The following is a 144,179-nucleotide window of genomic DNA, read 5'->3' on the forward strand; positions in this document are numbered from 1 at the left end:
TATCTGAGATGATTTGTACTAGCTTCATGGTCTTTGCTCAAGCGTAATGGTTGTTTTTCCGGCTTTCCTCTTCAACACTTCTAATTGGGAAATGATCCAAACAAATGGGACATGATATAGAATCAAAACCTTGTAAAAATATAAAACTTTGTCATTTCTCCTAGAATATATATTTCCCTGCAAATTTGCAATATATTCTTACAATGCAGGACATGAACGAATCGGCCGGTCTCAAAGTTCAGCTGGATAGAGGCTAGCTAGTAACCATTGTCTGCTAATTTGTACAATCCTGAAATGCGTCAAAATTAATAGTTACCGTTACTAGCTAAGAAAACTTAACAGATCCTGTTTAGTTTGACTGGTCAAAACAAGAGAAGGTTTTGGCCATGCTTCTTCTGGCTTTGACTTTGGTTGACCAGTCGGATCCGATTCTTCAACACATCATCCGGTCCAATTTTTGGATATTTTATTTTCTAATTTTTATGGATGTAAACATGCTAGTCTTAATTAATTAATTCATTCATTCTATATATAAAAAAAGTATATTTATTTTTCAGAGGGACAACCTCAGCCTTTTCTAAATTTAGAGATTAGTTCCCATCTTCTCCCTTTTAGTACGACGGTCATTATGCTTTTAAAGAAACATCCATATAAACCCCTGTTGCGAGCTTCCATCAGCTGTCTTAACCTAATCATGGTTAAATATAAATAAAAAAATTTCAAATTCCTAAAATACGTTTTAAACCCATAGAATCTTTTTAGGTCACGTAGCCAACATAGGTGGCGCTTTAGGGCTTGACAAGAGCCCTCTTAGTCTTTGTTTAAGCACCAACACCTTCGCTAAGTCCCAAGTTTGGCGATTATTCACCATCCTTTTCCCCTCTAATATTGGATTCAATTAATCTCATATTTTTAGTTTTAGTTTCAGGACAAAAAATGTAAAGCCAGAAATTAATAGAACAATCAAAGTTTATTGATTATTCCTTTTCTTCCTCCTTTCTATATATGCTATATTTAATTATTTTTTTGCTCATAAATTTTATTCAATTTATATATATAGCCAGTTGTACTGCTCAAATGCTTGTATACGAAGTACATATAATAGAGCTCTTGTCACTTTAGATGCCTCTAGTGGTGTAAAGAAAAATCATCGTGATAGAAGGGTAGCATGGCATCTACTATCTCTATAATTTTGCAATGTTAGTTGTATTTTAGTTCTGAACTTCTAAAAAGGTCATTCAACATTCATTATTCAAGGACCTGCCAGAGTCTTTGTGGTCGGGCTATTGGGCCTTTACCATAGTTTCATAATGTATGACGTTTTGTCGAGGCATTTTAGTTACGTATGATAAGGCCACATTTTTTTGACTATATTTGACGATTCCTGAAGTTACAAAAAAGTTCATGAAGGCAATGACGTGTTTCTTCAGAATGCAGCGTACATCGTTTACCTCCGATCGTAAAATATATCAGGTATATTGCAGGTCCAAACTAGATCGTCAATAAAACATGCATGAATGAAAATTTAGATTTACTGGAGCTTTATATCATCGAATCATAACTACAATTTTGGGGAGCATTAATTGTATGTTATGGACAGTGAGAGAGAACTTTCCTGACCTCTCCTATTTGTGCAGCCCTCCACCCTATTCAGTGTGTTCGAGAGCTTGTGGCCAACCATATAGCTGATGACAATGCAATGCAAGAATCCTTGTACTAGTGAGAGGGTGAAGCACTCAATTTTCTCATTAATTTCTGGGTTGTTAAAAGCTTTGTGGAATTTGGATAGTCATCAGAGAATGAAACCATGTGACGAATGACCAACCTTTCTATATATGATGAACAAATTGATAAGGTCTCCAACATGTTCATGATTGAATTCTAGCTGCCTGAGCTTCCAAGAACCAACCCTTGCACGCATTCAAAGGCAAGGAGTTCATAAATTCACAAATGGGTGGAACGTTGAACACTTAAGTGGAGGCATCCTATGACCCATCGGAATTCGTTATTTTGTTCTCTTTTGACCTTTGGAGGCTAAGTGGCTCGAGCATGTGGTAACCGATGAAATGATATGATTTGGACATGCATCTTCTTCCACAAATGACAACCAATGTTGAAGAATTACAATGAAATCTAAGCGACTAGAAATATGGCATTGCATGCATGAAGCAATGTAGTTGTCAATGATAGACTTTTTATAATAGAATTCTATTCCAAGGATAGTGCCTCGAAGCCAGCTCGTGCCAAACCGTATATTTATGCCATCACTGGTCCTTTAGAAGTCGGGTGGTGAAAGCTCGTGGTATCATTTTCTAATTCGGTCACCTCAGTCTTCGATGCCCATCAAAGATGCTTTGCATTGTGCCTTAGTTGACCAAGTTTAGATGGTAAAAGGAGATTGTTGGCTTTCTTTTATTAATATATGGCCAAACAATGATTCCTTCCACACACATCTTTAACGTCAAGTTTTTCCTTTGGGATGAGCTAAGGTGATCTTAAATAGTAGTCAATATACTTGAGGGAAGCCACAACAACTTTGCTAATGGTGTCATTAGTTAGTATAAGGATATTTGAAATTGTACTACAGAAGCCTAATAGTGCTAGCGTTCAGGTTTAGCATGTAAATAATTTCAAGCCTAAAAGCCAGGATCGAATTTGGCTTATATGCATTGGGTTCAACTTGTTTTAACCTAGAATTTAGTTGAAGGCAATCCACTTGTGAGTTGCATGAATCATTTGCACCATATGTATATATAGACCACCCAAATTAGTTAGAGAACTCTGACATATATAGACCCCACAAATGAAGAAGATACAATTTCTATTTCTTTTCTGTACCTTTTCTTTTCCTTTTTTTTTTTGATATGTCATTTGACAGTTCCTTATTGTTAGTTGCTGGTATTTCTTGGACCATGTTGCCTCTATATATCCATGATCCTCTAGGAAACTACCAAAGCACCCATCCCCTTAGTGATTACTTTACTAAGAGGAAGGAATACTCTTTTAAGTTATTAGTGCAGTGCCCAAAAAATCCCGAATGAACAATTGAGGCATGGATAACCATCCTTCCTATGAATCAATAGCCAGTCTGATTTATAGTTGAACTTTGAATGTTAAGGTAATTGCAAGAAAGATGATTCTAGTGAGACTAAGTTATCATGCTTAAGGCTGCAAATAGGTCGGTTTGACCGGTGACCCGACCCGACTTATTTTGAAGCATCTGTGGAGCCGGGTCGGATTCTAAAATTGGGCATATTCTATTTTTCAAGTCGGATCTGGGTTTACTGAATTCAGACCCGACCTGACCCGACCCAACCCATTTGAATTTTGGTTGTTAATAACTTGTTACTGCTTGTTAACAATCTTAATGTGATATCACTCTATCGCAACTTACACCAAAGAGTCTTGAGGTATGAGCAATGAATGGATGTGCACAACTATATCATTCTACTTTTGTCCCTGTCCAAATTTTATCAAGAACCGAACCCATTAAAATGTTGCAGATTAATGGTTTAAGGCCTTTAAAAGATCAACAAAAGAAAAAGGTACAACAAATAGATTCGAAGGTAGCCAGTTTTGGAATAGTTGCGTACAATAATTTGATACGGCAGGAATGGGTCTATCCTTGAGGAAAATCTTAGCTTTCTTAGATGTCATTGGCTTTCCAAAGAGAAACAAGGAGAAGTGATCTAACTCTGTCGTCATTAAGGAATTTGTATATGTCGTTGGTGAGAAGCTTCAAAATGGATTTGGATCCCTTCGAGACTACATCTGTTGTGGTCCGCAACCTGACATTTGAGAGGAGGGCAACTAGTTGAGTTTCTTCTAATTCAGCTTGGAACGTCACTGGTCCCCAGAGTTTGAACTGCCAACTTTGTATAGTCGATGCCTGGACAACAGGACATACAGAACATCTTAGCTATGAGTTCTAAAAAGAAAAACACGGTTTCCACTATGATGATATTTTTATTCTATTGTATATAGTTTATTTTTCTACTTTGTAATTTCTACAATAGCTTCCAATGTTCTGGCACGAACCAGACCCAAACCAGACCCGACTCGTACTCGAATTTTTTGGGTTGGGACTGGATTATATATAGACCCAACCCAATCCGATTGATCCGTTGGGTTAGAAATTTTAGCAATGGATCCGACCCAATCTGACTCGATCTTTTATTAGATTAGGTCTGGGTCCAACATTAGGTTCCGAACAAAAAACCGGGTTGAGTCGGGGTCACTCTTGACTCAATTCGACCCGACCCATTTGCATCCCTAATCATGTTGTAATAAGCTCCGGTGATATGTTGCTCACATCGAAGATGCATGCTTAACCACATGATGGGGTAAGAACATGACAAGTGAAATAGGGTTTCAGGTGAAATATTCTGCTAGTGCTAAGGCCAAAGTAATGAGCATCATATGGAAACTGACTGAAGGGTATCATAATAGAAACCAATATATAGAAACGACTGAGTGTAAACTAATATAAGATATGTCGAATTGAGATGCAGCAACGAGATTAGGACCGATTAAGCATGATTGTCGGTCCAATGGGAGGTGTAAGATCATGCTATTCTAATGAATGTTAGGTAGAGGGAGGATAGCTAGCATCAATTGCCAAAATCATCACAAGTGGATTAGGATTAGTGTGCTGGATATCTTGGAGATTAGGATGATAAGGAATGCTACTCATAAAGTTGACATCAGATCTTCATCAAGGGATAACTGTTGCAGAGACCCCTCCTATCCAAATCTCAAAGCAATTAAATAGCCCACAATATGTACAAGGTCCTCTCATGGCTCTCTAAACTCACTACAAGAAAATGGACATTTACCAATAGACAAATTTTATTGGTACAAGCTAAAACAAGCTAAAAAACTATTGGCATAAGTTAAAAAGCGTTATACGTACTGACGGTCGATATTTCTATAGACAACAACAACATCGCTAAAGGGTTCTAGCTATGGATTTTTGTCTGTCAGTATAAGATCAAGTGATTTATCTATGGTTTGTTCTTCCATATGTAAAAGAATTGCCTATATTTAGTTTTTCATAGCTAAAAACTTTTACCTAGAAGTATTTGGGAAGGATGCATAGCTTCAATTGGTGAAGGGGCGCGGGAGAAAAAGGAAATTGGGGAAGTTCAACTAGAGTGTTGAAGGGGTGGAAACATTTAGGGATGTGAGACTTTGGAGTTTTGCCCATAGTAAACCCAACTCTATTAATATAAAAATAAGCTTTTACCACCATTCCAAAATAACTATTGGTACATTTCAATATCGGCAAATACCTAGGGTTTTGCTAATGAGTTATAATTATCCGAAGTCTATTTATGCTTTTAACTGATGGATAGTGGACTCCATAGCTAATAATTTAGAATTGTTAGTATATTGATGGATCTGCCATTGTAAGCATGAGTTTGTCGATGAATATCCATTTTCTTATAGTGGCTCAACCTATATCGATCAAGCTAAGCCTCTCTGAGCCCAACCACCATACATGATGCAAGGAAGAAATATGCAGCACATAGCACATGACAGATGAAATCTCGATACTAACAAAAGCAACAGCAACTTGATACTATCGTAGTCCACCATGAAAATTATTCTTAAAGGAATCTTGCTGCTGCAGGCACCAAGAAACAAAGAAGGATCCAATTTTTACAAAAATGCTATGCCTAACCAAGAATCCCATTAAGAAGGTAGTGAAGGACTAAATGATGAGAGGCAAATCTATTCTTCAAGTGCCATCGAATCCCACAAATAAGCACCATATTAGCTAGCATGCATAAAATATCTCATTGAGAAGCTTGCATAGACTATTTCAGACTTAACATTAAAAGTATATATGCATAATTTTGTTTTCTCGAGCAATATCAAAGATTTGGATCTTGGACCTTCAACACGGAGAGGTGCTAACCAATTGAATTAACTGTTATTGGAAAGAACAGCTGAGTGTTATGTATAATGTTCTCTGTAAAACATCTATTGTAGATTTTGAATCATGGTAGGAGGATTCACAGAGCACAAATTGTTCACTAGTCTCAAATCAATTTGCCTATCCCACTCAATCAATTCCTAAGTGCAGCACATACCTTGTTTCAATTTTCAACATGCATGCAATCCTTTAAAATCAATTATGTATGAGCCCATAACCCGTTCACAACATCCATGGAAGGTTGATGTCGTACTCCTTCATTACTAAAACCCCTAAGAAAATAAAGTGTACGCCAATACACTCTTCTCTCCTTCTTTTATTTTTTTTTTGATAGGCGAATGAACTTATTTTCTTGATACAATCATAAACCTAACAACAAATTAAATGGCCATTAGTGAAGCATGGTTATATCACATCTATTGCCTCATACGCCTAAATACCGTAACTCTGTCATCGTACCGTATTTGTACATGTCGTTGGCTTTCCACGCCTCTCAAGTCAGCCTGCTGCTTTTATATTAATACGTCCCTGGGGTATTGTAATGGGGATAGAGCTCTCACGCTCCAACTACCCACTTTTAGCGTGTAAACCACGGGGGGAAGGGCCATCCACCGAACCTTTGGCAGCCAAGCACGACGTGCTGACCCATCTACTTTTCTCTCCCAAGTCCCAACCTCCCCGCTCCTATAAAGCCTCACCATCTCGCCCCATGCTTTCACCCACTGCTCTCCTCCCCCACACCATTAATTCCAAGCTCTTCCTCTTATATCATTACTCTCCTCTTTGAGCTAATTTTTGATTCAGGAAGCCATGTCGACGACCGTGGAGGAGATCCGTAAGGCTCAGAGGGCCGAGGGACCGGCGACGGTGCTCGCCATCGGCACCGCCACCCCTGCTAATGTCGTGTACCAGGCTGACTACCCTGATTATTATTTTCGAATCACCAACAGCGAGCATCTCGCCGACCTCAAGGAGAAATTTAAGAGAATGTGTAAGTTTATGGCTATATGTCTAGCTATTTGTGTTCAATACGCACGCTTGCATGGGGTGGAGGAGAAGCGATCGATAAAGAGTGCAAAGTTCGATTGGAGTATTGAGTAGAGTCATAGATAAAGACTAAACTAAGAAGCAGCATGTAGGGCCAAAGAAAAAAAAAACTTTCTGCGTGTCTTAATTAACTAAGAATAAAATCCATGAAGTGCCATAGATTATTACGTACTGAAATTGCAACATTTGATCTGAGGCAGGTGACAAGTCAATGATCCGCAAGCGCTACATGCACGTAACCGAGGAGATCCTCAAAGAGAACCCCAACATGTGTGCATACATGGCTCCATCACTGGATGCCCGGCAGGACCTGGTGGTCGCCGAGGTCCCGAAGCTCGGCAAGGAGGCGGCCGCCAAGGCCATCAAGGAGTGGGGCCAGCCCAAGTCCCGGATCACCCACCTCATCTTCTGCACCACCAGCGGCGTCGACATGCCCGGGGCCGACTACCAGCTCACCAAGCTGCTCGGCCTTCGCCCCTCCGTCAACCGCTTCATGATGTACCAGCAGGGCTGCTTTGCCGGTGGCACCGTGCTCCGCCTCGCAAAGGACCTTGCCGAGAACAACCGCGGCGCTCGTGTTCTTGTTGTCTGCTCCGAGATCACTGCCGTCACCTTCCGAGGCCCCTCCGAGTCCCACCTTGACAGCCTTGTCGGTCAGGCGCTCTTCGGTGATGGTGCCGCAGCCCTGATCGTCGGTGCCGACCCCGACCTAGCCATCGAGCGACCGCTCTTCCAACTCATCTCGGCTAGCCAGACCATCCTCCCCGATTCTGAAGGCGCCATCGATGGCCACTTGAGAGAAGTGGGGCTTACCTTCCACCTACTGAAGGATGTGCCCGGGCTGATATCGAAGAACATCGAGAAGAGTTTGGTTCAGGCTCTGGGGCCCATTGGGATCGATGACTGGAACTCTGTGTTCTGGGTGGCGCACCCAGGAGGGCCGGCAATACTGGACCAGGTGGAGGAGAAGGTGGGACTAAAGAAAGAGAAGATGAGGGCAACAAGGGAGGTGCTGAAGGAATATGGGAACATGTCGAGCGCTTGTGTGCTCTTTATACTCGACGAGATGAGGAGGAGGTCGGCGGAGGAAGGGTTGGCGACCACCGGTGAGGGGTTGGACTGGGGAGTGCTCTTTGGGTTCGGGCCGGGGCTGACGGTCGAGACTGTGGTGCTCCATAGTATGCCCATTGCTTCCCGCTGAGCTCTCTAAGCTCTACCTCCTTCTCAATGAATGGCCCTAACTGTGACCCTCTGCTAGGGTCTGTGGTGCACTTCTGCATGGTGCACTGGATGATTTCTGTGTTCCATTTTAAACTTGGTATTTTGCTGTTATGTGTTTTAGTATGTGACACAGAGAGTGTTAAGCTCCATTTGTCTAATTTATGAAGTATGAAATTTGATAAGATTTGTTCAAGCCCGAGTTGTATTCCATTTGTGTTCCTCGTGTTTGGTTTTGTCTGTATTTTATTATTTTGAAGGATGCGCCCTCCCTATAGTTTCAAGCGAAGCTAAAAATAATGAAGTATCTGAGATGATTTGTACTAGCTTCATGGTCTTTGCTCATGCGTAATGGTTGTTTTTTCGGCTTTCCTCTTCAACACTTCTAATTGGGAAATGATCCAAACAAATGGGACATGATATAGAATCAAAACCTTGTAAAAATATAAAACTTTGTCATTTCTCCTAGAATATATATTTCCCTGCAAATTTGCAATATATTCTTACAATGCAGGACATGAACGAACCGGCCGTCTCAAAATTCAGCTGGATAAAGGCTAGCTAGTAACCATTGTCTGCTAATTTGTACAATCCTGGCTAAGAAAACTTAACAGATCCTGTTTAGTTTGACTGGTCAAAACAAGAGAAGGTTTTGGCCATGCTTCTTCTGCCTTTGACTTTGGTTGACCAGTCACGTCGGATTCTTCAACACATCATCCGGTCCAATTTTTGGATATTTTATTTTCTAATTTTTATGGACAAAAACATGCTAGTCTTAATTAATTAATTCATCTATTCTATATATATAAAAAAAGTATATTTATTTTTCAGAGGGACAATCTCATCCTTTTCTGAGATTAGTTCCCATCTTCTCCCTTTTAGTATGACGATCATTATGCTTTTAAAGAAACATCCATATAAACCCTTGTTGCGAGCTTCCATCAGCTGTCCTAACCTAATCATGGTTAAATATAAATAAAAAATTTTCAAATTCCTAAAATACGTTTTAAACCCATAGAATGTTTCTAGGTTCCTCCCAAGCTCCTCTCAAGCAGAAACCGTGGGTCTCCTTCTCCCCTATCCCACATATGATTTCATTTTGTGTCTAATTAGTCTCTACCCGAAGAATTAGCCTCTTCTTTGCTAATAAACGAAGAAAATTATAAGAAATATAACCGATCTCAATTTTCCTTTCCATCTACGCTATAGTGAAAATGTCATGCCATATCCCCACTAGTACAAGCGGATATATGACAGACAGCTGCACACCTATAAGGTGTGATTCTTAGAACAATAATTATTCATAATTCAAGGTACAACATTTTTTTTCAAACACGTTCTATGTGGATTTTATAGACATTTATTACAAAAAAAAGAGGTTGCTTCTAGTCATAGTTCTCTCACTCACGACCCATAATCCCATTTGCACTAAATATTAGCATCTAGAAAAAGGCAAAAGAAATAAAAGTGAGCTAAAAAGCCCAATAAGCCATCTTTATCTCCAGTTCAATCAAATCAATTTCATAAGATAAGAGTTTCAATTATAATTAAAAACACGTTAAAGAATTAATGCAAACTATATATTTCAAAAATATATAATACATCAAGTCAATATATATATATATATATATATATATATATATATATATATATATATATATATATATATATATATATATATATATGATTGTATATTTGTGTTACTAACAATGCAACTCGCTGCTTTATGGGAATTTCAAAACGTTTGCATGTGTTGCATTTTTCATTACCATTTTCCATGCTTTCCTGTCGAGTCTATCGCATAAATTTTTTATGAAGATTCTAATCTTGAAAGGTAAATAATCTTATTATTCTTCATGTTTTACATACTCTAACATGGCCGAATGAGGAAGATGGATTTGTGACCATGGCATCCGAGCGCAGTGGCTATGTATATATCCTTCTAGAAATCCGACTAAGAAGCTTGTAGCAAGGTATACGTCCAATTAACTAAAGTTTATTGGGCTGGTTAGAGTAGTTGTGATGTTGACCGAGAACTATAAGTCTATAACGCATGACTAAAAGGGTTTTGACAGTAGCGGAGGGCTTTGGACATTTCATGCATGTATTCTTGGACTCTTTTCCTAAGATAAGAATTACATGCTTTTCGCATACTTCGATTTAATCTAGTAGGCTTAACCACTTCCGGGTGCTCATTTCTAAACTGGTTCTCGGATCTGATGCTTTCTAATCGATCGTCTTTGTTGAAGATAACTGGAAAAAAAAATTCATCAACTTCGGTCAAGCCCAAGCTCATCGGAACGTGAGAAAGGTTTACTGTCTTTATTTTAACCTATTCCTAAACGCTGTTTACACAGACGTTTTCTTTAAGCCATCAAGGAGGACGTACATTTAGAATTACATGTCGTCTTTTCATTTATTAAAGGAGCGTTCAGCCCTTGGCTGTTAAAAAAACACATTGACTGGTAGAGAGAACAGGATGCCAGCAATATTAATCACAATGCCCTGTTGCTTGTTTTTTAGCATCAAAGTTTGATGCTAGCTTCATTAAGACACTTGAAATAGATTGAACCCTGTTCTTGAAATAGCTTCATTAAATGGAGCATAATATCCTATTATAACTTTATAGTTATGAGTCACAAATTGTATCAAGGAGCCGCTCTCAAGCATCCATGCGGTCCATCGTAGACCGGCTTCGTATGGACCTAAAAGAATGTGCGTGTCAATTAGATTCCTGCAAGCACAGGCTTACCGTGTGAAGGTCAACTGTATAGAACATGAGGTAGGTATTCATTGCGACGCCTTAAATTATGACTGAAACATGCCTTAGAGATAGACCTTGCCGGTGGATGAGGATGATGGTCTCGGACACCACCTTAGAGCTACTAGCTAAAGTTGCCATTAGATACTTCTATTGCGTAGCAACGTCGATCTCATTCCAAAAAGGTCACAACCTAGGACTTCATTCCAAAAGGGCTGGCATGAAGATGTTATTTGTGTTCTTTGAACTCAAAATCTATCCAGTCCATAGCTGCTGTGGGACTAAATGCACATCTGTACGAATCCTCGCATACTCTCTCCATTTAAGTTTTGACATTCTCACTAGGTTAAGAATCCAAAGCCATTCAAATCTAGTTTCAAGTACCATAATCCAAATCCAAACCCATGCTCATTCTTCATGAACCTGTGTCGCAGTATCCTGTAGTCTACATAGGTCATGGCCGGATTCGCTCTGATACGATTTTGTCACAACTCAGGATCTTATTCCAAAAATAGCTAGTTCGAAGGTATTATTTAGATTTTTTAGCTCTGTATAATTATCTAAGATCTATCCGGTGCATAGTTAATATGAAATTAAATACTCGTCCGCATGAATCCTCAAACATAATGTTATAATAGTTATAAGTTACCTAAGAACCCATCGCAATTAATGTTGCACCTGCACCTGCTTCCTTGTCACTTCTTTGCTATAAGTTTCATGCTTCAAGACAGGTGTTTGGCGTGAACCATGTACTGGTTAATTCAAGAAAGCATTTAATGGATTGTTATAATACGACCTATCAAGATTATCTGGAGCCATGGATGGAAACAGGTCGAGCCGAGTCAAGCTTTTCCCCTCTGCTCGAGCCTCGCACAAAAAAATTTCAGGCTTCAAGCCAAAACCTAAGACAAACCGATTCAGCCTCATCTTTTGCCACCATCCCCCATGGCTTCCCTTTTAACCGAGACTCCCCTGGTTTCACTGTTCGTGGTTGCACCAGTAGCAATGACCATGGGGTCCCAAGAGGGAAGCCATGGAGGAGGATCTAGGACAGTGATGGGTGATGGATGGTGGATGGGGTGGAGTGGTGAGGTGGTTGTCATCATGGATGAGACGGGGATGGAGACCAAGTAGGTGACATGGTCAAAGAAGATGTAGGTAGAGAGAGACCAGCGAAGAGAAGGAAAAACGAGCCTCATCCATCTCCATGTAATTTGGTGAAGGTGGGAATGGGAGAACCCCAACCCCAAAACTTCGTATATGTCTTGAGCTTGGAAAAGATTGGGCTTCGGGTTGAGCTTCCGAACGGGTCACAATTTATTAAGGCCCAAACCTAAGCCGAACTCACCCAAGCAAGCCCAAATACCAATCTAAATTCGGCTCGGTCTCACGAGTCTCAAGTTAGCTCAGGTCCATTTCCAGTTATGATTGGAAACGGCGGGCTGGGCTGGGCCATGCCTCTATCTGAGCCTATCTTTTTTTGGGCTTTGAGCTGGGCTTCGGCCCGAAAATATTGGAAAACTTCGGCCCGAGCCCGACCCAAACCCTATTGGGCTAGCCAAATTACCTATTTGAGCCAAAAATTGGACTGGCCCGAATCGGAAAAAAATTCTTTGAATGACACCCAAAATAAATTAATTATAATTCAACATCCAGCTATCAAATCAAGGTCAATATAAAACAAATGAAACCATCCAATCAATTAAACGTACTTTGAAGCCCATTAGCCCACTAGCCCAACGAACCCATTGGAGACTTCGAGTATCGAACAAGCCCATTTTGGAATGACCTAAATGACTGAACTGAGCTAGGTTTGGGCCTGAATTAGAACTCGGGTCCGAGCTGAGCCAATGATCTACCCGAACCCGGCCCGAAAAATAAATGGGCTCTATAATTATACCTAAACCGAGCCCGAAATTTTTTAGGCCTAGCCCCTTGGCCAACCTAAAGTCAGCCCAGCCCGTTGAGCTTTGGGCCGGCTCAAGCCCGTTTCCAACCATATTTCTAGTCCTATTTAGAATGGATAAGAAAAATACTCTTTTGTGTTTAATTTTATACTTCTCTACTACCACATTATCAGCCATTTTTGAGTAAATGTAAAGATATATTTATTCTGAAAAAGCATGTAAAAGGAAAATCAAGTGCGTGACTAAGAAGTCTATTTGAGAGATAGCATTCTGGGAGTTGGCATCATAGCGAGACTGTAATAGAGATATTGAGTTTATAATACCATAAAATACAAATTGAGTTGAAATATTTTATGCTTTTTTTAAGTGAAAAATCCTTGAACATCTATTAAAAGGTGACAAATCTTACAATATGTTTTTCCTCTATTAGGAAATTCCTTTTATGAAGAATTTGTGTTATAAATTAATTGACCTAACTTTATACAAGGGCTAACTTGTCAAGTTGGTATTGTATCTAATGACATGGGTTAGAATCCAACTTACACGGGGTTGTGGGTGGCAATAATCCTAGCCCTTAATTTTATATAGTTTTCTCTTACATAAGAATCCTTAGAAAACTTCCATAATTATTGAGGTAATCATGATCATACATACTCTCTTCTCATCCTTTGTGGCTATCTACCACTATGATTCACCATCCTCTCATCCTTTATTGCTATTTTCCACTATGATTCACTAATGAAGCATAAAATGTGGCGATATCATATAATATATATGAAGGATTGCAGTGTAGTCCAACATCATGATGCAACCAAAGATTAAGATGGATAGCTCTTTTTTTGATAAATTACCACAAAAACATAGATTATATGTAAATCGAGATAAATTAATACTTGTAGAGAAGATGTGAGAGCACAAAAAGATGCAAGAAGATGGATAAAAACTTTTCCAAATATCATATAGTGTCTCGCACTTAATAAGCTCTCTAAAACTTACTTGGAAGTCTCCTCCTTATCTCTTTTTTTTTCTTCTCAAACTCTCTCTTTTATATAGAGCCCTCTTGCTTGAGTTCTAAATATGAGATATGAGAAACACACACTTACTCAAACCCTGCATACCCTATTTATAACATAAGGGACAGGCCTTAGGAAGAAACCCTAGGTCATGTGGAGCCATCTTAGGATAGTAAGTGGCCCACCGCTACGGGCTTTCACATGTGGTTGGTCACCTAAGAAAGCCTAATTCGGGGTTTACGTCCAATCCGCCATACCACCCTAAATAGGTCTTGTTAGCCCACATGAACCAATTCCTCTACTGCTTAATCCAATTGAGCTTGAGTTTAGTAAGAAAAGGCTCAGGAAGGATGACAGAAAAGTATGAGACCTTGAGATCAATTTAGGTTTTTGTCATATTTACATGAAGCTAGACTAGCCACCTATGTATAAAATTGTATGATTGCGCTATTCTCTAATAGATAGAACAGACAAAAAAAGTCTTCCTTCATATACAATAGCTGGTTCTTGCAATTCTACTTATCCACCTCTCTTTATCCTTGATCAACTATTGTAAACATATTAGCATTGTCAAACCCATAGCTAATCAATTTTATGACTGATTTGAACCCTAGATCATGCGTCAAACATCATCGAAAATAGATGCATAGATAAAATAATTTTGAAGAAAATATTTTATTCATATCCAAAATAAATAATTTTGTGTCTAGAATTTTGTGTCTAATGTATCTCTGTTTTGATAAGCATAAATTATCATTGGTAGATTCCTTGTTGGACAGGCTTTGTCCCCACTAATGAAAAGGAATAATAAACCAATACTCACTTATCAAGGATAAATCCAAAATATCCTGGTTGATATATGGGTTTGGACATAAATTTATTGAACTAAGATCACAGTAGATAGTAGTGCTCTCAAGTCAAGCGGCCACTTGCATATTGTACATACAAGATTGTCATTTCCGGAAAAAAGGGGTTTCCAAGAGATGGTTTCATGTTGTTGACCATTCAATATGAGACATATCAATGGGCTAATACAAAGTTAACTATTTTGATGATTATCAGAAAATAGCCACTCCTATCTATTATTGTATATTATACATAATAGCAGCCATATGAGTGATGTCTAATGTCATCCACAGTTGGGATCCATTTTTAAGTATCTAGAATGATTAAATTCTCCTCATATGATACACAATGACTTCTTGGTCATTCTATTAATTTCTCCTTGTAGGTTACACAGCTACCTAGCTTCTTGGTCATTCTACCTCTAAATGATACTTGTTGATTATTTTCTGACTCTAAATCTGATAGATGATACAAACCTCTAACTATTTATGACCATGTGCAGGATATATATATATATATATATATATATATATATATATATATATGAAATATCTTAGAATTCTGTGTTTGTTATATTAAATAGTTTTAATTGCATACCTTACTTCCAAAAATATCACCTTCTCCACTTTTTCAAAAGCTCACAATGATCTACCACAATGTCATCAAAGGAGAGGGAAGAAACTGGAATCATGTGTATTTCAATTTTGATAAATTTGATGAGAGAACTTTTTATTTTTTTTTGGAAAAAAAGGTCTGTGTCATTTAAGAAAGATGGCGTTGTTAACATAAAAAGAACAAATTTACTATTCAATGATTATTCATCTAAGAATCATGATAGGAATTTACATTCTTATGATACTCCATTATAAAGTATATATGATTTTCTCAAGGGCAGCATTTAATTTAGAAGTAAGGCAAGCTAAAAGGGTTGGAACAAATCCTATTGTTGGGGGAAGAACCCCAAGCCATACATTCACGGAGGCGCTCGGCCGAAGAGCACCAGCCCGGAAAGTTGCTCGGCCAAAGGGTGCCGAACGGAGAGCTGCTCGGCCAAAGATCGCCGACCAGAGAGCTGCTCGGCCAAAGGATGCCGACCAGGAAGGCGCTCGACTAGAAGGCGCCAACCAGAGTGCGCGCCAAGAGGTGCCCAACCAAAATAAGCTGCTCGGTTAGAAAGTGCCGACCAAAGACAGCGCCGAGGCGCTCTGCTAGAAGGTGCTCGCCTAAAGGGCGCCGACCAGGAGTACTCGAAGCAGCCCCGCCACAGGGCGCCCCATTGGGCGACCAGCTCGGCTCGGCACCCTTGCCGAGCCGATGCCTTAACCAAATGTTCAACCCCCGCCTAAAGTCCAAGGGACTTGACAACTCCTACGGCTTGCGACCTGCCACTATCTCCAAGCCATCAAGGCATAAGATCTCCGCAGACGTTCGGCACGACCCGCCATTAATGCATGAGACTCCCTCAAGTCTCCGATGCACTCAGGCATTTAATGAACACGGCCCAAGACGATCTCCGGATCACTGAACCATCAGAGCGTATGGCTCTACCTGGCCACCGGTTCATTCGGTAATAAATGCACTTACCATCTACAGACCCCAGGCCCGCTACGGCCGGCGGTTCAACCACTCCAACATGTCCGATCGACCGTGACAACTCCCTGATTCCGGTCTGATCCGGTCCCGTTCTCCATTACGCCATTAATGGGCTAAATCGTGCCCAATTATTACAAAACAGGACAAACCTCCTGTCACCTCCCAGGTAACCAAAATCCTCCTATAAAAGGAAACCTGGGGGAAAAGGGAGGAGGAGAACAAAAAAACGGAAACAGATCCCCGGGACTGAACCCGCCGAGGAAGCACAGACACAATTGAGGACATCATCCTCTTCGTCTTCTTTATCTTATCCGAATGTTCTTGCTGTCTTCTCCATATACTCTCTTCCCTGCTCTCTCCACATACTGGCCCCCTCTGACTTAGGCATCGGAGGGCCGGCGCCGGGGAGCCCGGCCACCGGCTTTCCTTGCAGGACTTGCACACCCCCCCGCAGCGGAGGACGCAGCCAGCCGGCGCACCGCCGTCCGCCTCCTGCAGCAGCGGAGCTCCTCCTTCCACGGCTTCACGGCGGCCCCGGGTCCAATTTCCAGCAACAGTTGGCGCTAGAGGAAGGGTCCGAGTTCGCTACCATGAAGCTAAGAAGCAAAGGGGCTTCCAACGCCTCTCGACGTCCTCCACCAAGCCCAGAATGTTCCGTTCGGAACTCACCGCCCCCGGTTGAGCCAGCACCTCAAGTTCAACCGGAACAATTTGATGCTCTGGTGCAGCAAGTGCAGGCGTTGGCTACCGCCGTCCAAAGCTTACAACCCAGGGGCATTCCAGCAGCACCGCCTCCCCCGGCTCCAGTTCAAATGGAAGCCCCCTACAAGCGGGCTTCCTCTTCGAGGTCAGGACTCTCAAGTCCAGGCCTCCCTCTGGAGAGAGCACCCAGTCAGAGATCACGGAGGCTGGCCACAGCCTTCAGAAGCTGAGTCGGTTCCAGGGCAACCTGCACCCGGAGGAACCGCTGGTAGCGATCCTCCAGAATGATGAACTCGACAAGAAGGTCGAAAAGCTGGAGCGCCAAATTCAGGCACTCCACGGGAGAAAATCGGGACATAACGGCGACTTCGAGTTCAATACGAAGTCGCCCTTCTCCCCGAGAGATCGAAGATTGAACCGGGTCCCACCACGGTTCAAGATGCCCCAGGTGGAGCCCTACAATGGCAAGGTTGATCCCCTGGACTACCTGGAGAGTTACCGGGTCTTAATGGCCCTACAAGGAGCCTCGGAGGCCATGATGTGCAAAGCTTTCCCGGCGACACTCCAAGGGCCAGCCCGGCTTTTGGTTTACCGGGCTGAAGCCGAGTTACTGTCTCTTCCTTTTGAACAGCTCGGCAGACAATTTGCTGGCAACTTTGCCGCCAGCCAGCCCCAGCGGCGGACATCTGACTCCCTCCTTGACATCAAACAAAAAGGAGGGAGAATCCTTCAAGGATACTTGGACCGGTTCACCGCCGCAACATGGGAGGTCCGGGAGCTTGACCAGTCAATCGCCATGTCAGCATTGAAGACTGGAGCCCGGTCCTATAGATTCCTCTTCTCGATCGAGAAGAATTTCCCCACGGACCTCACCGAAATGTTCGCTCGGGCGCGGAAGTATGCCAAGGCAGAAGAGGCCGTGGGCAGTTAGGCGGGGTGGAACCGAGCAGAACCCCAAGAAAAGACGTCGCGAGGGAGCCGGCCGACCCAAAAGCCCGTCTCCACGACGAGCTAAGAATCCGCCCTGCCCGAAGAGTCCACCCCGGTTGAGAGGACCGCCGCAGCAGAGGCACTCCGCCCGAGGTTCCCACTGCAGGCCCGTGCACCTGAAGGGAGGTTATGAAAAGTATTACTCCCCTCAATGCTCCTCGGCTGAAATCCTCATGGAGATTAAGAATCGGATTGCATCCGGCTCCCCCCTCCAAAGCCAGACACCAGAATCCGGCGTGATCTCCGGAGGTTATTGCCGTTTTTCACCGGGATCACGGCCATGATACCGGAGGATTGTTATCAGCTCCGAAATGAGATCGAAGCACTCATTCGCCGAGGGGTGCTCGATCGGTTTGTGCAAGGCCGGCGTGAAGGAAAGAAGCCAGCCGAAGGAGCAGCACAGCCTGAAGGTTCACAATGCCAACAGGCCCATCGCCGGCGTCATCAACACTATCCGAGGAGGGACCTCGGCTGGGGAAGCCTCAGGGGAAGGAGCCTCCTCGAAGCGCCCGCGCACCTCTGAAGCCATCTCCTTCTCAGATGACGATCTAGGAAGGAGTCGAAAACTCCCCATGATGATGCCATGGTCATTCTCCATGATCATAAATAAATTTGATGTAAAAACGCATCCTGGTTGATAATGGAAGCTCGGCGAATGTTTTGTATTTTGATGCTTATTGTAAAATGGGGATGACAAAAGAACAGCTACGGAGGCATGAATGCTCCGCTAGTTGGATTCACTGGGGATTCAGTCACAGTAGAGGCGAGATCGACCTTCTGGTCACAGCCGGGCTCGCCCCTCGTGAAAGTACCGTGGGTATGAGCTTCCTTGTGATACGCCTGCCCTCGGTTTACAACGCCATCCTTGGAAGGCCAGGACTCAACGCCCTCCGAGCAGCGGTCTCAACTCACCACCTGCTGATGCGATTCCCCACCAGCCAGGGAGTCGGTGAAGTCCGAGGGGACCAAATGGTGGCAAGGCGATGCTACCTAGCGACCCACGAGGCAAGACGACCAGCCGAGGTGCCCGCCCCAACGACTGACCAGCCCTCAACTGAAGTTATGGAGGCACGGGTCAACCCCCAGAAAGAGCGGGTAGAGCCTGGTGAGTTGTTAATTCAAGTTCCCTTACGAGAGAACTTTCCCGAGCTAACCGTGCAGATCGGCTCTGGCCTTGGCGAAAACGAGAGGAGTCGCCTCGTTGACTTCCTACGGGACAATATGGATGTCTTCGCCTGGTCGCCTGTAGACATGCCGGGGATAGACCCGGAGTCATGGTCCACCGGCTTCAGGTGAAGCCGACCTGCAAGCCCGTGCGACCAAAAGAAGCGAGGCGCCGCCCCTGAACGACAACGAGCAGCAGCCGGGAGGTCGGCAAGCTCCTTGAAGCCGGCTTCATCGGGAGATATCCTACCCGGAATGGCTCGCCAATGTGGTCCTCGTCAAAAAAGCTAGCGGAAAGTGGCGTATGTGCGTGGACTACACCGACCTGAATAAAGCCTGCCCGAAGGACAGCTTTCCACTTCCCAGCATCGACCAGCTCGTGGACTCCACCTCGGGTCACGAGCTGCTGGCATTCATGGACGCCTTTTCCGGATATAACCAGATCCGCATGGCGCCAGAAGACGAGGCAAAGACAGCCTTCATCACCGACGGGGGAACCTACTGCTACAAAGTGATTGCCATTCGGTCTAAAAAATGCCGGGGCGACTTATCAAAGGCTGGTCAGCCGGATCTTCAAAGACCAAATAGGCCGAAACATGGAGGTCTACGTGGATGACATGCTGGTGAAAAGCAAGGCGGCGCAAGACCACATAGCCGACCTCAACGAAACATTCTCCACACTCCGAAAGTACCAGATGAAGCTCAACCCAGCTAAATGTGCATTCGGGGTCACCTCCGGCAAATTCCTCGGCTTCATCATTACACAACGAGGAATCGAGGCCAATCCAGAGAAGATCTGAGCCCTCCAAAGGATGACGCCTCCCAGGACGGTCAAGGAGGTACAGCGGCTCACGGGCCGAGTGGCAGCCCTCGGGGAGGTTTATCTCCCGCTCAGCCGAGCGCTGCCTTCCATTCTTTGCAGCCCTCAAGAAGCCGAAGAACTTTTTGTGGTCGGACGAGTGCAGCAATCTTTGAAGAGCTTAAGCACCTGCTGGCTTCCCCTCCCCTACTCACGAAGCCTCAACAGGGTGAGCTCCTCTATTTGTATTTAGCTGTCTCCCCTGTAGCAGTAAGCTCGGTCCTGGTCCGAGAGGAGGGGAAACTTCAGAAACCGGTGTATTACACTAGCCGGGTCTTAAGGGGATGCTGAGACCCGATACTCCAAGCTTGAGAAGACCGCCTATGCTTTGGTCATCTCAGCTCGGAGGCTCCGACCCTACTTCCAAGCTCACACAGTGGCTGTGCTGACTGACCAGCCGATCAAGCAGATCCTGCAGAGATCAGATCGTGCGGGTCGGATCACTAAATGGGCCATTGAGCTCGGAGAATTCGACCTTGAATACCGGCCCAGACAGGCGATCAAAGCACAAGCACTCGCAGACTTATAGCCGAGTGCACCATACCAGATGAGGTCGAGCCTGAACCCGAGCCACCGCTGGAGCGGACCCCGAGTTTTACATGGGCTCTACATGTCGATGGCTCTTTCAAACTCGGGGGGTAGTGGAGCAGATTTATTCTCACCAGCCCGGAGGGGGTGGTCGCCGAGCAGCCCTGCGCCTCGAGTTTCCTGCTTCCAATAACATGGCGGAGTATGAAGCGCTCGTCGCGGGCTTAAGCTAGCCAAAGAGCTAGGAGTGAAGGACTTGAAGGCCTTCAGTGATTCTCAGCTCGTCGTCAACCAAATTGTGGGCGACTTCGAAGCCAGATACCCGACCATGCAGAAGTATCTCCAGAAGGTACGGGATCTCGCCTCGACCTTGGACTCTTTCCACATTCAACATATTGCCAGGTCGGAGAATCTCAGGGCCGACCAGCTATCAAAGCTGGCGTCCTCTCGCATGAGCGAGCTTCCCAAAGAGGCAGTCCTGGAATATCTCCAAAAGCCCAGCACAGACGAGCCCGAGCAGACCCTCTGCACCGAGCTCGAGCCAAGCTGGATGGATGGACTCATCAGCTATCTGCAAGACGAAACCCTCCCTGCTGATGTACGAGAGGCTCGCCGAATCAAGCGCCTCGCCACCCGATACATACTATACGAGGGAAAGCTCTATCGGAAATCCTTCACCTCTCCCCTTCTCAGATGCCTTCGCCCAACGGAAGCTAATTATGCCCTGCGCGAAGTCCACGAAGGGAATTTGTGGAAACATCTGGGAGGACGAGCCTTGGCCCATAAAATTCTGCGCCAAGGATATTATTGGCCGACACTCCAGAAGGATGCTATGGATTTCGTCCAAAGATGCGACCGGTGCCAAAGGAACGCCAATGTTCAGCGCCGGCCCTCGGCTCCTTTGACTTCTATCAGCTCCCCTTGGCCTTTTGCCCAGTGGGGAATTGACATCCTCGGGCCATTTCCTCTGGCCACCGGGGCAAAGGAAGTTCCTGGTCGTCTCCATCGACTACTTCACTAAGTGGGTGGAAGCTGAGCCCCTCGCCCAGATCACCGAGCAGAAGATGCGGGATTTTCGTTTGGAAGTCCATCATTTGCAGATTTGGGCTCCCCCGCATCCTTATCTCTGACAACGGTCGCCAGTTCGACAACATCCATTTCAGAGAGTTCTGCTCCGAGCTTGGCATTGACCACCGCTTCACCTCGGTCGCGCATCCTCAGACAAACGGAGAAACCCGAGGTAACAAATCGTACTATTTTGCAGGGCCTCAAAAACCAGGCTCGACAATCCAAAGGACAATGGGTCGAAAACCTATACAATGTCCTGTGGGTTACCGGACTACGTTCCGCGTCCCCACCGGCGAGACTCCCTTCAACCTGACATATGGGACGGAGGCCGTCATTCCACTAGAGATTGGGCTCCCCTCTCCAAGAGTCGAGCACCACGATGCTAGCTCCAACTCTTCGCAGCTCAGAGGCAACCTCGACCTGATCGAGGAAACAAGGGAGGTCGCCCGAGTGCGTATGGCGAGGTTTATTCTTCTTCCCTAACCACGGTTGGGATGCCCTGATACCTCGGGATGATGGAGTACCTGCATGGACTCCCTAAAGATGTCCATGAGTTTATGGTGCGCTCTCCATCAACGAGCTCGGCTCATTCTCCTACCCTGGCCACGGTCAGGATGCCCCGAGACGTCGGGATGCCCCGGTTACCGGGAAGCTCGAGGCGTCGAGACATTAGTAGCGGTCCTCTCTGACCGGACGAGCTCGGCTCGTGCTCCATCGACTATTGAGTAGCGGTCCTCTCTGACCGGACGAGCTCGGCTCGTGCTCCATCGACTATTGAGTAGCGGTCCTCTGACCGGACGAGCTCGGCTCGTGCTCCATCGACTATTGAGTAGCGGTCCTCTCTGACCGGACGAGCTCGGCTCGTGCTCCATCGACTATTGAGTAGCGGTCCTCTGACCGGACGAGCTCGGCTCGTGCTCCATCGACTATTGAGTAGCGGTCCTCTCTGACCGGACGAGCTCGGCTCGTGCTCCATCGACTATTGAGTAGCGGTCCTCTCTGACCGGACGAGCTCGGCTCGTGCTCCATCGACTATTGAGTAGCGGTCCTCTGACCGGACGAGCTCGGCTCGTGCTCCATCGACTATTGAGTAGCGGTCCTCTCTGACCGGACGAGCTCGGCTCGTGCTCCATCGACTATTGAGTAGCGGTCCTCTGACCGGACGAGCTCGGCTCGTGCTCCATCGACTATTGAGTAGCGGTCCTCTCTGACCGGACGAGCTCGGCTCGTGCTCCATCGACTATTGAGTAGCGGTCCTCTGACCGGACGAGCTCGGCTCGTGCTCCATCGACTATTGAGTAGCGGTCCTCTCTGACCGGACGAGCTCGGCTCGTGCTCCATCGACTATTGAGTAGCGGTCCTCTGACCGGACGAGCTCGGCTCGTGCTCCATCGACTATTGAGTAGCGGTCCTCTCTGACCGGACGAGCTCGGCTCGTGCTCCTACCCCGACCTCGGCCGGGATGCCTCGAGACATCGAGATGCCCCGGTTCATCGGGATGCCCCGATACGTTGGGATGTTGTCTTTATTGGCCAAACAAGCTCGGCTCATTCTTTACCAGCTTCAACCAACGAGCTCGGCTCGTTCCTTCCTCTTCTGGATTTCTCTGCCGACGTCCTCGAAGAACGGAGTCCGAGCAGGGAGCGTCTTCAGTCGCCTCGGCGCAAGTACGCACGGTACAAGGTACCCGTTTATTTAATGTTTTTTACATTATCTATTCTGCTTCTGGATTTCTCTGTCGACGTCCTCGAAGAACGGAGTCCGAGCAGAGAAGCGTCTTCAGTCGCCTCGGCGCAAGGACGCATACGGTACAAGGTACCCATTTATTTAATGTTTTTTACATTATCTATTCCGCCTCTGGATTTCTCTGCCGACGTCCTCGAAGAACGGAGTCTGAGCAGGGAAGCGTCTTCAGTCGCCTCGGCGCAAGGACGCATACGGTACAAGGTACCCATTTATTTAATATTTTTTACATTATCTATTCTGCTTCTGGATTTCTCTGCCGACGTCCTCGAAGAACGGAGTCGAGCAGAGAAGCGTCTTCAGTCGCCTCGGCGCAAGGACGCATACGGTACAAGGTACCCATTTACTTAATATTTTTTACATTATCTATTCCGCCTCTGGATTTCTCTGCCGACGTCCTCGAAGAACGGAATCCGAGCAGAGAAGCGTCTTCAGTCGCCTCGGCGCAAGGACGCATACGGTACAAGGTACCCATTTACTTAATGTTTTTTACATTATCTATTCTGCTTTTGAATTTCTCTGCCGATGTCCTCAAGAACGGAGTCCGAGCAGAGAAGCGTCTTCAGCCGCCTCGGCGCAAGGACGCATATGGTACAAGGTACCCATTCATTTAATGCTTCTACATTGTCTTGGATTTTTCTCGGCCGATGTCCTCAAAGAACGGACGTCGAGCAGAGGAGCGTCTTCAATCGCCTCGGCGAAGGAGTGCTCATGACACCAGCATATCATACACTAATCCGGTGAATTTCCGTCACGAGTTGACGAGCATTCGACCCATTCGTTGGAAACGAATCTAGTCCGCCCCGGCAATGCGAGGGTCGAAGTTCACTAATTACGCAAAAATTTTAAGTCCTAGAGACCGCCTTAGGGCTCGGTCGAATTCTGGACTGAGCTCGGAAAGACTTTCCGAGCCCAAATCCTTGGTATAAGCACAAGCGTTGCTATACCACTGGTTGAAGGACCGAGCAATGGAGCTCGGCAAGCCAAACTTAAACTCAAACCCTGTGGCGGGTAAAGCTCAGGCCCTATCCTCGGAACCTAAAACAGATCGAGCAGAAGACGAGTTTTCGGAAGAGAATGTATATTCATTTCAGAAAGGCTCATAGGCTAAGTACAAAATTTGGGTTCGGCCCTTACAAGTACGGGAGGCCATCCCGACTTCACAAAACAAAACAGAATTACACTAAGACCCGAGCTCGACCACCTCGGCTTCGGCAGTGTCGGAGCGGCGGGCTCAGCAGTCGGGACCTCGACCTCAGCAGCGATGAGAGTAGCCTCGGGGGCGGCTTCGGTCGCCTCGGCCTCCGAAATATCTGCCTCCGCATCCGGCCTTTCGACCCCTGCTCCCGGTTGGAGCAAGTTCACGTCAAAATCCGGGAGGAGCCGCCGCAATTGATTGCGGAAATCCCGAAAGCCCTGGATCAGCCATTCACACCCTCCTCCTCCAGGAGGTCGCGGAACTCCTCCGACTCGCGAAAGAGCGCCACTGCGCTCTGGGCTTGCTCCCGAGCCTCGAGCTTCCGAGCCTCGTGGTAGGCGGCCTTCTTCTCAAGTGTTTTTATTTCCCGCTCAAGCTCCGAATGTCGGAGAACGGGCATTCCCCACCTCCTGCTCACGGGAGGCCATCGCCTGCTGATTTCGGCCAATCGAGCCTCAGCGGCGCGCAGCTCGGACCTCGCCAACGCATGCGCGCCCTTCTCCTCATCGAGCTCGACGGTAAGAGCTCGAATTCTTCCCTCAGATGCTCCGACTTTTCTTGGAGCACCTGTCGTTCGGCCTCAGAGGCCTGGTACTTCGCTTCGGAGGCCTGGTACTTTACCTCGGCGGCCGTGTACTCTCTGGGCCTCGTCATAGCCGCGCTGGCACCTCCGGGCTTTCTCCCGGTATTCTTGGACTAGGTGCATCAGTATCTCCGTCTCGTGCAAATGCTGTAAAAGAGACGAAAAGTATTAAGGCGCCACTGGTAGAAAATCTATACGGATTACACAAGTGGAAGATTTTACTTACCGGACAGCGTTGCAGGCGAGTGTAGTCCATGAAAGCATTATAGCTATGGACTGCATCATTGCCCGGTCAGCTGGGAGCAGCGCGACCCGGAATACCTCCAGCGCTACTCGAGGGTTCTCGAGGGCTGAATCTCCCTCGAACACCGACCAGGTGGGTGCAAGGGGCACCCGTCCCCCGAGCCCGATGGCCCGAAGGCCAGCATCGCTGGCCTAGGTAAAGCCGACCCCGAAGCTCCCTGATTGCCCCCCATCGGAGCTAGGGGGCTGAGGTCGGACGAGCGGCCGATCTGACCGCCTCAGAAACTATAGCGGGGCGTGCAAGCACGGGACCCGCTGAACTCCTCCCCTGGTCGGCACTGGAGCGTCCTGCCGACCAGGGACCTGTGCCAAGGGCGTCGGGCATGGGGGCGCCATCGGGCTCCTCTGGAGCCCGAACCCCCGGAGCCCGCGCCTCTCTCCGATCAGCCTCAGGGCACGCGGGCTGAGAAGGCCCCGCCTCGGAGTTGGCGGGGCGAGAAGGCCCGCCTCGGGATGCGCAGGGCGGGAAGGACCCGCCTCGGCCACCACTGCGCCGAGGGAGTCGAGGTTGCGAGACCTTCTGCTTCTTCCTCGGCTCCGCAGGCTTCCCCCGAGAGCTCAGCTGCCTCTTCTGGAAGCGGGCGTAAAGGACTTCGCTCTTGGTCACCATTTTTGCGATTCTGCAAAGATAAGCAAAATTAGAACATTAGAGACAATAAAGAAATAGAAGTTGCTGTAACTATCCTTACCCTGAGGACGTGCCAAGCTCAAGCCCGCGTTCACCAGGGCGTCCTGCTAATGAGGCCGTTCAGCAAAAATCCCGTCCCAAGGCTGCGGATGGTATCGAAGATCTCCTTGCTCACTGCGGAGAAAGCTGGGGGAAGCCTGTTGATTGATTGGTTGCCGGCCACCACCTGGGCAAACCCCCAGGACCGTCAGAGCCCGAAGAAGAATTTTCCTTCCAACCATGAATGGATGAGGGGCACCATGAAAAAGTGGCCGACCCACCCGGAGGGCGATGTAGACCACTCCCCGTCTCCCGGGTTCGACTTGAAAAAAAAGTCGCCGAAGACGTTGACAGAGTAGGAATCCCCTGTAGTAAAACAAGTAACAGGAAACCCATCACTGTCCTCCAAGCGTTCGAGTAAGTTGCGCCGGAACCAACTGGCATACCGCCAGCAACTCATTCAAAAGCTGTGGAGAGGAAATCGGAGGCCGGCCCAGAGTGACTCCGAGTGCACTCCGATCCGGCCTACCGGGGATCGTTACCCGATCCCTCGCCGGCGGTTCCAAACGGAACCGTGAAGGGGAAAACCACTCTTCGGTCATCCGACCTCCAGGACACTCATGTGGATATACTCGCTAGGCAAAGAACCCATTACAAGAGAGGAAAATCAAAAAGAAGGGGGACCTGGGAAAGATGCCGGGAGAAAAGGGACTTCGGTCTGAGGAAGGCTGGGAGAAAGGAAGCTGGAAGCAGAAAGCAATAGAGAGAGAACAGGGACCGGGGGAGAGTTTATATAGACCTCCCCAACGGCCTGGATCAGCAAAGAAAGCGCTGCATCTTGGTTAGATGATAACACGTGTCGGCCTAAGAGACAGAACGACGCATTTAATTAGGGCTAGCGCTTCGAACGTCGAAGCGCCCCATCGGATCGTGCGGAAAGGCGTCCGCAATCGAAGATCGTGCGGCCCCATCATGAGCCCACGACGCGAGGACGCTTCGCAAAAGGTGTTCCAATAATGAGGCTCTTCGGGAAAGAAGAGACGCCGCCTATTAAAGGCACCTCGAAGCGTTCGATAACTCAAAACGCGCAGTAAATCAAAATTTTCGGAATTCGTAATGACCCAATTAAAGCTACTTCCCGCGCTCCAGCTGATGGCCAACTGGAGCTCGGAAGTCGGGGGGTAGTGTTGGGGGAAGAACCCCAAGCCATACATTCACGGAGGCGCTCGGCCGAAGAGCACCAGCCGAAAGTTGCTCGGCCAAAGGTGCCGAACGGAGAGCTGCTCGACCAAAGATCGCCGACCAGAAAGCTGCTCGGCCAAAGGACCGACTAGGAAGGCGCTCGACTAGAAGGCGCCGACCAGAGTGCGCGCCAAGAGGTGCCCAACCAAAATAAGCTGCTCGGTTAGAAAGTGCCGACCAAGACAGCGCCGAGGCGCTCTGCTAGAAGGTGCTCGCCTAAAGGGCGCCGACCAGGAGTACTCGAAGCAGCCCCGCCACAGGGCGCCCCATTGGGCGACCAGCTCGGCTCGGCACCCTTGCCGAGCCGATGCCTTAACCAAATGTTCAACCCCCGCCTAAAGTCCAAGGGACTTGACAACTCCTACGGCTTGCGACCTGCCACTATCTCCAAGCCATCAAGGCATAAGATCTCCGCAGGCGTCGGCACGACCCGCCATTAATGCATGAGACTCCCTCAAGTCTCCGATGCACTCAGGCATTTAATGAACACGGCCCAAGACGATCTCCGGATCACTGAACCATCAGAGCGTATGGCTCTACCTGGCCACCGGTTCATTCGGTAATAAATGCACTTACCATCTACAGACCCAGGCCCGCTACGGCGGCGGTTCAACCACTCCAACATGTCCGATCGACGTGACAACTCCCTGATTCGGTCTGATCCGGTCCCGTTCTCCATTACGCCATTAATGGGCTAAATCGTGCCCAATTATTACAAACAGGACAAACCTCCTGTCACCTCCCAGGTAACCAAAATCCTCCTATAAAAGGAAACCTGGGGGGAAAAGGGAGGAGGAGAACAAAAAAACGGAAACAGATCCCGGGACTGAACCCGCCGGGGAAGCACAGACACAATTGAGGACATCATCCTCTTCGTCTTCTTTATCTTATCCGAATGTTCTTGCTGTCTTCTCCATATACTCTCTTCCTGCTCTCTCCACATACTGGCCCCTCTGACTTAGGCATCGGAGGGCCGGCGCCGGGGAGCCCGGCCACCGGCTTTCCTTGCAGGACTTGCACACCCCCGCAGCGGAGGACGCAGCCAGCCGGCACCGCCGTCCGCCTCCTGCAGCAGCGGAGCTCCTCCTTCCACGGCTTCACGGGGCCCCGGGTCAATTTCCAGCAACACTATGACATCAATTAGGTTTCTTTTTGAAATAAAAAAGCATAAGAATGGAATATTTTCACATACTTCCTTCCTTCCTTCATTAGAAGCGGACTAAGTTGAAATATGGTTACATCATCTATGTAAAGTAATTTTCACATAAAGCCTTAATACTGCCATTCTTTTATTGGCAAAAGCACCTATGGTGTAGAGTTGTTGGAAAAATTTATCCAGGGATATTTGTAGAATAACTATTCCAAATGGATAACTTGTGACCTTTAAGAGATTAATTGCAATATTACCGGTGTATTAGAAATTTTTGCTCCACCCATGTCCCCCTCCTCTCTCTCTCTCTCTACCTATGTCCCCCACCTCTCTCTCTCTCTCTCTATCTTCTGCGTGTGAACTGGAGCATTTGACTACTTTTTTTTTGGTACATCGGTAGCTCACATTAGTCTTGCGTGAGCTGCATCTGAGTCAAGGACAAATACTCCATAGAGGTGGGAAATATACAGAAATGAGTTTGAAATTCTCTAAGAATGGTGAGCAGTAATGAAGGCGACCCATCAGTAGCTCGGTTCGCCTTCCAGAACATATGCACACCTGATAGGCATCACACTCCTCAGCAGCCTCTGAATGCATCTAGAAGCAGTGATAGATACCCCGGCATCTCTTGAAGAATCCGTTCAATTACCTCCACTGAGTCACCCTCTAGGATGGTGCCCCCAGCCTCTAAAGCTGCCTCATATAGGAGACTCCTCCTATACGACTCTGAGTTTCGCCCAAGAATTGAAGTTTCTAGGTGCGCGCCTCCTGCTACAATAACCGAGCCTCATGGTCTCTAATCACAAGGCAACACCAATGCAACCTCCGCCAGCTGGTAGACTACATCAAAGTTCATCTTTAGGTGGCCAGAAGGTGGTGGGTCTAGGATGTGAGGACATACTAAGACTATAGCAACAGAGGGGGAGACCATATGTCCTAGCCAGCCCAGATGAAACAGTCAGAATAGCCTGAATGACTTCAATAGCTGACGAATAGCTCTATCCACACAACCTCAGAGGAACTTCTATCCTCGAAGACTCTGTCATTCCTATCCAGCAAATATGATAAGCTAGATACGCACTATAATACCCACCAGCAAAATTCGGAGCTGTATGGCGGACCTAATATGCAGAGTAAATCCTCCACGGACTTCAAGGACCTCGGCAAGTGAAAGGATGCCTCCCTCCAAATCTGAGCAGCCCGTGGACATGCAACAGGAGGGTTGACCGTCTCTCTACTCCGGAAATCCACATGATGGGGAGATCCTATCCCCTCCTCACCAACACTCTTAATCAGTAGGCATCTCTAGGCACTTCCAGATAAATAGAGAACCGAGGATAGACCTATATCTCAAATTCAGCCGGTGTCCAAACACTGAGCTCACACCACCATCGCCGCTGCACATCAGCTGAGCGAACCTGCCCTCCGATGGCTGCCCAAACAACTATTCGTCGAGGTCTCATGAGGGAGCATGATAGCAAGAATCCTCTCAGCAGCTAAGTCCCAAAGACCTCTCTGATCAGCCCTCATCCCATCTGCCCGTAGGAGAAATGAGATCACATAACTAAAGCCTGTTTGCTTCGCGAGTCATCCATCGTCGTAGCCGGCTCAATGAGTGCTCCTGCCCACTACCTGTCCTCAGCATGCCAACAAACTGACTATCACCACGTCCACTGATTGAGCCGTACGCCAATGTGTGTGAGAGATCTCCTCCATATGAATGAGCAATGCGCCAAGTGGAAGTTAACGAATGCCATATGCATCTATGCTTGGCCTCATAAGCGCTCCACAGGCTGTCCGGCTCTAAGATAAACCTAGCCTGCATCTTGCCGCGGTACTCTCCGCTCGCCACCAGAAGGTGATACTCAGACCCCCCTAAATGGACGACTGGCAGGCCACCTCGCATGCCATCAGGTAAATACCACCCTACATCCATCTGCTCCAGATGAAATCCCTAAATAATTACTCAGAGACCTCAGCGAAGATGATGGTACGGAGGTGTTCGCCAACATGTACATCGAAATCGAGCTCAGCCTGACCGAACCAAGGTGACTTTGCCATCATAGATAGAGGCTCCACCTGCTATCTCTCCAAACTACACCTAATGCCTAAACAACATCAGAACAATTACAATGTTGGGGCTGGCGCCTGTGACCGGAACCTCCAAATACTTTAATGTACCTCGAGGCTCGCCCAACTCAAGAATGCACTTTGGCCACTTAAAAGAACACTTTTGTTTGGTACTCCGAATGGGGATGGGGGTAAGCAGTATCATGTGGGCCTGGAATGGCAGCTTTGGCCCCATTCAGGTACAAAGGATCTAAACGCAAAGTGTGTTGGATTTATTTATGCCAGCTTTCTGACAAAGGACTGCGTACCAGCTGTACGGCTTGTTTTTTTGGACTGAATTGTTTGTATAGCATGGCATCTATCAGCATTTTCAGCAGTAGAAGTGGTGGTGCCAGCTGATATGGGTACTGCCTTCCGAAATCACAACAAAGGAGGGGTGGGGATGGCACGGAAGAATGGATCAGTGTATTCTTCAGTACTCAATTATTCCAAGTCAAATTTACTTGATTCAAACAAAGGCAAACCAGTCTTTAAAATAGCTCATCCATATGACCTTGTTGCATCAAGCTTATCAGGTAATATAAATGTATTCCTCGGATTGGTAGCATGATTGGCTTGCATATGATCGGTGCAAATCTTGGTTCACCTGCAAAATTTTTTTGTCAGTGACTGCCAACCTCATGTGAGCCTTAAAGTTGCAAAATATCCTGCAATTATAGTCGAGGTAACTGTAGTATTTTTGTTCTTCTTCCTTTTAGGGTTCGGTGGACTCTTTGACTCGTTTGTTCCATGTGCATGCAACGTTCTGGCCATTTTGAGAACTGAAATTAGGTTGCCAACAAGTTAAGCTACTTTTAAATAAATCTTTTTTTCTAAGGAGGAGTGAAGCTCCCTGTACTATAATGGCTAGTTGAATATGTAGTAGCACCATGCAGAATTTGAAACTAGAATCTCTTATCGCTAGTGTGAGGATCTACATGGGCTTAGTCTCACGTCGATTCTATAGTAGATAAAACTTGGGTACTTAAACAGAGGTGATGTATCCAAATAATACCTTTTGGCTAGCATTTTTAGATAAGGTCCTGGATTGTTATAATGATATCAGAGTAGATCCAACCCATGGTCCATATAAATCAAAAAAATGCAACATAGAGTCATTGGGATTTACCATAAGCCGATCGTGGTGTTTGTGATTGGATTTGTGGTCACTTATAATAATTTATATGAATTTAGACTCTTAACCTAGCGAGGCATGTCAAGGCTTAACTAGAGAGAGTATAATAGGACCTATATAAGAGGGTGTTTAATCCCATATTGGTTATGCACTCGGTAACTTTTGAATACTTATATACGACCAATGACCCAAATAATATCTCCGACTAGTTTTTTTGAATGAGGACCTAGATTGTGACAACTTAGTAGACACGTATAACTACCAAAACGAGTCTCATTCATTTCAATAAGTAAAATTTGACACGCAACATTATTATGATGCAGACACTATGAAAAGAAGTTGGCCACTGCTAATGCATCCATCAGATTACTCCAGCATAAGTTTTCCTTCAAGTGACTTGTTAGACATAACCCATTTACCCAAGGGGTTTAGGTTAGGTGGTCACTATGTGGCTTAAGTTCAAGTGTTTTGATTAAATTTTATAACTATAACTAAAAAAAAATTCATATTCAATAAGATGGGGCCTCGTCAGATGGTTTTAAATATGCCTTAACTGTTTTCTTTGTTGTTTTAGAGAAAAAGATGGGAGAACCTATCAGCATTTCACTAGCAGATAATTAAATAAGATAAGTAGGTTAAATCAATTAAAACAAAGAGATATGAAAGCGAACCACATTACAAGATGCATTAGAGCGAATTACAGAAGTACAATATAACAAGATACCCTTATTACTGCTTCATCAATAAAGCCTCCATCTTAGCTTTAAAAGCAAAACATTCAAATCTTTTTTTTTAATTTCCAAACTTTCCACCAAATGGCAGCAACAAACATGACTCAACCAGATATTAGATATCTTCTTTATTCTCTTGGTTCTCCAAGAACTCCACAAGAAAAGCAATGATCCAGGCCACCCATCTAATTTGATTTTGGATTATTCCAAATTTTTCTTGTAAAGGAGCATTCAAGAAATAGATAAATAGCAAACTACAATAGTTGTGGCACAAACGCAAACAAGGAGTAGCCTAGGACCTCTTCATCAAGTTGTCTGCTGTGATCAGAAGTCTACCTTTCGAAGGTAACCAAACAGACAATAGGTAGTGCATGCACCAATTCATCACTCAAGTTGTTAATAGTTTGCGAGTTGGGACTTGCCCTATTGATTACTCCTCTCTGCCTAGCGAAATAAGGTTATGCGTTCGATTCTAGGATAATGCATTCTAAAAAATTTGGACCCAGATAATTATAGTGTCGGTGGGTCTCCCTCCCTTCTCTCTCTATCTCAAAAAAAAAAAAAAAAACATTGTAATTAATTGGAATAAGAATTACCTCTAATGTGTACATTCTCTAAGCTTATCTTCATGTAACTTCCTTTGAAATGAGGGGTTCCAACTAATAGCCTATCCAACAAAGCAGACTCCATGGTGCCTTCTTCATCCACCATCAAACCAAAAAGAAAAAAAGGGGAACAATACACCTAGAGGCACATTTCTTAGCCATCTATCAAACCAAAACTTGATGATTAACTTACAATTGCCATGCAAGAATAAAGTTCTGCAGCAGAAACTTTCTCTGACTTCAAGGACATCCTCCAAGAAGCAAGACGCCTTGTGGCTGGTTGCCAGTACAATGGCATCCTTCACCTTTAATGCAGTTTCTGACTTTGAATGTTTTCAATTAAAATGTGAGGATCCGTTCGGGCATGTGTTTAGTCCCACATCGGTTATTCGCTGGGTAGATCTTGGGTACTTATACAGGATCAAAAAAATCCAAATACATACCTTCCGGCTAGCCATTTTGGGTGAGGTCTTGGGTTGTTACAAATGGTATCAGAGCGAACCCGGCCTATAACCTATGTAGACTAGGGGACACTGCAGTACAGATCCATTGGGGCTGACCACGGGCCAATCGTGGTGTTTGTGATTAGATTTGAATAGATTTGAACCCTTAGCCTGACGAGGACGTCAGGGCTTGAACGGGGGAGTATGTGAGGATCCATGCGGGCGTGTATTTAGTCCCACATCGGTTATTCGCTGGATAGATTTTGGGTACTTATACAGGATCAAAGAATCCAAATAATACCTTCCGGCTAGCCATTTTGGATGAGGTCTTAGGTTGTTACATAAGATCAGAATCTTTAATGAATTTCCATTACCATTTTCCCATAAGCACAATATTCAAATCTCGGATATTTTTAATATCTAAGCCACCTTAATGCTTTGGTTTGCAAACTTGTTTCCAATAAATTTTCTTAAGTTGGAGCCTTTCCAAAATAATAATCTTTGGATTTTATCAATTTTATCAATAACATGACGAATCAAGAAGAAAACAGACATAAGACAAATCAGTAAATTGGAGAAAACATAATTAACCATAATCAATCTTCCATCAATCCTCAGAATTTTAGAAGACTATCCAGAAAGCCTTTTTCCAACCTTATCTATCGAAGCCACTGAATCTAGCATTAAAGGACAACCAGGTCTTGGCAGTAAAACCCAAATATTTATCAAGAAAAACTAGCTGCTCACAATTCAAGTGATTTGCTAGAATTAAGCTAAAATCTCGATCCCTTTCAAAGTAGTTTAATCCAAATTTTGAAAAGTTAATCTTGAGGCTATATATTAATTCAAAGAGGTATGATATACATCTGAAATTACAAATGATTCCAACTTGGTTTTCAGAAAAATAATTATCAGTAAATTGCAAGCAAGTAACCTAAAGATCAGAAGAAGGACCAATACTAGCTAGGAAGTTATTGTTGTTGTTTTAAATTAAGTAGAATTCTAAGTAAAGCATGTGAGGACCCGTGTGGGCGTGTGTTTAGTCCTATATCAGTTATTCGCTAGGTAGATCTTAGCCTCTTAGGTACTTATACAGGATCAAGAAACCCAAATAATACCTTATGGCTAGCCATTTTGGGTGAGGTCCTGGATTGTTACAAATGGTATCAGAGCGGACCCGACCCATAACCTATGTGGATTAGGGAACACTGCAGCACTGATCCATTGGGGCTGACCACGGTCGATCGTAGTGTTTGTGATTAGATTTGAATAGATTTGAACCCTTAGCCTGACGAGGACGTCAGGGCTTGAACGAGGAAAATATGTGAGGACCCGTGTGGGCGTGTGTTTAGTCCAATATCAGATATCGCTGGGTAAATCTTGAGTACTTATATAGGATCAAGGAACCCAAATAATACCTTCTGGCTAGTCATTTTGGTGAGGTCCTGGGTTGTTACAAAGCATTAGTCACCAAAACATATAAAAGTGGAGAGAGGGGATAGCCTTGTGCAATTCTTGTTTTAACTTTATCGAACTGCTCCATTTTTTTAATTTTGAATTGCATCTTTTGTATGACAAACATACTCTTTTTTGGACCAATAGATCGATTTAGTTCCAAACCCCTAATGACGAAGTTAAAAAAGAAAATATCGATCCAACGTATCAAATGCCTTTTCAAAAAATCAAGTTTGACTAGAATACTCTCTTGATTGATCCTAGAATACCTAGAGATAACTTCCTGAAAAATTACAAAACCATCCAAGATAAATCTTCCTTAAATTGGGGACGCAGAGCTAATCACTAGATCATTCAAAGCCAATTAGTTAATACCTTTGAGAAATTTTGTGGACATATCTAATGAGACAGATGGGTCTAAATTCATTGACTTTGGAGGCACCATCATATTTGGGAATCAGGGTGATAAAAGAGAAATTCAAAGCCTTCAGAGAAAAAAATACCACTACGAAGATTATTATGATACATCATCCTTAAATTCTTCCAAGAAATGCTGAAAAGAAATTAATTGGAAATCTCTTGGGACCTGGAGTTCTGTCAGCACCACTTCAAGCACAGCTTCCCTGAGTTAAAGTTGGAAGAACATATATTACTTCCAACTAGATATGTCAGACCTTGGTTCTGGCTATAAACTTGACCAATAAATGCGATAACAAAAACTTCACTTCCTACCAAAAAAATCTTGTAAAACTTCTGAAGTTCATGATGAATAGCATTGGGATCAGAGGACAAAATATCATCCATATCAAGACAATCAGTTAACTTCTACTCCTTGCATTGGCAAATCTGGGAAATGGTCAGGTATGTTTTTATCACCTTCTTTTAACTAGTCAGTTCTGTTTTGGATCAATTTTTGGCCTAAAAGAACATAATCAACGGTGCTACGAGCACTTGATCTCATTGACAAATCTTAAATATAACTTGCAATGCTCCATGACAACCTACACACAAAGCAGAGAAAAACCATAGAGAACTAAAAATTAAGAAGTATAATCTTCAGCAAGCCTTTATGCTATTTGAATCTTGGCATTTCCAAGATGTAAAAACCAACTCCAAAAGTTATATAAGGCAATCTAGGCAAAAATTCATTGTGAAAGTTTCATGTGCTTATGCCTAAAACCATACAATACCTCTTGCTATGCAGGGTCCATGAGCAGGACTTGATGATGGGGCCCATGCATTAAGAAGAGGCTTCATTATTCTAATATACTTTTACATTAAAATAAAATAGCATTTATTGTTTATTATATATTATTAATGTTAAAAATATTATTAACCATTATAGTATTATTAATCAAAAATTGTTGTTATAATTAATTATATTATTTTAATTTTTAATAATAGTTACTTTTAGAAGTATTGATACTATTACTTAAATATTTAAAAATAATTAATGATAAAATAATATCATTTTATTCGATTGATACATGGTTATATTCATATTTTATAAAATAAATAATAATAATTGTTAATGAAATATGTAATAATAAAATAAGAATTTATTATTCATTTAAGACATGCTAGGAGTGACTTTTTTCTACCTTACAACCAAATACGCAAAGTGATGAAAGTGCACTTCAGCAATATTTTAAACAAATCAAACAACAAAGTATCTACTTTTTAAAGTGCATTTTTTTGAGTGCAACTTTTAGAAAATGTCTAAAAGTTAATTTCTACGACAACAAAAAAAGTTACCAGCAGTATTTTTGATTACCACTATAAGCAAAAAGAAATGTTACAAATATCTTTTTCAGTATTTTTGTGGTATTTTCTTATGTACTATTTTAAAATCAGGGCAAGCCCTTAACCACCGAGTTATAATGTATATTGTTATTATATAAAAAGAGTTTATTTAACTCATTCACATATATTTAGGTCATTAAATAATTATTTGATGTACATTATTACATTTCATATTTTAATCATCATTTTTATACAAGTCCTTTTCTATTTCATAAAAATAAAAAATGAACTTATTTTATTTTATTCTTTATGATATTTTCAAAATATTATTATTAAAAATATTTAAAAGTTAATTTCTATCTATTTCCATATCCATATACATTTTTTTCTTACAATCTCTCAAAGAATAAATAATTAATAATTATTTTTATTTATGCAATATAAAAAGTAATAATAATATTTGATGCAAGAGTATTAATATTATTATATTATATTTTTATCTCAAATTATTTTTATTTTTAATATTTTAATATAAGTCCGATCGAACTATGGTCTGTATACACTAAGAAGATATGCTGATGTGTTGTAAGTATGTCTATCTCAAGGGTTTTAATCACGAGAGATTCGATGACCAATACAATATATACAATAGCATACTTATTTACCCTAGGGTGGTTAGACTCAAGCACTATATAAAAATTAATAATTTAAGATTTAGCGGCAATCTTCTAAAATCTCATAAATTATAATATTACTTACTAACATATTAGTTAAATGCCATAAATACAATTGTAGTTTCCAGCATTTCAAGTTATATGTTATAGAATATAAGTTTACAGTGGCATTTACAATAAAATACCACTAATAAAAATACTTATTGGAAGTTAGAAGTATGTACTATAATACAACAAAAAATGATTTTCAATGGCGTAAAATAAGAAATGTCATAAGCAATTTGCCACTGAAATCCATTTTTGCCCTAGTGTTCTTTTTTTATGTGAATTTTTGTTATAGTGTTCACTCCACTTATATATAACCAAATATGCAACAAGAATAAGATATTTCCTTTATGTCTATTTGTCACCTCCGACCAAACTAGATTTGTAATCATTTCCTTTAGTTATCACTATTAGTGATTATATTATTTTAATTATTTTGTTTAATAATTATTACTATTAGAAGTATTACTATTACTTAAATATTGAAAATGACCATAAATAATATTATTTTATTCAAACAATATATATTTATATTTTATATAATAAATAATATTACTTTATTAATAAAGAAATAATAATAAAAATATGAATATATTATTCATTCAATATATGCTAGAAGTGACTTCATACACCTTACAACCAAACATCTGAAAAAATATATATTCCAGTAACCTTCACTTTCTTAATGAACAAAACAGTAAAAATGTCCACTATCTAAAGTGCTACTTTAGATGCCCAAAAGTTGCTTTTACTCTAATTATATAACAAAACATGCAATAAGAGTAAGATATTTCCTTTAGGCCAATTTGTTACATGTGACCAAACCGATTTATGCTATTTCGTTATCTGATGTGTATTGCTTGCCATATTCTAAACAAATATGCTAGAAAAAAAAAAAACTTGATTTGCAATGGCTACCCTTTGAGAGGAAAAAATAGATTTGAAGGATATATGCTTGGGTGCGTAAACTTACCTCAAGTGTATAAAGAATTAGAGTCGTATATATTTCCGACACGGAAGTTGAGATGGCCGAGTTGGTCTAAGGCGCCAGATTAAGGTTCTGGTCCGAAAGGGCGTGGGTTCAAATCCCACTCTCAACAATAAGTTTTGCAAACAAAAATCACATATTTAAATGTCTGTAATTTTTTCTTTAGAGTTTTCTATTTTTAGCTCCCACATGCTTATAAATTTTTCCCTCTTTTGTTTAGACTTTTCCATTTTTAGCTCTTACATGCATATAAATTTTTCCCTCAAATTTATGTTTTTTTTTTTTTGTTTTTAAACATCTAGGAAATCTTTTTACTCTTAAATATTTCTTTTATTTCTGGCTATATATAGGTCCGTGCACATGCTCGCAAAAGAGAGAATCTCTTTTATGGGCTCAAGTTCTACGCTTAACAATTATTTGTGTGAACTTTTTATAATATATTTTAAATGCTTGTAATTTTTCTTATTATATATTTTTCTCTTAAACTTTTTTCTACTTATACATATGCACATACATGCATACAAATATGCATCCATATATACATATATGCACACATAAACATAATACATATGTACATACAAACTCATAGATATAGATACATACATACATACATGCAATTTTATTAATCTTTTTGTTCTTATTATATATTTTGAATGCTAGTAAACATTTCTTTGGAGCTTTTTCTCCCTTAAGAATCCAACAAACATTTTTGCTCTTGAATTTTTCCAAATTATATTTATATTCAGTCTTATAAAGTTTTTTTTTCTAATTACATATTTTGAGTAATTGTAATTTTTATTTGTAATTTTCTATCATTTCTATGTGTCCAACAATTTTTTTTAGCTTTTAAATTTTTCTTATTTTATATATATAATCTTATAAAGCTTTTTTCTTCTTCCCATAGTCAGTTCTTATGAAATAATTTTGTTGGCTTAATAAATATTTTTATCTTTGATTTCTCTCTATTATGTTCTTATAATGTATCTTCAATGCTTATAATATTCTTTTTTGGTTTTTTCTTTCTTGTACATTAAACAATCTTTTGATATTTTCTTATCATGTGTATTCAATCTTGTGAAGTTTTTGTCTTCTATATCCTTTTGATAGATCATCAACACATATCAAATAACTTTAACATCTAATAAACATTTTTGCTTTATTTTTCTTTATTACTTTTATATTTAGCCTCATTTCAAGATGATTATGATATATTATTATACGATTGTTAATTTACTGAACAGATAAATCTGATCAGTACTTGTTGGATTTCAGTTCCTATTGTATTTTTCAAATTAGCATAAAGTTCAAAATTATAAATAAATATCCTACATTCTTAAGAATCCAACAAATATTTTTGCTCTTGCATTTTTTCTGATTATATGTATATTCAATCTTATAAAATTTTGTACTAATTATATATTTTGAGTAATTGTAATTTTTTATTTGGAATTTTCTATCATTTTTATGTGTCCAACAAATATTTTAGCTTTTAAATTTTTCTTAATATATATATAATCTTATAAAGCTTTTTTGTTGGCTTAATAAATATTTTTTTCCTTGATTTCTCTTTATTATGTTCTTATTATGTATCTTCAATGCTTATAATATGCTTTTTTGGATTTTTCTTTCTTGTACATTAAAGAATTTTTTGATATTTTTCTTATCATGTGTATTCAATCTTATGAAATTTTTGTCTTCTATATCCTTCTTATAGATCATCACCACATGTCAAATAACTTTATCAACTAATAAATCTTTTTGCTTTCTTTTTCTTTATTATTTTTATATTTAGCCTCATTTCAAGATGATAATGATATATTATTATAAGATTGTTAATTTACTAAAGAGATAAATCTGAATGGTGCTTGTTGGATTTTAGTTCCTATTGTATTTTTCAAATCAGCATAAAGTTCAAAATTACAAATAAATATCCTACATCCTTGAATAACATAAAGTTTGCATATACCTATTGTTAACTTATCATGCTCCTTTGCCAAAAGAATTATTGTATTCAGAATTTCTTATGATGCAAATTCTTTCAATGCTTTTAGACCTTTCTTTATTTGATTTGTGCATAAAAAAATATATTTGACTATAATTCTATGTTTTGTTAAGGAAAGAGCAATATTTTTTTTTTTTTGCATTTATTTCATTCATCGCTTTCCAAAGACAATTAGTTATATTTATAAGTTAGACTATTCTAAAATAAAATCTTTATTTTCTCTTGATTACATGATCATAGAATATTAGTGTTTAACAACTATTGTTCCAGAAAAGAATAACTCTTTAATAAAAGAGAAATGCTTTGAGGCACCCTTAGTATGCTTGAAAGTTTTTTTGGGCCATGTGATATTGGCTTGGTAACTCAGTTGGGAATTCAGTATTCAACCACTTTTCATATATTGCAAATTCTAGCAAGTTATATTAATTCGTTCATGCATGGCAAAAGAACTTGTCATATGCACATTTCCAGTATCATTATTCTTATAATACGGTTAGCTTGAAGAAAACAAAAATATGTATCAACTGCATTTGTTAAAAGAAAGTGAAGGTTGAAACCAAAATAAGTAAACAATTCAAATAGAAAAATCATGTAGTTGAAGTTATTTTCATAAAACTCATAAAGCTTGTGGCTAGCTAGGCATTCAAGAACAATTTGGCTAATGGAAAAGATTTGAATTCAACAAAAAGAAAGTCCAGAAAATTTGTTAAAAGTTTGGAAAGAGTTTAAACCTAAAAAAGATCATCTTAAAAAAGTTACATGATTTGAAAAAAAGATCATCTTAATCGAACATTATACGACCAAGTTATAGCCTTTGAAATTTCGACATGTAATTTGGCTTTCTGATGTAACAGATCTCGCTCCTAAACCTTGTCTATCTTTACTTATAGTAGCTAAAGTGGTCTATATCAAGTCTTATGATTCTTCTAGATCAGATAGAAAGATATATACTCAGATCAATCAAATCCAACTGTGTTTCTAAAAGATCATTTCCAAACCATCGAACCATGAGTTGACTCAACCTATTTATAGCTTAAACTTGACCTTCAATTGAGAGAAGTTTTAACAAATCTCTTATGATAGTAATTTATAATAAACCTGAATGCTTGACTCATAAAATGGGCATACTTTCAAAATAATTTTACAAGATTTAGGGCTATAAATGTTATATGATAATTCGACGATTGAACCATGAAGAATATTTTAATGATCTAAGTATCTAATTAATCTATAGTTTATTAGATCAGCTCTGAATGCCACCGACATCCAAACTCATAATCCACTGCATAATCTAGTAGTAATTTACATGGACAAATATATAGGCTATTGCTATCGATCCAAAATTCCATAAATGTCCATAGTTTAACTTATGCATTTCATATTTGCATGTTGCACGCACGCTAATCAATTAACATATCATCTTTTGAATTCATATATAAAACTATTATGTTAAAGATAATTACAATCTATAACCATAATATTTGATTCTCACTAAGTGAAACAACTTAATTTAAAAAACAAAAAAAAGAAACAACATTGTTATTGAATTAGAAGTTTCAACATTACAAGATTGTGTAGGTTCCAAAAAGGAAAAGAAAGGAGTATTAGAGAGAAATATAAAATATAAATCTTAGATACATTAGAGAGTTAACATATATTGAATTATGTGTCCAAATCCAAATTGAATCTAATAAGGAAAGTATGACATGAAATTTAAATTTAATTATTTTATTCAGTTTTGATTCTGATCATGCTTGGACCTGACCTTGTTTACACCCTTGCTAAGAAAAGGTGGTCCATTCTACCAAGTGGTCTAGGAAGGAGGGAATCCTTCTTGCGACAGCAGCAATGATTGGTGATGCTTCATTGATTAATTATGAAGTAATAAAAAAATAGATAAAAAGAATGTGCACTACCAATTGTTTCCATCACAATGCCAGAGTGTTTGAAATAATAAGACACTTCGCATGGTACTTTTATTTTCTTCGGAGATAGAGAATAATTATGGATTCCAACTTTATCAATACTGTAGCTCACTAGGAGTTATTACTCTATTAAAAAAAGCCAACAAACCGCGTAGATCCATGCTTAACAATTATATTTAACATTGGAATACCTGAAACTTAGTTTATACATAATTTCAGATGGATCCTCCTGACCTAACTCTTTCTGACGCCTTAAACACCTTGACCTAGCCACCAAGGTGGTAGCTCAGTAGAACTGAGCATTGTCTTCTAACTGCATGGTTCGAAGTTCGAATCGCCCTGCGCGTCGATTAAAATATGGTGACACTGCTCGGACATGGGGCCTAGGAATGCTTATTGATCTACTGGTAGTTTTAGTGGTGCCAGATGTGACATACTCATCCTTGGGTGGGGAGAATATGAGTAAAACTTGTCTGCCCGCATCAAACATTGTCCTGACGGGCAGGGGCCCAGTGAGGACTGCTACACGGGGATGGGCTTGTCCCTTCTTCCCCACTAACCCCTTTTGTTTAGCGAAAAAAGAAAAAAACACCAAGACCTAACAAATAAAAAAAAATGTTACTCCAATCTTAGGATTCAAGGGCTATGTTTTTTTTTCTAATACTAATAATTTATTCACATGGACTTTGGTAATATTCTTAGTCTCTTCTTCTTTATTTAATAAGTGAATGGCCCTAGAAATGCCAGGTGCCTCATTGATGTCAGCAACCTAGTTCTGAGAAGCTGTCATGGACGAAGACTAACCTAATCATACTCGTTACTTTGAGGTGGGTCCATTCCAGGGATGGGCTTCGTCAAAGGAACTGGGTTCCAGCCTGTCTGCGCTCTTAAAGATATTCAGAGATAAGGTTATCGATAATGACTCTAGAAAACTTTAGTCTTTGTCATGATTGGAGTGATGAGGAAGGACCTTTGTGTGACTGCTCCTAGGTTCTCTTCATATTAGGTGGAGGATGAGATGACTAATTTATAGTTAGAAGAACCTTTTTTTTTTCTTTTTATTGCAATTGCCTAAAGATTATAGGTAGTGCCACTTTGAGCCCACCAATAGTGAATTATTTGTACCTCTACTCCTTTTATGCATGATTTGTCTGGATGGAAGGTATATTTTCACATTAGGATATAAAAAAGAAAAATCAATACTGGATTCCACTAGCAACCTAAGATGCATTTTGTTGGACCATGGAGAAGGGGCTCATCAGGGGTATCAAAATTTAGAGCCTCTGGCCATTTTTGCAGTTCATATGGTTGTGTCCTGCTAAGGGGAATAAATTGTCCCCACTTAACCAGCTAAGCTAACGATGCGGCATAATTAGGTCGATGAGCCTTGTTCAACAACCTAGTTGGCTAACTCAAATGAAATTTTGTTCAGATATTCCATTTTTATTTTTATTTTATTTTATTTTAAGTGTTTGGGATGGATGTTCATGAGCATGGGGTTCATGATCTGCAAGGTGGCCAGTTGGGTCTTAATACTTGAGCTTGGTAAAATGAACTGATATTTTGAGGAAAAGCTAATTAGACAACATAAAAGAGGGCAACTCTCTTGGGAGACAGGCCCCTCTTAGGTATACTATGGAATCTAACTCTCATATTGTTCTGGATTGTAGATTGGTAATCCAGATCTGAAGACCGATCCCTCTTATAAATGCAGGTACTCTTCAAACTCTATCTATTGATGATTTGCTCCAGAATATTTAGAGAGAGACCTTCTAGAAGTAACTGAAGTAATGAGACTTGTTTTGATGTCTTATAGTGCTTGCCAGATTTGGTTGGCCATGAATGATAGCATCTTTCAAGGTATTTATCAAAGTCCAAGATCGATCCTTATGAAAACATCCATCTTAGCCCAAGAGCATATTCATGCGGTTGCCCCGAAGGTATCTCTAATAGTAGGGGAAAACTATGGCTCTTACCGTGCAGACTCTATGCTTTTTCAAATGATTTATGTTTTTTGGGTGCCACAATTTTTCTATTTTTTTGAGGTCAATTTTGATGATAGTGCTCAAAATAGAGGTGAATTAGGTGGCGGTAACTTTGTTATTATAAATGCTAGTGGTGCGTTGATGGCAGCAGGTGGTTTCAGACTTTTTGAGATACAATATCATAGTTGAGTTGCATGCTGCACAGGAAGGACTGACATATGGTAGGAAATATTTAAAGGCTTCTTACCTTATTATCGATGGGGATTCCTCGATGGTAGTTAAGTGGCTATCTAATAAACTGTCAATAAAAATTATTTTTCATCCTTTAATGCAGGATTGTTAGAGAATGGGATCAACTCTATTTTCATATGAGGTGACACATGTTTATAAAGAGGCTAATGGTGCTATAGACTAAATGACATCTTATGTAGCTAATTATGTGAGAACTATGTTGTGGACTGTTTTGACAGACCTTTTTCTGAATTTTTGCCAGTTTTATTTTCTAGTTTTCACTGTTGTATTCCTGCTATGTTGATTTAATAGATCTGGATTACTAAAACAAAGAGAGAGCACAATCATGATGGCAAATATTCTGAGGAGCCACTTTAACTACTTTTGTCGCACAGAACAAATGACCAACTCATTGACAAGGCTAGTTTGATGTGCTTCTTTCCTAAGCGAGGAAACAAGTTGGAAATATTACTTAAAAAATTTGTGCAGTTAAAATGTTCTATTATCATTTTTTTAAAGTGATATAAAATAACATGGTAGAAAAAAAATATAGCTTATGATGCAAAAAGGAATCTAATCTAACTGAATAAACAAGTTGCACTATAAAGTCATCTAAAGAAGGTTCTTTGCTTTTTCAATATTCTTCATACTTTTTCTATTATCTTGGCTTCCCTGTGCCCAGTCCTCTTCTCCTTATTAATTATCTAAATATAATAATATAGTTTAGTTAGATCAAAATTCCTCATATTTAACCAAAAACAAAGGAAAAAATAAGAATAAAAAAAAAAACAAGCTTTGCATGCAATGAATTGCCAACTTGAGATAGCCCTTGCACTAATTATAGTTAACTATGAATCTAACAAAATAAAGGCAAAAACAAGGTATCTAATGGAGTGTTATGATTCTTATGAAACATGGAAGCCAAAAACCTTAGATTACTACTCATGGGCCGGGCTTGGTTTTCTTTTTAGGCCCAATCAAAACAAATGAATAGATTCAATTTTTGATACAGCTGTATTGCACTGTTACCTGATGCCTCCCCGTATAAAAAAGGAGACAAGGGACAACGGAGAAGAATCCAAGGACACACCAACCTCCTACTATTTTTAATCCCGTAAGATGTAAACAATACTTTGTGTGAGAGCCCAAACAAGAAAAAAAGAGTGGAGGGTTTGGGAGCAACCACTCCAGCAATCAGAAAGGTAGCCGTTATTTCTTTTCTCTTTTGCTTCGATTTTTCCGGTAGGAACTCTCTGTCGAAATAGCTGTCTTTCTGTGACAACAACCACCTTCCAGCTCTGAATACAAAACATCCTCTCCATATCTCCAACCCCCCTTACTTTTTCTTTTTTCCTTTTGATTTTTCTGTCCTTGCTTCTTCTGCTATAATTCTCTCAATTCAGATAAAAAAGACTAGATTTTTCCTCACCGGAATACGAAAAGATTAAATTTTTACTTCTACTGCCCGTAGTTCGAGAGGCCAGAGGACAGTTGGAGGGATGGGAAAGAGGAAGAGAGAGAAAGGAAAGATGTCCGCAGAAACCTCCAACTTGCAGCACCGGACAACCCCTTCTGAATGCTTTAACCTATAAAACAAACACCCTTTTCTCTCATTCCTTCCCCTTTTCCCTTTGTTTTTCTATCTCTATTCACCTCCTCCTCCCTTTTGTTAATTGTTCTTTTTTCTTTCTTTTTTTGGTTGATGGGCATCACATTCTTGAGTTCCTCCCTGTCAATGGGTTTTTCTGGTCTTTTCTTTTGATGGGTTGGTGTGATTAGGCCTTGTGGAGAAGAAAGGAGTCTCTTTTTCTTTATTTGATTGGCATTGGTATGGGCTTGGTAGGGAAGTGAAGGAAGAAAGAAGAGGAAGAAGAAGGGGAGGAATTAACAACAAATAAAAACAAAGGAAAAGAGTCTTATGCGGAGTCGGCGCTGTGTCGCTGTCTGTCAGCATTGTCGGCATTTGAATTATGATTGGGAACAGGGGATTCAAATAAGTTATTCCGGCATTTAAGTACGGAGTGTGATGCCTAAACCTCAACTGGTCAGTCGGCCATAGCAAGCACCACCCACCGAAGGAAACGATCGAAGAGCTGGGATTCGGCGACAACTACTTGGGGCCAATCCTCAGCTGGACTTGGTGAAGTGGGCATATAGAGTGCTGTTCTGGGAGCAGGCATATCTTCATGCCAATATGGGCAAAAGATTTGGTTTTGGTGCATTAGCAATATGTGATTTAATCAGGATGATGAGCGAATGAAGCAATGCAATCACGAGCTGCAGACTTTTAGTTTTAGAAGGTTTCAGGTATTGAATTTTGTGTTTGTATTCTGTCAAGAAATTTTATTTTTCATTGTGTTTTTATGATCTTAGGAATGTAATATCCAAGTTTTTGATGAGACAAACTAAGTTGGATTAATGTGATTGAAGCTATATCTTGATGCCCATCCATTTCTTTTTGGTAAGAAAAAAGTTGGATGCCCGTATGAGGCTGAATATGGGAAATGTACCTCTTCTGGTTCTCATTCTGCTAGTACTGGCAAGGATATTTGGGCCTTAAAATGTAATGAAAATGCAGTCTAAGAACTGTTACGAATCTATTGTAATTTGATTGTAGACATGCAGAAGCTTTTTTGTGCATCCAACAAGTGCTTTCAAACATTTATTTTATATTGCTCATGATTGTTCGTTGAATCTCTAGTTGCTCCATTACTATAATGCATTATCCTTCTGTATTTTGGATTTGAATGATTTATAGAGGCTGATATTCTGATATCATTTGCTTTGTTTCTTCCTACTTTATGTCCAAATGTGCATGATTACATTGAATTTTCTTCAAGTGATACAGTTATGTCATATTCACCACAAACTTTTTCATTTAAATTTTCATCAAGACATACCTTCACTAGTGTTGCCTAATGTCATAAAATAAAGTGATGGCTTGCTTAATCTTGGTCATCTGAAAGAATAAAAAAAAAAGTGATTCATGATTACATCTTTTTCATGAAATATGTTGGATTTGTCAAAAGAACCTTCATGAGAATTGTTGCTGACAAGTGACAACAATTTTGCCGTTATATAAATTTGCAAATATTCTTCTTCATCTTTTATCAAAAGAATATCGTTAAACTGATTTTTATATGAGCTTACTGCTTTGAGTTCAATGTACTAATCTAATATAATTGATAAAGATAACAATTCAGTATCTGATATATGTTAAAGCTTCTAGAAGTGTTAGTTATATTATGAGATTGACTGATTTCACAAATAAAATTTCTGTCTTCTCTAAATAACAAAATACTCATTTTTCTATAAGTGGCCATTGAGTTCACCGACAGAAATTTATCCTAGGTGATTTACCAAAGGAAAGAAATTTATGCAAGTCAAAATGCTGATTTTAATTGCTTCCAGTACATTGTTTTTCTTGGTTTCAGTTATAACTTGGTTTAGTCCATTATATTCTAGGTTCAATGTCTAGAGAGGCAGACTTCCCTGCCACTGTTCCACTGTACTGAGGTGGATCCCATACTAAATGTCAGGGCATCTTGCAGCAGCTCTTGGAGGTGCTGCAGGAGCCGTGGCATTGGTTGGGATAGTGGTTATTTTTGTATGGTACTGCCTATTGCGTAACAGGGGTGTCTCGAGAACTTCAGAGACGAATTCATCAGAACCATCTCTACAAGGTACTAGTTGTTGTTCCAAGAGCTGTTTTATTTATTTATTTAAGGGAAGGCTTCTGTTCTGAAGAAAATGATGGCAGACCAGTATTCTGCTCTCTTGAACTTTTCGGCAGGACAAAGTATTGAATTGCCTTTCCGTGGAGGTGTCTCTTACCCACCAGACTTTCAAGGAGCAAGATGTTTTAAACTGGAGGAATTAAGTGTGGCTACAAAGAATTTCAGCAATATCAATCTTATCGGTTATGGAATGTTTGGAGAAGTCTACAAGGGTTTGCTTCATGATGGGATGGTTGCTATTAAGAGAAGGCCATCTGCTCCAAGTCAGGAATTTATTGAAGAGGTAACAATGGCCTCTGTCATTAGTGGTGAATATTAGAGCATTGAACACTTGGATGCAGACACTGTGCATGGGCACTTTAGTTGCCAAACTGAATAGACTATATAGAACTAATGAAATTATGAAAATACTAAATATCTGATACATTTTATTTTTGGAATTTGGGATCTCTTCAAATTTATTATTTTTTCATTACTTTTCTAACATCCAAGTAAACTTGATAAAATTTTACATTTTTAACGTAAATTATTTTTGACCTGGCTGGCATATCCAGTAAGTAACTTAGTGGCTAATTTTCATGGTAAATAACTTAATAGCAACATTTGGCAAGATACTGCATGAGTGAGCAGGCACCGAGGAGCATGACAAAAAAGGAAGCCTCAGACTTGTTCTCTTTCTCAATTTCCTTTTATCTGTGCTTGTTTTGTATTCAACGAAACATTTTATAGTTTTCTGACCAAGTTGTCTTTTAGGTACATTTCCTATCATCTATTCGGCATAGGAATCTTGTGAGTCTTTTGGGTTACTGCCAGGAAAATAACATGCAAATGCTCATCTATGAGTATATACCAAATGGCAGTGTTTCCACTCACTTATATGGTGACCTATTCTTCACTTGCACTTATTGTACATTTCCTATGTGAATTAAGGACATATCAGTTAGAAATACTGCAACTTTTGTTATGCAGGTTCTGGTCAGGTGGCAAGCGCCAGGCTAGAATTCAAGCACAGGCTCTCGATAGCCCATGGGGCAGCTAAAGGTGATTATTTGCAAAATCACCGAGTATTGGTGGTTTTCCTGGTATTGGTTTATTCCTAGTGAAGTAGAAAAGTGTTCAACTCCACCTTGTGGATAATTTTTCTCTCATCATATGTACTATTTTCTGACAGCCCTTACTCTTGAGATTGTTAGCTGTTCCTTATGGAGTACAAGTGTCTTTAAGAAATGTTGTCCCAGAACCTGAATTTTGATGCTGCTTTCCGTTCGTCAGGTCTGGGTGTTCTGCATTCTCTGAATCCTCCTCTGGTACATACGAACTTCAAAACAGCAAATGTGCTTGTAGATGAGGATTTCATACCAAAAGTTGCAGATGCTGGGCTTCGAAGCTTGCTTGATCGAATTGATGAAGCTGGTCCATCTTCCCGAATGACAACAGATGATCCTTTCCTTGATCCTGAGTACTCACCTTCCTGGAACTATTAAAAACTGAAATTTACTGCTGAGATAAATAAGCAAAATAGAAACTTTTTGTGAAAATGAAGAGTAATGATTATTATTTTTATGTTGACCATATACTGTTAGTAGCTAAATTCTTAATCCTATCGAAGTAAAAAATAAAATGTATTCTTAACAAACATATCCTATCATGACATTAATTTGACTGTATTATCTTTTGTTATCTGCATAGGGTCAAGGAATCTGGAAGATTTTCTGTAAGGAGTGATGTATATAGTTTCGGAGTGTTTCTTCTGGAGTTAGTAAGCGGGCGGGAAGCTAGATCTGACCAAAGTATCATCGAATTGGTACTCAGCAGACTTCACTATATTAGTAGTGCTGCTAAAATTAAGTTATTTCACTAGATATGAATGGAACTGCAATTCAATCATGTGCTTCAATCTAGAAAATAAAGATGATGAAGAATGTGCTTACCGTTTAAATATCTATTGCTCTTTGGAATCATTCAGTGCCCGTCGTACATATATGTTGTTGTGGTTGCTGTTGGATATCTAGTAGCATTTTATAGTATACTTTTCTAGTAACATTTAACAACTCTGTAATCTAGGAAAGAAATATACAGTTCCACTTGGTTCTCCAACCGGTTACTTACTTAAATTTTCATTCTAAAGATTTGAAATTATTTCAGTATGTTTTTTCTGTGTATGGTTTGTAATTGGATACTATCAAAGATGATATTATCAGATCAAGAGTCATTGACTGCTATTCTCACTCCATAATTAGCTCTTTATTCTTCAGCCTTCATTATGTTCAACTTTGCTTCCTTCTTTATCTATGAAAAGATTGATATCGTCACCTTACAAAGCCAAAGATTGGGTCTGCTCACCATATATGAAGGTTGCAAAGATATGTTGATTAAAGGTCAAATATACAGGCATAGGAAGATGTAATTTCTTGGGGACAATGTCAAAATAAGGAAAGATAATTTTACTCCATTAAACTATATTCTCTTTTGAGTAAAATTAATTTCTCTACCATGGAAAAACTCATGCTTTCTAAAAGTTACACTCTAACCTAAAAAGCTAAAATAAATTTAAACATAAGTAAATCATAAACATGTATCATATCTATTCTTCTTACTTTATTATCCAACCTAATATTAATGGTTGAATAGGTATTTCACAAATTCTATTCTCTGATTCTATATTCAAAATAATTCTTTCTCAAGGTTATCAGATTGTATTAAGATTTGGAGAGATATAAAAAGGCAGTGGGAACTATTAGTCTAGTTGGGATATAAGTTGGGACACCCATAAATACAGGAAGAATCAAATGAAGGCAATCCCACTTTGATGAAAATGTCATCTAGATTTTAAGAAAGGCACCCTTTCCTCTAGACTTGTTGCATTACACTTAAGCTGATGTTAAGGGGAACCTCTTTTCTCAAAACATAATTGGGGAAACTAGTCTCTGCTTATCATACCAAAACAAGAAAAATGATACTCTAAAATAACAATTTATTTTAATGATGAAAACAATGAATACTATTTTCTCATTCAACCAATAATAGGACTTCCACAATCTCTATTGCTTTAGCTTTCACTTCTTATGAAACAACAGGCATATTGTTTAATCTATTTGTTTCCTTCTTTAGTTTGTGGTAACAACAAATTTATTTTACATTTTTTGGCCCAAAACTAGCTCTAACCCTAATAATATTTGTAAAACAACACAGAAGAAGAAATGGATCCTGATTGTTGTTTCTGCGCCAACTCCCAATAATGTGTTAGCATGGTACATACCTGTATTGTACTGGACTGGCACTAACCAATACCAGTCCCAATGCCAATATCGAGATCCTAAATCTTGACAGTATGGGATACAAATAACAAGGTTTAAAATAGAAGCTATTTTAGCATTATTATGATTGTTACAATGGGTCCTTTTTTTACAGTATATATGTTAGCTCTCATGCACATGCAAAGCACATGTTTATTTAAGGAGCTTTTGATTGGTGTTCGTAACTGCATCAATTAAAATTGCTCAATAGATATACTCGGTTTAGAAGTAGATGCTGGCACTTGGATAGGCTTTATAATTTCCAATTCAATTAGAAACCTAACATAAGTATCAGAGAGAGAGAGAGATGGATAGGTTTCTAAATCCCAATCTATTAGGGAACCAAAGCGATAGATTAGAAAGAGGGAAACTTTATTATTTTTTATTGTAATATTATGTACATGTTGCTCGAATAGAGGGAGGGAAAGGGAGAGAGGTGGTGAGGCCTCATGGCTTCACTGATAGGTGACTTGCTCGAAAAGTTTATGCTGCGATAGTTAATGATTGATACCAAAGTTTAAATAACAACCATTTCCAGTAGCTATTCCATTATAACAGCCATTATATCATGCAGATAGCTAATAATACTGGACATTTTTAATGTTCATCTGAACAAAACATGTTTTAGATTCTAATATCTAGGTCAGCTAGAACAAAATAATCTTTTGTTTGGAATCTAGTGGCTTGTAAGTAATTCTGTAACTTTACTGTTTTAATGGCTTAATAATGGGCAAATAGCCAATATGTTATTTCTAAATACGTTCAGTTCAGGTAAAACTAGGTAAATAACTGTCAGTGCTTTGTTATAAGGTACATAATGATTTTTTAGGGACTGTTGTCTGGGAATATCAACATTTTTTGAAACCTAGGGATAAAGACTTTTTGGAAAGGATCCATATCTGAGATCAATGTCAGATTGGTGGATCCAATCTCTCAAGTCATAGCCCTTATATAGAGAGAACACAAAAGACAAGACGATAACAAGAATAAACCATGCTAATTTATAATTGGAGGGAATAGGACAAATGATAAGGACTAACTACTACATTGAAAGTGAATCTTGAAGCCTTGGTCGAATCAGTATAAAGTTCAAGAGTTGACAAATTTTCCTTACGAAAAATAAGACAATTTGAGGGAAAAAGTTAGTGCTAAGAGCAAGAAAGCCAAACTTGTCCTAAGATCCAATTGTATTATAGGTTAACGTCTCAACTAGAAGTGGGGAGAGAATAAACTGGCACTCTGCTTGTAATATGGATTTGTAATGAGAGGGAGGGGAATTGAGAAACTCTATACAAATTAGATATTAGTATTTACATATATAGGAAAGATGATCATGCTAAACTTTAATTCTTAAAACTAATGGTATTTTGGGTAGAAAAGTAGAAAATAACATCTTCTCAAAAAAATTTCAAAACTCCTATCCTTTATATACAAGTATAGAAGAAGTTAAATATAGAGGTTGAAGCGAGCATCTTTGCCAAGATCTTCAACACTTTCACGACTCATGATGGCCATTATCGTGAAGTTCTATTGCTTTTTTGCAGCCAATATGGTAATTGCCATGCCTAGAATTTATGTGGTTTGTTGTCTCGAGACATGACATAGGAAGTGAGTCGTTATTGAGTTGGAGAAAAAGAGGAAACCAACAACTGGTAAAAGTTATTCTTTTTCTTTGAGGAATATGCCAAAAATAAAGAGAGGAATGCCACCTACCATTTAGGAATCCAACAAGGGCATCCGAGGCTCCAATCATTGTGGGGTCTGAAGAGGGTCAGTTATATGCAGCCTTCCCCTACGTACAGAGAGGCTATTTCCATGTTTCGAAGCTATGACATCAATGTCATAATGGAACAACATTACCATTGTGCCAAGGCTCTTCTTCATTAGGAATCCAATAACAAGGCTAGGAAATGATACTTAGAAGAAATCCATCTTCCAAGAAGAGAAAACAAGCTTTTCTTCATAAATTCATCCACTCAATTGACCCACCCCCTTCATTATATGGTTACAAATTATATAAGCATATGCATGCAAATGTTGCGACTACAACACTTTTTGAAGGAACAACATATGAATCGAGAAACCATAACAAAAGAGACTCCCCAAAAGCCAGATGTGGAATTTAACCTAACCAGCCATACTTAATACAAATGCATTATCACTAGTAGATGGAAAAATCTCTTCTAAATATTTTACTATATATAAACTAAGCTCTCTCATGATGGCTGTTGACATTCAACTCTCTTACTTGTGGACATATGATAAAGGAAATCTGTAAATGAACAAAGAAAAAAGAAAAACAAAAAACAAAATCGACTTTCTTACTTCTCTAATGCAATCACATGAGAAAAAGAAGTTCCACAAAGAAGAGAACCAAAATGGACCACCTCACCTCTAATGCAATCAATTGGGAAGGAAATATGGGAAAACAATCTTGAGAAATTGCAACTTCCAAATTCCAAATCCCAAGATATTAGCATCTTTGCTGACTCTTGCTCTTCACTAATCATTATCTAGATCTACATTACCTAATTCAGTGGTTTGCTTAGTATGAATTTAGTTTCACAAACAAAATTCTCGACCTTCAAAAACCCAATGTGATGGGGGTAGGATTAGAAAATGTATTTCTAAGCGTTAAAATAAATATTTTAACTTTGGTTCTACAAATGCCTGATTACTGGAATCCAATTCCTCCTAAGAAATAATCGATGATAACAATGACAAATAATGGATGTTATAAGAATTTAAGTCTGTCCATTTAAGTTTAAATCTGTTTAAATTTTCTTTTCTTTTCTAAGTAAGTTTTTAGTTGAGTGATCTTTGGAAGTCTCTCCTTACTTTCCCTAAGAGTTGCTTTTCAGGTGCATGTTAAGTACAAAATGAAAATTCACTAGGTTTAGTATTGGCAACTTAGTCACCAACCTCTCTCATGTATGGTATTGAGTGTTGTAGGGACACCAACCCCCCTATGCGATGTTGTAGGAGCATGCACATAACCAAGCCTCCTCATAGTGTTAGTCTGCTTTCTCTATGACCTTTTGTAGTCCTTGCCTAGGCCCTTAAACCCACCGTATATTTGGAACCTTGCTTTAACCTACTTCTTGAAATCTTTGGCTATTCAATGTCTTGATTTTTACAACAATTTGCCAACCCTTTTGAGTTTCCATCCGATGCCTAAAATTCATAATTTGAGCTGGACCTCTAATTCTCATCCACTTGGTGATATTCCTCAAATAAAATCTCCTCTTTTACAAAATGTAGTGAATTCTATTGTGCATTCATACATTTGGTACCAATTCACATGACACCTATACCCCCAGTGATTTAGGTAATGCAAATCAAAATGGAGGGATAACAATCATCCAACCTATGACTTCAAGACTTGAGCAATATGGCTCATATCATCTATTACATACCTCTTGTACTAGCCTGTACTGTCCATATTGATACAGGGTACTGGCATCGCCAACTAATACCCTATGTCAGTACAAGAGTGTACATTGTATGTATGTACCAGCTAGTGACCAATGGGGGCCCATATCGTAATATTTTAAACCATGATATACCCCTCATCTCATGCTTATCAGACTTGCTAAGCAAGATTTTGTTTTATTTGGTAACTTGCTAAGCAAGATTTTGTTTTTTTGGTAACTTGCTAAGCAAGATTGTAATGCTTAGATTTGGTTTTGTCCCTTGGGAAGTGTTTTGATTACGGCATGTTTGGCGGCTTCTATAGTTTTGTTCTGAGCTTTTCAGTTTCAATCAAAACATTTAAGAAAAATCTAAAAAATGCAAAAAAATCAATGCAAGCTATTTTCCATCATTTGACTGTGTTTAAGTTTTCTAGGATCATATTATATAGAGTTTAGGTAGTTTTGGGCTGAAATTAATCTATGTTGAATTATAATTTATAATTGTATCACATGAATGGATTAAGCTTTTAAGTAAAATATTAAATATCAATCAACAAAACAAGCACAAAATAACAAGACAGGTACATAGGAGTATGAAATAAATTAGGTTTGTCTATTCAATACCATATACTATTGCAAGGTGGTTCACGCAAATGATAGTGGCCAGCATCATTATCGTCAGCAGGATGTGTGTGGGAGTACTGATAGAGATGAGGATAATGATGGCCCACCACCCATCCAAGTAGTTATGAAATATTTCATTTGTTGTATACAAAAAATAGTATTTTTTGGAAATATATCAAATTTAGTTGTTCACAATAACCTTTCTAAAGTACTACAAGGAGGGCCATTAGAAGCCTTGGCCGTTAAGAATTACATTTGTTATGTATCCTTCTTTTACCTCAAGGAGGAAAAAAAAATCCTTTCAAAATCGGTATATATAGTTGATGTACTAACAAAGAAATGACAAAAATACGATAACCAAAGTCAAACCAATGCTTTTAAAAGAATATCTAAATCAATGAAACTAGATACTTAGGGTTAATTTTGGTTTGGTCTCATCCAAAATTGATGAGTTTCATTTCCATCAAAACTTAAAACCTTGATGCTAAGATGTGGTCTAATAATCAATCATAAATGCGACTTCTTGGAGAACTTGTAAACATTTTTTTGCCTAGCTAAATTTATCTTCAAATTGAAGCAATTTTAGAACTGATGTGTGGTGCATATTTAGTGTTAGGCTTTTTCCATCGATAAGAGTTCATCCTTTAGTCCGTTTATTTTTATCATGAGGTAAGGTTGTCACACTGCCTAGGTGAGGACAAGCAGTGGATCCCTTGTATGTCCGAGGCGGGTGCGTAGGCGCTTAGGTGGCCGCTTAGGAAGGAAAGACCACCAAGCTTTATATGTGGATATATATATACACATAGATACATACTTTTTTCACGATATATGGCATTATTGAAACCTATTTTTCATGCTTAAAAGTCAAGGATGAGAATAGCAAAAGCATTGCTACCATTGCAGTAGCCAATAGGCTGCAAAACATAGCCAGGTAGCTAGCACCTAGCAAGCATTAAAAGGAGGAGGGCAGGAAGCAGTAGCCAACTAGCTGCAGGGCCACAACCAACAACCATTAAGAAGGAGGCAAGCAAAATAAAAAGGAAAAAAAAATGGAAGAATAGCTAGATGGAGTAGGAGTAGAAGTAAAAGAGGAAGAAAAATTAGAGGAAGGAGAAGAAGATGAAGATTGATCCCCAAAAAAAGAAAGAAACAAAGATATAGAAACTTGGCACTAGTGCTGGCCACCGCAGTGGCTGCTTCCACTCATCATTGCTGATGAACCTGTAGTCACTGTTGATCAGACCACTGGCTACTACTAGGTTGGCCGTAGAGGCTGCTACTAGGTTAAAGGGAGCCTTCCTTGCCCTTCCTCATATCCCATATGGGGATCAAATAGGGAAAGGAAACTGGAAGATAAACTCTTGAAGATGCAAGGTTTAAGCATGCTAGGCCTATGCAGCTAGCCAAATTAAGCACCTGGAACCTAGGCACCTAGGCAGCCACTTTAAACAATACCATGAGGATTGAAGAACTTATGTGATGGGGGACCATCCATCAATATGGAATCTAGGCGCACTTCTGTTAAGCACAAATATAAAAATTAGATATTTTATTTTATTTAGAATTTAGGGAATTTTATTTATATTGAGAATTAGAATTTTGTGGATGCTAGAATTAGAATTTTATATGGATTCTAATATTTTATCTTTATGCAAACTCTTATTAGGGTTTTGGGTTGTCTATATAAACCTATTGCTATGTCAATTGAGGATAGGGATTGAATTATTAAGATCACAGAATATCGAGATATCCCCTTTCTCTCTCTTTGCCTTATTCTCTCTGCTTCTTCTCCTTGTTCTTCTTTTCTCTTCCCTCTACTTCTTCTCCCTCTGTCATGCATCATTATGATGTAACCTTACAGACAATTTTTTACTGTGCTACTTTGATTCTTTTTCCTTTGTTAGACACTCAACCATCAAATACTTCTATATGTAAGGTTCATAGTATTCTTACACCTTTTGATTCATACTTTTATAAGTTGCTTATCATTGGGGATATTGGATTCCACTCATCTAGTTTGCATGGGATCATGAGGATTTTTAAAACCTCGAATGGGAATAAAATTATGGCAAATAATGGGATGCTTGTCATCATAATATTGTCCCAACTTGGAAATAAGCACACGATGCTTATGAACAAACCTACATAAAAGAATCCATGTAGTATTCTACTTGATTTTCCTTGTGTTAAAATATGAATTTTGTATTTTCATTTGGTTCCTTATCATCGATAGGAGGTCAGTCCAATGTAAGTTATTTTTTCTTCACAACCTTTTGATGAGAAAGACCACATCTCATGGTAACTTGGGATGTCTTAGATATGTGAGAAGTATCATCATGTACCAAAGCATCATGGCATGCAAGATCCCTTGTAGAAGTTGATCTTTTCTTCTTAGGATGTCCAATTTGATGTCATGAAAGTCATGTTCCATGATGGCCTATGCTTTGATACCAATTGACGTTAGAAGCAAGTTGATTGAATTGGACAAAAGGTGGTAAAACAAGAGCTGGTAAAAATTAATTTTCTCTACGGAGTTCAGCAAAAATTTTGAAAAAAAAGATAGAAATGCAACCTACCCTGAAGAACCCACAAAGAAATCTAGGCGAAAGGTCACTAGAAGAAATCCTCTGCTAAGAAAATAAATTTTCTTTCATTCATTCATTAACTTAAAACCCACCCAATACATTGCCATACAATTATAAGAAAATGCATTTGAACATAAGTGACAATGACACTATCCAAGGAGACAACACATGAAGCGAGAAGACATAACAAGTTTTCAAAATAAAGACCCCTAGATATCAAAATATGGGAGTAAAAACCACCCATATTTAATGCTCGCACATGGTCTAGGAATATGGAAGGGTCTGTCCAAAATACTAGTATAATCAATCATAGTGCCACTTTGCAGAAAATTGAGATCATCTTTTTCCTAGCTAAATGTTCTTTGGCTTGGACTGATTTAGGGCTAGGTGCATAGATGCTGGAGTGTCAAGATAAGTCTTTGCAACTATCTTAAGAAGAGGCAATGAAAGCTTGATGGTATTGTAATGTTCTATGCTGATGTTAACAAGTGACTATATTTATCTATTTAGAATGGCCAACTAGATTTGGGGTGATGATGAGGAGATCTTGCCATTTTACGGGTGAAGTTGTTCAATTCATACTCACTTACTTTTCTGAAGTAGAATCTTGGAATGGCAACAAAGGTGGCTGACCTCTTTGCTTCAATCGATCAGCGATCTAAAGAGAGAGAAATGGTTACCATTTTTTGAAGAAAAATAAACTAGACTTTATTCTGGGATATGCCAGGATGGTGGACTTGGTCAAGGTGGTGTGATGTCTGGCGTGTTAGTTGGTCATGTTTCTGCAGTGAATTTTCTTATTTTGTTGTTTGGGATTGGTTGATATTCATATAGAGTGTGCCTTCTCATTTTTGGGGAAAGATATATATCTAATTACATTTTTTTAAAGGAAATCGAAGAACATAAACCTTTTTCCTGCTGAATAAGAATCTTCATCCTTAGCATAAGGACTATATTTTAAACGTCGACTATGTTCAGAAAAAACGATGCTTTCCCACATACTTACCGTATTTCACTACTGGTCACATGACATTTCCACCATCATACTTGCATTGGATAGTTTTTGACTTTAGACCTTGTATTTATGTAATTTGTTAGCTACGATCCATGCATGGAGCAGCTTGGGAGCTCTAGTCCGTAACCACCACCTAGGAGTTCTTGGTATATTTAGCATGAGAAGTAGACCTCTTGCCAAGTCTGCTGCCTGTGAGACCAGGCCTTGGTTTTATGTGCATTATCTGTGTGGAAATTTTAATTCAGTTAACAGACTAATACAGCTTCAAACTGAGAACTCAACTCGGCAGTTTAATTTTGTCCGATTCTTGTCTATATCTGTAGTGCAAATTTTGCAATTTTGGATTCAGAAATTGCAGGTTTCTTGATAAAACTATCATTTGGTTCTGAAGGCACAAAAATATCAGGAGCCAAGTAATATTTCTACCCTTGTCGATCAGAGAATGGGCAGCAGTTTTACCTCTGAAGGAATGAGGGAGTTCCTGCGGCTAATAGCTTGGTGTGTGAACCCATCTAGCCAGAGACGTCCACCCATGAATTATGTGGAGTTGGAACTCGACCGGATACATGAGAAAGAAATGAGCCTGACCACCATAATGCCTGAAGGCAGTACAACTGTGACTCTTGGAAGCCAGCTGTTTACTACAACATAATTGAGAATATTACCTATTCTGTCTAAACTGTATATCAGCTCTATGAGCATGGTTTTGAAATTGTAGAGTGGATTATCAGCCTGCAAGTTAAGTGTATAGAAAGAACAGCTGTATAATTCCTTTATTTTTTTTCACCATAAATATTTGGAGAGTCATGTTGTACAAAAATTCTTTTTGTTGTTATATCTCATTTGTATGATTGTTGCTGTTGTTGGTTTGAAGTTCATGTATGTTTGTTACCTGGAAATGGTCTAAGTCTAATGAAAATTTTGGACACTTTTAATAGTTTTTTAGTCTCTCTTTTCTTTATCACTGCCTCCAGTGGTATTTAGTCTGCTCTCCATCCTATCATATGAATGGCTGAATTTTTTTGTATCTTTAGAAGCAAATTTCAGTCTTCACTGACATCTTGAGTTGATCTTTTGATGGCTGCTTTAAGATGCACTAATCTCAGGTAGGGATTAACCCGAAAACAGATCTCATTCTTTTTGGTTTGCACTGTCAGGCTGTGAGTGCATTACTTTATATGAAAGATTGAAGTTTTCTTGTGTTTCCTAAGTACAATTGTTTGTAATTTTCTTCCTTTCAGGTACTTAGGAATTTCATGAAGGCACTTCAAGCACTCTAGCAGTATGTCCTCTCTCTCTCTTCTAACATATCCATTTCTCTATTTCCATTGTTGTTGATAATTACATTTCTTTTGATCACCAATATGCATATGCATTTTTATCCCATTATTTAGCTGTCTTTTTTCTATTAGCACTATATCTAGTACTGTCAAATTCAGTATTTCTGACAGAATCCCCACTCAAAAAAAGAGATATGGACATTTCTAAATTTCTATATCTCAAAAGTAAAAAGATAAAAGCAGAGAGAAGCTTTTGTGCGGAAGTCCCCTCATGCTGCTTGTTGGAGGCCTCATCCTATCATTCTTCTACTTGCCCCTATATCCTGATTTTTTTTCATTTACATTATCGTAGGATTTGTGCTACCTTATGAAATTTAATTGAATTTGAAATTACATCTTTCTGAAACCTTGTTCTCATGTTTCACTCTGTTAGGTTGCGCATCTTTAATTTCATCTACTTGTGCATATAAAAGCCATCACTCGATAAATTTCTGAAGCTCCATGTTAGTGACCATGATTTGTAAATTAATTTCATTACAATGTTATAATTTGGAAACACTTTGTTAGTGATGTAACCTTGAACACGTAATTGAAAGGAAAAGGAGGAATGTAGAACTAACCATCTTGTTTGTTTGTTCAGTGCAACAGCAGGATGTGGTAGTTCCTAGGATAAGTAAGATCTACCTGCAAATGTGGTGCAGTTTAGATCTTCTGTAATATTGTTCTACACTTAGAATCTTTGTTTGCATTTATTTATGATATTTTATTTTGGAGTGAAAAGGTTGCCTGAAATTGGATAGCAAGGGCAGTGGGATGGCTGTCTGTGCAATGGAAAGTAACTTATTTTTTTTCAGAAGGTAACTTAACTGGAGTTACTGATTGTTTTGTGACATACAGATTGTGGGATTTTAATGCTTGACCAAACTTTTCAAAGTTTCTCATCTTTTGAGTTACATCCTTTCAGCATGAGTTGCATGCTCTGAACATTGACGTAAAAACTACTTAAGTATTGATTGCTCCAAACATTATAATTCACCAGCCAATCTGTGGGTTGATTTGTGTAACTATGATGTGCAACTTAGACTATAGTTAAAATTTAAAGTAATGTTGTAACTTGGCATGTATTTAGGAGTTGTTTCCTTTTCTGCACCTTTTTCATTTTCTTTTTATTTTTTTTGAGGGAAGGATGGGGAGAAGCCCATCAAATTCAACAAGAAAATGAATAAGAGTACAATTAGGCAAAACAGTTGAACAGTGATAGGTTATAAAAAGAAGGTTGAGAGGGAGGAGGAAAAGGAAGAAGGAAAAAAAGGGTGAAGTGGCCAAGAAAGACCATCTATAGAAGGCCTTATCTCTGTCCACCAAATTCCACAATGACATCCAACGAGATGCGTGGTATGAGATCCCCAAAGACTCAAATTTGTGAGAGCCAAAGGGATTACCTTTCTTCCTAACATTCTCATCCCTCCAGCTAGACCAAGAGAGATTTAACATTGAAAGTCTTGTTTCTTATACTCCATCCATTCAACATGTCTCTCTGAAACTACTTTGCGAATCGGCATTTGCTGCACTCTTTTCATTGGCTTCGGAGTTAGAAACATATAAAACTTTAGTGTTACAAATAAATCTCACTTTTTAGAAACCAAATGATGAATACAGTCTCAAATGAGTCTCCTAAACATAAGATCAAAAATAGCTTTATGTCTAGTCCCCTTGGGTTGCTTTCGTCTCCACCTTGTACACCTTGTACGTTGCCATGGTCATTGCCGCCATCTATGTAGCTGCTGAAACAATAGGATGGTGCCTGCCACAACTGTGACCCATTAAGTGATGCACCAGGTTCGAATGTCAGCACGTAATTTCTTAGTCTTGTTCCATCATCATCATCATCAGGTGTTAGAGAGAGCATCATCACTAGTTTACATGTGGAGGCACACGATCATATGTGATTCATGAGATGATCAGTGAGATGAGATCTACTACATTAGCCCAAATACTTGGACTCCCAGTTTTGTTATACATAAATAACTAGAGCCATAATAAGTTGCCTCTAAATACATATCAACATAACTACATAAGCACCATGGAAGTTCAAACTATATCCCAAACTAAGAAGGGCAATTATAGAAACCAAATTATGTCAAATATCTGGTGCATGGAGAACATCATGTAGGAGTAAGGTACAACCACTATGTTGCACCAACTTGCAGATGCCAATCCCTTTTATTCCAACTCTCGAATTATCTCCTATATATATCCACCAGCTGTCAGGATTGATTTGATGGTACCACGCAACAGCTCCCCTATCTCTAGCTCCATGATCTATGGCTCCTGAGCTTACAGTCCGACTTGATTCACTAAGCAAAAAACAATTAGAAACATAAGTATAATTTAGTAAAATGGAGCAAGAATATACCTTTTTCAGTTCAATGCATTCATGCGCAAAGTAACTCGGCTTACCACAATTGTAGCAGCACATCTTGATCTTGCCTTTTTTACCATCGAGCTTGCTTCTCTTGCGCCGGTTAGCCTTGCCAAAGTAAGATGCTCACCCTTTCTCCTTACCCATTTTGGAGAATTACCAACCTCTCTTGCGCTTGAAATTGGAAGCCTTGTGTGAGTTAGATTCAGCTATATAAGCTAGCCTGAAAGATTTAGCTGCCTTGGGGAACTCATCTTCTAGTTCCAAATGATGCACTATTTCTTGAAAAGTCTTTATATTGTCATTGTGCATCAGCTCTTGAGTGGGGATCTAATCATAGCTTGAACCTGTTACTCATCAAGGAGGGTATGGCCAGCTGCCTTCAACTCCGTTTTCATATTTGACATCTCCCTAAGATGTTGTCTTACGGTATTATTTGTGTGCTTTTTGTAGGAGCCAAACTTGATAGTAAACCTCCTTAGCTTAGCAACTGAAGTACCCCGAAACTTTTCTTTCAGAACAAGCCATTTTTTCTAAGTTGTGTCGTACTCCTCAAACTCACACATGAGATTATCCAACATACTGCTTAGCAACATGATGTAAGCAATGTTGTTCTCTCTTCTAAGAAGCCTCATGATTCCTTTTATGTTGAGTAGAAGTACCTTGCTCAGGCTCAGCCATGGTATGGTTGGTGTCTCCAAAACCTCTAGTTCCTCAAAGGTGTATTGAACTTTTTGGTGCCAAATATCATAATTATCACCGTTCAACTTATCACCCTTGTTCAACTCAGCCGCAACATTCTTATTCAACTTAGCTACATAGAGACAATATACACAAGAAAAACTAGCACAAACAAAAATATCCAATATGTTACACACCCGCCCCCCTATATATATATATATATATATATATATATATATATATATATATATATATATATATATATATATATATATATTATATCGAGCAAACACGAACTAGACCAATGATAACCTAACATAAGACACAAAATTGAAAGTTCACTATGCTCCCAATCATCTTCCATGTTCAAATGTCTAGACCATGAGAACTATTTGCACACCAAAAATTAAGTTCTAGATGAGAACTTTCTTTGAATTCTACCAACATTAGAACTCCTAGTTAATAATATATTTGCATAGTGTATTTAAGGTTCATCTTATAACTTCTGAATTCTTCAAAAATAATATGCATTCCTTGGTCCATTTTTCATCATATGCATATGAGAGAGAGTATTTATATGTAAGCATACTATTGATGGGAGGCAAAATGGATCGTCCTACTCTAGCGTGGAATCACCCAATTCCTGCCAAGCAGACCTCAGAGTCGAGTAGGCCAGGCCTTAATCCCGCTGAGAGCCAGGCCGACCTTAAACCCCGCCGAAGGCTGATCCGACCTCGACCAGAGGCCAGGCCGATCTCAGCCCCTGCCGAAGGCCGAGCCGACCTCGTCAAGCACATGCCGTGGTCTCCAAGCTTGCCGCGCCTACGCTCGCACATGTGGCTGAACATCCCAGCCTAACCAGCTCCTTTCCACGAACCATTGCTTGCTGGACATGCCATGACATGCCAACCAAGGACCATGCCTTGCTACCCCAGCCACGCTTGCTACCAAGAGCCATACCCTGCCACACCAGCCAACACCATGCCGTGCACAAGGACTGCCCATACTGTGTGCCTCAAGTGAGCCTTGGCCTTGGCCACACGCCACATGGCCAAGACCATCTTCTTCCATGATGAGGATGGATCATGCCTTAGCCACCTGGGCACTCTTGTGAGGACTATAAATAAATCATATCAAAAACACTCAGGGACTTTTCTCCCAAAAAATTCTGGATCAACTCTAACTTAGCCATCAGAGGGTATTTGCTGGAATCTCCGGCCAAGGCTTTGTGCAAGTACCTCGGAGCACAGGAGGTGGCCCTCTTTCTCTGTCCCGGTCAGCGTCTTCTTGGCTTCCTCCGGCGTGGTCACCCTCAGGTCAAATTTCAACCCTAAATGCTATACTAATATTATAACATTTAACAACAAATCTCATGGATAAATATTCTCCTTTAAATATAATTTATTTGCAGCGCCCAACCGTGCGAAATGAACGCTATCATGCACGGGGTTGCATGCTGTCACCTGGAAACCCAACTAGATCTAAAAAACCAACACAAATAGTTCTCATCATTATAGCCTGGAAAAGTAGAAATGGTGAATATTCACTGGCAGGGATGGCCTAGGCGGTCGCCTGATACCCCGATTACAGCATTGAGGCCCCCAAAAGATTCTTAGCTATAAATGCAGCATTGAGGCCTCCAAGTCTAAAGACTCTTAGCTATAAATACATTGAGGCTCCAAATAATTTTCAAATGCATTTATTATTATTATTAGTGAGTTCGTCTTAGGCCTCCAAATTTATTGAGCCGTTTTTGCTAACTTGTTAGATAAATTGGCAAGATGGTAAACAAAAGCCTAAACCGACACAATGAACGACAGGCAGCAACCTGCTTTTCACACGTTAGATATGAGGTTTATATTAAATTTTATTAAACTAGTAATTTATCACACATCAAGCACCTGGCAACTTATTTTTTCTTTGCATGCTTCCCTTATGCATGGAGGAATTCAACATAAGTGAACAAGGATAGAAATATGATTGGTTAAGAGGAAAAGAGAATCAAAATTGAAGTTCAAATCGTAACTCATTGGGGAACCATACCCCGCATGAGCCTTGCAGTTATTTATCTACTGTCTAGGATCTACATTCACAAGATATTTGGGCATGGCTAGGAATAAGAATTCAAACACTATTATCAAGCTTCCTCTATAAACTTCTAATAAAACTATCCAGCAATAAAGATTGATCATACTCCTTCTGGTATCCCTCATGATCTTTTGAATAGTTCATCTACATGTTTGAAACCCACTTCTAAAATTTCTTCTGTTGGTCATTATGAGGAGCCGTGCGGGTGTGTGTTTAGTCTCAAATCGATTATTCGCTGGAAAGATTTTAGATACTTATATAAAATCAAGGAATCCAAATAATACTTTCCGGCTAGCTATTTTGAGTGAGGTCTTAAGTTATTACAAATAGTATGAACCGACCCATAACATATGTGAACTATGCAACACTGCAGCACAGATCTATTGAGACTGACCACGGACCGATTATAGTGCTTGTGATTAGTGGTGCTTGTGATTAGATTTGAACCCTTAGTCTGATAGAGACGTCGGGGCTTAAACAGAGAGAGTATGTAAGGACCCGTGCAGGCACATGTTTAGTCTGTTTAATTGGGGAGAGTATGTGAGGACGCGTATAAAGTTATTTGTTGGGTTCATATCACCCAAAATTTCAGATTGCCTTGCTTCATGCTAATCAATATTGTTATGGTTCATGTTCATTTCTAAGTCCCTTTGTCACAACCAGTGGAAAAACAAAACCATGGAATAAAAGAGAAAGAGAACAAAAAAAAAGAAAAAAGAAACTGCCGTTAAAAATCATTGCCATGGTCAGATGTTCGTTTATCACAGTAAGTGAAATTAAAAAACTGTTGTCTGTGGAACATAACAAGGACATGCCACCACCTAGTAAGACATAAAGGCAGTCAAATGAAAACGTAAAGGAGCCTGAAAATGTTAAAATACATAAGGCGCTTAAACCCTCAATAGGTAAAGTAACAACAATCATCCCAATACCAATTGCTGAAAACCACAGTTTAAACCCTTTTTTTTTGAAAAAATTAAGTTGCATGAATATTGCTGCTATACATGTACTCCATCATTTCCATTTGCAAAACCAAGATACCAGGAAACTGTGGAAATGGTGCCATTGCAGCAAATAATAGTACAAATAGTTAAATTTACACATAGACAATTAAACACAATTTCCACACGTAACACAAGAGATAATTATCTGGATCTTGATGAAGATATTTTGATAAACAAAAGATCAAATACCTACTAAATGAAGAAAATGAAAAAGAAATCATCAAAATTCTCTACAAAACAATCTTGATCTCAGCAATGTGCATATGAGATGCCTTGAAGATCTTGAGGTGACATAGACATGGATCGCATGGTAGAATCAAGGAAAAAGTAATTCCTAGCAATGATCCCTTGAGCATTTGGTTAAGATTTGTCCTAAACATAACGTAGACATGGAGGCTGGTGATGATCTTACAGAAGAAATAATCACAAAAAAAAGAGAAAATAGTAAAAGAAAGAAACGTTGTGTAACTAATTGCTAAGATAATGATCACTTACTACTCCTCAAAGGTAGGTCTATCAACTTGATATGAAAACAATCTTCTTACTGATTCTTAAACAAAGTCTATGAAACTCTTGGGAGCTCTTCCTTCATGGCTATCTAGTCTCAAATAGGTTTGTTGTCCTTGGTTTGCTTTTTCCAAGTTAGAAAGATAATCTTATTTGTAATAAGCTGATTTTTACTCAAATAACCACTTGTTATAGTGTTTCTAAATAACATGGTTTTTGCTGCTAATGTTTTTTAAATTAATTTGATTAACAATACATGGTTTGATGGTTAAGATGCGAGGAAAATATAACCAATCTTATTCCTATCTAGTTAGGGTCAGCTTCTTGAGCTGCATATCATTATTTTATCCCCCGTTACCGACAGGAAGAATGCTTAAATTGTTTAAGCAATCAATAAACTTAGTGCGAACCTTCGTCAAAAATAGATTACACAAGCTAAGAAACGATCCAAAATTAGAGTCATACCCTCTTTATAGTTGTCAAATAAATCCATTCAAAAAAAGTTGTCAACCAAAAAATTCTCTAATTGCTAGTGTGACTGTATATCAAACATTAGATACCTCACAAAAACAAGAAACCGCGGCAACCAAAAAAAGGGTGAAAGGAAGAAAAGAAGATGACAATTGAAAGCCCTGACAAAGACGAATTGGGGATAGACTCATGGACGACGCTTCATCGCAAATGATGCTTCCTTGCATGGAGTCTCTCGCATGGGGAGTTGGCTAGGCTGGACTGAGGAGCATTATCGTCCTCAAATTTCAGCCCAACATTGTTGCTCCAGAATGATCTTGGAAACATGTCCTCAAGAACAGGTTTAACTTCAACTGTTTGGAAGATGATTTTAGAAGTGAAGGTGATTTAAAACCACTACTATATAGAATCACAAGAGTGCAACTAAATATAGTCATCACTCCATGCTAGGTACCCCTTTGATAAGATTAAAGAATATATGGACTAGCAGTGTACTAGGTGCCGAAATTAGCTGTATCGTCACAATGCACTAAATGAATTGATGGAACTCTGTTTGGTCTCTTAACCAGTGGACTTTTTAGCATGATGTGGAATTGTGGATAGTTTATTTCAATTATTTTCTTACCATTCGTGACTTTTGAACCTAGCATGACATTGACCATGGTTGTTGGAATGTCAACAACACCTACAATCGGGAGAGAAATTGGATGCTCGTTGGAGGGTTGCTACTTGCTAGAGAAGGATCTCATCGAAGTGGAGGGTCACCGAACAACGATCTCATCCGACATGGGTTGGTGATGGGTGGGCTAAAAGAGTTAGGGATTTTGCCCTAATTCCTAACATTGGTCGGCCCTCGTTATGCTGAAGGGCATTTTGATGAATGATCATTAATGGTTCATCGGCTCACATCAAAAGTTAAGAGGTTTAATTGAAAATTTTTAAATAAAAAGGGATGCAGGTGCAAAGGGTTGAAAGTTGATGGTGTCGACGTGTAATTTTATGTATTAAAACCTAGCCGGGAAAGCAAAGCCTGAGACGGAGGGATCTTTCAGGTCAAACATATTTTTCGTGAAACTAATGGAACTGCGGACTAGGTGGCTAATTATTCAGCTAATCACTCTATTCCATGAGTTGGAGATGGAAAGCTGTCCTTGGCACTTTCGAAAAAAAAAAAAAAAAAAAAGGTCAGGCGGCTTTAACGGTACAATCTTCTATGTACAAAGCATAAGGATGCGTATGAGGACACTTTTATCAACCGTTCATTTCTTCCATTCAAAGACATCCTGTCAGCCCATATGCACCGTCACGTCTAGGGGTCCCTACAAGTAGGTTTAACGAGAAAAATGGACGGTCCAGATGCATCCGAATGCAACACGAGCGGCTAATCGACCATCCGCCTATAAACTTCGGTACGCTCTTCCGTAAGATAGCGTTAGCGCCCCGACACCCCCACCGAGTCCAACGCTTCTCTCCTTCTCTTTCTCTGCAGCTCCTCTCACTTCAGCGGTGCGGAGCTCTGCTTCCCCGTCCCTCTCCGTCAATGCTAGGGGGCCTAAACCCTAGCCCTGTTGCTTTCTTTACAGGTAAAATCCCTTCCTTCGATTCTTCGTCAGGTAGTGCTTTTAGATCTCCAGTTCCCGTTCTTGCTGGTTTGATCGCTTGCTATGTGGAGAAAGACCATCATATGAATTCTCCTGACTTTTTGGCTTTCTTTGATCGGGTGGATCTGACAGTGATGTTTTTTTTTTTTTCTAATTCGCAAAGAAATCGCTTGTTCGTGCGGTTGTATGAGTGAATTTTCATCTGAATTTGTTATTCAGAGGTGGGATCGATGGAGACAAGGGTTCGTGTCTGCATTTCATGATCTTAGGGTTTCATGGCGCGAAGAGATAATAGCTGTTTGTTGTTTATCTTGGTTGTTTGCTGATTAAAATGGCAGATCTTGTCATGTTTTTTGTTTTTTTTTTTGTGTTATTTCTCGTTTCTTCTGGGGGTGTTGGGGTGGTGGGGGAGGATGGGGAGGTATTGGGAAGCGGAAAGATCCTTTCTTTTCTTGGTAGATTTTGTCCAAAAAGATTGACAACTTAGATTTTGCAGTTCTAATCAAGGATTAAGGTTGTAAAGGCTGTTCTTGTGCACTGCTGAGTATAGCTTGGCATGAGTTGACTTGTTTTTTCCCCCCTGTATATGATTATTTTGTGATTAAATAGATCATGATTGGTATTTTGTTGCATATGTAATGCTTTTGCCCATATCTGTTTATCGAAATTTTTAATGTGTGGTGAAATTATGAAAAATGCCTTAGAGAGGAACATCACTTGCTTTTGTTATGCTTGATCTGTTAAATGTTGAGGAAAATACCTGCATATCATGCATTATGTAGAACATGCATTATTAAATAATTCATTAGCTTAGCGTCCAGGAGAGGGAAATATGAGATTTCATGGAGTAAACTACTTAGTTCTCTTATAATTTATTGAGGCTCAAGAAGTAAAAGCAGGAGAGGGATTGGGTGGTTTGTTCTGGAGCAGGTTTGACCCATTAGTGTTGCGAACGCAAACTAGGGACACAAAATTAGTTTTTTTCGTTTTTTATTAAACATTATGGGAATACCCTAAGAACCTGCAGATATAGGTAGATTTCTCACTTTGTTATTTAATAAAAAAATTGCCTTTAGGAGTAAGGACCAAGATATCAGACTTGTTACTGATTCTGGTAAAGCTTATGGTATAGTACCAAAAGATAATGTGGTGGGAATTGAAAAGAAAAGCATATTGAATGAGTACATAAAATGCTAGAAGTTCCTAGTCTTAATGAAATTCCTAAATCTGAAAAATTCACAATGCGCACGCACAAAAAAAGAAGAGTTTTAAGATCAGACATTATTTAACAGTTGTACTTTCTTACTGAGATTTAAGGAAGTGAAGCTTGATATAATCAAGCTGAGGTGTGAATTGGTGGTCATGAACTGTACTGGTACATATAGCATAGGTTTGAAGATCATGAAAATGACAATGTAACAAATGGCATACCATCCTAATATCAAATCAAAAGTTTTCTAGTACCAGAGAGCAGTTAGATTTTGTGTTGTAGGGTCATCTATTTATTCATTGTATTGTATGCTTTGTTAAAGAAGAGTTTCATGGTAAAATTGATGGAAGAGATGTTTATTTACTTGATCTATACTGGAATATTTTTATTCAGTCACATGAGACATACCAAGTCATCTCTCCTGACATTTTTTGAGGAATTTTGTAGAAGATAACAGATTGACGTATGGTGCAAATAACGATCCTTTTTTGGTAGCCAATAAAAAATTGTTTCTCTTTGAAAAAGAAAACAACTATGTTGTTTGTGATGGGTTGCAGTACGTAGATATGGAATCAACTAGTCATGATCATATAATTTTTTAATAATCTTGCAAGGTCTTGATGGTTTCCTTTCTATGGACATCTCGTAACTGCTCTATAAGTTGGCAGATTACTGGTGCACTTGGTAACGCTTAAAAATGGTATATGTGTATCTTCTAAAGTAGAAAATGTATTTTCTGAAAAAATAATGCTATGTTTGGTTGACTGGAATGAGTATTGGAATGGAATGGGTATTCCGACTTTGGCCTCATTCCAATACTTGGTATGACATTAAATAATGGGATAATGATTCCTCTATAATCACAAGCCCTTTGGAATGAAAGAATGGTGATCCCACTCCTAGATGGGAGGAATGGTCATTCCCATGAGTATGGGAATGAATGATATTTTGGTAATTAACTAATTAGCAATATTTATAATATAAAATAGCAATAAATAATATATTTGATACGAGTTAATTATTAATAATTATAATACAAAATAAAAATAAATAATTTAACTAATATTTAACTAAATATATGTTATTAGAAAATAATGAAAATATCAAGTAGTATGCATTGTAATATTATATCAATTGTTACTTAACAGTGTACTATTTATTATATACCAGCAAATAAGCAATGTCTAATGTGTGTTAATGAATAATAAAAATAATTAAATTGTATCATATAAAAATAATATATTAGATAAAATTAGAAAATAGAAATTAAAAATGGATATTCATTTGCTGGTTCCAGATGAGAAACTGAACCTTGTGGTCTAGTTAGTCCTGAAAAATGGATAGAAAAAAGTAATTACATACAATTGTAATATAAACATATAAAAATATTTTAATTAAAAATTAGGAAATATGGACAAAAATGGAAACAAAAATATAAAAAATATGTAAATAAATTTTACATTCAAAAGTAAAATATTACATTGAAAATTTCAAGTATAAATACAATTATTTCATATAAAAACAAAAACCAGTTGATAAGAATGCTAATTAAAAATGAAAAGAATAAAACATGATATGTAAAAATAACGACCATTAATATTGTAATAGTTAGATAAAAGTTCATCATATAGATATATAGAATAATAGAAGACTCTTGAAAGAATTGTAATGATTATTATTATAAATTTAGTTCTACCCTTTATTTGATGATATATTTGGATAAGCAATATAAATTAATTATATTCTAATATATAAATAGCTAAATTAATTATTAGAATTGAATTGCTATTCCTTTTCCATGCATTCCTTCATTTCGTGGCCAAACAATAGATTGAGAATTATGATTCTGATTCCCTGCATTCCATTCTCACTGTATATTGATGCCTATTCTGATTCTTTTCATTTCTATAAACCAAATGTAGCTTAAGTGTTTGATAATATCATTAGAAGTGCTTCTACAAGAAACAGAAGCCAAAAAAGAAGTTAGAAAAGTAAGTTCTTGCTTCTTTCATGACATTGCTCCTTGTCTTTCAAATATGGTAAGCTTATATATAAAAAAGTAGTTCCACAATGTTACCAAACACTAGATATACCAAAATGTACTTTTTAATTAAAAATTTAAATAATCCGATTTTTGAGAATGACTTTAAGCAATACCAAGCAAGCCCTATGTTTGTCGAATGTATTATTCTCAGTTGCCCAAGTTTAAAATGCCTATTGTGATTCCTTCTTGTGGAGGAACAATATCTTGTTTTGCAACATTTTGGAATGACATAAACAAGGTGTGGCATCTTGTTTGCATTGGTTAATTCCTATGTATCCTTGCATTCAATATATGGGTGGTCTACAAGCTCTTGGCAGGAGAAATGGCTTGGGCAACCCTAAACAAAACAATGCATTCTCCTATTGTTTGAATTATAAGAGCTCAAGTTTCAGAGTTATGTTTTAAGAAGGGTTTTGTGAAACCTTCAAACGAATGGGCTGTGTCCCTCTTAGGTGATTTTGGAGCCTTGAGAATCAGCTTTATTGAACTAGAAATAGGTTGTTCCTAGTTTGGTGTATTCTTCTAGTTCTGCTAGCATATAAAGGGAGGACATCTAGCTTGCTTAATAAGCTTCCACTACATATCCTAGTTCATATGTTCAATCTTGCCTATATGTGGATCCATATTTGACATGTGGCTCGAGCATTAGCCGGAGGCAGTATCATTTGTCGATTAGGCTATCACTCATTGAGAACTATGAATAGGCTACTGTTTTTGATCAAGGTGTTTGTATTTGGTGTTTTCATGTCCATAGGAAAGATAGAGAAATTCCATGCGGTATTCACCTCTGCTCCATGTTGGTGATCTCTAAGTTATGCTCCATGGTGATGAGTCTCATAGGTTTCTGCTCTTGAAATGAGATTGAGAGATTTTTGCAGCATCATTAAAGAGGATATTTTAAGTGAACAAGAATAAATATTGACCAGGGCCCATGTTTTGCTTCTACACCATCATTCCTTCTTTATGTTCATATGAATAGAAGTTAATGCAGTCACAAGAAAGAGACAGAGAGCTTTTCAAAATACTGATGATGTATATATTCATTTGACAGAGACAAACAGAGTCCTTCCTACTTGAGCATTTGCTTTAGGCAATAAATTTACTATTGAAATTCTCATTGAACTCCTTTTTTCCTTGCTAGTTTTTTTGTTTGAATAATTTTTCTAAATTAGAAGTTTAAATCAATTGAATAATTAAAGAAGTTCTATTTGTTCAATGAATTTCTCCTCCCCTAACCCTTTCTTTTTGTTTGTCTACTACTTCTTATGAATCTAAAAAAAGGAGTTCTGATAAACCCGAAAAGCAAGGAATAGTAATCTTTGACGAACAAGAGCAAAAATCATTATTATTTCGATACAAGACACCGCCCTTTTCTTGTGTCGAATAGAAAATTAGGAATATTGCTCTCTCTCTCTCATGTATATTGATTCATGGGTTAATGTTTTAAGTTCAAAAGTATTATTCGAGAACCTATCTACAACTTTGCTTTTAGTGCTTGTTTAGATACTCTATTTGGGATTAACATATCAATAGAATCTGAAAACTGTTGAGGGCTTGTTTGGATATTTCTACAAGATTGGGCTGATAATCCTATAGGATTTGTGAATTGGGCCGCCATTTAAGCATGGCCTTGTATCAACCAAATACCATCTTGCCCGAATCTTGTGGGAAGAAAAAAAAGACCTTCATAGGTTCTTTTTTTTTTTCTTCCTGCAGCCCAAAGGCTATGACTTAGGTTGGGTTTGGATAGGCTCTTAGAAAATGCAAGCTAGATGGGTCAACAGACCCGATTCCTACAGCATTTTCATCCCAATCTTGTAGAAATATCCAAAGAGGCCCTGAATGGGTTGTTTTTTCCGGCCAATCCTGTAAGAAAATTGCTTTGACAAAAGTTCACAAGATAATGAGGTTTGAGATCTTGTTGTTATGTTTGGCAATGTTTTGAAGAGTGGAAACAAGCAGCCACGGGTGCATAGTGCCTAGGCGCTACATGGCTGTTTTGAGGTCATGCAAATGATTCAAACATAGCAACAATGATAGGAGCTCCTGATTATGGCAGTTGAAATCGTGATAGCTATAGCTTATGCTGATTATTGTAGTGGTGGAAGCCATCGATGATAATGGCCATAGCAGCAGCTTAGTGGTGATAGACACAGCAAAAGGAAAAAAAGAGTGGAGGAGAAGGAAGGAAAGAAAGAAATAAGTAATGTTTTTAAAGTTGCCATGGCATGTAGGCAGTCAAGGGATTGCGTAGCACATATGTGGTTTGTATTTTTTAACCAAATAAAAATTAGTAAAATACATGAACTACAACAAAAACAACCATATACTATTTTTTGGATAAAAATCGGGGGCAGACTTGGGGGGCCAGCAGGGGCCATGGTCCCCTCAAGATCTGAAAGATCCTTAGTCACCTATTAGTTTTGTAAGGCTTGTCTTTTGATCATCCGAAGACTCTTCTTATGTGCCACCCCAAAAGTTCCCATATTATCTCCTGTGTAAAGCCCCCTCTCATTCATTGATATTTGGGATTGCACTATTCTACTAATTCTGTTATGGCATTTGTTACTAATCGATATTGTTAAAAGTTAAAAGTTTAGATCATAATGAGGATTCCTTGTTTGGAAAGTTCGAAATAACCCCATTAGAATTATATTCTTTTCAAAAATTTAGAACGGGACCAATCCATTCATCTATAGATTGAATATATAGCCTGGAAAAAATCTATTCTTCTCCAAAGAGTCCATCCCTACCCATGCACATTTCGGTAGAGAGAGACAGGTATGTTTCTCTTATTTTTCTTATTTTTCCTCTTTGTTTGCTGGTGCATGCATTCATATATTCTTCACAAAATGAATCATTACTACTTTGCATTTTTAAATTATAATATAATTTCTATATGCACTTCAAAAAATTTAAAACAACCCTTTTCGTTCTTGATTAAACTCTCATTTCGTGTAGCCCTGTTTGCTCTATCCATGGATGGTCTTTGACCCTCTCTCCATCTTTTCTCATATTACCACTTCAATAAAAAATCTGGTGTTTCTTACCAAAACAAAGAATAAAATGTGTGGTGTCATGCCACTAATTTACTGGAAAAAGAAAAATTCATCCATGAGTTTCTCTTGAGAACCTACTCAGGTTTTTTTTTGTTCTTTGTTTTGATTTATGAATGAGAAACAATAAAATGCTTCTAGTTTTCTGAATCACCTTCATAATAATTATATCACCAAAAGAAATCTTGACTACACACAATCCCATAAGTATATTATTGATCTCTGAAATAATCTGGCTAGATATATAACATGCTAGATCAAAATATTTCTTTGAATTTATTTAAATTATTAAATATTATAAATTAAATCAAATATGGTGCTCAATACGATATTATAATCTATGAATAAAATTGAAAAGTAAACACAATTTAAAATACCTTTGCTATTTTATAAAAATAAATTTAGTCATTTCTTATAATAAGCCAAGATAAATGTTGTCAATACAATTTTCTGAGCCCCCTCCAAAGGGAAATTTCTGGCTCTAGCCCTATAAATAATATCAATATTAATAGCAATAACAATTAATATGAGTCTTATTACTTGATACTAATAAAAGCAGTTACAATATCATTGTAACTCAAATTCACCCTAACCATTAATTTGAACATTGTTCCATGTACATAGACCCCTATAAGAATGGGGCATATATTTGGAGCCATAATGCTAAGCGGGCCACATATGCAACCAAACAATGCTGATGGAGACACAAATATGGCCACATAGTACTATGGACTGTCCTTTCAGCCCATGTGTGGTATTGCTGTATATAGTAACCGCATGTAGGCAATATAGTGCAGTTAAGGGACCACATTTGCATTTGGGGTCTTATGCACTGCATTTAATCACTGGAAATAAGGATGCACAGCTTTGCCTAAGGTGGTTGCTTATATAGGCAGCAGGTACATGCCTGCCCATGGTTAGGTTGCATATATAGGCAGCCTAACTTGGCAATGTATCCCTGGAGCAACTTTGCCTAAGGTGGCTGCTTAGGTGTATTCTAAAGCAGTGATTTTGATGCAGTCCCTTAGTGCTAAGGTTGCAAATAAATTGATACATGCAGAAATAAGTTTTACATCATTTTAGATATGAAAATTCTCAATGAAAACATTCAAAAAAGAAAAAGAGTAATTGGATGGGAGAAAGGAAGTTAATAAATTGTTTTAGATTTGACTCAACTAAAATGAGGAAAAATCTAAATGGGAGTGGAAGAGAAGAAGGAAAGGAAGTTAATAGAGGAGAAACAGTAATTGAGGAAAAACATTTATAAACAAGCTAATTAATTCAAAGAAAACAATAAATTGGGAAAAACTTGTTACTCCTTATGGACCGCTATTTATAGACTAAATACCCATGAAAAATTGGTTCCTAATTTTAGGACCCCCACCTTGCCAATAATGAATTTATGAATCTAAAACAGTTTGACTCAAAATAATTCTTCTAATCTAAAAGAAAAAAGTGTAATAGGAGGGGACAGAGAAAAGGAAAAAGTGGGAGAGAAATGGACAAATATTTAGGAAATAAATCTATAAGCAAGCTAGTACATTCAAAGCAACCCATAGAGTGTGCAAATTTTGTTGCTTCTAATTGACTTCTGTTTATATTCCTCTCAATAGCGTTAACATTTTCTAATCATAAAAGAACCTTGAACTTGAAAATTAAAGAGTTTGGAGTCTAACATGATGTGATTGGAAATATATATTTTTTCCAAATCAATCCAAAAACTCCACTACCGTTAATCTATTCACTTCATGACATAAAATAACCCAGAGCGTCCAAAAACAATAAAACACATATTAACATGGAACCCGGCATGAAAACGAAGGAACTTATTGCAAAACAAAATTAAAGCTACTTAAAACCTATTATAAACCAACCTAGGCCCTTTTTTTATTTTACTTTTGATGATCTAATTCCTCAGCATCTATCTTCGCTGGTAGATGCAGATGCTTCTGGTTGTTTTTTCAATAGATTCCGAGGCTTGCCTGCCTTCTTACCAGAAGGAGAAGGCCTAGAGTAGAACTTATGGACAATGGTCCTAGTGAAAATGATTCAAAAAACAATAGAAAATTTCCCCTCTAAATTAACACAAAATTAGCAAGAAAATATGAAGCAAACAACCTACTTCCAAAAAAGATTTACATAGTTGAGTCAAATCTAAAACAAATCTAAAATAAATAGGGATTGTCCCCCTCCTTCCTCACTTTTTCCTTCTCTTCATTTTTCTCTTTTTTGGTGTTTGCATGCATTTGTGCACGTTGGGGGTGGGGGGTAGTGGTGGTGCACTAAGGGGGAGTGTGGTTTCTTTGCTCTTGGCATTCTCTTTCCTTGTTATTTTTCTCTTGTCGCATGGGACACTGCTGCATCCACTTTACTTCTTGTTCTTTAATTTGTCATCGTCATCATTATCAACATGTCTTATGCTTTCAAACTCTAAAGAGGTTATACTTATATCTAAGGGCATGAGGTCCAACTTGCCCAACATTCATTTTGAAAACTAAGGCATCAAAAGTTTGACAATAGGGGATATATTACCTATAGGTTTGGAAGTGGAGTCTACCCTTTTTTCGCAGGCTCATGCCAAATTATGTTTGTTCCACCAAGCCTATGAGAGTTGCGTCGGAGTTTGGCATGTTGGCTAATTTATAGCATACCAAGAGTGTCTGATTTGTAAACAGGTCCTTTCAGCCAGTGTTTGATTAATCAATTCCCTCTCCCATGCAGCATACAAGTTAAATGATTTGGCACATGCAAGATTGGTTAACATGTTACATGATTAAGCCTCGTTACGGCAACATCATGATGGTGTTTTTGTATTTTTAGGATGAATATAGGTGGATACAATTTAATGTTGTGCAGAAGATTTGTGAAGCTCTGGAATATTGTGGTGCAAATCATCTTGATGCCTCTATACTATTTAAGAGTATTTTTTAGCTTAATTATCTTTCAGAATATAATTGATGGGAATGTTCTAAGCAATACTTGCAAAGAAAGTACTATATATGTTTTATTAATAAAAGTTGATGAATTCTGATGAGATTTGGTTGACATTTCTGATTTGTTGCCGGTGCTCATTTCATTATCAAAAAGTGGCTCTTCTTCATATCATCTGAAACCATGGTATGCCGAACCGGCCCATATCGATCGGTACGAACCAGTCCGGCTAGCTACTGGTACGCCGGAGCCGTGGAAACTAGTACGGGCCGGTTCTGTGCTGGAGACGAAGAAGACGAAGAGAAGGAGAGAGAGCGCGGGGAAGAGAGGGAGGGAGGAGATCTGTGGCCGCCATTGGAGAGCCGCAGAGGGGACGCGGCCGCGGCCTCGGCCTCTACCGCGCCCCTGCAGGTTCCCCCGTCCCTAGCCGGGCTCCGCCGCCCCCCGGCCTCCGCCGCCCCTCTGCGGCTCTCCGATGGCGGCCACAGATCTCCTCCCTCCCTCTCTTCCCCGCGCTCTCTCTCGTTCTCTTCTTTTCCGGCTCCAGCGGGGAAGAGCTAGCCGGTTCGTACCGCCCGGTTCCGGCACGAACCGGAACCGTACTGGTCTGGTCCGGTACGGCGGACCTTGTCTGAAACATCAATATCTACTTCATTTCTCTTTCATTTCTATGCCTGAATCCTAAGCATAGTTGGTTTGTTTGCATGTATTCCTATTTTGATGTAGCCAACTAATTCTTTCATCTTACTCGTTGGCAAAAAAGAAGATCATACTCCTGAGGCACATCTAAGATGAAGCTGATGACACTCTACCATCTTGTCAATAATTTGATGGGTTTGATGTTAGCTGGCCCATCATGTGCTGAATGTTATTAAAACATCTATTTGTTTACACCATTCAGCTTCCTGCTTTTGTTTGAATATAGATGTATAAACAATCGCATACTTTTTGTTCAAATTTCGTGTTCCTGTGTAAGGTTCTGTACAGTAATTGCTGAAGTTAGAAGTTCTTTCTCTTCCCCTAAAATCTGTTAAAGAGGTGATTTAGGATCCTGAGTATTTGGCTTCAAGTGCAATCATTTTATTTATTTGATGTAATTATTTTATTGGTTGGGCTTGATCCTTATATTGTGTGTTTTTTTCTGGATATATCGGGAAAAATATAGGTATGGGAGCATTTTGCTGTTGTCCATGTTCAGAGGATTTTGAAGAATATGCCCATCCAAGCAATCCCATGTATAGGCACTGCATATGCTTAAGATACTTCTTTCATCAGCTGTTCAGTGGGGTAACGTTATAAAATCACAGATTTTGCTTACATTTCAGGTTTTATTATACATCGACTTACCATAATTTTTATCATAGCTTTGTGCCAATCATATTTTCCATTTGGACCATATCTGATTATGGTGCGCCTAGCTAAAAATGATGTCATATATGGCTGACCTGCTGGTAGAATCTACAGTCTCTTTGCGATCAGTCCTAAAAGAAACCTGTGTTTATGTGGGAAATTCTTGTCTGTGAACATGCTTCTGTGTTTTCCATGTTGATGTTTCTACTTCCCGTCTGTGGTGCCTTCTCTGAATCATTTTGACCCTTCATTAATTATTGTCTCCAGCATGATATGAAAGTCAAACACAGATGAATAAAGAAGCAAAACAGTATGGTCAAAGGGCTAATTGCTATTGAGTGATGGTGAACGAATTAGTAACGTTTTGTATACAGATAAATGCGACTCTCTCTCTCTCTAGGCAAATTATGAATGTTGAGTTGGACTATAACTGCGTACTTTGTCAATTATGCAATCTGAGATATTTGGAATGCCATTGCTATTATATTATATTGGCCCACTCGGTTTGGCATCATCAGTAAATGTCAGTAAATGGGAGTACCACACTTTATGAATCTATTTTCCATGTCAAGCAGATTATAAGTTCTCCATAGAGCTATATTCTGAAGGTTATCTTTGTAAATCCTGTTTCTAATTCTCTCTCTTTTCTGCCATACATTTTGCAGTAACTATTTTCTCACTCAATTTCATTTCCCTTGTAGTATAGCGCAATGTTTCAAAGATTGGAGGTGCAGACAGTTGCTTCCCCTGTTCAAGCAGTAACTCCATTGACATCAACAGGCATTGGAACCACTTCAGCTGACAGTTCATTGTCTGAGACCTACCACCTTGTCCCTCAACCTCCATCTTATGATACAGATCCTAGATTATCTCATTCCCAACGTGATGGGTTGGTCTTGAGGAGGGACAAGTCTATGAGCCACTTACAGGAAGAATCACAGACCCGTCGAAGAAATGGAAGTAGCTCTGCAGTGGAACATTTAGTTTCCATTAAAAAATGGAACAGTGTAGAAACTGAGGAAGAAAAACCTAGCCATTCTGAATCAGAGAAAAATCTATATGCAAAAGCTTATGGTACTGGTTATGTGATAGCGACTTCAGAGGATGAAGATGTTTGCCCTACATGTCTTGATGGTATACTGGTTTCTCTTTTGTTTTCATGATCATATTGTTATGTTTTTTTTTTTCTTTTTTCTTTATAACTAAATACAAAATGTGTTGCTTCAATAGGTTGTCTGAGATGTCCTAATATGAATTCTAATGGGAAAGCCCTGTATGTTATTCAATTTATGGATCTTTGATGAGGAATTGTAGTTTTTTTGTCATCTTTCCTTTGTAGATTCTTTAATTTATTTACTTTCCTTTTCATTTTACAGAGTATACTCCTGAAAATCCAAAAATTGTGACAAATTGCTCTCATCATTTTCATCTGAGCTGTATATATGAATGGATGGAAAGAAGTGATAGTTGTCCAATTTGTGGCAAGGTATCTAATGATGTTTTTTTCCTCTATGTTTTTTCTTACTTAATATATTTGTTCATATTTGTTCATTTGATTGACAGTTTTAGGCCAGTAATACTGGATATAATATGTTTACTTGTCTTCTCATTTATTTTCTAGAATTCTCAGAAATTGCATGCAAAGTGTTCAAAGTTTGTTAAATTAATGGCCGTGAAGTTCTTTCCTCTGATTGATTCTTGTATCATTTTCCTTCTTTTTTGGCTATATCTGTTAATATGTTTACCTATTGCTTCAGTCTATTGCTAAATTATGGAATAGATAGAACACATTCAGGATCAGTAGAGGTTCAATATCTTCTTAGTCCTTGCATGCTCTTTTAATTTATCAGTACTTTGATGATGTCTCAGGTGATGGAATTCTGCGAGAGTCCATGATATAAATTTATTTATTCTCTACATTTTGGTAGAGAAATAGCAGAGCATGTAGTGTTGGAGGGAGTGTTTGTAAATAAAAGTTCTGCAGCCCCAGCACAGAGCTATCTATCAAGGGACAGAGTTCTCAAATATACTGACATGTCCATATGTAAAAATTCTCTAGCACATTGATTAACAACTGTTTTTTGATGCTACTGTTTTACCTTGTATTACATACCATAAGCTGAAAGTTTTGATAGCTATAGCACTGTCTCTGATAATAAAAGCATTGTTGCAAAACCTTGTGCCTTTACTTCTGATTTTCCTTTTCTCCCAATTTTTTATTAAATGAAGATCTTGATAAAAGAAATCAGATATTAGAAAAGTTTGATTAAGCAACAACTAGATACTGTTAAGTGCAATTTGTAACTGTCTGTTTCTTGGCATATCCCTATTCTGTTTCTTATTTCATTTTCACTGCTTGCAAGATCATGATTCTTGCACGACAGGTTTTGGAACATAGATTCCACTTGGAAATTACTTAGTCGTCCCAGTAGAGCTAGATGGATGGTCAGCAGATAGTCTAATTGGATTTCCTAGCCATGTATTCCTTATGCAAAGCAGGGACCCTTCTTCGTGAATAAAAATTGAACCTTTGGAAGAAACCTTACCAACAAATAATGCCTTTAAGGATTTCTTTGAAGTTTGTGAAATTTTAATCAAATGACCATCAAGTGGCAGCAATGTTTAATAAAAATATTGCTCTAGGGGCCAGGTGGTTACCCTGATTCAATGCTTGCCTAGATGTTGTGGTGGGTCCTGTTGTCATGGATGCCATTAAGCATCACATTCTTGGCACAGACAAATAGGTCTCAACTTTTCAAGCAAGCACTTTATAGGAATGATGTAGATGTGAATTTGTAAGCTGTTTATCCTTACAGTTGCTGCTTTATCTTGATTCAGATATCCAAGCGCCTATAACTCTGTTCCCAATCTTACCTGTTCAAATTGTGTGATGTTGAAATATAAAATAGAGCTATTCTCCTGCACCGGTGTTCCAACTTTGATTTGGTATCAGTTTTCAAATTGTGTGGTTATGTTTACAGTTTCTGCTATGTTTTTATCCAGATCTAATCACTCATGGTCTTAGATGTTTTAAGTTGTGGTTCATCGAGAATTCAGAGGATTTAACTAGATCTATTATTCCTCTCATGTTCTAATTCAGGATTGACATTCTGATTTGGAGACGACAATTTTTAAGAGATGGCACTACTGAGCATGAGAAGAAATTTATTTGAGGAACATAGAGAAGAGGAATATTTTTGCCACCGAACATATATTTTCTGCTATTCAATAAATGATATTTGCTTTGGATGAAAGCATCTGAATGACAAACGACGAACAGAAGGATAAGTGGGATAACAAATGGTGCAACAGCAGATTCCTGGAACCCAAAAGGAGACTAACATACACTAAGAATATGAGACAGCTAAAATAGCGAAATGATGCATGATCCTTAAGCATTTCAAGCATAAGATTCAACGACCCAAAAGTTCTAGAGAGGCCTTCAACACCCTTAGGCTCTGTTAAAAAATGGCCATCTAATAGCCACTTCTTTTGCACCTCTACGGCTCCAAGATTTTCAATTTGATGGTTGATGCCTCTAGCCCCTCATTAGATAGTAGAAGGCCACATCTGCTGCCGAGCTTGATAAGATCTCATAAGGTGAGGGAGTTGATGAATTGGATATCATCTCCTTTATGGTTAATTTCTTCCAGCTTTAGAATTTTTAGTTTCTTCTTTATGGTTAACGAAGGAATGATTTTGTGAAGCCAGCTGAGGATGTTTCAGTGCGTGCAAGAATTATGAGATCACTTTGGTAACTAGGATGGTAGCTGAGGAGCTGACATTGGAGCTTGAGGAACTTTCACCATCATGATGGAGTTGCTTGAGAGATGAAATTTAGGAGTTGCATCAATTAGGTTTCCAACCTATAAGTCCCAATAATGGAACCAAAGGTCTGTTTGAATTTGAAATGGGAGGGTTAGGTAAGTAACGGATGGTTGAGAGAGGATCTCTAGGGATGAGCAGGCTAGGATTGGTAAAGCAAGGATTATAGCATAGACTCTATAGGAAGGAAGTGGATCCAGCACTTTGGTGCAATCATGGATGGTGCCAATGGGTTCCACAACCTAGTTGAGCTGCCTCTGGGTTACGCCCTCCACACCTTAGGCTACGCCTCTCTGAAGAGCTACTTCTGAATCAGTTAAAGTGGTGTCTTCATCACCTACAAGACCGAACCAGAACTCCCAATCACTACCATTTTCAGGTTGGTTTTGTACATTAGTAGGCAGAGAACCTCTGCTGCTTTCAATTTTAATCATTTCAATCTGTGTTAACTTTACCATGTTTTCTGCATCATTTTAAACATTAGTACTATGGAAGATTTTTCAATTGTTTTTCCATTTTACCCTTGAAATCCTACAGTACTAACACAAAATAGGACGTAAGATGATCGATTTCATTTTTCTTTTATGGTACAAAGATAATCCATTCACTTGTTCTGAAATCTTCGTACCACTAATTGATCCAGTTGCTTGGCCAAATTGGTGTGCACTTTGTTGATCGAAGTCTAAGAAAAGAGACACTTCTATTTTGGATTTCCCAAATTCTTCTACATGCTATTCCAATCTCAGCAGTACAGAAAAAACCTATATCTCAACTGTTTAATTCTCTCCAGTTTTAGCATGATTTATGATCTATGATCAATACAACTTCCTTGGAGTTCTATCTGGACAGGTCATAGGATAAGTAACCAAATTGAACCACAGATTCTTATGATGATTTGGTTTCATGGGATTTAAAATCTATTACATTCCTAAAACTATTAAAGCTTTAAAATTACTTCAGAAGCATCAAACTACCGTGCCGATTGGCTGCATTTGAATATCTAGTAGAATGCAATAAATCATGAACCTGATTTTTCTGGAAAGGATGTAGGTGAAGGAAGGTGGCACTGGCTGAAGGATTGCTGGCTACCAATTCATTTCCTTGAGATCTTCGTTGGCTTAGATCCCCTCTGAAAATTCATGGCTCTAAATTGGTGCTATTACTTGCTATGTAGTATCCTCAGAAACCATATATTCGCAGCCTGCCTAGTACACATAAAGCAGACGACATCTTACAACAAGGAACAATTTACAAGTTAAAAAACCAACCCAGCTTTATTTAGGACAGCTGATAGCTGGGAACTGAAACACTAGCTTCCACCTACAGACCGACCAGCTTGAGGGAATCGCACTTTTTTTGCAGGCTAACAAGCAAGCTGTCGAAACTCTTCCTGAAGGAGTCGACACCTTCAACTTCAAGCTGAGACCCAACCTTGTTCCAGTCAATGCCCAACTTCCCGAGCGCACTATAGATACCCTCAGCCTCTGACAGATTTGAGTCAATGGTCCTTGAAACGGTGCCATGGTCAATGAAGGCTTGCAGAGCTTGATCAGGCATGGTGGAAACCTGAAAGCATAGAAGATCAAACATGTGCATAATTTAGTCAGCCATGCTCTCTGAAGTCCATGACTTTTTTGAGGGGATCTAAAGTCCATAAATACCAGATTGAATTAACTAGGCTTTGAATATACCAGAGTGTGAAACCTGCATCCTCAAATACTAGTTTTTTACATGATCTTTGACAAAAATAATAATAATAATAATAATATTCTATCTAAAAATTAAAATAATGATATGATAGCATCTAGTTTTGTGGCAAAACCATTTCCGGACCCCAAGTTATCCACATTTTGAGTAAAAAGTCAGGCTTAGGTGGAACCTGAATGCCATCTTACCATTGCCTGTGTGGCTGAAAGAACTACTAGGGCCCTGTTTGGGGGAGCTGTTGGCAGTAGAGCTGTTAGAAGTAGAGCTGTTGGAAGTAGAGCTGTCTGAAGTAGAGCTGTTATAAAAAGCTGTTTGCTGTTTGGTAACTACATTCGTAAAGTGCTGTGGTACTTTGTTTTATGTTTGGTAAACAAACTGAGAAAATACTTTTGTAGGACAAAATTACCATAAAGGACATTGCATAGTATTATACAACAGAACATAATAAAACATAACATAAATTAATACATAAATATACGATATAGTATAATATTATTGTAATATAAAATAATATTATGTTAATATAGCATAATAGTAATATAATTATTAGAGTAAATTAATATTTGGTAATATAACATAATATTAAATTATTTAACATAACATATTAATGTATTATGATATAATGTAATATATATTATATTTATAGTATAATACAATAATAAAAGTATAAAATATTATAATTGTTAGTATAAATTAATTTCTAATAATATAACATAATATTAAATTATTTAAAATAACATATTAATGTATTATAATGTAATGTAATATAATACAATATTTATAGTATAATACAATAATAAAGGTATAAAATATTATAATTATTATTATAAATTAATTTTCCATAATATAACATAATATTAAATTATTTAAAATAACATATTAATGTATTATAATGTAATGTAATGTAATATAATATAATATTTATAGTATAATACAATAATAAAGTTATAAAATATTATAATTATTAGTATAAATTAATTTTCCATAATATAACATAATATTAAATTATTTAACATAACATATTAATGTATTATGATATAATATAATATGATATTATATTTATAGTATAATACAAAAATAAAGGTATAAAATATTATAATTATTAGTATAAATTAATTTTTCATAATATAACATAATATTAAATTATTTAACATAGCATATTAATGTATTATGATATAATATAATATGATATTATATTTATAGTATAACACAAAAATAAAGGTATAAAATATTGTAATTATTACTATAAAATAATTTTCCATAATAATTTTTCATAATTTTTCATAAAATAATTTTCCGCGATCCAGAGGCTCTTCTTCGTGGTCCACGCTCGAGGAGGACCTCAGCGTGGGCCGCGAGGTTGATGATAAAAAAAAATAATAATAGATTGATTTGGGAAGGTATCGAAAAGGATTAAAAAATTTTTCTTCTAAAATGTGGTTCAAGAGATGTAAACAAAAATTGAAAAGAAAAATACCTTTTCTTACGGAAGGAAGTTTGACGGCTAGGATTCTTGGCTCCAGCAGATTTTTAGGTTTATAAAGGGACAAACTATGTAATTATGTTATTTTAATATGGGTATTTTTGTCAAAAATACAGCTTTCCGAAAAAGCTGAAACAGCTTCCTCCCAAAAGCTCCAAATTGGAGCTTCCTCCCAAAAGCTGTTTTCAGCTTCCCGCAAAAGCTGAAACAACTTTTTGAAAAATTTACCAAACACAGTTTTTCATCTAAAAGTACTTTTGAAGGGCCAGAAAGTGCTTTCTGGCCCTCCAAAAGCTCCCCCAAACAGGGCCTAAATAGTTAGCAGATGTGATACTACAAATTGGTACTGATTTGCCTGAATTGCTTTAGTAAATAGATGAACTCCATGGAAATTACTAATTTCCTAATGCTTTCTTTCCAAGTCGATAATATTCAGTCCTCTAAGTTAGGTTACTGTTCATAGCATTCAGGTGCACCAAAAATATATATATATATATATGAGTACTCATGTGACAAGTAAATCTGGCTATGCTGAATCATACTAGTATGCAGATTAAAACGCACACAAAAAAAAGAGAAGAAAAAAGCTAGTCTATATATAAAACAGCCTCTTTTTCTATTATGCATGATCTGAAACTTCTAAGAGAAATTATAATCGAATGAGTAAGAAATATTGAGGCTCACCGTGTCAGGTCCAATGAGAGGATCCACATACAGAGTGTCAGGATACGCAGGATTCTTAACACCGGTTGATGCCCACAACAATCTTTGCTTCTTAGCACCTTTCTTTACCAAGGCCTCCCATCTTGGACCAGAAAATTTCTTTTGATAGAGCTTATATGCCAAAGCAGCTTGAGCCACTGCAGCCTAAAGCAGTTTTAAAATAAAACCATGATCAGACTTCTAGCATTTCCATGTTTCCAAATGAACATAGGTCATAAGGCATTTTATATTTTTACCTTGCCTCGGAGATCAAGAGCTTCAGGTGTCCCAATTTCTTCAAGCATCTTATCTATAAGGGTGTCCACACGGCTGACAAAAAAAGAAGCTACACTGGTAATTCTAGATAGGTCATCGTGCCCAGAAGACTCAAGGCCATCCAAATAAGCATCAATGACTGCTTCATATCTTGATAGTGAGAAGATCAGCTGTCATCAGTAATACATACTAATCAATCATATGAACAACATACGACACTAAGGTTAAATGCAAAGGAGTTCACTGATAAATCAAAATAGAATAACTAGATCTCCATTGGGAGATGACATTTAGATCAAAATCAAAAGAAAAATACAATTGAAAGACATTACATTAAGCACATCAATAGAAAGAAAATGAACACCAAAAAAAAAAACTGTGCACAATTGATGGGTGGTCAGAACTTCCAGCAAGAGAGAAGGCAGAGTTAAGATGGGCAAGGAAATGGAAGTTTTCTTGGTGACACTGGTAGAAAACTTTCTCTATTAAGTCTCATATTCTATCCACGTCTGTTTAGAAAGAAACATCTGTCTCACAGATTTAAGCATCAGATCAATACAAATGACGATGATCTTAATACAAAGATAAAATCATGTAGACATATGATTACTAAATGGGGCATGAATCAACTATATATTCTACAAGTGCACACAACACATTCTGAAATTTTAATCCTAATCACCAATAAGCAGGCAAGAGAAGCGTAAGCAATGGAACTTACTGTAACATTGACACTTATACCATTTGAGATTACTTCTTTAACTGAAGGAACGCATTCTGCAGTAGCTGGGATCTTTATGTAGACATTGGGACGATTAACCACTTTGTGCAACCATTTTGCAGCTTCAATAGTTCCATTGGTATCATTTGCAAGTCTAGGAGAGACTTCAACAGATACATAACCATCACCGCCATCTGTTTGTTCATAAATAGGTTCAAAAAGCTTGCATGCATCTTGAATATCGTTTATAACAAGCTCCCAGTAAATGCTTTCTATGTCTTTTCCAGCTGTAACAAGCTGCCTGAAATCATCATGAATTCATAGATTATCACATAGAAGACATTACTTTAAACTGACTAAGATGTACATGTTCCAAAAAACAGTAATTTCATACCTGAGATGGTCTCAAGCAGTGAACTTTTTAATAAAGATTTAAAGGTATAGAAATAAAAATAATAAAAATTCACTGTAACCTATGTTTTATCAAAAGTACTTTTTTTCCTGGTTCCCAAATCTCATGAAGCAGTTATGTACGGACATCTCTGCAGGAGATACATCCTCCTTCCTTTTTTGTTTTTTTTTTCTTTTCTTTTCTTTTGTGTGTGTGTGTGTATGTATGTGTGTGAAGGTAGGGTATGTGTCCTTTTTTTGTGAAGATATTACACTGTTAGGAAGACATGCAGAGTTATCAAAATAAGAAAAGAAACAGGTGACCTAAGATAAAATACATTCACCAAATTATGTTTGCAATATCCAACATTTGTTGTGAAGCACCTTCATTCAGAGAAATCCATCAAATCGGGCATGAAGGTTTGCATTCTAAAAGCAAGAAGGCTGATGTTAGTATGCAACATTGATATGAAAAAGGGTTAGACTACATTAATTGTGAAATGTGACTAATTTAATTGGAGCATGTCTTTTATATTTTTTGTTGTGATATGTTTTCACACTGACTTTCAAGAAATCCAACCCTATTCTTTTAAGATATTGTCTCCTGGGTCCTGACTACCAAATAATAGAAAATCAAAAGTACTTGCCAATCAGGATAAAATACATGATGGCCAAAAACTAAATTATGCTCCCAACATCCAACATATGTCATCCAGCACCTTCATTGAGAGAGATCCATCACATTGGGCATGAACGATTGCATTCTAAAAGCAAGAAGGCTAATGATGGTTTGCAACATTGACATGGAGAAGGTTTAGACTACATCAATAGAGAAATGCGACTAATTCCATAAGAGGATGTCTTTTTTTTTTTAAGGGTCTTAAGAGGATGTTTTTTTATCTCTTTCTTGTGATGCAGTTTCACATTGACAGACTTCCAAGAAATCCAACCTTATTCTTTTAAAATTATGTCTTCTGAGCCCCAACTACCAATTGATAGAAAACCAAAAGTGCCTGCCCTGCCAAGCATGATATAATATATGATGGCCAAAAAATAAATCTTTTGACCATAACATTCTGTCCCAAGGCCAGCCTAGCATGGTCCACACATCTCCTAACCGCCATCAACTGAATGATAAGACAAGCACGATAAGCAAAGTGATGAATAATTTTCGTACCAACGAGAAATTACAAATAATATCTATGTCTTTGTAAGAAATAGCAATGTTATTGTACTCATTATCTGGTGTTTTTTATTAGTCATTCTTTGTCGAAGGGAAATGAGAAATTGTTAGAGGAAAAACAGTTGTTGTGCAGCACTTTTGCATAGTAAATGCTTTCTAGAGAATATTATGCACAAAGGATGAGAAAGCATGAACTAATTAATCACTATGACGAGTGAACTATTCTACCAATTAATAAAAAAAAAACAATGCTATGTTTTCTGCAGTGTATAAGCGATGCTGAAAATCCAGCAATTGCTGCTGACTGTCCTAAAGATATTATATATATGCCCATTATTTCTGCAGCGGTGTTTACTTTAGCATTAAAATAAAAACTAAAAGTTTGAGGTAACAAAACATCAAAAATTGATGCATAAAGAAAATCTGCACCAGATGATGTGGTATGAATGGAGAATTAACAAAGTGGAGTTAGACAGATAGTTAGCTACCTAAATTGTTCATCGTAGGCACTGGATGATGAAATTGCTTTCTGGAAAATCTGCAACAGCATTACGCAGAGCTGATAATCAGATTTGAAGGCTAAAGATTAAAAATGTTGAAAAAAGGCTTTTTTAACTTTCAACAAATAAGAAAGGTACCGTAGGATTGCTAGTAACTCCTCGAACTCCACTCGCAATGAGTGGAAGCAGATCTGTTACTGGGCGGCAAAGATTATCATACCATGGAGATTGCCCTTGTTGCTCATAAAGGTCGTGGAGTGCTGTTCTCTTTGCTGGAGCACCATTTCCATCTTGTTCGGAACATCTCACACTGGAATATAGAGTTGACAGAAAAAATCTTCATAAAGTGCCAACTCAGAAAGTCAGAATAAAAGTTAAAAATTAGACAATGGAAAACCTCACGCACATTATGGTGCATACACAGGCATGCATACTCTTGCAGATGTATCTGTATACATACACATACACATGCATAGATGCATGCATCCATGCTTGTATTACTAACACAAGATTTCAAACTCCTTTGGGTATTCTGGAAACTTTACCCACTTCAAGGTGTTGAATTGAGTTTCGCATGGCCCCAAATATCTTAAAATGCCATTCTTATTACATAGCTCTTTCTCTCTACATCTTTTCATCTATTAGAGCATTCTACATCTATATAAGCTAACTAATCCTTTTAAGAGTTCTAGAACCCATGCAATACCTCTACTTTTTAAAAAAAATAATAACAAATGAGAGTTTTATCTTAAAATTCTATTCTCATTAGATAGCTCTTTCTCTCTACATCGTTTCATCTATTTGAGCATTCTACATCTATACAAGCTGATTAATCCTTTTAAGAGTTCTAGATCCAATGCAATACCTCTACTTTTTTTAAAAAAATAATATTCTTGCGTGCTAATTTTTGAATACTTTGTCTCCATGCGTTTCTAACTCCTTTTCCGTTATGGGAGTCACGTTTAGGCTCTTAGTGCGACCCCCAATGTGGGGCTCAAGTTTAATGATCATACTTTGCGGGGGAAAAAAAAAAGGAAAGCTCAAATTTGAGAGTGAGAGAGAGAGAGAGAGAGAGAGAGAGAGAGAGAGAGAGAGAGAGATTTCAGAATTGAAGACAAGAAACAAAGAAAAAAAAATGCTCTGGTAATAACTTACCAACATAGCTTAGGTTAATTCAGATTCCTTTGACAGAACAATACATAGAACCATACACAAAATTGAAACTTTCAGCAAAACTATATATATGACATTTAAACTTTAAATGGTCAAGTTGCAATCATAAACCTAATCCAAGTCTTTTACAAAACAGAAATCAAACCAACCAAACTCAAGCTCTTCAGTTTCTCAACCATTGTAACTAGACTGCCTCGACCAAACAGAAGAACAAAATAGCAAAAGCTCATCAACTTTATAAATAAAAAATATAATTTTCTAACAAAAAAGGAGCGACCTTTCAGAATCTTTGAATTGATCTACTGTTCAAACAATGAATTGAAACCTACAGATCAAGAACTAAAACAATCAAAACATAGAGGGAGAAAGCATTGAGAAAGAAAGATGGAGGGATAATAGAAGCATACACCAATGAGCTCCTCTCCACACGATCTCTTTGAATCGAGAGGCGGAGAGGCGAGACTCGCTTCCGAATCGGAGCCCCGGTGCGGAAGTTGGGTGAGAGTTTCGGCTCGGATCGGAGGGCGGAAGAGGAGCGGAAAGAAGCGGCGGCGAGGTTAGCGTTTGAGAGCTTAGAAATCGAAGCCATGGAGGGAGGGAGAGGGGGGGGGAGAGAGAGAGAGAGAGAGAGAGAGAGAGAGAGAATTTATGGATTCTGATTAGATAATTTGAAGTAAAGACTAATTAAAGACGAAGGGAAGAAGGGTTACTTATAGGGGTGAAAGTTGTCTGATGTCCGGATCCATTGAATCGGGTGTAAATTTTGGCATCCAATAATATGCTTATTCATAATCATATCTATATTCAATAAAAATAAATAAATATAAATATAAATAAACAACTATCCCATATACATTCAAATATTTATTTTTATTTATAATTTTATTTAATATATAGTAATCATAATTTTTAAAAAAAATAAATGACCATGTTAAAATTATATTAAATTAATTTATCTTTCACTTAGTATTTTTTATTTATACTTTCAGACCCAATTTGTATCCATATCCGTTGAAAATAAATATAAATATAAATATAGATTTTTACATAAAACTAGCATTCATATTCGTATCTGTATTTATCAAACAAAATAATTATATATATAAATATACTGATATTTGTCCAATTTTATTCCTAATTAGTTAAGGCCTAATGTCCAAGTGAAGAGAGTCGGAGGAGTAGAACATGGGTAATATCGAAATGGAAATAATTTGATAGGTTGGTGGTGGTCTAAAGAGTAGTTTTTTTGAATTAAAATGATTAAATTACTCATAACTCTTTATTGAGTTACAATGTTATCTTTAATTTATGTGGAAAATGTTTGAGTAGTGGCCAAGTAAATAGCTGTTTTTGACGAGGTTATACCTAAGTTTTCTACTATTAGGATCTATGAAGGTTGCTTAAATACTATATTTAGACTATTTAAATTATTGTCAAAAAACAATTCTATCTGATAATTGAATTATTGAAAATGAAATATATATTGTTTTTTTTAAAAGATGTTAATTGTATGAGGGAAACAACCAAAATATAACTTAGTAGTTATGCTTTCTTCTCCATAAAAGGCAGGTTCTGCATAGATTATACATTGACTTGGTTTTACTTCAAATATATATATATATATATATAGAAGAGATGTGTTCGACTCAATTTAATTATTGTTTTTTTCAGTAAATTAGTACTAAAAAAATATTTTTTTTTGTTAGAATAGTATTTGTTATATTAATAAGATCTATAATTTTTAAATGATTTACTTGATATTCCAAGAAGTTGGAGAAAAAAGAAAGAAAGATGGATTTGGATACTTGGAAACTATTTTTTTTCTTTTTCTAATTTAATATTTGAAATTTCTATTTTTTATTTAAATTATATAAAAATTATGGAATAAGTAAACTAGCAGTAGCCATCACCAGGAAGTCAGTTTCAATTTTAAGCATCCTGGGTGGTTGGGGATCACAATCATTAGTAATATGGATGGTGCAAATTGCAAAGCCTGTAAATTAGTGATCGGATTGAGACGGTCTTTTGAGCCATATAGCAGCGGAATTAAAAGTTGGGGAAGGCACAGCAGCACCGTCCCTCAAAGTGGAGCTCCGGAATGTCGTTTTCCGAAGGAAATCCCAGCTACGTCAGATGAGGCTGCCCCCCACGCTCTCCTTATAAGACGTCACAGCGCCGAGTGAGATGGCTCTTCATCTCGGGAAGAGATCATTTCCCTTGGGGTTTTCTGTCTCAGCCTTGGAGTGAAGGGACGTTCCCTCGCGAACTATGAAGAAGTCTTCCAATGGGATTTGGAGTCTAAAATGTGATTTCTCTCTGAAACGAACCTAGATTCAGGGAGGATCTTTGTTATATCCATCATCCTGTGATTGCTTTGAGAGCTGTACGGTGCATGATCCAACCGTGGATGGGAGTGAAGGAAGCTGAATCCTTCTATTTTTTGAGAAAAAACAAGGAGGGGCGTCCGAGTCAACACTGTCCAAGCTTAATTTCTTTGAGATGCACCATCCCTACTTGGTCTCCGGACAGGAAGCTTAAATTCTTTGGATGTTCTCTCCTGCCATGTATTTCACTTATACATATGCTTTAGTAAACGTATGACTTCATGTTTAATTCCAAATAATAACTCAGGAAGAAAAAGTATATAACTTGAATCAAGAGTTCGTTTATCAAACTCACACCAAACAATTATAAAATTGATGCAATTACAGATGCTCCTCTCCATTAAAGAAACTGATAAGCAATAATCATGAGTCTTTTTCTACCAAAAAACAAACAAAAAAAAAAATTAATTAGCCTTCCCAATCAAAACCAGTAACTTCTGAATTAAAGATCCAGTGAAGGATACTAATGGTCCTGCTGAGAGTCAAGCTAAAAAGAAGAATGATATAAAGATAAATCGAAACCTATGCCTCGTATATCCATGCACTTATACTGACATTAATGCATGAGCACGCAAATAACATATTCCAATTTGACAACCACATGCTATGAATATTGAGCTCTCGGCAATACGTCCCATGGTCTCCAAGCATAACAAAAACCATGAGGTTTGTAAATCTACAACATCTTCTCAGGCATGAGGAGACTACCATTGACCAGAATTTACCCTGGTGAACAGGGCAAGAAGCTAATAGAAGATATTTCCAATAAGTTTACAAGGTGCAATACACATGTTCCACCTTAATAATGTGCTCGCCAAGGTGATCGCGATTATTCATGATCCAGTGCCAGAAAACTTGTAATATCCAGCAGAGGCAAGTAAAAGACAAATATTATATAGAGAATCATACCACAACATTCAAAACACAGAATTTAGCCTACCATCAACTTGTTCTCATCCATGAAGGTATACTGAGGCACCTCCAGGTTGTATGGAGCCGGGCCTTTGCGAATCCTACCGGAGATATCATAATGTGACCCATGACATGGGCAAAACCAGCCACCAAAATCTCCAGCATTGGGCAGGGGAATGCAACCCAGATGGGTGCAGACCCCAACCACCACGAGCCACTCTGGGTTCTTCACTCTAGCTGCATCTTCCTGAGGATCGCGAAGGGATGCCACATCCACACTGTTGGCCAACTTGATATCATCCTCAGTCCGGCGCCTTATAAACACTGGCTTCCCACGCCACTTCACCGTAACTGTGCTCCCAGGCTCAATGCTGGAGAGATCAACCTCCAGTGAAGCTAGAGCAAGGACATCCTTACTAGCAGACATGCTTAACACAAACTTAAGGACTAGGAGACGAATCAAAGAAGCATACACAAATCGCCCCCCACTCAAAACAAAGTAAGCAAATGCTCGCTTGCTGGGATCGCCTGGAGGAAATCGCTCATGGTTGTGTTCATCATAGACTATCTTTGAGGTTGGGTTCTTCATAGCTGCCACTGTTGCAGGAAGGTCAGCCAACCCCATGTCCTGATGTCTAGGGATGAGAGATTCAGATGAAAATCCTGCAGGTTAAAAAATCACACAAGAAAAACACTTTTCAGTATCATAAGTTATTTCCATGAATCTTGAGACATTCTGGATTATTTAATGCTGGATTACCAAGTGGAGGTAATCTGAAATTATCTTTTCTTGACAGAAATACCATAACTTATATTATATTAATATTGTATTAATTATATTAATATATATTATATTAACATTATATTAATAAATTATAAATATACTTATACATTGACTAATAATATTTATAAATAATAATATATTTAATATATTAATATATTTATTAACATCTATTAATTTTTAATAAATAATTAACAAATATTTATTAATTATCAATAAATCTAACATAACATTCATTAATAATTAATATATTCCTTTATATATCAAAATACAAAATTTATTTATAATAAAAAATACGTTCAAATATATGTATAATTAATTTAAAAATATTTATTAACTCATGTAAATATATTTCAATATTCAAAATTACCAATATTGACGGCGCTTATGTAAGTGGGCCATAAATGACCAACAAATAGACCGAGAAAAAAAATGTTATTACATAAATTATTTATTCAAGGGCACTCTTGAAAATTTAGCAATATTTTCATATAAGATTACCTCCAACGAAACATAGTAATCTTCTTCTGACGCTATTTTTTTGAGTAGTTTTCCACCAACCAAACGTGGCAAAATTTATTTTCTTCCACAATTACTTTTCTAGATAAATGATTCCTAGGAATCATCAAAATAACCCATAATCTCACATGCCCCAACCAAACAAACCCTAACAAGAATATTTTGAAGAAATGGTTCAAGTAAAATTCATAGAATAATTTAAAATTTTATCCCACCTAATAGTCAAATCAATGCAATAATTAGAAGCATGATTGTGCATTAGAAGTCACCATCGATTACAGAACAAACACCAAGGGGGACAGACAGTCATTAGCACAAACTTCACAATAAGGAGAGTTGGTGGTTCATTTGTGAGTTCTAGTTTTATTAAGACTAGTTATTTGTGCCAAAGTCAAAGTGAGCTTGATTTTGATCTTGAACAGCATGGAGTTCTATATAAAGACAGTCCTAGATAAAGTAGGACAAATTGGGCTACAGCACTAATAGATGCTTTAGTAGTTTAAGTAGAAGACTTTTATCCTTATTGGCGTTGGGTTTATTTTATTTAATTAAGTCTTGATCTCTATACTAAAGCATGGGTGACTTCAGAGAATAGAGAGTTTTGTCTTTTATGCATGGTGCTTGGAATTGAGTTCTAGTAGCTTCAAATTATATGCTATATAGCATTAGGTGCACTATTGGAGAGAGATTTTATGAGGTATTCTTGAAGTAGAAGCTGGGAACTTTAGTTTGGCTTTTGATTGTGCAGTTTTAAATACTATCAAATAGTCTGTAGATTTTCTAGATGTGCCCCATATTTTACAAAGTTGATCACTATATTTTACATCAACATAAGTTCATGTGTGAAAGATACTCTTGCATAGAGTACTTATTAGGGAATGTTGTTAACTAGTACATTAGGGGAATTCATTAAGAGCAACGCCCATATTATACAAACAATTTGTTAAGTAAACCCTAGATTTTCTATCATAGAGGGAGATTTTTCTTCCAAAACATAGGCCAAGTTTGATTGACATCAAATCTCAATAATGCAATCTTTCCATGTCATTATCAATCATAAATGCCAATGCTAAATATTATTAACATCCATACATGTCCTTCACACAAGTCAACTAAAAAATAAAAATGTTATATTATTACCTATTAATAACTGGTTTAAACTATTTAAATTTGTACTAGGAAGGTAGCTGCACATAATCATCTATAGAATAGAATATTATAGGCATCATCAAGAAACTCTGAGAACTGGAATGCCATCTCTTGATGGTGATCCATATCTATGAACGAGTTTGACCCACAATACGAAGATCCCCAAATATTACTCATCTTCCTATCTATTGCACCACACGATTCACCAACAAAACCATTTTGAACCATCGCTCCACTCCTCTTAATCAGTTTCGGTGTGCTCTCATTGTCTATGCTAGCCTTCTACATTGGATTTGGATCTAACAAGGCTAGAAAAATCAGCATTCATAATTCAGCACATATATCATCTTGATCATGACATAGAGATGCTTCCTCTATAAGAAAATTACTCCATTTTTGAGCTACCGCAATGGCGGCGGTATAGTGGCTTGGGTTGTCAGCACCATGGAGGAAGATGTCTCACTAGAAGAGGCATGGGGTAGAAATGTATCCCCTACAGAAATCACTTCTTAAGCTCCAGTAATGGCAGTGGTACAATAACTTGGATTGTCACCATCATGGAGAAAGAAGATGCCTCATTAAAGAAGGCACATGTATCATAAAATAGAAACACTTCCTCTATAAGAAAATCGCTCCACTTAAGCTCCAGCGATAGCCGCGGTGCAGTGGCTCGGGTTGTCACCACCGTAGAGGAGAAAGATGCTCATTAGAGAAGGTGCAAGTATCATGGAGTAGAAACACATCCTCATTAAAGAAGATGCACGGCTAGGGTACAAGCTCGACTTGACTCGACTATTGCCAAGCTCAAGTCAAACTCAAGTAGCTCAAATAGTTTTTCGAGTTGAGCTCGAAGACTCGCGATCCTAGTCGAGTATATATTTTTAATAATATTTTATTTTATTTATAATAATATATTAATAATTTAATATTTTAAGATATAATATTTATTAATTTTTTAATCCGACCTAACTCCTTCCTACTCCATGCTTTTCATATTTTGTTTTAACTATATTTTTTAATTATGACCAAGGCTTTGAGCTCGAGTATTTGGCTTGGTTGACATTCGAGTCGAGTAGAGTTGATCTCGATCATTGCTTTTTCTTTTGATCAAGTCAAGTTCGAGCTCAATATTAAGGCTCAATCGATCTCGAGTCAAGTTTGGAGACCAAGTATTACGACAGGCTGCTCCATACTTAAATCTCGAGCATTTGGATAGGGTAGTCAACCTCGAGTCGAATCGAGTCGAGTTCGAATGACAAGCTACTTGGCTCGGATCGATGCACCCCTTGCGACAACAACCCAAATCACTGCTTCGCCACCTTAGTGGAGCTTAAGTGAAGAGATTTTCTTATAGAGGATGTATTTTTTCCTATGATACCTATCGCATCTTCATCCTCCATGGTGGTGACGACCCAAGTTATTACGCCGCCGCCATCGCCGAAGCTCAAGTGGAGTGATTCTCTCATAGAGGAAGCATTTCTACCCTATGATACATGTGCCTTATCTAATACAGTATCTTCTTCTTCCACGGTGGTGACAACCAAGTCACTGTACTGCCAACATTGCCGAAGCTCAAGTGAAGTGATTTCCATATAGAGGATGTGTTTCTACCCATGATACCTATGCCTCCTCTAATGAGGCACCTGCCTCCAACATGGTGGTGATTACCCAATTCACTGTATTGCCACGGTGGTGACAACCAAGTCACTGTACTGCCAACATTGCCGAAGCTCAAGTGAAGTGATTTCCATATAGAGGATGTGTTTCTACCCATGATACCTATGCCTCCTCTAATGAGGCACCTGCCTCCAACATGGTGGTGATTACCCAATTCACTGTATTGCCACCATCCCTAGAGCTCAAATAGAGTGATTCACTTATAGAGAAAGCATGTCTACCCCATGATCAAGGTGATATATGTGCTCAATTTTCAAAGGCTTCCAGCCAGGTGTAGCATGGTATGTTGGATAGCCCAAACTAATAGAGAGGAGTGGAGCGGCAGATCAGAATGGTTTGGTTGGTTAATCGTACGGTGCAATAGATAGAAAGATGAGCAATATTTAGGAATCTTCATGTGATGGGTCAAGCTCGTTCATAAATGCATATCGCCGCCAAGAGATAGCATTTCAGTTTTCAGAATTTCTTGATGATATCCATAATATTCTATAGACGATTATATGTAGCTACCATCCTAGTACAAATTTAAATAGCTAATAGTAGTTAATAATAGTTAATAATATAATATTCTTATTGGTTAGTTGATCATTGCGTGAAATAAATGTATGGACATTAATAATATTTAGCATTGATAATTTATGATTGATAATGTCATCGAAAATTCATTATTGAGATTCGAGATACAGAATATTGAGTTGCTCCCCCTCTCTGCCTTCTCCTTTTCTCTTCTCTTCCCTCCTCTTCTCTCTCCTTCTTCTGACCTGCATCACTATTTCGAGGCATAAATTATGTCTAGATTTTACTTTTTTATGGACAAGAATCCTCCTTCAGAAGTTATTCTAAAACGCTTCCAAATATTGTGGCCAAGCAGAAACTGAAATAACTTGTGGCATAACTATTCAAATAGTCCTAAAACTGCTATTCCTAATTTTCTTATTTCCAAACCAAATGCAGCCTGAGTATAACAATTCTTGGGATCAAGAGTCTGTTTGGGAATGCTGTAGCTTTTGGCCCAAAAGCAGTTTTTGGCAAAAGCTACGTTTGAGGTCAAAAGCTGTTTCAGGGCAAAGTAGTTTTTTTGCCATAAAAGCATTTGGCTATTAAGATCTAAAAACTATTCTGAAGTTGTAGAAGTGGTTTACTGTAAGTTTGGTTGGCAAATTTAAAAGCTACTTTTGAATGACAAAATGACCAAAAAGGACAAAACCCTAAAATAATTCTAAATTTGTTTAGATATAAGACAAATGAGTACCATGATGCAAATAAATTTAATAAAAATCATATGATATATTATTTTTGCATATAGTTAATATGAAAAAAAAGCAAAATAATTGTTAAGAATGTTTCATCAAAAGAAGGTTACACTAACATACTCTGATACCTAACGATACAAAGCAACCAATTGATTTTTTAAATCTCCAACAAATGCTAGCAACTAGAAAATTAAAAGGAATTTGCATAAGTTCTATTTGTATAGGAAGCTATGCACATTATCAGCAAACTCCAAAGCAAGATCAAATTGATTATATACTAGGTCAGCCTCTAGGAATTCATTTTTTGCTTAGTACGATGTCATGAACTAATAAGTTTAGCACAAAAAGCAGGTTATATTAGTTCCAAAAAAATTAAGAAATTTGATTGAGATATGGAGAGAGGACTTAGTTTCTTTCATACAAACGATAGCCATTTTTTCTTTGAAACAGACATCGAGTAATAAAAAATATAAAAGCGTTGAGCCACTATAAACACCGAGAAAGAATGCCTCTCAATCGCTGCATTCCATGGTCAGCCTTCTTCCAGAATTCCTGAAAAGATGCCGACATAGCTCCACCAAAGGGATACAAACATGGAGGGAAAAATTGAATAGGTCATAACTCCTACACAAACATGAACGGTGATCACATCATCGATGTGGTCTTATAGGGATCCAGGTGTCTATAACATGGACTTTGCTCAGAATTTGCAACATTCACTATGATTATGGTCAGCCAAAAAACTAGAATAAAGCCAAAATATACTTATATTTCAAGGAGCCACTCTTACCACTATTCAATTCAAGTGACACATACTCTGTCTACATGATATAGTCCTGAAAGTTGGTTTATTAAGCTCAATAATCAGGATCCGACAATGGACTAGGTTTTTGGAGAAGGGTTTGAAAGTCCATGGAGGAATTCAAGTTCACACACAAAGTGACTAGGCTTCCCTGGTCTCCAGGGTGTCTAAGAACTATATCAAATGGATCAGAATTGTGACATGGAAAAGGAGAACCTTTCTAAAATGAAAAGACCATGCACGTGACATTTAACCAGCACAAGGCTGATGCTGAGAGGCACATTAAAAACTAGTAGATCCAAAGTTTGCAATGGCTGCTTTAAGCATCACAAGACACTACCAAGACTGCATGAAGACCTTCTACTCTCTGAAACTTGAAGGCAGGAGTTTGTTTTGTTTTTGTTTTCGTTTTTGTTTTTTTGAAATAAAGGGAAGCATTAAGCCACCCACATTTTGTTGAAGGAGGAAGATTAAAGAATGTACATGAGGAGATCAGCTCTTTGGAGAGAGCTGAAATCATTCACAGAATTGCAGTGCCCTACAAACAGAAATGCTTGGACTAGAAACAGAAATATTTTTTTAGTGGAGATTATTTCCTCCTCTCATGACTAGACTGATATCAAAGAGCACAAGGTTTCAGAGCAGTACGCTTCAGAAACTATATTCTATCTATTTGAAGCATGTATAATAGTCTATATCACCAAACCAGATGAAACTTCTATATACGAGCAATCCAAAATGGCAACTAAAAAGACCAAGAAGAAGGACTATATTTTCTCAATCTTTCATCAATAAACAAAACAAGCGCTGCCCGATAGCTGTAATAAATTTATTAGAAACATCTTTGGAATCCTTTGAAGGGAAGAGAGGCTCTCAAATTCTTTGGAGCAATGGAGAGCAAAGGATTTAAGCTAGATTCTGTTGCTTTGCTTGCATGCCAAGCTGCATGTAGCCATGGAGGTTTGTGGATGATGGGCTTAGAATTTTCAATTCTATGGTGAACCATTATGGAATTAAGCTGAATAGGGAACATTGTGCTTGTATTGTTGATATGTTGGGTCGTTCAGGGAGGTTGAAAGAAGTTGAGAGGTTCATATGGGAGATGGGATAGAAATGGATCCGTTGGCAAGGGAAGCTTTTCTTGGATCTTGTGGGTTGTATGGGGAGATGGAATTGGGAACATAGCTTCGTAGAGAAGGTTATTAAATTGGAGCCAAAAAAGGATGGTCCATATGTGTTGTTGTTGAATATATATGCTGAACAAAAAATGTGGGAAGAAAAGGAGCATTTGAAAGAGAGATTGGATGCTAGAGGGTCGAGAAAGGAGGCTGCACAAAGCTGGTTTTCAGGTCTAGAGGTTTGAACGTGGTGATTATTGTCAATGATTTTACTTCAATAGAGTAGAAGTTTGAATGCATCAGATTCATGAACTTTCCTCTCAGGTCTGTAGAGAAAACAGAGTATCATAAACAGAACCAACAATTTACCAGAAGGATCCCTCAAGATATCACTGGAGAGGATCTGGGGTTTGAGCCCCACGTAGAACAGGAACAATGCGATCTATGGCTCCACCACCACCATGATCCCTGTTCCCTGACAATGCCCTCCCTCTTTCCTTGTTATTGGATCTTGCGCAGAGAAACAAAGAACGAGGACCACGGAGTTCTTCAAGGAGATTGGGGTTAGGGTTTCTAGTTGCGAGAGAGGAGGAGAGTTGAACATTCCTTGCCTTTTATTCTTCGGAGATTGATAATCTTCATAAGAAGGAAAGAGTCCTGATACATTCGGGAGTCGGGATGAAAGTGAACGAAGGCCAGCACAATTTTCCAAAAAATAAAAAAACTAACTTCCCACGAACACAATAGTTAACTTGCGAGCTGCATCTACAGAAGCGGGGGAGGTCAGCTTTACGTAAACCACATTTTGGGAGGTCTTCAACATGATCAAGAATTACTTTTGGGTTGTAGCCAATCACTCAAAATTTTGCTTTTCGACTAAGAATCACTTTTATCGAGTGCAAACACACCTCCAAATATGCACTAAATCTAACAAGATGCCCAACAATTTAAAATGATTTTAAATCACAGTCATATCCTTTTCAGCTCGGAAAAGCTACAGGGTATATATTGACAGCTTGTGCTCCAGATGAAACTCTGAGACGCAATTACATCTGGTGCTTTAGAAAGATAAAGCAACAAGGCTTTCCTCCAATAAAACTACTTCTATTAACCAAACCACCAAACCAAATATACGATGAACCTTTCAATAACAAGAAAAGATCCATAAATTAAGAAAAATCGTGCTTAATATGCTAATCTACATTAAACTGATAACATTCTCCATACATTGCACCAACTTTAAAATATCCAGAATAACAAAAGGCTGCATACCCTAAAAGCAGCAAAAGGGCCTAATTCAGCACCGACATGAGATTAGATAGATGATTTCGATGCGAAAATTCAATGAACCGCCTATCCTTGGACAAGAAAAGAAGGAAGGCAAAAATCTATCTCCAGATATTTAACTAAATCCAAGCGGCACGGCATGAAATCATACTAATACGAGAGGTAGCTCTTAGATCGTGCAAGCACAAGAAACTAAATCGAATGGAGAGAAACAAAATCAGGAGCATCTCTAACCTCTGGTCGTGCCGGGGAGGCCCGATTCGAGGGCGAATCGAGCGGGAGAGATCGATCTAGAGTCATCGGTCGACGAATGCCCGGCACCATGGACGGGGTTCCTGGAGAGGACAGAGGCGGAGGTGCTCGGCCTCCATGAGAGAGAAGCCAGCCTTCTTCCCGCGACCCTCAGCATCTCCTATTCTCTCTGTATCTCCTTTCTTCTCCTTCAGCTTTTACAATTCGAGGTTATCTGGGAACTCCGGGACGGAGAGCGGCACCAAGAAATAAATAGGGTTCGCCAAGGGTATGGCGGTTGGACCTTTCGTTGTTATAATTATCTAATCGATTGCCGAATTTGTATTCCAGCCGTCTTAGCTCAGCCGGTAGAGCGCATGGCTTTTAACCATGTGGTCGTGGGTTCGATTCCCACAGACGGCGGAGAAAAATTTGTTTTTCTTAAATTGGTCCCTTTGTTTTCTTAATTTAATTAAAAGACTTTTCTCCTTGCACATACCGTTTTAAATATATAAAATTATATTTACTCTTTCACAAAATTTCTCCTTGCACATATGCTCTAATATTTTTTTTCTTATTGAGTTTCAAATTTCATGATTCTCTTTAACTATAACTGCATAAATCAAAGAGCCTGGTTAGTGAATAGAAGACTTGAGTGAAATGTTAGATTGGTGAAGGCAGCACATAGGTCAATATATGGAAAGAATGCTATAGAAAAAAAAAAAAAAGATAAAAACTGAATTGTTTTCTTGAGTCATAAAAAGTCGAATTGTAGACCTATAGCTTTTGATAGCTATAGTTGTTTCTTTTAACATGGAGTAAAACATTAGTAAGTTTAACTGCTCATAGTTGTATTAGATTTTTGTAAGTTATAGTCCTTATAATATATACGAGAAAAACTTGAACCTTTAATCATGTGGTTGTGGGTTCGATTTCCATGGAGGACGGGGCAAAATATTTTTTTTTTAAAATTAGTCTCTTTGGTTTTTTAATTTAATTAAAAGACTTTTCTTACATACATATCCTTTTAAATATATAAAATTATATTTACTCCTTCACAAAATTTCTTACTTATACTATTTTAAGATGAGATGAACATAAGGAATTCTAAATACTTCGCCACCCTCATATTGCTTTCCTTGCCTAGATCCCTACTCCTTTGACACTTTCCCTAACACTAACTCGGCATAGATTCAGCCCAGACTCAGTTGAGTTGGACATGGCAAGCTGGTGATCCATTTCCAAGCCAAGCAGTGGAATAGTAAATTAATCTTTGTTTGGCCAAGATGGGGAGTGGCTATACCGGCCGCTCACACACAACGGATGTGAGTATAGCCCAAAGCATCAGACAATAAAAGAAAATGCAGGAGAGACAAAACAGAAGCATGGATCTTCTAAATAAACTCGTCAGAGTGATGAGCCGCATAGGATGCCACTCAGTCCATCGCGCCGCATTCGCCTAAGAGTCGGCGAATGTCACAGAGCAACCGCATCCCCCTAAGAACACTTCCGAAATTCTGGATCTCTTCGATCACCGTAGCAGAGTCTCCATCAAGAATGACACGGTCCGCCCCAGCCTATGTCTCGCATAGAAGACGTCCTTCCAAGTAGCTCTGATCTCGGCACTAGCAACAGACTAATCGAAGATACGCCGACCTCCAGCCGCCACAAGTCTAGCCTACTGATCCCTAATAACAAAGCCAATATCGGACCCCATTGTTCGATGGGTGGCCAACCCGAGCTCCCGAGATTTTTTCCCATGGCCTTGTTTTCGGTCATGACCCTTATTTTGGCGATGGAAACACCCTTATCAACCCCTTCTCCTTCTCCCAATGCCACCATCTCTGCTGCTACCTCCTTGGCTGTCGATCTCTATATCTATCCCTCTCCCTCAAGCGTGTGATAGGCCATAACTCGAGCCACAAATAAGTACACTTTTATCTCCCCTCTGCCATTGTCTCTAAATTTCTAAAACAATGAAGCTAAGGGCTTGATTTCATACTTTATTCAGTTAGTTTTCTAAACTAGGGATATCAGTGATTAGATCTAATTTATGGCTTAAATAACTAGAGTTGGAAGTTAGAGAAACTTTTCTCTTTTGCATATGTGATATTTGTGAAGCATAGGAAGCATTTAGTATATTAGTTACAGCACAAATGCATGCGCACGTGTGTTCAAACAACAACAACAACATCAACATCATAACATAATGACAATGTTAACAAATCCCAAGCTAGTATCCAGCCATAACAAAAATGGTTGTTATTTATTGCAATAAAAAGACTTCATGTGCTAGTTAAAAAATAAAATTAAATTAAAAAAAATGTATATATGCAAAATCTTTAGCAATATAGATGGAAGAGACAAGATCTTGATGACATTAGGATGGTGTTCAACTGGGACAAGCAGTTCGAAATAGGCAAGATTTTGGAGGAATTGGCTGTCAAATTCTTAGCAGTGGGGGAAGAGCAGAATGCATGAGGAACAATGACATGCAAAGATAAGTTTTTATTAAAGATAAGCTCTTAGAAAAAAACAGATATTTTAAGATTAAGAAAATGCAAATGTTATAAATTTCAAATAGGATATTTTTATAAAAAGAAGCATCTTAAGGATTGCAATATATTGGAACTCAAACAGTAAAATGTAGAAAAAAATGTGAGGCAAGATGAAGTATTTAGAACTCTGATACAGATAGTTTCAGAGTTTTCTATGAAATATTCAAAGCGATAATTCAGAAGACAAATATCCTTATCCGATCAATATCGACATCAAGAACATAGTCCTTCACAAAGTCCGCTATAACTGCCGCCGCCGTAGAAGAACGCAGAAAGTTAATTCTTTTGCTTTCTAATGATAATCTAACACGATACTGAAATTTTCCATGAAATGAAACAACTACAAGGTCAAAATACTAAATTCTAGTCATACACATGAAGCTCTCCTCTTTACAAGCCATCACTGTCCTGCACTAAATTTTCCTGATGAATCGTCAGATGTTTCATGCCTCACGCAAGACAAATCATTCATTCACATTAGAAACAAGACCATGAATTCATTTCAGGCCCTGCTCTATAAATGCCAGCCATACCTCCATATCTCCCAGATCGTGGAACAAGCTCAGAAGAAGACATGGCATGCACTAAACTCTCAGTTGTAATGCTTCTCCTACTATCTGGTAATGGTCCCTTTTCTTGGCAGTACATGAATTTGTGTACATGGATTAACTATAAGCTTAGAAATTAACCCATTTATTTCTCTTCATTTTTGTTGTTTGATGCTACAAAACATGTAGCCTTGTGTTGGGAGGTGCAAAGCAGCATGGGTGCCAAGCCCTGTCCTCAAATTTGCTTTGACGTCGACTACGTCACCTGCACGTACATCTTCCGGCAATGAGAAGCTGCCATCCAAGTGCAACTGCTGCAACCTTCCAAAAGATTGTGTCCTCCACCTATCGGATGGGTCTCAAATATCTTGCTCTTGAAGTGGCCTTCAGAAGCTTAAGCTAAATACCGATAATATATGCAACATTTATCTAAAGAAAGGATCTAAATATGGCCATGTACTATGATCATCATTATTAATTGGGGGCGGAGCCAAGATTTGTCCATAGAGGTGCCCGAAATAAGCTTGTAACTATGTATTTTTCTTTTTATTTCAAAATTATATGCATATGAAATGTAGTTTAGATTTAAATTGTTCATAAATGCCATAATATTAATAAATTAGATTGATTTGTGAGCATGAATGTAAGGGCCCGGTCCATTGACCGGCCTTTAAGGCTGCACAAGCCTGAAAGTCCACACGAATCTTAGCACTCAGCATGAGACGGAAAAAATTTCAAGTGTCACTAATAAGAGATCCCAACCATCCGCTTGCTTCTTTATCTCTCTCTCCTTTCCCTTATGCCATCTCCACCACTCGATCCACCATGATGGCCCTTCTACTGGTCGATCTTCATCCAGCCTCAATATATATATCGGGCCATTAACAACCTTAGACATGTTGTCCCTACTCAAATTGGACCCCTGCCACTGATCTAGACAATTGTCACTCAGATCTAAATAGACTTGGGACACTAGGCACCACCACCTCGCCAGTCTTGTCCCTCCTCTAATATTTTATTTTCTTCCTAATTTAATAATCTTAATTTCTGTAGAGTGCAGTATCCTAACAAGAAACAGTCTAAATGTGAGTTTTAAACTCGAACTCTCGAATTATGGTAAAAAATATGATCCCCTCATTTAGTTTTTGATAAATTATTTGAATTAGGGAAGGTGAGGTAAATGTATGGGTTAGGGCCAATTTTGTTGGATCGTTGGTTTCTTATTTATGATAATTATTGGTATCAAATGTGTTGGAAATTATTAGGGGTATGCAAGGACTTGTAGGTACATTATTCGACTTATTGTCGATATAGGTAAGAATCCCATGCATGTTCACCTGTAAATGTAAATATTGATATGCACGACGATATCTTGTACATATATTGTAAATCATGTCTATTATCATGAGGATATTTGGTCTGATTTTTGCATGAATTACGATAGGACTATCTTTTAGTTTATTGAGTGAAATTGATTAAAATAATTCCAATGTGTGATAATCCAATGGTTAATATATAAAGAAGATATTGAAAACATTAATATGGACAGCCTCATCACGGGCAAGAACGTGGCATTGTGAAAAAATAGCCTTGTCACATATACGAACATGGAATTGTAGATAAACTCATCATGGATATTGTTACGGGGGAACTTAGCCACCATGCCCCACGTGACCGGCACGCGCGCCCAGGAAGACTACAGCTGCCCCTTGATCCAGCACTCCGACCCCGAGTCGGATATCTCCGGCTCCGCAGCCCGACCCCGAGTCGGCTGCCCCTTGATCCAGCACTCCGACCCCAAGTCGGATATCTCTCGACAACGACAGGCTATTCTCCAGAGGCACGCCGCGGCCTCCTGCTCCACTACTCCCTGCAACGGCTGTATCCGATGCTGCTCCACGATCTTCTGTAACAGCCGTACAAAACGGAACTCCACTACACCCTGTCATGGCCGTACCCAGCGCTGCCCCACGACGCCCTGTAACGGCCATGTCAGTGGCCACTCCATCGTGCCCCATGATGACGAACCCCCCGGAGAGACCCCCCAGTCTGGTATATATGCGGATGGGGGGAGAAGGGGGGGTAAGCAATATCTCCCAGAGTATTCTCTTACTTGCGATTATCATCTCTCCTCCTCCTCCAATCTCCTCTGACTTGATCGTCGGAGGGCCCCCACTACCCCAGTGGTGGTGCGAGGCTTGTTTGCAGGTCTCCCGGTGGAAGGTGGAGCGCAACCAACACCAACCAAGACAACTCAGACGGAACCCCGTTCACACCGTCGTGTCAATCGTTCTCGGTTTGGACCACCAGCAACAGTTGGCGCTAGAGGAAGGGACCGAATCTCAGAACGATCGTAATGGCACGGCGAGGTGGTCGTGGAGCTTCCAATGCTTCCGGTCGCGGGGCCTCTCGCGCCTCCGGCCGGGAGGCAGCCGCATCTCCAACACACTCTCAGCAACATTCCACCGCCCCACCTCCCATTCAGATGGTCGAAGCCGCTCAGTTCGACCAGTTAGCCCAGCAGGTTCGCACCCTCGCGGAGGCAGTGCAGAATCTGCAGGGCGTGATGTCTCGCGCGCCGCAGCGGGCCCAGGAGCCGCCGCTCCCTGAGCGCTCACCTGTCCTCATCAACCCGCGCTCCTTCCTCTCCCATGGGGAGGAGCGCCGGTGCGAGGAAGATTCTCGAGCACGGTCCGTTTTGCCGGGACCTTCTCATCGGAGCTGCGCGGGGTACGAGAGGCGGACCCGGGCGCGTTCCCAGACCCCCCAGTCCTCGAGGAGCCCGCACTCCAGTCGGTCCCCCTCGCGCCGCTCCTTGTCTCCCACCCACCGGTCGCGCTCCCTGGACCGGCGGGTGGACGATCTCCACAGACAACTCCAGGTCCTAAAGGGCCACTCCAAAGATCCCTTCGCCGACTTGGAGATCTCCTCCCAGCCGGCGCCCTTGCCTCGAGGATCCTGCGGACCCTGAATCCGCCGGGATTCAAAATGCCGGCGATCGAGCCCTATGACGGGGCGGCGGACCCGCGGGATCACGTGGAGAGTTTCAGGACTCTAATGCTCCTCCATGGAGCATCAGATCCTCTCCTCTGCAAGGCCTTCCCGGCGACCCTCCGTGGCCCGGCAAGGGCGTGGTTCGCCGGCCTGGAGGCTAACTCTATCCAGTCCTTCAACCAGTTCACTCGCCTCTTCATCAGCCATTTCGCCGTTAGTAGTCGACGGCGACTGGTCTCCGACTCCCTCTTTGATGTCCGGCAAAACGAGGGAGAAAGCCTGCGGGATTACCTTACCCGCTTCAACAAGGCTACGCTGGAGGTCCGGAACCTGAGCCAGGAGGTGGCTCTTTCAGCCCTGAAGCGTGGCTTCCGGAAGGGCAGACTCACCTTCTCCCTGGACAAGCGCCTGCCGCGGAGCTTCCCGGAGCTGTTGTCTCGAACGAACCAGTATGCGGACGCCGAGGAGGCGGCCGCCCATCGAAGCAAGGAGGCCGCCGAGACCCCTCTAAAGCTCGGGAAGAAAAGGCGAAAAGAGGCACCCCAGAGGAGGAGCCCGACGCCTCAACGTCGGCGCAGAAGCCCGTCACCGGCGAGGAACCACGGCGCCCCATGCCCTCGTTCTCCGCCCCGACGCTTCAACCGGTACACCCCACTCCTGACTCCCCGGGCCCAGATCCTTATGGAGATCAAAGGGCGGGAGGACCTCCCGGTCCCGAGACAGATGAAGAAGATCCCTGGGAGGAGGCCCTCTCGGGCGTACTGTGAGTACCACCGAGACCACGGCCACGACACCGAAGACTGCTTCCAGCTTCGGGACGAGATCGAGGCTCTTATTCGCCGAGGGCGTCTCGGTCGATATGTAAACGACCGACGTCCCCCCGCAGACCCGCGTCCGGCCGACCCGGCCCCTCAGGAGCCTCGGGAGCAGAATCGACCCGTCGCGGGCGTGATCCACACCATCACTGGGGGCTGCTCTCGGCCCGTGAGGAACGCAGGGGGCTCGGCGGAAGCATCAGGGGTGGCCGATGCGAAGAGGCAGAGGGTCGAAAATGTAATCACTTTTTGTGATGAAGATGTAAAGGGGGTTCAGACCCCCCATGATGACGCCATGGTGATCTCCCTCACTATGGCGAACTATGATGTAAGGCGTGTTCTTGTGGATAGTGGAAGCTCAGCTGACATTTTGTTTTACGAGGCCTTCCAAAAGATGAGCTTGTCCCGACAATTGTTGCACAAAACATCCACCCCCCTCATAGGATTCACTGGAGATGCTATCTCGGCCGAAGGTGTCGTTGAGCTGCCTGTGACTGCGGGCGTTGCACCCGCAGAAGCCACGGTGCGGCTCGGGTTCTTGGTCGTCCGTGTTCCCTCGGCCTACAACGCTATCCTCGGACGACCCGGACTGAACGCCCTCCGCGCGGTAGTCTCTACATACCATTTGCTCATGCGGTTCCCCACGGCGGCCGGGATTGGAGAGGTCCGAGGTGACCAACCGACCGCACGGCAGTGTTTCCTAGCAACTCTCAAAGGGAAGAAGCCCGTGGAGGCCCTAAGCGTCGAGTCCCTTGACGCCAGAGACGAGGTGGCTTTGCGGCACGGGGAGCCGGCCGAAGGTGTGATCGAAGTTCCCCTCGAAGAAGGTCGCCCGGACCGGACGATCCGGGTCGGTGCCAATCTCGACTCGGAAGCTCGGGCCCGGTTAGTGGAATTCCTCCGAGCCAATGCCGATGTATTTGCCTGGTCGGCGGCCGATGTACCTGGGATCGACCCGGAGGTCATTTCTCACGCCCTCAACGTCGACCCGACCCACCGACCCGTAAAGCAGAAGAAGAGACACTGTGCCCCGGATCGGATCCGGGTGGTCGACCAGGAGGTAGACAAACTCTTGGAGGCAGGCTTCATAAGGGAAGTGAGTTACCCCGAGTGGCTGGCAAACGTCGTACTTGTCCGGAAGGCGAGCGGGAAGTGGAGGATGTGCGTCGACTACACCGACCTGAACAAGGCGTGTCCCAAGGATAGCTTTCCGCTTCCACGAATAGACCAACTGGTCGACGCGACTTCCGGATATCAGCTGCTGTCTTTCATGGACGCCTTCTCCGGCTACAACCAAATAATGATGACTCCACAGGACGAGGAGAAAACTGCTTTCATAACAGACCGGAGGCTGTACTGCTACAAGGTAATGCCCTTCGGTCTGAAGAATGCTGGCGCCACTTACCAGCGCCTCGTCAATAAAATCTTCAAGGAGCAGATCGGCCGGAACATGGAGGTGTACGTGGACGATATGCTGGTGAAGAGCCGCCATGCAGACCAGCACATTGTGGATCTGGAGGAGACTTTCGCCACCTTGCGGAAGTTTCGCATGAAGCTGACCCAGCGAAGTGCGCCTTTGGTGCTTCGGCCGGGAGGTTCCTCGGTTTCATTGTCAACCAGCGGGGGATCGAGGCCAACCCGGACAAAATCAAGGCTATCCAAGATATGTCCCCTCCGACCAAAGTGAAGGAGGTTCAGGAGCTCGCTGGAAGGGTCGCCGCGCTAGGACGATTTGTGGCAAAATCGGCCGAACGCTGCCAACCGTTCTTCAAGGTATTGAAGCGCCCGAAAGACTTCCTCTGGACGGCCGAATGTCAAGTGGCGTTCGACCAACTCAAGGAGTACTTGGCGTCTCCTCCCTTGCTGTCCAAGCCGCAAGAAGGGGAGATGCTCTATCTTTATCTGGCGGTCTCCTCAACCGCTGTCAGTGCGGTACTGGTTCGGGAAGAGGCAAAACTTCAGAAGCCTGTGTACTACATCAGCCGAGTCCTGCGGGATGCCGAGACGCGGTATACGAAGGCTGAAAAGATCGCCTTCGCGCTGCTGACCGCGACTAGGAGGCTTCGTCCCTATTTCCAGGCTCATTCTGTCACCCTCTTGACCGATCAACCACTGCGGCAGATCCTCAGCAATCCTGAGAATGCGGGACGGCTAGTGAAGTGGGCAGTAGAACTTGGTGAGTTCGACATCCGCTACCAGCCCCGACCTGCCATCAAGGCCCAGGTGCTCGCGGACTTCCTCGCTGAGTGCACGGTGCAGGAGGCGGAACCTAAGCCGCCGGAAACACCCAGCCTCGACCTCCCGATCTGGACGCTTCACATCGACGGGTCGTCGAACCCCGAAGGTGGAGGGGCCGGGCTGGTCCTTACCAGTCCCGAGGGAGTGATAGCCGAGTATGCCTTGAGGTTCGGATTTCCAGTGACCAACAACGAGGCGGAGTACGAGGCCCTAGTCACGGGACTCAAACTCACCAAGGAGCTCGGCATCCGGCGCCTGAAGGTCTTCACCGACTCCCAGCTGGTGGTCGGGCAGGTCCGTGGGGAGTTCGAGGCCCGGAGCCCGACCATGCAGAATTACGTCCGGAAGGTGCAAGCACTCATTCCCGACCTCGGCAGTGTCGACATTCAGCAGGTCCCAAGAAGTGAAAATGCCAGGGCCGACAGGTTGTCCCGCTTGGTGGGCGCAGACGCGCACAACTTGTCGAGGGCGATCTACCTGGAGACCCTGGATGCCCCGAGCATCGGCGAGGCCGGAGCGGTGATGGCGATTGATCCGGAGCCATCTTGGATGGACCCGCTCGTCGCCTACCTCGCCGAAGGGATCCTCCCAGAGGACGAAGATCAAGCTCGGCGACTTGTCATGAAGTCCGCCCACTACGTACTCTATGAAGGGAGGCTGTATCGGACCTCGTTTACCGCCCCCCTCTTAAGGTGCCTCCGCCCCTCGGAAGCGGCCTACGCCCTCAGCGAAGTCCACGAAGGCATCTGCGGATCGCACCTGGGGGCTAGATCCTTGGCGCATAAGATCATGAGGCAAGGCTACTATTGGCCGACCTTGTTGGAGGACTCAAAGGATCACGTACGGAAATGTGACGCCTGCCAGCGCCACGCCAACGTCCAGAGAGTCCCTTCTGTCCCCTTGGCACCAATCACAGCACCCTGGCCCTTCGCCCAGTGGGGAATGGATATCCTCGGACCATTCCCCGTCGCTTCGGCTCAGCGGAAATTTTTGATCGTTGCAATCGACTACTTCACCAAGTGGGTGGAGGCGGAGCCGCTGGCCACTATCACGGAGGCGCAAGTCCGGAAGTTCGTGAAGAAGAGCATCATTGTCCGATTTGGGGTACCTCGGGTCCTCATCTCGGATAATGGTCGACAGTTCGACAACAAGCATTTCCGTGACTTCTGCAAGGAGTTCGGGATCGAGCATCGGTTCACATCCGTGTCGCATCCCCAAACCAACGGCGAGGCCGAGGTCACAAATCGGACAATCCTCCAAGGTATCAAAGCGCGAATCGGTCGGACGGGGCAAGCTTGGGTCGAAGAACTCGAGAATGTCCTTTGGGCATATCGGACCACGCATCGGACCCCTACCGGGGAGACGCCTTTCAGCCTAACCTATGGCACGGAAGCCGTTGTCCCCGTGGAGCTCGGACTTCCCTCACCTCGGGTGGCCGCACACCGACCCGAGGCCAATTCGGAGCAACTCCGAGGGAACCTGGATCTCTTGGAAGAAGCAAGGGAAATGGCGCAGGTTCGGATGGCGATGTATCAGCGGAGGGTGGCCCGATATTACAACTCCAAAGTCCGACCGAAGCTTTTCAGAATTGGAGATCTGGTGCTAAGGCGAGCCAAAGCATCTCAACCTGCGGAAGGCGGGAAGCTAGCGCCAAATTGGGAAGGCCCGTATAGGGTTCGCTGGGTAAACCGACCTGGCTCCTACCAGTTGGAAGCCCTAGATGGTCGAGAAATCCCAAGGAGTTGGAACTCCGCTAACCTGCGGATGTATTACCAATAGAACGACAAACCAGGAAGACAGTTCAAAAAATGTACAACACTTTTCATTTCAATAATTTCTGGTTACAATGGCGTGCTCGTGTGATTACAAGGAATTCCCAGAGGGGAATTAGGGAGTAAAGAAAGTAAAGAAGAGGTGGAGACTCCGAGGAACTGAAGATCTGGGATCCCGAAACCTCCATCCGAAGCAGCTGCAATCCCGCCGGAAGTGGGTGCTTCCAACCGGAGGCGCCATCGACGTCTCACGAAAAAGACGAAGAGCCGGCGCGGATGAAGAAGAAGTGGACGAAGGAGAAGTCCACACTGCTTCTAACCAGAGGCGCCGTCCACGCCTCACGAAAAAGACGAGGAGCCGCCGCAGAAGAAGCTCCCGCTGCCCCCAGGGGAACGCCACCTTCAAGGGATATTCCGGTCCTCCCCAGTGTTAGGGGAAAGAAGGAATACAAGGGAGAAGAGCATATGGAGGCGCGGTCCCGGATCAAGCGTCTGGCGCAGAGCTCAGTCGGGAGGCTGAACTTCAAGGAGGGGAGATGTGATCCCGGATGAAACGCCTAGAGCGGAGTTCCGCCGGGGAGAACCTCCTTGTTGATCCCAGATGAAACGGCTAGTTGGCTGAAGTCGCGAGGGGCGCGCCTCCCGTTCCTCCAGTAGGGGCCTCTCTGCCATGCGCCGGAAAGGAGGTCCACGATCCATGGCAACCTGAACAGCTCCGGCTTGGCAGGCTCCATCGCACCTGCACCTATATTTATAGCCGAACTGCGGCCCCCCGATCGTTCCGATGCGGGTGGCTCCAATAAATACGGGCGCATTGAATCCGGAGCCGATCCGGCTCTCGAGGCGTATCTTCCCGCGATTTCCTAAGCGTCATTCTCCTTAATTGCATTCTTTGTGCAGGACACTCCGGGTGGCAGGTACCCCTAGGTCCACGTATCTCCGCTCGCGCCCAGGCCGCATCCGCCTCGAAGAACGCGCGTATCGCGGCCGCTTAACTGACACTCCTCGCAAGCAGCAACTGGTAACCCGATTTTCCAGGTAACGCATTAATTAGCGTTTAATGCCCTTCTGGTGTTCCCCAGGCGACGCTCGGAGAAGAGGAGAAACGCGATCGCAGCTGGCCACGGGGAAACCTCGTCGGACGGCAAGCGACAGGCGCGCGACCAGCGAGCGGAATTTTTCGAGGCTCGGCCCTCGGATGCCAGGCTAACCCGATGATCATCCCGGGAGCAGACTAGCATGAAGCCCCGACCGGTCACCTCGGCTTGCGCCAGCCTTGGTCGACCAACGAGCGGAATTTCCCGAGGCTCGGCCCTCGGATGCCAGACTAACCCGATGATCATCCCGGGAGCAGACTAGCCTGAAGCCCCGACCGGTCGCCTCGGCTTGCGCCAGCCTTGGCCGACCAACGAGCGGAATTTCCCGAGGCTCGGCCCTCGGATGCCAGGCTAACCCGATGATCATCCCGGGAGCAGACTAGCCTGAAGCCCCGACCGGTCGCCTCGGCTTGCGCCAGCCTTGGCCGACCAACGAGCAGAATTTCCTGAGGCTTGACAACCCTCAGATGCCAGGCTAACCCGATGATCATCTCGGGAGCAGACTAGCCTGAAGCCCCGACCGGTCGCCTCGGCTTGCGCCAGCCTTGGCCGACCAACGAGCGGAATTTCCCGAGGCTCGGCCCTCGGATGCCAGGCTAACCCGATGATCATCCCGGGAGCAGACTAGCCTGAAGCCCCGACCGGTCGCCTCGGCTTGCGCCAGCCTTGGCCGACCAACGAGCGGAATTTCCCGAGGCTCGGCCCTCGGATGCCAGGCTAACCCGATGATCATCCCGGGAGCAGACTAGCCTGAAGCCCCGACCGGTCGCCTCGGCTTGCGCCAGCCTTGGCCGACCAACGAGCGGAATTTTCCGAGGCTCGGCCCTCGGATGCCAGGCTAACCCGATGATCATCCCGGGAGCAGACTAGCCTGAAGCCCCGACCGGTCGCCTCGGCTTGCGCCAGCCTTGGCCGACCAACGAGCGGAAGAGTCTCCTGAGGCATAGCCCTCGGATGCCTGGCTTAGCGCCGGAAGAATTTCCTGAGGCCTAGCCCTCGGATGCCTGGCCTAGCGCCGGAAGAATTTCCTGAGGCCTAACCCTCGGATGCCCGGCTTAGCGCCGGAAGAATTTCCTGAGGCCTAACCCTCGGATGTCCGGCTTAGCGCCGGAAGAATTTCCTGAGGCCTAACCCTCGGATGCCTGGCCTAGTGCCGGAAGAATTTCCTGAGGCTTAACCCTCGGATGCCTGGCTTAGCGCCGGAAGAATTTCCTGAGGCCTAACCCTCGGATGCCTGGCTTAGCGCCGGAAGAATTTCCTGAGGCCTAACCCTCGGATGCCTGGCCTAGCGCCGGAAGAACTTCAAGAGTTAGGAGTCGGCGAGACGCTACCAAGAGTTAAAAAGAAAAAGGACAAAAGCGAGATGAAGAAACATTCAACTTGCATTAACTTTCATTGTTTCAGGGCCGAGACCCATACAACTCGGCAAAACGCCGACATACAAAGAAAAGGACAACGAAAGGTACAGAAGGTCAGCTTGGAGGAACCCCCGGGTCGGGAACGTCGGGCTCGTCCACAGGGGGTAGGGAGGCGGTTGGAGAATTAGCAGGCAATGGCGCCGGAGAGGAGTCGAGAAGGGAGATCCCACTCAGGTCAACTTTGGGGTACTTAGCCGACACCCTTGCCAGGCCCTCCTCGAAGCCTAAGATGAAGGATTCGGACCCCGCGTCCGACGCGTCACGGACGAACTCGTCAGACTGACGATAGGCCCGTACCGCCTCCGACATATCACGGGTGAACTCGGCGGACTGACGATAAGCCTGTACCGCCTGGCGCCCGACCTCCGCACTCTTCTCGGCCAGCGCCGCCTCTGCTCGCTCCATAATCTGAGCCTTAGCCTCCAAGACCTTCGCCACAATCCGGTCTTCAGCCTCGGAGGAGACCCTCAGCAGATTAGCCTGAGCCTCCTTATGCTTCGCCTCGGCAGCAGTGCGAGCGGCCTCAGCTTCCTCCAGGCGCGAACGGAGCTCTTGGTCGTTCGCGCGGGACTTCTCCAAGGCCGACTCCAATTCGCCCAGTTTGGCTTCAAGAGACCGGGTCCGGTTGCGGGCGTTGTCGGCAGACCGCTGGGCCTTCTCTCACCTCTCTCGATAATCCGCGACCTTCCGGGACTGCTTTTCAGCTCGTTCCTCCGCCTTCTTAACCCTGCTTTCGAGGCCCGAGGCGACTTTGAGTTGCTCCCGAGCTTCCAACAGTTGCTTCTCGAGGGCGGCGAAGCCGAGTGCCCGCTCTTCGGCCTCCCGGAGCCTCGCCTCGAGGTCCCCAGTCGTCCTGCCTGCCACAGCCGGGCCTCCCTCTTCCACTGCTTTCAGTCGGTCCTCGGCCTTCGCCAGAAGCCCCGCCTGTTCCTTGTAGCACTCCTCCAGACGGATCATGTACTGGGCGAGCTAAGAGATAGGAAAAATGAGGGCGTCAGGCGGAGAACAACAGAGCCAATAAACGGTGAAAAGCGGCCAGAAGAACACTCACCGACATGAGAAAGACGCAGCTGGCAGCCCCGACGTCAGAGACCCCCAACTCCCGGACCCGCCGACGGTCCTTCTCCAGCAGCACTGTTTCGATGAGATTTCGGGCGCATCGGTAGTGAAGGCCGACCCCGATTTCTCCCCGGAGCCAGATGGTGGTTCTGCAGCCTTACCCTTATCCATCGCCTGGGGAAGAGTCCTGCTGATTGTGCTCGGGGCGGGGGTCACCCCAGGAATTGATAGGGTCCCGCTCGGCCGGGGCCTCGGCGCGTCCCTCCTCGAGTCATCAGGAGCCGATTGAGTCGAAGGCCGGGCCGGGGACCGATCACGTCCGACCCGTCCGTCTCGAGCAGGCTCGGATGATACCTCCGGAATAGCGGCAATCTCACCACCGGAGGGCTGATACAGCGTCAGCTGCCGGTCCGTGCCCACGGCGTCTCCCTGATCGGTGGGCCCGGACTCGTCGGTCGGCGTCGGAGGCACCTCCTTGCGGGACTTCTTCGTCGGTGGGGCCCCGCTTGGAAGAGCTCGTTTCCTCCTCCGGACCGCTTCCAGTAGGGACGACCTACCAACAGCCGGTCCCTTGTCCGACCGCATGACGTCGTCAATCTCTGCAACAAGAACGAGATGGTAGGAGGCGGAGAAACCAAAGGAAAGAACGAGACGAAAGAAGGGAAAAAAGTCAAAAAAGAAACGGTGGCGGGCTCACGGTCGGTGGGGACCGAGCTCAGACCAACATTCACCAAGGTATCCTCGGAAATAAGGCGGGCCACCGGGGGGAGCTGGCCCTCGGCAACCAACCCCTTCAAGGCGGCCAAGCCATCGGATTCCTCCCTCGACAGTCTCGATAGGCCGATCGGAGACTTCATTGGCGTCTCCCAGGTCGCCCTGATTTCCCAAGAGGGATCTACATCGATGAAGAAGAAACGCTCCTTCCAGCCGTGAATGGAGGAAGGAGCCTCTTTGACGAGGCCGCACCCTCGCCGCGCCGCAAAGCACCACCACCCTTTGTCCTGGGGGTGACCGCTCAGGCTGTAGAACTCCCAAAAAATATTCAGGGTGGCGGGAATCTCGTGCATGCGGCAGAGAACCTGGAAGACCGTCAGGGCCCGCCACGAGTTCGGCACCAGTTGCGTCGGCGCCACTCTTAAACCCCGGAGCACCTGCACGACCAAGTCCGAAGGGGGAAAGCGGAACCCGGCCTGGAGAATGCCCTCATTGATGGCGATCTTCCCTGGAGGAGGATGGGACATCCTCTCCTCAGGCCCCGGGAGCGTGACGTTGCAGGCCTCGGGAAGGTGGTACCGAGCCACGAGTTTGTCTAAGTCTTCGGCGACCAGCTCCGACTTAATGTGGTCTGCTCTCACTTCGCCCATTCCTAATGGCCAATAAACCTACGGTCAGGACGGGGACAAGAAGGGGGGGCAAGACCGGATCGACTGGAGTACACTAGTATAAAAGGAGAAAGTATGGAGAGCCCTAAGTAGAAGAATGGGGAAACTCACCGGAAAAGAAGGAAGAACGGCTCCGAGAGCGTCAAAGGAGAAGCAAGCGAACAGTCCGACGGCAACAACAGCAGCGCAAAGGAGAAACTCGAAAATGTCTGTAAAGAGGAAGACGGACGGGGGAGGGCCCCCGGTTAAGTAGGCGGAAAGGCGGGTGACGCCTCGATGACGCCAGAGGACGCCTGGCTGCCGAAGGGTCGCCCGCGCCCCAAAGGCGAATCGACACCATTAAGGAAGGATGTCCGCCGAAATCCTCAGACTGCCAGGTCAGCAACAACCGCCATACGCCATAAAGAAGGCGGGGAGCTCGAAGCGCGCGCGCCTCTCCGAGGAATGGCGGCAATCTCGAAACATCACTCCCATCACCCGTTCCCCTTCTGGTTCCAGGCTCGGGAGTGGGGGGCTACTGTTACGGGGGAACTTAGCCACCATGCCCCACGTGACCGGCACGCGCGCCCAGGAAGACTACAGCTGCCCCTTGATCCAGCACTCCGACCCCGAGTCGGATATCTCCGGCTCCGCAGCCCGACCCCGAGTCGGCTGCCCCTTGATCCAGCACTCCGACCCCGAGTCGGATATCTCTCGACAACGACAGGCTATTCTCCAGAGGCACGCCGCGGCCTCCTGCTCCACTACTCCCTGCAACGGCTGTATCCGATGCTGCTCCACGATCTTCTGTAACAGCCGTACAAAACGGAACTCCACTACGCCCTGTCATGGCCGTACCCAGCGCTGCCCCACGACGCCCTGTAACGGCCATGTCAGTGGCCACTCCATCGTGCCCCACGATGACGAACCCCCCGGAGAGACCCCCCAGTCTGGTATATATGCGGATGGGGGGAGAAGGGGGGGTAAGCAATATCTCCCAGAGTATTCTCTTACTTGCGATTATCATCTCTCCTCCTCCTCCAATCTCCTCTGACTTGATCGTCGGAGGGCCCCCACTACCCCAGTGGTGGTGCGAGGCTTGTTTGCAGGTCTCCCGGTGGAAGGTGGAGCGCAACCAACACCAACCAAGACAACTCAGACGGAACCCCGTTCACACCGTCGTGTCAATCGTTCTCGGTTTGGACCACCAGCAACAGATATGAACGTAAAACTATGGATGGCCTCACTATGAGCAAGAACATGGTACTATGGTTTGTTAGTCTCTAGAGCGTGGCCATGGCTAGTCCAAATCACAAGATAATTAAAAATTCGGGAGAGCAAGTTCAAAGAAGTTACTAAGCAAAGCCTTACTATTAGATGCTAATAAGATGCTTATTTGACTCAATGTTAAGATAAATTGCCATTGATGACTTATGATTGATATATTGAGCGAAATGATAGGAAGATCCAAATTTTGAATATCGATTAATTTTGGAATAAGCATGACTATTATATTCTCTTTAATGTGTACTAGCAGTTGCATATGTTCATGACTATGTATCATTTCATTACATATATTAGTGTGTGCATGGAAGGATTTCTTATTGCTTGATTTTTTTTCAAAACTATAGGGTGGTTAGCGCTCGGTTGAAGTTAGGTTTGCTAGTAAGACGTGGAAGGGAAAGAAATATTTTTGATACTACTGGATGTTCAAAAATTTGTATTTAGGTTCTTTTATTATGTAACAATATTGGAGTTAATTGTTCTATTCTGGAAATGATGAATTATACTGCGAAAATTTTTATTCATCCAACAATCCTTGCACATTCCCTAGTGCTATACCCTATATAATGTGTGGCCGTGTTACGTGTCAGCCTATGCAGTGGGTTGCGGCATGACACTTTCATCTCCCTTCTATCATTTCCATTCTGCTCCCTATCCTGCTCCCTTCTTCCATTTCCATGGCTGCCTCCATGGCCGGCAATCTCTTTATCCTTCCCCCTCGAGCACATGATAGACCGGCCCTTTGCTTCCTTATCTCTCTCTCTCTCTCTCTCTCTCTCTCTCTCTCTCTCTCTCTCTCTCTCCTTCCCCTGATGCCACCTCCACTACTCGGTCCCCTGTGATGGTCCTTCTACCAGGTGATCTTAATATGGGCCCAATAGCTTGGACCAACGATAGCCCTGGTCATGTTGTCCTGGCTCAGATTGAGGGCAGTCAATAGCCACTTAAAAATCTAAATTTCCTCCTTAATCCAATGATCTTAATTTTCGTAAAGGTGCAATCATCCAAAAGCAGTCTAGCATGGGTTCTAAACTTGAACCCTTAAATTATGGTAAAAAATTGTGATTCCCTCATTTAATTAGCTTTGAATAAATTATTTTGAATTAGGGAAGGTAAGAGTAAATGTATGGGTTAGGGTCAATTTTGTTGGATATTTAGGTTCTTTAATTATGATATTACCAAGATCAAATTTATTAGAAATTGTTAGGGCTACACTTGGATTGGTAGGTGCATTATTGGACTTGTTACTAGTTTAGGTAAGAATCCCCTATATATGCACCTGTATATATAAATATTGATATGCATGACTATATTATTTATAAATTGCATGTATTATGATGACTATATCTGCTTTGGTTTTTGCATGAATTGTGAATGATTATATTTTATTTTGTCGAACATTATGTATGAAATTGCTTAAAATAATTCAAATTCGGCATGATCTAATGGTTAATAAAAAGAGGGTATTGGATCAGCCATATTAATGTGGATAGCCTTATCAAGGGTAGAAACGTGGCATTATGGATAGTCTCATCTCGAAAAAGTGTAGCTCTATGGATAACCTCATGAGGGATAGGAACGCAACACTATTGATAGTCTCGCTACTGAAAGAAATATAGTACTATCATTTGTGGATCATAGGCTGGAGCATGGCAGTGGCTAGTCCAAAACTGTAAATAATTAAAAATTCTGGTTGAGCAAGCTCAAAAAAGCTACTAAGGCAAACCTTTTTAGAGGATGCCTATAAGAGGCTTATTTGAATCAATATTGAGATAAATTGCTATTGATGGCATATGGTTGATATATTAAGCCTAATGATTGGTAGATTCAAATTCTGAATATTGATTATTTTTGAAATATATATGTCATGACTTCTATATTCTCTTTTTTTTTTTCCAGAGGCATGGGACACTTAGCACTCAACTAAATTGGCATTCACTAGTGAGAGATAGAATAAAAAATAAATATTTCTGGTATCACTGGATGTCAAAAATTTATATTTGGATTGTTTTTATTATCTAATAATATTGGAGTTAATTGTTCTATCCTGAAAATAATGAATTATACTGTAAAATTTTTTATTCATTTAATATGCCTTGCATATTTTCTAGAGCTAGACTTCATGGAATGTGCAGCTGTGTCATATGTCAACCAAGTGGTGGGTTTGACACTTTCATCTCCCCTCTACAATTGTCTCTAAAATTTTTGAAAAATGAAGCTAGGGGCTTGATTTCATGCTTTGTTCAATAAGTTTTCTAAACTAGGGATATCGGCGATTAGATCTACTTTATGGCTTAAATGACTAGAGTTGGAAGTTACAGAAACTTTTCTCTCTTGCATATGTGATACTTCAAAAGTATAGAAAGCTTTTAGTATATTAGTTACAAGATAAGTGCATGTGTATGCTTGTTCAAACAATGTTCAAACAACAACAACAATACCAACAACGTGAAATAATGACAATTTGACATTTTCCAGTCCAGTATCCAACCATAGGCAAAACAATTGTTACTTATAAGGACTTAAGCAAAATTAAATTAAAAAATTGTATGTAGACCTAATTTTTTAGCAGCATTGATGGAAGAGGCAAGAGCTTGATGAAACTAGGATCCTAGGCAATGAATTAAGAATGGTGTTCATCTTCGACAAGCAGTTCAGTTTTTATTAAGATTTTGGAAGAATTGGCTGTTGAATTCTTAAGGAGAGCATAGTGCATGAGGAACAATGGAACTTCGAGATGGAAAGATAAGTGTTTCATTAATTTTAAAGATAAGTTTCTAGAAAATATATATTTTAATATTAGGAAAGTGTGAATGTTATAAATTTCAAAGAAAGATTTTGGAAGAATTGACTGTTGAACAGTGGAAGGAGAGCAGCGTGCATGGGGAACAATGAGACTTGGAGATCGAAAGATAAGTTTTTTATTAATTTTAAAGATAAGTTTCTAGAAAAAAGATATTTTAATATTAGGAAAGTGCGAATGCTATAAATTTCAAAGAAGATATTTTATAAAAAGAAGTATTTTAAGGATTCGAAAATTATGGGACTCAAACTGTAAAATATTGAAAAAAAAATTGAGGCTTCTATATAGTATTAAGATGAAGTATTTTGAACCCATAAAGATAGTTCCTATGAATTGTCAAAGTGATAATTCAAAAGTCACATATACTTATCCTGTCAATACCTGCATCAAGATCATAGTCCTTAAAAAGAAGTCCACTATATCTGCTCCAGCTGGAGAAGAAAGAAGATTTTTTTTATTGTTGTTGTTGCTTTCCAAAGATAGTCTAACATGATATTGAATTTTTTCATGAAAGAACTATAAGATCAAAATATTAAATTCTAATCTTGCGCAAGATGCACTCCTCTTTCTAAGCCATGTCTCTTCTACACTAAATTTTCATGACAAATCGTCAGATGTTTCATGCTTCACGCAAGATAAATCATTCATTCACATTAGAAACAAGACCATGAATTATTTCAGGCCCTGCTCTATAAATGCCAACCATACCTCCATATATCTCCCAGACCTTGGTAGAAGCTCAGAAGAAGACATGGCATGCACTAAACTCTCAGTTGCAATGCTTCTCCTGCTATCTGGTATATAGTTCCTTCCCTTGGCAGTATATGTATTTATGTGTGTGGACTAACTATAAGCCTAGAAACTAACTCATTCATTGCTTTTCCTTTTTGTTGTTTGATGCCACAAAAATCATATAGCCTTGTTTTGGGAGGTGCAAATCAGCATGGGCGCCGCGCCATGCAATCTACTCTGCCATGAAGACGTCGACTACGTGACCTGCACATCTTCTGGCAATGAGAAGCTGCCACCCAAGTGCAACTGCTGCAACCTTGCCGAAGATTGTACCCTCCACCTATCGGATGGGTCTCAAATATCTTGCTGAAGTGGCCTTCAAAAGCTTAAGCTAATTAAATATCAATAACATATGCAACATTTATCTAAATAAAGGATCTAAATATGGCCATGTACTATGAAAACCATTATTAATTGGCAGGGGAGCCAAGATTATTCCATAGTGATGCCAGAAATAAACTTGTAACTATGTATTTTGCTTTTTATTTCAAAATTATGTGCATATGAAATTATAGTTTATATTAAATTACTCGAAAGACTAACATGGCATAATATCTCGTTAAATTAGATTGATTTGTGAGCATAAAATTCTGGCATGGTGCTTGAAATTGATTGTTTAAAACTGCATTTATGCATAATGGAGTTAGTTGATTGTCTAAAATATGTGATCCAAAGAAATGTTAATCCTTTTTTCACGCGAAGGATGCAGCAAGATCTTAGAGTTTAAAGTTTCGGTGGGACAAGAGACGTCCCAGCCATCCCATCATGTTTCCCTGAGATAATGGAACCTGAGACGGATGCGGAACCTCGAAACTTACACTCACGGGCCATCCCTCCTTCGTCCTGGCCGAGTCATGCACCAAAATAGGCTATTCGTCCATCTATCCGAACGGAAAAAAATTACAAAAATAAAATAAATCTTCCTCTAACCGATGATCACATCCTTCTTCAAGAAAACTTAATCATTCTCGTTGAGCAGAATCAATGGCCTCCGTCATGGGAGGTGCATCAACATCACGAAAAAGAGGAGTGTGATTATCATCTAGGGAATTTAGTCATTTGAAGCAAAGGGTAATGCCATGAAAGTCAATATGGTGGTCAATTTGTTGAAGATAACCAACACAAAAAAACTAATCAAGAGGGGTGTATTCTTGATGAACAATGGAGAAAATGAGGTTAGGGTGTTACTACTTGATAATGGACTCAGATTTCATTGATTCAAGTGTTGTAATAGGAAGTTACAAAGCTGGAAATTTATAGACCAATTTCCATACAAATTTAGACTAAATGCATACACAACTTTCTTAAAGACAAGAACCAAGTTCCTAGAACTAAGTTCATGAGCCACATAATGACTCTTCAACTTTTTAGACTGACTCCTCGTACTTCTAGGAGTCTATACATATTCCAATACAACTTTTCAATACTCGAGGCATATATATTATCAAAACAATAAATAAATTAAGGATAGGAACAAGTTTAATTCTCAACAGGTTTGTCCCGTTGCTCCATCAATTTGATCTAAATAATGTTTGCTTCATGGTGGGGGGGAATGAGCATCCAAATGTGGCAGAAGTTATAGCTTCCTTCTTATCTGTTAGAAGCAATATAAATTATTTTATTAATGAAGCTACTTGGATTGCTACATGTTCTGTTTCTGGTTGTTCCTCCCAATGGCAAATCGTATCGCTGAAGTTTTATTCCATTTTCCGAGCATCTTGAATCTTTTCTTCATTTCTTCACCATAGTTATCAGCAACTATAATTGTTACCCAGTATACACTCCACTATGCCGTATAATAGTTACATTCCATGAACATCATTACTATAGGAGAAATTATTAGGTGGATCGGATCCATCACAGAGCTAAAATGAATCATCTTAGATAGATTCATTTCATCCTAGATCCGTAGTGCACCTAGTCCATCTAATAATTTTATCTGGCTACGGCCGGGAAGAAATATGCACAGTACAAGCTTCAGTTGAGCCAGGGCTGAAAACCGAATAAGAGATCAAATCTATTTCTTGATAAAGCGGTACATGCATACAAATTAGTTTCTACGACTCATTGTTTGAATCCATAGCTGAAGTCATAATGATAATCTCTAGCCATCAAAGGAGACTGAAAATGATCGGCAATAATGCAGACGGTCTCTATTTCGAATAAGAACTAGTACAATCCACATTATTTACACCAAAGTCTGAAGGTATTCATCCAAACGAGGGGTATCCTATGCAGTACATGCCCATGCCAGAGAGAGAAAGTAGAGCCAACTATGGGCCCGGATGATGGATTTCAAGCTCATGCAAACATCAGATGCAAAATATAAACTGCATCGGATCAATCAGATGTCAAATACATGAGGCATTACATGTTAAAGCATCAATTTTGTAATTCCATTCAAGGAAAATGTTTCTCAAATGAACTAAACTGCCCTAGATGAAGATAAGGTTGATTTTGCTTTCTAAAAGTAATCTGACATGATATTGGAATCTAACATGAAATCATGCATGCAGAACGCAGTCAACCCTCCACCAAAGTCCACTATAGCTGCTGCCGTCAAAGAAGAATGAAGAAAATGTTGATTTTGCTTTCTAAAGATAATCTAAAGATGATACCAGAATCTATCATGACATCATATACAGTACAGTCAGATTTGAAAAAATCCACCACTCATCTCATTGAGGGAACTTGTTGCTTTATCTTAGCCATCACCATCCACCATTGAATTTGCACAATGAATTGTCAAACTTTTTGTGCCACAGACATGGCAAATTAATCATCCGTTAGTGTTAGGACTAAGAACATAAATTCATATCAGGCTTATAAATACCAGAATGACCTCCATCTTCCATGTCTCAAAACAAGCTTAGAAGAGATGGCCTGCACTAAACTCTCAGTTATGATGCTTCTCCTACTTTCTGGTATTACTCTCTTCTCATATCTGGGTATGTCTATCATTATGCATGGACTGGCAAGAAACTAATCAGTTTATTTTCTTTACATGCTTGGTGTTTGATGCTCAAAGGCATGGTCTTGTTCACCGAGCTGCAAGGCAGCACCGGAGCCATGGCCTGCCCTCAATATTGCCTTGAAGTTGAGTATGTCACCTGCACATCTTCTGGCGATAAGAAACTGCCATCAAGGTGCAACTGCTGCAATTCTCCCAAAGACTGCACGCTTCACCTCTCGGATGGGACTCAGATGTCATGCTCTTGAGATGGCCTTCAAAAGCTTGTGCAGGATATCAATTTAACTTAGATGTAAGGAAATAATTTAGATTCAAATGGCTACGTACTACAATCGCCTTACAGGGTTTTGGGTGTATCATTGTCTATTATGTAGACTTTGTGGCCTCATATAAAGTTATCGTTTGCTTTTAAATTTCTCTTGGCTGAAGCTCAGGACCTAGCCTGCACTTATTAACTGGGGAATTTTCGTATCGGAAGTTTTTAATTTCAGCCTCAGCACTTTTCCTTTATTTTTTTTTTTTGATAAAACAGAGAACATTAGAGCAAAATATTGTTCTCTTGGATCATCACCACAATTTTGTGTGCTAGCATTTACCAAAGATATTGTATAAATCACGATATAAAATAATAACCTTGTTCTCAGCATAAGCATTGAAAGAGAACCGAGGTCTATTGGTTGGAACCCGATTCTCAGCATAAGCATCGAAAGAGAACCTCATGATATACAGTATTACTTAAATTTATCTATTTTTGATCACTTGATGTTTAGAACAGACATCTCCAAATTACTCTAAATAATTTGAAATAGTAGATAATATTCAATAACTCAGATCATTGATGTTAGAGCCTCATCTTTCAAATTTAACTTTAAAATCTATTGGGTTAGAATTGGCATAGGCATTCAAAGAGACAGCTGAATAGTTATAAAACCTTACAGATTTATGTCTGTAAAATCTTGCAGATCAATAAAGAGAAGATCTTGCAGCTGAATAACTATAAACTCTGCTCACCAACTCGAAAGATTTATTTTTTTAAAAAAAGGCCACCTGAATAAATCACTGTGAAATAGGCCATATTTATGTCTTTTTTTCTTCCAAAAATGGTCCATTTCTAAGTTGACTGGACATTATACCCCAAATTCAAATGAATGCACCCATAATATAAATTGATGCACACCTGGAGAAAAAAAAAAGGAAGGAAGAAAGCAAGAAAATACACACTTACACATTTCAAATCATTATCACCAGAAACAAATACTTGAATGCATATGACAAGTCAAATTTAAAGATCAAAAAAAATTATCCTTAAAAGGTACAAAATGTATCCCATACAATACCGATCCACTTATAAAATGAAGACGTCCAGACCATTTGAGAGCACAAATAAATCTTGTTTTTCCAAGTAACTTGACAATAATAGCCTAATAAGTTCCAGTAGTTTTGGAAATTCAGCAAAATAAGGGATTGCTTTCAACAATTCATCCGTCAAAAACCTCTTCACAGATGTATGAAATACCAGCTTTAGCAAAAATAAAAATAATAATAATAAAAGCCTCTTCACAACTCATCAGCATGTGTACTGTTGTGGACCAAGAGTAACCGCGTTCCTCCCAGAGATATTGTCTGCTGTGGGGTGGGCCATGCGAAGCGAGACCCAGGTCCCCCGCCCCCTCAGGGTACGGGCCTGGTGAGCTCGAACGTAGGTCCCCCACCCCTCATGGTTTTGCCCCACAAAAGGCGCCTCTGAGAGAAAGAGGGGAGCCCCCCATTTAAGGCACAACACTCTTCGTCACACAAGCGGTATGGGATTAAAGGGGTCCCCCCATCCCCAACACAGCCCCCCCCCCCCCCCCCGACGGAGAGTGCTGTGATTCCACACTTAAGTTTTACAGGGTGTAGGGGTGGGCCCTCCTTCTAGCGCTAACTGTTGTAGATCAAGAGTAACAGCGTTCCTCCCAGAGGTATTGTCCGCTCTAGGTTGGGCCATGCGAAGCGAGACCCAGGTCCCCCGCCCCCTCAAGGTACGGGCCTGGTGAGCTCGAACGTAGGTCCCCCACCCCTTACGATTTTGCCCTACAAAAGGCACCTCTGAGAGAAAGAGGGGAGCCCCCCATTTAAGGCACAACACTCTTCGTCACACAAGCGGTATGGAATTAAAGGGGTCCCCCTATCCCCAACATAGCCCCCCTGATGGAGAGTGCTGTGATTCCACACTTAAGTTTTACAGGGTGTAGGGGTGGGCCCTTCTTCTAGCGCCAACTATTGTGGAGCAAGAGTAACCGCGTTCCTCCCAGAGGTATTGTCCGCTTTGGGGTGGGCCATGCGAAGCGAGACCCAAGTCCCCCACCTCCTCAGGGTACGGGCCTGGTGAGCTCGAACGTAGGTCCCCCACCCCTCACGATTTTGCCCCACAAAAGGCACCTCTGAGAGAAAGAGGGGAGCCCCCCCATTTAAGGCATAGCACTCTTCGTCACACAAGCAGTATGGAATTAAAGGGATCCCCCCATCCCCAACATAGCTACCCCTGACGGAGAGTGCTGTGATTCCACACTTAAGTTTTACAGGGTGTAGGGGTGGGCCCTCCTTCTAGCGCCAACTATTGTAGACCAAGAGTAACCGCGTTCCTCCCAGAGGTATTGTCCGCTTTGGGGTGGGCCATGCGAAGCGAGACCCAGGTCCCCCGCCTCCTCAGGTACGGGCCTGGTGAGCTCGAACGTAGGTCCCCCACCCCTCACGGTTTTGCCCCACAAAAGGCGCCTCTGAGAGAAAGAGGGGAGCCCCCCATTTAAGGCACAACACTCTTCGTCACACAAGCGGTATGGGATTAAAGGGGTCCCCCCATCCCCAACACAGCCCCCCCCCCCCGACGGAGAGTGCTGTGATTCCACACTTAAGTTTTACAGGGTGTAGGGGTGGGCCCTCCTTCTAGCGCTAACTGTTGTAGATCAAGAGTAACAGCGTTCCTCCCAGAGGTATTGTCCGCTCTAGGTTGGGCCATGCGAAGCGAGACCCAGGTCCCCCGCCCCCTCAAGGTACGGGCCTGGTGAGCTCGAACGTAGGTCCCCCACCCCTTACGATTTTGCCCTACAAAAGGCACCTCTGAGAGAAAGAGGGGAGCCCCCCATTTAAGGCACAACACTCTTCGTCACACAAGCGGTATGGAATTAAAGGGGTCCCCCTATCCCCAACATAGCCCCCCTGATGGAGAGTGCTGTGATTCCACACTTAAGTTTTACAGGGTGTAGGGGTGGGCCCTTCTTCTAGCGCCAACTATTGTGGAGCAAGAGTAACCGCGTTCCTCCCAGAGGTATTGTCCGCTTTGGGGTGGGCCATGCGAAGCGAGACCCAAGTCCCCCACCTCCTCAGGGTACGGGCCTGGTGAGCTCGAACGTAGGTCCCCCACCCCTCACGATTTTGCCCCACAAAAGGCACCTCTGAGAGAAAGAGGGGAGCCCCCCATTTAAGGCATAGCACTCTTCGTCACACAAGCAGTATGGAATTAAAGGGATCCCCCCATCCCCAACATAGCTACCCCTGACGGAGAGTGCTGTGATTCCACACTTAAGTTTTACAGGGTGTAGGGGTGGGCCCTCCTTCTAGCGCCAACTATTGTAGACCAAGAGTAACCGCGTTCCTCCCAGAGGTATTGTCCGCTTTGGGGTGGGCCATGCGAAGCGAGACCCAGGTCCCCCGCCTCCTCAGGTACGGGCCTGGTGAGCTCGAACGTAGGTCCCCCACCCCTCACGGTTTTGCCCCACAAAAGGCGCCTCTGAGAGAAAGAGGGGAGCCCCCCCATTTAAGGCACAACACTCTTCGTCACACAAGCGGTATGGGATTAAAGGGGTCCCCCCATCCCAACACAGCCCCCCCTGACGAGAGTGCTGTGATTCCACACTTAAGTTTTACAGGGTGTAGGGGTGAGCCCTCCTTCTAGTGCCAACTGTTGTGGACCAAGAGTAACCGCGTTCCTCCAAGAGGTATTGTCCGCTCTGGGGTGGGCCATGCGAAGCGAGACCCAGGTCCCCCGCCCCCTCAGGGTACGAGCCTGGTGAGCTCGAACGTAGGTCCCCCACCCCTCACAATTTTGCCCCACAAAAGGCAAAACACGTGATCGGAGGCGTCCGACCTAAGGGCTGTGTTGGGGATGGGGGGACCCCTTTAATCCCATACCGCTTGTGTGACGAGAGTGCTGTGCCTTAAATGGGGGGCTCCCCTCTTTCTCTCAGAGGCGCCTTTTGTGGGGTAAAACCGTAAGGGGTGGGGGACCTACGTTCGAGCTCACCAGGCCCGTACCCTGAGGGGGCAGGGGACCTAGGTCTCGCTTCGCATAGCCCACCCCAGAGCGGACAATACCTCTGGGAGGAACACGGTTACTCTTGGTCCGCAATAGTTGGCGCTAGAAGGAGGGCCTACCCCTACACCCTGTAAAACTTAAGTGTGGAATCACAGCACTCTCCGTCAGGGGGGGCTGTGTTGGGGATGGGGGACCTCTTTAATCCCATACCGCTTGTGTGACGAAGAGTGCTGTGCCTTAAATGGGGGGGCTCCCCTCTTTCTCTCAGAGGCGCCTTTTGTGGGGCAAAATCGTGAGGGGTGGGAGACCTACGTTCGAGCTCACCAGGCCCGTACCCTGAGGGGGCGGGGAACCTGGGTCTTGCTTCGCATGGGAGGAACGCGGTTACTCTTGGTCCACAGCACGTACTAACATGGGTTGGGTATCTCTATCCGTGACTTCTTTCACAACTGAGGCCGCCTCCTTAATGTCCTCAATGCTTACACGGATCTGTTCCTTGCTGTCCCTCTGGCGTATGGTCACACTAGTAGTCGAATCGACAGTTATGGCAAAGGAGACACCAAGCTCATCTGTCCTGGCACAACGTTTCCTATAGACGTGCCTGCACAAAACACCAGTAAAATCGTAATTTATAAGCAGCTTAGTCTGATGCTGAATCATATGAACCATTAATCCACCGATGCGGACTTTAAAAGCTACAGCTTTTGTATAGTGTTCTAGTTAAGTAGATTTGTATATTTCATCGCATCAACACAATCATAATAATTAATATATTTACATGTCATGCAATCATCTACTAAATTGTCGATCCACAAACCAAGTTCTAGCCGTCTAAGAGTAAGTTGATGATAAAATATTTGAGACTCTAACAGTAGGATTAATTAGAAGAAAAAAAAGACTGTTTTAGAATCCATGGGAAGAGAAGAAACATTACCCGCCACAACCTATAAAATAATGACATTCCAGAATTCTGACTAAAACCGGAGTTCAGTTATTATCAGATGCTGATATTTTACAGTCATACCCGTAGCATCTAATATATGTGAGATCCCAGCCGCCGTTAGTGATTCATCAATGTGTTTGGCCACTTCCTCAAACTGCTGAGACTTGATTAATGGGAAAACAGTGCACTTAATAGAAGCCACTAAAGGAGAGAAGCAAAACACATTCAGCTGTTCATACTCTGATTTGCTTGGTCTTGTGTAGAAAGAATGCTCAAAGAGACAGTAGATTATTTGTCCAATACCAAAAGATGGCTTGATCACAGAAGAGACATTCAGCTGTTCATATTCTGATTTGCTTGGAAGTCCACCTCTCCTTTATCATCCAAAGCTTCTTTCATTTACAGTGCCTATCCAAAGAGCTTGTTAGAAGCTATAAATGAAAAGGCTAAGTAATTAGCAGCAGGGAACATGTGCAAAAGTTACCTCCAATGCTTCAACCACCATTGTTAGGTTACCCTTAAATGCAAGACCTAGTTCTTCTTTTGAAATTTATTTAAAAAATCAAACAATAAGCAAGTTGAAAATAGGAACGTCGGTATCTTCTGGACAATAGATATAAAAAGTGCAACATAACTTCTGCAGCAAAGCATGGAGGTTAGTGATTTTCCATTCCACAAGTGAAATTAGACACATAAAAAAAAAGTGGGAAAGAAAATCCTACCTCCACCTCTCTAGGTCCTGAGAACTTCTCATGAGCAACCAAAGGGACACTACTTTTCTCCTATTGAACAGCATAATAAAATCATCATACCTCAGCATCAATCTACGAAGCTTTAATTAGCCGATAGATAGAAACTTGAATAAATAATCGATAACAAGAGTTTTCACGATAAATAAAAACTTGAATAAATGTCATGCAATCATCTACTAAACTATTGATCCACAAACCAAGTTCTAGCTGTCTAAGAGTAAGTTGATGATAAAACATTTGAAAACCTAACAGTAGGATTAATTGGCAAAAAAAAAAAGACTGTTTTAGAATCCATGGGAAGAGACACGATCATCGCATCAACACAATCACAACAATTAATATATTTAGATGCCATGCAATCATCTACTAAATTACCGATCCACAAACCAAGTTCTAATTGTCTAAGAGAAAGTTGATGATAAAACATTTGAGAATCTAATAGTAAGATTAATTGAAAAAAAAAAGCTGTTCTAGAATTCATGGGAAGAGAAGTAACATTACCCACCACAACCTATAAGATAATGGCATTCCAAAATTTTGACTAAAATCGGAGTTCAGTTATTATCAGATGCTGATATTTTACAGGCATACCTATAGCATCTAATACATGTGAGATCCCAGCCGTCGTTAGTGATTCATCAATGTGTTTGGCCACTTCCTCAAACTGCTGAGACTTGATTAATTGGAAATCAGTGCACTTAATAGGAGCCATTAGAGAAGGGACGCGAAACACATTCAGCTGTTCATACTCTGATTTGCTTGGTTTTGTGTAGAAAGAATGCTCAAAGAGACAGTAGATTATTTGTCCAATACCAAAAGATGGTTGATCACAGAAGAGACATTCAGCTGTTCATACTCTGATTTGCTTGGAAGTCCACCTCTCCTTTATCATCCAAAGCTTCTTTCATTTCCAGCGCCTATCCAAAGAGCTTGTTAGAAGCTATAAATGAAAAGGCTAAGAAATTAGCAGCAGGGAACATGTGCAAAGGTTACCTCCAATGCTTCAACCACCATTGTTTGGTTACCCTTAAATGCAAGACCTAGTTCTTCTTTTGATGGGGTAATAACCAGTTCTGAAATTTATTTAAAAAATCAAACAATAAGCAAGTTGAAAATAGGAACGTCGGTATCTTCTGGACAATAGATATAAAAAGTGCAACATAACTTCTGCAGCAAAGCATGGAGGTTAGTGATTTTCCATTCCACAAGTGAAATTAGACACATAAAAAAAAAAGTGGGAAAGAAAATCCTACCTCCACCTCTCTAGGTCCTGAGAACTTCTCATGAGCAACCAAAGGGACACTACTTTTCTCCTATTGAACAGCATAATAAAATCATCATACCTCAGCATCAATCTATGAAGCTTTAATTAGCCAATAGATAGAAACTTGAATAAATAATCGATAACAAGAGTTTTCACGATAAATAAAAACTTGAATAAATGTCATGCAATCATCTACTAAACTATTGATCCACAAACCAAGTTCTAGCTGTCTAAGAGTAAGTTGATGATAAAATATTTGAAAACCTAACAGTAGGATTAATTGGCAAAAAAAAAGACTGTTTTAGAATCCATGGGAAGAGACACGATCATCGCATCAACACAATCACAACAATTAATATATTTAGATGCCATGCAATCATCTACTAAATTACCGATCCACAAACCAAGTTCTAGCTGTCTAAGAGTAAGTTGATGATAAAACATTTGAGAATCTAACAGTAGGATTAATTGAAAAAAAAAAAGCTGTTCTAGAATCCATGAGAAGAGAAGTAACATTACCCACCACAACCTATAAGATAATGGCATTCCAAAATTTTGACTAAAATCGGAGTTCATTTATTATCAGATGCTGATATTTTACAGGCATACCTATAGCATCTAATACATGTGAGATCCCAGCCGTCGTTAGTGATTCATCAATGTGTTTGGCCACTTCCTCAAACTGCTGAGACTTGATAAATTGGAAATCAGTGCACTTAATAGGAGCCATTAGAGAAGGGACGCGAAACATATTCAGCTGTTCATACTCTGATTTGCTTGGTTTTGTGTAGAAAGAATGCTCAAAGAGACAGTAGATTATTTGTCCAATACCAAAAGATGGTTGATCACAGAAGAGACATTCAGCTGTTCATACTCTGATTTGCTTGGAAGTCCACCTCTCCTTTATCATCCAAAGCTTCTTTCATTTCCAGCGCCTATCCAAAGAGCTTGTTAGAAGCTATAAATGAAAAGGCTAAGAAATTAGCAACAGGGAACATGTGCAAAGGTTACCTCCAATGCTTCAACCACCATTGTTTGGTTACCCTTAAATGCAAGACCTAGTTCTTCTTTTGATGGGGTAATAACCAGTTCTGAAATTTATTTAAAAAATCAAACAATAAACAAGTTGAAAATAGGAACGTCAGTATCTTCTGGACAATAGATATAAAAAGTGCAACATAACTTCTGCAGCAAAGTATGGAGGTTGGTGATTTTTCATTCCACAAGTGGAATTAGACACATAAAAAAAATGGAAAAGAAAATCCTACCTCCACCTCTCTAGGTCCTGAGAAGTTCTCATGAGCAACCAAAGGGACACCACTTTTCTCCTGTTGAACAGCATAATAAAATCATCATACTTCAGCATCAATCTACGAAGCTTTAATCAGCCGATAGATAAAAACTTGAATAAATAGTCGATAACAAGAGTTTTAGCAATAGATAAAAACTTGAATAAATGTCATGTAATCATCTACTAAACTGTCGATCCACAAATCAAGTTTTAGTTGTCTAAGAGTAAGTTGATGATAAAACATTTGAAAACCTAATAGTATGATTAATTGGCAACAAAAAAAAAGACTGTTTTAGAATCCATGGGAAAAGACACAATCATCGCATCAACACAATCACAACAATTAATATATTTAAATGTCATGCAATCATCTACTAAATTGTCAATCCATAAACCAAGTTCTAGCTGTCTAAGAGTAAGTTGATGATAAAATTTTTGAGAATCTAACAATTGGATTAATTAGAAAAAAAAAGACTGTTTTAAAATCCATGAAAAGAGAAGTAACATTATCCACCACAACCTATAAAATAATGGCATTCCAGAATTTTGACTAAAATCAGAGTTCATTTATTATCAGATGCTAATATTTTACAGGCATACCTGTAGCATCTAATATATGTGAGATCCCAGCCGCTATTAGTGATTCATCAATGTGTTTGGCCACTTCCTCAAACTGCTGAGACTTGATTAATGAAAAATCAGTGCACTTAATAGGAGCCACTAGAGGAGGGAAGCAAAACACATTCAGCTGTTCATACTCTGATTTGCTTGGTCTTGTATAGAAAGAATGCTCAAAGAGATAGTAGATTATTTGTCCAATACCAAAAGATGGCCGATCACAGAAGAGACATTCAACTGTTCATACTTTGATTTGCTTGGAAGTCCACCTCTCCTTTATCATCCAAAGCTTCTTTCATTTCCAGCGCCTATCCAAAGAGCTTGTTAGAAGCTATAAATGAAAAGGCTAAGTAATTAGCAACAGGGAACATGTGCAAAGGTTACCTCCAATGCTTCAACCACCATTGTTTGGTTACCCTTAAATGCAAGACCTAATTCTTCTTTTGATGGGGTAATAACCGGCTTCTGAAATTTATTTAAAAAATCAAACAATAAGCAAGTTGAAAATAGGAACGTCAGTATCTTCTGGACAATAGATATAAAAAGTGCAACATAACTTCTGTAGCAAAGTATGGATGTTAGTGATTTTCCATTCCACAAGTGGAATTAGACACATAAAAAAAAAAGTGGGAAAGAAAATCCTACCTCCACCTCTCTAGGTCCTAAGAACTTCTCATGAGCAATCAAAGGGACACCACTTTTCTCCTGTTAAACAGCATAATAAAATCATCATACTTCAGCATCAATCTACGAAGCTTTAATCAGCCGATAGATAAAAACTTGAATAAATAGTCGATAACAAGAGTTTTCGCGATAGATAAAAACTTGAATAAATGTCATGCAATCATTTACTAAACTGTCGATCCACAAACCAAGTTCTAGCTGTCTAAGAGTAAGTTGATGATAAAACATTTGAAACCTAACAGTAGGATTAATTGGCAAAAAAAAAAGACTGTTTTAGAATCCATGGGAAGAGACACGATCATCGCATTAACACAATCACAATAATTAATATATTTAAATACCATGCAATCATGTACTAAATTATCGATCCACAAACCAAGTTCTAGCTGTCTAAGAGTAAGTTGATGATAAAACATTTGAGAATCTAACAGTAGGATTAATTGGAAGAAAAAAAACTGTTCTAGAATCCATGGGAAGAGAAGTAACATTACCCACCACAACCTATAAAATAATGGCATTCCAGAATTTTGACTAAAATCGGAGTTCAGTTATTATCACATGCTGATATTTTACAGGCATACTTGTAGCATCTAATATATGTGAGATCTCAGCCGCCGTTAGTGATTCATCAATGTGTTTGGCCACTTCCTCAAACTGCTGGAACTTGATTAATGGGAAATCAGTGCACTTAATAGGAGCTACTAGAGGAGGGAAGCAAAACACATTCAGCTGTTCATGCTCTGATTTGCTTGGTCTTGTGTAGAAAGAATGCTCAAAGAGACAGTAGATTATTTGTCCAATACCAAAAGATGGCTGATCGCAGAAGAGACATTCAGCTGTTCATACTCTGATTTGCTTGAAAGTCCACCTCTCCTTTATCATCCAAAGCTTTTTTCATTTCCAGCGTCTATCCAAAGAGCTTGTTAAAAGCTATAAATGAAAAGGCTAAGTAATTAGCAGCAGGGAACATGTGCAAAGGTCCAATGCTTCAACCACCATTGTTTGGTTACCCTTAAATGCAAGACCTAGTTCTTCTTTTGATGGGGTAATAACCAGTTCTGAAATTTATTTAAAAAATCAAACAATAAGCAAGTTGAAAATAGGAACGTCAGTATCTTCTGGACAATAGATATAAAAAGTGCAACATAACTTCTGCAGCAAAGTATGGAGGTTGGTGATTTTTCATTCCACAAGTGGAATTAGACACATAAAAAAATGGAAAAGAAAATCCTACCTCAACCTCACTAGGTCCTGAGAACTTCTCATGAACAACCAAAGGGACACCACTTTTCTCCTGTTGAACAGCATAATAAAATCATCATACTTCAGCATCAATCTACGAAGCTTTAATCAACCGATAGATAAAAACTTGAATAAATAGTCGATAACAAGAGTTTTAGCAATAGATAAAAACTTGAATAAATGTCATGTAATCATCTACTAAACTGTCGATCCGCAAACCAAGTTCTAGCTGTCTAAGAGTAAGTTGATGATAAAATATTCGAAAACCTAACAGTAGGATTAATTGGCAGAAAAAAAAAGACTGTTTTAGAATCCATGGAAAGATTGAAAAGTTAATAATGGAATTTAAAAAAAAAAAATTGGATGAGAAAAAAATATCTTAAAAAGAAAGAAATGGTGAAAGCAAGAATAATTAGAAATATCTAAAACTATAGTTGTTTAGTTTTCAAAATCACTTTTTATATATGTAGATTTTACATGACAGAGATTTTTGTCTTACATTTCTTCCTTGGTTTCCTCCAATATCTTAAGGCAACATAATTTAATATATTCCTTGATAGTAATCATTTGCCATTTCTAATTATTATTTTTACTAAAAATTTTGCCAAATAAAATCTTTTCAATAGGAAAAATACATCAAATAAAGAAAAATATTTTCAATATTTGCCACCAAAAGTAAAGTAAATTATTGCACATGAAATTAAAGAAATTTTTAGTTGTAATAAAGATGTTAGTCTAAACATCTTTAAAGCATGTCTAAAACAAGCAATCACCATATATTTATGAGTACATTATAAATAAATAAGTTTTATAATATATTTATGGTTATATTATAAATCCACCAACTAATTATGCAACTTGGTTGGGCTGATTTGAAGTAAGTGCCGGCTCAAGCCCAACCAGACCAAGAGGCCGTTGGTTAATTGGGTAAGGCCAGGTTCAATCGGGTTTTAACTTAATACAGTTTTGATTATAAGCCAATAACACAATGTGGGAGAGGTTTGGGTTGGATTAATTTGGGAGTTTCAAGTCAAGATATTAATCTTCTTATATGAATTTCAGCTAGCCATGGATTGGATCGGATTGCTCGAGCATCTAATCAGAATGAACCAATTTGAAATCAGGTTATTTTTTTTTCCAACCCAAGCTCGGCCTAAACTATCGGTTGGGTTAAGCTAGTTTTAGGTTAAAATAACCTAATTTGCTTTCTTAAGTTGAACATGATAACTGCTATACTAGATGAAATTGTCATTTCACTCTTTAATGACTCCATGCTTTACAAATAGAAGCCAAATAAAGGAGACAAACTCCAAGTCCTTTTCTCTGTGAAATTTCCGTTCCAGTTAAGTTCCTTTATTTTACAGATAACTTGAAGTATAGCGTAGTCCACGTGTTACATGAATTTTCCTTTTTTTCCCAAGTAACATCACAAGAAGTCTTATCAAGATTAAATTTTATATAAATTGTACATTGCCGCATTACTTGGTAATGCATTCTTTGAAGTTTTTTTTTTTGGCTTTTTGGGCAGAATTTTCCTAGTAGTGTCACCACAATCAACTAGATTTTACATAAAACATGTAGTCTATATACTTGATGGGATAGTCTGGGGTACGAACCGTCCGATCAATTGCATTCCAGAATTCTGACTAAAACTAGAGTTCAGTTATTATTAGATGCTAATATTTTAAAGGCATACCAGTGACATCTAATTTATTTGAGATCCCAGCCGCCGTTAGTGATTTAGCTATGAGTTTGGCTGCTTCATCAAACTGCTGAGACTTGATTAATAGGAAAACGGTGTACTTAATAGGAGCCACTAGAGGATGGAAGCGGAACACATTCAGCTGTTCATCCTCTAATTTGCTTGGTCTTGTGTAGAAAGAATGCTCAAAGAGACAGTAGATTATTCGTCCAATACCAAAAGTTGGCTCGATAACAGAAGGGGTAAAAAAAATCCTTTGATATTCCTTCTTTTTTTCCATACTGATAGATACCATGTTTTTCTTTATGACTACAGATTTTTTGACTACGGATTTTTCAAGTGTACAAACTTGAAAAATCTATACTCAAAGAAAAACATGGTATAAATGCAAGACCTATCCTTTACCATCCAAAGCTTCTTTCATTTCCGATGCATCTTTTTCACTCATGGCCCATCCAAAGAGCTAGGACTGTTAACGGCCGAGCTGCTCGGGCTCGACTCAGTAAAAGCTTAGCTTGGGCTCGGGCCGTTAGTCAAACGAGTCCGAGCCCGAGCTCAAAATGAGGCCCGTTTAAATCCGAGCCCGAGCTCGAGCCCGAGCAGCTCACGAGCCCAAACAAGCTCGTGGCTTAACACGACCAAATGAGTTCGGAATTCCACGGTCGAGATCATTTAGAAACCCTGCATCCAACGGGCCAAGGCCTCCTCTCCAGCTCTCCTAGTCTTGGGAGGGCGGCGGCGAGACGGGATGTTTCCCCAAAATCATCGTTGTTTCCCCGAAATCTTCTGAGGAGGGAGCATCGGGAAAGACGGGCTGGACGACGTCGAGGTGGTGGAGGGAGACGAGGGGGCCACGGGGTGGGCGGCGAGGAGGCCGAGCAGCTCGCCGTAGACATCGAACTGGTGGAAGACCGAGTGGCGGGTGAGGGGAACGCCAAGCTTGGCCATGCAGGCCTAGATGCGGTCGTCGCTGCCATAGAGGGCTGAGTAGCGGTGGAGGCAACGGTCCTGCACGCGGGCGAGGACAGCGGTGAGGAGGCGGCTGGTGGCAAACCCGCCGCCGCCGTAGGCCATGGCGTAGGAGAAGATGTTCTGGAGGTGGCTTTCAGAGTTGGAGCCGATATAGTAGAGCTGGCGGTGGTCGAACTGGGAGAGGATATGGACGAGGTTGTCGGGGACGAAGACGATGTTGTCATCACCCATGACGAACCACCGGACGTTGTTCAGGCCGAGGCGGTAGGTCTCCGAGATAACGCAGGAGATGCGGATGGCTGAGCGGCCCTACCGGTGGGTGTAAGGGAAGCGAGTGGTGTCGCCGGAGAACTTGAGGGCGGGGAGGCCGGCGGCGGAGGCAGAGTTGCTAAAATCTTTCACTGGCTTGTCGAGCCAGACGATGCCCTGCATCTAGAGTTGGTGGCCGAGGGGGTAGTATTGACGAAGAGACTAGAGGAGGAAAGGTGGAGGACTGGATCGGCGACAGCGGAGGAGGTGGTGGTGGTGGTGGAGCAGGGGAGTTGGCGGTCAGTAAGGGAAGAGGAGAGCAGGCCCTGTCATGAGATATTGGAGGAAGGCAATAATTGGCGTCAATAAAGCCAATTGTCGAGCTCGTGTGCCGCACTTTGTTCGTCGCCCTCCATCGGACCAAGTTTGTTAAATTTGGCATTTAATAGTTATTTTTGTGCTTAGTGGTTTACCCAAAAATTTAAAACACATGCTTCACACACCTCCACGAAACACACAAAAAAAAAAAACCATAGTAGTAGCCCTTTTTATTGTTAATTGTAGAGCTAAACCCTCGTTAGAAGACCTACGAGGCCCCGTGCCACTCGACAACCTACTAGACACCTGTACTACTTGACTGCAGCTACTTGTTGGCTTGCGTCACTTACTGGTTCTCAATTTGAAATATTTTTTTACTAGGGAATAGTTCTGAATTTTATTGAGCATACGCACTGATATTTAGAATTCATTGCATGCAATAGGTTTGCCTCGGAGCCAATATTGTCTCCATTTTGTCGGATAGTACATATTTAAGTTCATTCATCATATACACCTTCATAGTAGTCGTGTCATCCCGCATTCGAAACCCAATCTATCATGGATACCCTCATCAACACCCTCATGAAGGCTATCCAAGACTTGACCACAGTGTCCACCCAGGTCTGCGCCCGACTAGACTCAGCTGAGGCTTCCCTTTAGAGGATTATGGGATCCAAAAAAAGGTAATGCCTTTCATTTCGAAGGTCCAGAGGTCGAGAATAAAATCCTAGACCATCTAGGATCGAACTGACAGAGCAGTTCGACACTAGCCCTTTTCTAGGCCGCTATCAAACTTACCCTCGTCTTAGAGGACAGGGCCCTTTTTCTAATATCAATAAGGGTTATCGATACAACGTAGAACCCAGAGGCCCTCGTGACAATGTTGAAAATGTGATGAAAGGCATCCGAGTTGAAGCCCCCACCTTTGATGGTCGCCTTGACCCAAAGGTCTTTTCAGACTGGTTGCACGAAATGGATCACTTCTTTGAGTGGTATAATTTGTCCGACGAAAAGAAGGTCCGATTTGCCAGAATGAAGCTTATTGGTCGAGCTAAACTCTTTTGGCAAAAAACCGAACAGCTTTTGGTTAGGAGACGTCAACCGGCTATAACTGACTGGATAGAAATAAAAGAAAAACTAAAAAAAAAGATACTTACCTATTAGCTACCAAGATGATCTCCTTGACTGATGGAATAACTTACGACAAGGCACCCGATCAGCTACTGACTACATTGCCCTATTTGATGATTACATGATGCGATGTAATGTGACTGAGGATAAGAAGATGGTCCTAAGTCAGTTCTGTCGAGGTCTTAATGATGAACTTAGGAAAGAACTCGTCCTCCGAGAGGTGTCCACTTTAAACCAGGCATATACATTCGTGAAAAACTATGAGCAGGTCTTCAATTCCATGTTTGTGAGGCGCTCTAACAATCAGGGCACTAGGCCTCATTCTTCGGGGTCCAAACCTTCTATAAGGTCCTCTCCTCTGCCACTAAAACCCCATCAACCGCTCCTGTCCCAAGCCAAGACACTAAAGGTAAGGGAATCCTTGGTGAGCCTCCCAAACTACATTCCAAAATTCAGTGCTACAAATGGCAAGATTTTGGTCACATTGCCTCTCAATGTCCTAACAAATCTCTCATCATTGCTCGGCAAGAGCAGGGTGGTGACACAAATGACTTAGAGGAATAAGTCTACGAACCAGACATCGATGACGTTCAGAACATTGATGAAGAAGCATGGGATGAAGGACCTAATACCCTAGGATGCATCCGCACTACACCTATACTATTTGCACCTTTAGAGAGAGAGTCTGATCGGTCCACCATGAGTGTAGTCCACATCATGCATCCTGTTGAATTTGAGCAGAAAGAGGTCAATGACTCTTTGGTATCCGCTCTAGTTGTCCAAGAAATTCACCTCCATAATTCAGTTAATAGGCCCATAGGCATGAGTCCATGTGAGGTAGTGCATATTTACAAAGTTAGAAAACCTCCAGGTCTTTTACGCATGCCACCCCATGTTAAAATTCCTGAGTCTATACATGCATTTGCCCAACACATTCATGAGTTACATCAGAAAATCCAAAAGTGCATTCATACAAGTAATGCTCAATACAAATTGCAGGCTGATTCCCATGCTATGGACTTTCAAACTA

At 40.6% G+C, this 144,179-nt stretch overlaps 5 protein-coding genes, 2 non-coding genes and 1 pseudogene across 9 annotated transcripts; 5 read left to right on the forward strand and 3 right to left on the reverse strand.

The window, feature by feature from the left end:
* The first annotated feature begins 6,661 nt into the window (after positions 1-6,661).
* LOC120111374 (chalcone synthase 3-like) lies at positions 6,662-8,405 on the forward strand. The gene is made up of 2 exons (XM_039128384.1): positions 6,662-6,929; positions 7,186-8,405. Exons 1-2 carry the CDS (start codon positions 6,749-6,751, stop codon positions 8,184-8,186), a joined length of 1,182 nt encoding a protein of 393 aa, XP_038984312.1. The 5' UTR covers positions 6,662-6,748; the 3' UTR covers positions 8,187-8,405.
* A 30,074-nt stretch (positions 8,406-38,479) lies between these two features.
* Positions 38,480-38,560, forward strand: TRNAL-AAG. The gene has a single exon. It is a non-coding gene; the product is annotated as a tRNA-Leu (tRNA).
* A 7,128-nt stretch (positions 38,561-45,688) lies between these two features.
* On the forward strand, positions 45,689-61,057 carry LOC103698609 (serine/threonine-protein kinase CDG1-like). 2 transcript variants are annotated; one of them, XM_026801650.2, is made up of 9 exons: positions 45,689-46,898; positions 48,057-48,274; positions 48,385-48,611; positions 49,082-49,208; positions 49,298-49,369; positions 49,601-49,787; positions 50,018-50,132; positions 60,503-60,543; positions 60,975-61,057. In XM_026801650.2, the coding sequence occupies exons 2-8, from the start codon at positions 48,124-48,126 to the stop codon at positions 60,539-60,541; spliced, it is 918 nt and encodes a 305-aa protein (XP_026657451.1). In that variant the 5' UTR covers positions 45,689-46,898; positions 48,057-48,123; the 3' UTR covers positions 60,542-60,543; positions 60,975-61,057. The 2 variants fall into 2 exon arrangements, with proteins under 2 accessions (XP_026657451.1, XP_017696422.1); XM_017840933.3 differs by lacking the exons at positions 60,503-60,543; positions 60,975-61,057 and adding an exon at positions 59,653-60,198 and having other exon boundaries at positions 45,696-45,793; positions 46,063-46,898.
* Positions 61,058-69,158: 8,101 nt separating this feature from the next.
* Positions 69,159-82,081, forward strand: LOC103696993 (E3 ubiquitin-protein ligase At3g02290-like). 2 transcript variants are annotated; one of them, XM_039128389.1, is made up of 5 exons: positions 69,159-69,297; positions 79,722-79,863; positions 80,608-81,040; positions 81,283-81,392; positions 81,776-82,081. In XM_039128389.1, exons 2-5 carry the CDS (start codon positions 79,807-79,809, stop codon positions 81,800-81,802), a joined length of 627 nt encoding a protein of 208 aa, XP_038984317.1. In that variant the 5' UTR covers positions 69,159-69,297; positions 79,722-79,806; the 3' UTR covers positions 81,803-82,081. The 2 variants fall into 2 exon arrangements, with proteins under 2 accessions (XP_038984317.1, XP_038984316.1); XM_039128388.1 differs by having other exon boundaries at positions 79,722-79,843.
* Positions 82,082-84,861: 2,780 nt separating this feature from the next.
* Positions 84,862-92,521, reverse strand: LOC120111378 (transaldolase-like). The gene is made up of 7 exons (XM_039128387.1): positions 92,274-92,521; positions 90,832-91,003; positions 90,682-90,731; positions 88,621-88,921; positions 87,881-88,069; positions 87,606-87,788; positions 84,862-85,297 (listed from the first exon to the last, which is right to left on the reverse strand). Exons 1-7 carry the CDS (start codon positions 92,453-92,455, stop codon positions 85,052-85,054), a joined length of 1,323 nt encoding a protein of 440 aa, XP_038984315.1. The 5' UTR covers positions 92,456-92,521; the 3' UTR covers positions 84,862-85,051.
* Positions 92,522-94,960: 2,439 nt separating this feature from the next.
* On the reverse strand, positions 94,961-104,260 carry LOC103696992 (cytochrome b-c1 complex subunit Rieske-4, mitochondrial-like). Its single transcript, XM_008778748.3, has 2 exons — positions 103,983-104,260; positions 94,961-95,825 (listed from the first exon to the last, which is right to left on the reverse strand). Exons 1-2 carry the CDS (start codon positions 104,155-104,157, stop codon positions 95,182-95,184), a joined length of 819 nt encoding a protein of 272 aa, XP_008776970.1. The 5' UTR covers positions 104,158-104,260; the 3' UTR covers positions 94,961-95,181.
* A 69-nt stretch (positions 104,261-104,329) lies between these two features.
* On the forward strand, positions 104,330-104,402 carry TRNAK-UUU. Its single transcript has one exon. It is a non-coding gene; the product is annotated as a tRNA-Lys (tRNA).
* Positions 104,403-141,197: 36,795 nt separating this feature from the next.
* On the reverse strand, positions 141,198-141,883 carry LOC120111266 (annotated as a pseudogene).
* Between the last annotated feature and the right edge of the window lie 2,296 nt (positions 141,884-144,179).

The sequence above is a fragment of the Phoenix dactylifera genome, chromosome 7 (genome assembly GCF_009389715.1).
Source record: "Phoenix dactylifera cultivar Barhee BC4 chromosome 7, palm_55x_up_171113_PBpolish2nd_filt_p, whole genome shotgun sequence".
Classification (NCBI taxonomy): Eukaryota; Viridiplantae; Streptophyta; class Magnoliopsida; order Arecales; family Arecaceae; genus Phoenix; species Phoenix dactylifera.

Bases quoted from the DNA above. Each gene is read 5' to 3' on its own strand.
- LOC103696993 (XM_039128388.1), top strand. From the start codon at position 69,255: ATGCTAGGGGGCCTAAACCCTAGCCCTGTTGCTTTCTTTACAG. The intron at 69,298-79,721 runs GTAAAATCCCTT...GGAAAAATATAG, and splicing joins CCCTGTTGCTTTCTTTACAG to GTATGGGAGCATTTTGCTGT. The intron at 79,844-80,607 runs GTAACGTTATAA...TTTCCCTTGTAG, and splicing joins TTCATCAGCTGTTCAGTGGG to TATAGCGCAATGTTTCAAAG.
- LOC103698609 (XM_017840933.3), top strand. From the start codon at position 48,124: ATGTCAGGGCATCTTGCAGCAGCTCTTGGAGGTGCTGCAGGAGCCGTG. The intron at 48,275-48,384 runs GTACTAGTTGTT...ACTTTTCGGCAG, and splicing joins ATCAGAACCATCTCTACAAG to GACAAAGTATTGAATTGCCT. The intron at 50,133-59,652 runs GTACTCAGCAGA...TTGGTTCTGAAG, and splicing joins ACCAAAGTATCATCGAATTG to GCACAAAAATATCAGGAGCC.
- LOC120111374 (XM_039128384.1), top strand. From the start codon at position 6,749: ATGTCGACGACCGTGGAGGAGATCCGTAAGGCTCAGAGGGCCGAGGGA. The intron at 6,930-7,185 runs GTAAGTTTATGG...GATCTGAGGCAG, and splicing joins GGAGAAATTTAAGAGAATGT to GTGACAAGTCAATGATCCGC.
- LOC120111378 (XM_039128387.1), bottom strand. From the start codon at position 92,455: ATGGCTTCGATTTCTAAGCTCTCAAACGCTAACCTCGCCGCCGCTTCT. The intron at 91,004-92,273 runs GTATGCTTCTAT...TCTATATTCCAG, and splicing joins GTGGAGAGGAGCTCATTGGT to TGTGAGATGTTCCGAACAAG. The intron at 88,922-90,681 runs GTAGCTAACTAT...TGATGATTTCAG, and splicing joins GCCTACGATGAACAATTTAG to GCAGCTTGTTACAGCTGGAA.
- LOC103696992 (XM_008778748.3), bottom strand. From the start codon at position 104,157: ATGCTGAGGGTCGCGGGAAGAAGGCTGGCTTCTCTCTCATGGAGGCCG. The intron at 95,826-103,982 runs GTTAGAGATGCT...TTTAACCTGCAG, and splicing joins CCTCCCCGGCACGACCAGAG to GATTTTCATCTGAATCTCTC.